Source organism: Bactrocera dorsalis, chromosome 3 (assembly GCF_023373825.1).
Source record: "Bactrocera dorsalis isolate Fly_Bdor chromosome 3, ASM2337382v1, whole genome shotgun sequence".
NCBI classification, from domain to species: Eukaryota; Metazoa; Arthropoda; class Insecta; order Diptera; family Tephritidae; genus Bactrocera; species Bactrocera dorsalis.
In genome coordinates, this window is record NC_064305.1 from 5,939,174 (window position 1) to 6,083,352 (window position 144,179).

A 144,179-nucleotide genomic window follows, 5' to 3' on the forward strand; every position below is an offset into this window, starting at 1 on the left:
GCTGTGGTGAGAGCAAATTGCGCGTTGTGGTTGCTGAATTTGGAACACGGAAACAATTTTTTAACAACTTAAAAAAAATATATTTTTCAATAAATGATATGATATTATCAGTTCCTTTATGCCCCTAATTCGCCTTCAATTGTGTTTGTTAAATGTCAAAAAAATGTGTCTCAGTAACTGCATCGAAATAATCCAGTAAAAATCTATCGATAAATGAAAGATCATAAGCAATTAAGTCAGTAAATAATATTTGATTAGCATTTGTGGCATTTATTGACATGGAAATTGGCATTACATTATGCTAAGTTGGTATGACTAAAGCTTGATTAAAGATGTGAACTTGAGTGGTTTGAAGCTTTGGCGCATTCGTCACACACAGCGAGCTAAAACAACAACAACAAAAATTTACAAAAATAAATAAAAGCTAGCAACAATAATTAGAAGTCAAAACAACATAGAAGCAAAAAACAACAAACAGCAACAACCACATTTAAGCAGCTGTGAAGTCAAAAAAAAAAAAAAAAATTTAAAGAAAAATTAAAAAAAAAAAATAAAAACTACCCAATGACACAAAAAGAACTTGAAGCAAGCAAATTCCGCAAAATCTCAGTAATCACTGGAAAGAACAACAACTTGACGATGTTGTGCTTTTGTTGTAAGCGCTGTTGATATTCTCCAGCGCTTCAGACGACTTGGTCAAGTGGTGTCTATGCGCCAAAGCCGCCTTGTACAATAGCGCTAAGACAAAGCGCGGCTTGTAACAGCAACTATGCATTGAAAACAACAATTGTTGAAACAAAAACAACAACAACAATGCAAATATCGACAAATGCTTAGCGAAGACAAAGGCATATTTTTGCAATTAAGTCTGCATTTGTTTGTTTGCTTTCGCGCTGCCAACTGCATTCAATGACAACAAAAACCAACAACAACAACAAGAACATATGGGCATAAAAAAATTTCAATTTCATTTGTCATTTCGTCACGTTCAGTTTTTTGTTGGCCATAAAACCCAACGAAACGACGAGCTTACGAGGCACTTTGATGGATCCGAGTTGCCGCTGGACGGACGGCGGACGACGGACGCTTGAATGGCGGCACAGCGTTGAGCTAAAGCTAAATACATATCGGTGGATGGTTAGCGGGTTGGTTAGATGGTACGGTGGTTGGTTGCATAGAAGCGCTCGCCTTTGCTAAACGCGACATGAGCTGTAAAGCAACAACAACCAATGCGCATACACACACCAAAAGTTAAAGTTTTGCAAACAGCGAGTCCTGGCTTCATAAGCGGCCAGTGGAGCCAAATTCGCGCTATATAGTTAAGGGCTGAGGAGTTACAAGCATCAGCGATAGGCAAGAAGGGCTTATAAAAAGCGTTTGTATATATAAATGTATACACATGTGTGCGTTTATGTAGACTTTTACATAGTAAAATATATATACATATCTGTATATGTAGTTTTAAAGTCTGCTTGTGCGCTTTCGAAAGCGCTTTTATTGGACTCGTCTCGTCACGCCTTAATGAAGTACCAAAAACTCAATTTATTTGCAATTAAATTGTTTGCGTATGTGTGTAGTTGCTGATTGTTGCTGCGTTGTATGATTTTGTGTTGGTTCTGATACCTTTCGATATTTCTTGGTCCATTTTATTGTTATTTTTTTGATTTTTTACAAATATAGTTATAAATTAGTTAAAATTGTAGTGATTTTGGTTAGCGCTAACCAATTAATGTCAAATTATACAATAACAATAGCTTCATCTTAGCCAAAATTAGTTCACGCGCTCAGAAGCCTCGTCGAACGGATCACTTTATTGAGTGACGCGTCCTACACAATTGATACCGTTTTAAGAAAACAAATTGTGAGGAGACAAAGACAATTCTTTCACTTGCTCAATCAGTGAGCTCCGATTAATCTGATGACAGTGCATGAAACGATTGTGGCCCAGCGCTGGAGAGTTTCTGACAATGTACTCCATCCAACAACCTTCCCACCAAACTTTGATCCATTCGTAAAGAAGCAAGAAAAACTATTCCTCTCTTTCAAACCCACAATTACCTCGCCCGTATATGGACAGAGAAAGCCACCAGTGAACGGTTCGGCGACTCCATGATCCAAAAGTTCCGGTATAAAGTCAAAGTGATTTTCGAGACTTCAGACATGTGTTCATTTAGAAACCCAAATCCTCTGAGTATGAAGATTTCCGAGTTTTCAGACATGTGTCCATTTAGAAACCCGGATCCTGTGAGTCTGAGGATTTCCGAATGTCCAGACATGTAGTCATTCAGAAATTCAGATTCTCTGAATACGATATTAATTCGCGGCAACACGCGTTCCGACGATATGTATGATCACTATATGTAAAAAGCCATTGAGTGCCGTGGTTAAAGTGATCCTTAGTACGTTATACATACTGATGAGCACCGCCCGTTGATCGTTGTTGAGTTTCCTTGAGGTGTGGTCTTTTCTAGACCCCTCAATCGTCCACCACACAAGCATTCTATAGAATTCATTATAATCAATCGTAGAATCAGAGAATCACTTTTAGTGAGAGACCCTACCTTTTGTCAATGGTTCCTCTGGCTCCCATGAAAGCTTCCTATTTAGGACCATTTTACCCTCCACCATACCAGTACTCCATAGAACATAATGAGCTTGACTATAGTGTTGTAGAATCAGAGGACAACTTTCAGTAAGGGATGGCGTATCGACGTTTCATGGTGACTTAAACACTGAAAGATCTGCGAAGAGGCTTTGTGGACTCCTTGTTAATATGTATTTACATAGACGGGGGACTTTCAGTAACTAAGCTCTCCAGATTTTCCGAAAAATGTTTTCCACTGCGCCCAATGGTCAATGACGAGTTCCTGTGCGACTGCGAGATCCTCCTGGTTTATAATAGAATCCAGGAGGTCTACTGATCTAATTGCCCTGAGCAAAGGGAAATTTTGCAAAGCTGAAGTAGAGACATCTCAGTAAGCTTACCTTCGACAAAGCAGAAGACTAATCTATTTGCCTTGAGCAAAGAGGCTAAAACATCTCGGTAATCTTACCCCTGCCGAACCAAAAGACTTAGCCGAAACTGACATTAACCGACTCAACAAATTTGACTCAAAGCGTTTTGTCGATCTGTAAGAAACTTATGATCTAATACATAGGAGCTTTTAGGTACCACAACGGAACGGCGTTCAAAGCTGTCCAAGTAATATACCTACCTCTTAGGATCGACTTCTAAACCTTACCTAACCTAACTTTCAAATGAGGCAAGCTCAATACAAAAGTAACACGATTGAAGCTTCTTCATGCTAAGTTTGAAAATCTGCTTAGCAGTGACAGACAGTTAGAGTTGAAGACCAACATTTATGTTGTTGCATGAGCTGAGAAAATTTGAAGTTTGCTTGATAGCGGCTCATGTACCGCTTCGTTGACCACAACCACCTATGGTATCCACAGGCGATGGTTGGTTAGTCGCAGCGGCAGCAGAGACAAGGTGGCGGCGCAGCGCTTTTGATCTTTTGCGCTCGAGCGCTACGAACAAAAGAAAAATAAGAAATCAACAAGCGATATTGTACAAAAAGAATACAATTTCAAAGTGGCTTGTTGGCAACGCGGCTATTTGGGTGTTAATTTTATTTCACTTCATTTCATTTGTAGCAACGCGCATTCGCAACTTGCCAGCGTCCACGCTGCCTGCGCCACAAATCTGCATTTCAACTTCAGCGCAAGTCTAGAGTTGCTAGTGGATGTTGTGTTGCTATTGTTGTTGTGTTGTGGCAGCGGCTATATGTCATTGTAACATAAAAGTTCACTTTTTAATTGCCCGCCTGACGCGTTCAAAAGACATTGGACTGGCATTTTTACGAGCGGCTTTGGTAAATGCGCGCGCTCAATGCCGCAACCGCCGCGCCAAGCCCCTGTGTCGCGCCCAATGCGCTTTCGTGTTCAAGTAAGCAGGCGCAGAAAAAAGAGGTGCAAGAAAGGGCGCGCGCGCTCACAGCCAAAGCTGGTCAGGGTCGCATGCGTTGTTGTTGTCATACTTTTAGCCTCTTGCAACTGACCCAGCTAAAGCGGCGCAACTCATTTCGCATTCGGTCAGTCAAATTCAATTCTATAAACCATTGCGTATGCAGATGCGCGCTTTACCGCGTGTAGCTTTCGTTTTTGAACTTTGCAATATTTGATTTTCACTTCGGTTTTTGTTTTCTGACATATTCACTCATTTTCTGTGCGTCTGCGGATTTTGCTGCCAAAAGCATAATTTGCCACAGTTGTAAAGCAAATGCGTCCAACAAAGCGCAACTCATTGACATTGATGACAGGCCAGCGCGCGCACACTCCAACTCACTTAGGTTCGAAAGTAACTTTTTCCCACACATACCGCTGCTGCGCGCTATCAGTATCGAAGGCGTTGTAAGCTGTGTGCGTCTGCGCAATGCCAGCGTCTCTTGGTGTCTATCAACTGATGTGTTTAACCTATACTATAGTCTGTGCTGTGGGTCAACTGCGGGTGCTGCGTTGTGGGGTGGTTCGAAAATGCTTTAAAGGCAACTAAACTGAGCGATTAAGACCACAGTATATCAGGCTTGCCACCTTTTTTTAACTTCTGCGTTTTTTTTTTTGTTTTTTTTTTCTTTTCGTAGGAGGAAACATCGAAAGCCGGAGTGCGGGACTTTAAACCTCTAAACCCAACCTACTTACAACTCAAGACTCTAACACGGAACCACCAGAAAAGGTATTACTTCATGGGAGTGACAAGACATTTTACGTCTCCTCTATAGCACAGGCGGACTGATGCCTATTCTGTTTTTCTCTGTGGATTGGGGATACTTGCGTCGCTTTTCATACCATAGCTCTTTTTTATCGGATCCGCTGGATTTACAACTTTATCGTACAAGCTTGTTATGCGGCTTAAAAGGTCGCGCATGGCTTGATTAATATGTCTCTGACCAGACATCAAGCTTCTTGATTTTTGTGCCCAGTTTACAAAAAATAGTAACAGTATCACTATTCTGCACTTACTCAGATCTTCCTTTGTTATCTTGGTCGGCATTTTCACAATTTTCGATCGGTCCAGCAGCGGTGGTCTCCTCATGTTTGCCTTTAGGAGGCGTCCTCCGAAAAGGATTCTCAGGTGTACACCAAACTATTTTCAGAGCCCATACCTCTGCCAGAAAATACTTTGGAACATCTGACAATGGGTGTGTTCAGTCCTTTGTTTTAAAACCTTAGTTGCTTTTTTTAATGGCTGGCAATGCCGTAACCAAAGGCAAAGCGAAGAAGGAGAAACGAAAAAAGGGGAAACAGCTGATCGAGCAAAACAGAACGGCAGATTAGAATTTAGTGCACGTTTTGATTCGCTGTTATATGGGGAAATATTTACCACGAAAGGGGCAAGTAAGTAAAAATAAAATTTTTATTACAAATCAGATTTTACTTATCTGTTTGCTAGGTTCAGCATCCCAATTGAATGATCCACCTCCCCGGTAAGTCGTTAAACAAATTCTAACACTTTCACTAATTATAATTAAGAGATTTCGCAAAATGTTTAGGGACTACAAAGAAACCCGCCAACTTCACTCAAACTCTCTTCTATATCATCTGGGTATCTATGTGGGTCTGTTGAGTGTTCTCAGGAACAGGAACAGGTAGGATATTCTTTGAATGGATGTTTTTGGTCTTTGGAATAATCCAGTAGTCCATAAAACTTCTGGGTGTCTCTATGGATCTGTGGAGGGTCCTCAGTGCTTGGTAGAATATTTTTTTAAGGAATGTTTTTAGTTTGGGAATAATCTAGTAACTCACAAAAAACTAAGACCAGTATGAATCAGGTATACTATATACACATTCCATAGTATCCTTAAAAGATCTAATGGATATTAAAGGGATCCGAAAGCCGACTAGAGGTCTTAATTTTAAATCGACGAAGTCTTTAAGGAAATCCAGTTTTTTTTAGCAAATCCAATCAATATTCGACGTCTTGAAAGCTACGAACTAAAGAACGAAAAGCATAATCAGTCACATGAGGGAAAGTGGGGATCAAAAGGTGTCTCCATTGAGGGCGAGAAAGCTGCAAAATAAGGAACGAATATCATTAACAGCCAGACGAAGTAGAGTCTGTATCAGAAGTGGTCTCTATTGATGTAAGGAACGCATTTTCCTTCAAAGTTTTTTCTAACGCAAAGGTTAAAATATCGAGAATGTATACGAGACTATAAGTCAAAGTTCAAGATGCCTAACTGCCATCTGTCAGCTAAGTTCTGGTTAACTTAACCAAGATAGGCGGCTGCTAACCAGACATTGAGAAAACGGCACATACGCTTTTATGTTTGAAAATATTTTCTAGAAATCTGTTAATTTTTGCAACGCGCTTTTAAGCCACCCCTTCTTTTGTAGTTTCGTTTTCCTTTCGAGCTCCTACGAATCGCTAAAACTGTCAGACTGCATGTCTCGCAAATAAACAAACGTCGCACTTCCCGCAAGTGCCCGCAACGCAAGCCAATATTTTCAAAGAACGCGTACATACATTTATCGATGGACGCAAAGCAGTAACAACAACCCCTTGGATATATACTACATATGTACCTGCACGTATTCCCTGCCAGCGTTAGCCGCGCAAGCACCAAACCTCGCCAGACGCACTGACGACTTGCTTGCCTTGCTTTTAACATCATAGCAGCCAGCGCGAGCTGACGACAAGGCCAATTTGTTTGCACCAATTTTGCCACAGCAAACACTACAGCAACAACAAACAGTAAGCAAGGGCCGACGAGGGCCTTAAAGACTCACCGTCCAGCTCGGCGGCTGGCCGTTGCGTTATAATTTATTTAATGACGCCTTTTTGTTGTGCCTGATCAGCGATCAGCTAGCGATCAACTGCAATCGGCGATCGCACAGTTCGCTCGTTCACCACCAAGCAGTGGCAGGCGACGGCAGCGGCGGCCGCATCGTTCAATGCTGATGATTTCTGCCACAGTTGTTGAGTAATTTTCGTTTTTATTTCGTTGTTTCCTTAAGTATTCCATCAGCGCGGTGAGATCGAATGCTGTCAGTGGGATGTTGATGCAAATTTATGATCTACATTTGCTGCCTTGCAATGCTGCGTTTGTGCGCTGTGGCCTGGTGTTGGCGGTGTCTTGGTGCCTTGCAATTGGAGGCTTCTGCGTCCTTACAGTTTGCGGCTGTCGGTGTGCTTTGTTTGATACTTTTTTCGTCTCATTTTGTACTTCTGATCTCCGTTCAATAGCAATAATCATAAAATGTTGTAAATGCATTTTTAAATAGTGCGATTAAAATAAAATATTGCTGCGTTTTTGACGTTTGGGCGAAAGGAGTTCGATTTTGTGTAGAAAAATTGCTTTCGAACTCTTTTGGCGAATATATCTTGGATGCGCGGCGAAGTGTGGCAGACAAATTTCGCTGGTGCTGGCTTTTTTAATGCAAGGGACTAAGGTTATTTTAAGCTTTGGCTCTCTTGTATTCAAAAGTTTTTAAGCATTGTCGTAAGTCGGTGAGATATAGGTTAGGTTAGATTAATCTGGTAGTCCAATAAGCCACGCATAGACCAGTTTTGGTCCTTTGCGATATCAGATTGAGTTCAGTTGCTAGATCCATGAGGATCTAGCTTGACACGCATTTTAACAGACTCTCCGGTCTATCCTCCAGTATATCTTACCGTGGGAACTTCCTCCTTACAGCGAAGTCTTGCCAATGCAGGACAATTAGCTCCTTACAACATCAAATCAACAAAGTCATTTCCTTCTTCCAACTGCTTTCGATGGATTCGTCTGTACTACGAGCCACTCCATCCATGGCACTAAATGGCCTTATGCTTATGTCCAGATATCTACAAGGATCTTGTGGGCGGGTAGAAGTCATTGAAGGAGAGCGGCAGTAAGTAAGCCGACCTTGCTGCCATTAATGTAGCGTTAGATTTACTACTCCGGAGCGCAGCATTCTTCAGGGGAGTGGCTATCCATTTTGATAGCAGGCCGGCGTTACTAGCTTTGATCTCTCTAACCGTGATTTCAGGGCTGGTTAACGAATGTCTAACCTCGTCATCAATGGCGGCGAGTCACTTTGTGATAAGACTAGTACAGGTAGCTGACCACAGCGGAGTCGCAAGCAACTGTAAAGCTGATGAGCAAGTAAGAAAGGGTACCTTAACTCCATTATCAGTAGAATGGGAACGGGTCGGTAATCCGCTCTACTACTGGATAGCTGGGTTTCGCGGGAACTTCACCAGCCCTGGGCTACAATCCCCTAATGAATTGTCGCAAGATCTTTTTGACCCAAGATCGATCGAAAGAGATAAAGTGACTGCTTTTTCCTCAGCAAGGCTAGGATCTTCGTAGTTGTAGAGACTCATGCTGTAAGTTGAGAATCTTATCTGACGTCAGCTGCAGTAGTTCTATGGAATAGGATGAGGTGGAAAAGGCTTAGCACTTCCTTCGTGATTGTAACGCTCTGTTTGAATTTGGTATCCCCGTAAAACTGGCACTGAACAATACCAAAGCATCCGTCAGGATCGCGAATGACCTCTCCGAGCTGTTCGATACCAAATGAGGTTTTACACAAGGCGGTTTCCCTATCGTGCGATTTCTTCAATCTACTACAAGAGTGTATAACTGCTGGCATAAGCCGATGACATCGATATAATTGGCCATAACAACCGGGCCGTTAGTTATGATTTTTCAGGTTGGACAAAAAAGCGAAGCAAATGGGTCTGGCAGTGAGCGAGAACAAGAGGAAATATCTCCTGTCTTCAAACAAACACCCGTCGCATCCGCGACTTAGCTCCCACGTCAGTCAGTTGACAGTCATAACTTCGAAGTTGTAGATAATTTCGTGTATCTTGGAGCCAGCATTAACATCAAAAACAAAATCAGTTTTGAAATCCAACGCAGAATAACTCTTGCCAAGATGTGCTATTTCGGACTGAGTAGGTAATTGAGAAGTAAAGTCCTCTCTCGACGAACAAACACCAAACTCTACAAGTCAGTAAACATTCCCGTCCTGCCAAATGGTGCAGAGGCATGGACGATGACAACAGCTGATGAGTCGACGTTACGAGCTTTCGAGAGAAAAGTTCTACGGAAGATTTATGGTCACTTACATATTGACAACGGTGAATACCACAGTTGAGGAAACGATGAGCTGTACTAGATACATAACGACATTGACATGGTTCAGTGAATTAAGAGATAGTGGCTACTCTGGCTAGGTCATGTCGTCCGAATGGACGAAATTACTCCAGCTCTGAGAGTGTTGGACACAGTACCTGCCGAGGGAAGCAGGGGAAGAGGAAGACCTGTAGTTGGTTGGAGAGACCAGGTGGAGAGGGACCTGGTATCTCAATTTGGCATCGAACTGCGAAAAAGAAGAACGACTGGCGCGCTTTAGTAAACTCGGCTGTAACCGCGAAAGCGGAGAAAGATAACTTTATGTTAAAGAACTCATACAAATGCTGATATCCCCAAAACTATTTGCCAGATCAACTTAAAATTTTCTAAGAATATGCTCAAATATATATGTATATACAAAAAACTGATTCATTCAAACTCACACGTGACTATAACCGCTTAAAACGACACATTTATGTTAATTGCTTTTGGAGTTTAGTCGCCCTGCCTTCCCTTCTGCTTTGCTCATATAGAGTTATTTAGGTTAATGGAACGTGGTAATAGTCCTCAAATCATAATGTTCAACAAGCTATCCTCTTGATTTGTTTACTCAGTTCATAAATGAGCAACATAAATGTTATGTGCATTAAGCATTTAATTGAGCTATTAAGTTTAGGGAAATCAGGAAATCAGCACAGTAATTTAGACCACAGCATAAATATAAGCAGCGGCAGTAAAGGCAGCTGCTTGCCAAAGCAAATATTTAGCTGCCATAAGCATGTATGTATGTTTGACACTAAAGAGACCAGATGCACACAATATATATATGTATATATAGAGAGAGAGAAAGAGAGAGGTATTCACACTGCCAATTTAAGGACACTGTGCAACACATCGCAATGTCACGGCAACAAACAATTAACACCAGAACCACAAAATGAGTAGCAAACAACGCTTGTAAAGCAAAGCATTCATGCCACAGCGCACACACATGCTGACAGGACATACTAACGGCATTTAAGATATTTTGGACCACCTACATGCCACCCCCACAGGCACTAATAGGCATAAATAGTTGGCCGAATTTACATCTCGTGACGACAAATGAGCGCAAACAAGCGCAGCTACAACAAAATGTAAAAACAACAACAAATTACAATAATAGTAGTAGAAATATGGGCCAAAGGACCCGAAAACTGCCAGTTGCCACAGCATGTGCGGCCATTGCAACGCAGCGGCATGCAACACAAGCGGCAGTTGAGTGAGCCGCTAGGACAGTTATGTTGTCGCCTGATTATGCCGCAACGAATCATACAGTTCCGCTATGTTTAGCTGGCATTTGTGCGAAAATTGAGTCAAGCCTTGCTGGTTGGTACGAAAAAAGTCGGTATAAATTGTTGTTGTTTTTGTTTTTTCGTACATTTTGATGTGTCTTCTGTTGTTGTTGCACGTCTAGTGACATCCCGGCGCGTCCTTGCCACCCAGTAGTACATTTATGGCCATTTGTTTGCAACTGTTGCAAGCAACCTGCTGTTCGAGCGCTGACTGTGCGTTCTTCCGTCACTTGGCTGCGCTGCTGGTGAATGCGCGTACGAATGTGTGCTTGTATGTATTCGTGTGTGTGTGGCAAATCGATGAAGACATCAAACTGCGCGTTGTGATCGATTGGCAACGCACTTTATGCCATTGCTTCACATTCTCGACGCGCATATGTTGTTGTTGTTATTTTTGTTGTCGTATCAACTGGCAATGATAGTGATATACACATACACATACACATGCAGCATCGCAGTGTCCTGCCGTGTTAGCGTTGCCAATTCGATTTCGTAGCGCTTCAGCTGGCAGCAGCGGCGCGCACCTGCGTTCGACGCGATCACCTTCGATCCGCAGCCGAATCGGAATCGCCAACCGTGTACCCCTCTCAACGGTGGCTACCAAATTTATCTGTTTGCTTGTGTGTATGTGTGTTTGTGTGATTGCTTGGCGAATTTAATTAAATCCGTTTTGCGTTGAGCACCGAAGTCTCGCTTGTTGTTGCTGTTGTTCTTGTGTTTATTTACCTTATAATTCGCTGGTGATCTGCCTGAAAGTTGTTTGTGTTGTGCGAAGTAGGTGGACGCGGTTTAGTGCTATTGGTTTTGCTTCGTTAGCTACAAAATTGAGAGGTTCGAGCAAAATTAGCAGAAGATTAGGTTATAATTATGCCGTAGAAATGCATTAGCTACTCTCATTAGCCGTTTGGTGTTAGGCGGTTTTGTGCGGAAATAGGTTATACGCCTCGTATTAAATAGCCACTTTCAGCTTAATGACACGACATTAACTTTCACCTGAAGAAAGGTTTCAGTTTGGGTTCGTGAGACACGCGGACACGCCGATTTATGTTCTGTTCTGAATTCAATTGTCAGCGTTTTCTCGACATGGATGCTATGGCTTTGTTGACAGTAGAGTATATCTAGGAAATAATGTTTTGTTTGTTTCTTTGACTTTGGAGATACTTATATTGTCAACTAAAAGCGTTCAATCGCCCCTATTTAAGTAGAGTATTGTAAGAAGTATTGTACCCTCGAGTTCTATGAAGAGTCTCAGAGTTATCCAGGCTAAAAAACTAAGCTGGGTGGAACACATTGTGAGCAGGGCTTCCAAATCCCTTCGAATCTGGAACTCCTGCAGAAGTGCCATTGCCTCAAAGTGGGGTTTACGACGCCACCTAATCTAATGACATATGGCAAGGTAGATGGCATTATCGATAAAGTACTGTATCAAACTCTTGAAACATGTACAAAGGCCCTGCTTGTTGGGGAGTACGGGCGCAATAAAAATTACGTCAATTAAGATACTGGATATTACTCTTCCGGCCAATACATATACAAGTGAAATATGAGCAAATGCTTACGACTAGCCGGCACATGATTTTAAGCCTTTGGAGTCAGACTCGGCGTCATCATTGATATTGAACTCAGGTTAAATAGACAATGCGTGAAAGGAAGTAATTCAAACACAGCTGCTATGTACTACTTCGGCTTGGAAGATGCTAGCTGAGTTTGGGTAGAAAGAGAGAGAGGGATATCAAGATCATAGGAGTATTCTTCCGTTCCTACACCGCAGTCCATTTTGGATTCCTCAGTATGGATTGATATAGTCTTCTCTTTCCCTACTTAAGCGCTTTTCCATACACGTTTAGGGGGTATTTTCATCTGGAAAACAATTTTGAAATTTAACCTTGGAAGGATATAGTCTGACCTATACCGCTAATCTGACCATTATTAAAATACCGCTAAATGTAGGTAGTAAAAAAGGGTGATCCATTTAGAGGTTTCTTACTTTTTTATTAAGAAAAAACACAGAAACTTCAAATTTAATGAGGAATTTTTATTATCACTTGAAAGACAATTTTTTGACATTTATTTTTTGAAGATTAATTTTTCAAATGTTGGTCTCGGCTACCTCTTAGATGGTGCATCCGTTGATTCCAATTCTCGATGACTCGTTCGAGTATTTCGACTGTTAACTAGCGTATGGTATGCATGACGTTTTGCTTCAAGGCCTGAATCGGAATTGTCCGCGTCGACTTTAGACTTTATATATGTATCTCAATAGAAAAAAGTCTAACGGCGTGATAAAACACGATCTTGGTGGCCAATCGACCTGCTCAAAACGTGAAATTATCTGTTAACCGAAGTGTTATCTCAAGAAATCCATTGATTGATGCGAATTTGTTGAAAGTGCCGCCCTCTCGTTGAAGCCAAATGTCACCGAGGTCACGAGCTTCAATTTCAGGCATCAAATAGTCTGTTATAATGACGAGACAACGGTCGTCATTGACGGTCTTTTCAAGTTGATCTTCGGCCTAAATGCGTAAATTTTTCATGTTTACATGCCCATTAAGCCAGAAACGGGCCTCACCGTTGAACAAAATTTGTCTCGAAAACGTCCGACTTTCTTTGAAGTTTTCAAGAGTACAAATAAGAAAATCGTCGGATGTTCTTAGAACTTTTTAAGTGCTCATAGAGCGAGGCGATGTCGCTTGGGCTGGTCAGACGGCTTCAGTTCTCGCACATGCTGTATTTTGTGCGCTCTCAATTTAAGATCTCGACGTAACATGCGCCAAGTCGTTTCATACGTCGGTCCGAGTTGCTGCGAACGGCACCGAATCGACGCTCCACGGTCTTCGTGTACACTCTCAGCTACGACAGTTATGTATATTTTCTTCAGTGCGTGCTGGACGTGGTCTATTCGGTCGAATATTATTCAATAATGAATGCTGGGTCTCAAGATGGGTGATGGTGTTGCGAATAGTACGCTCAGTATTTTCATAACGGTTTCCCGGATAAAGCATTAAAAGTACTTTAATTAACATTAATTGTAATTACGAAATGAATTAGCTGATAAATTTACTAGTTCAGCACATTTGGAACTTTTACATATTCCAAGTATTTACTTAGAGCAATAAATACATATTAACAGAGATCCTCAGCATAACTGGCTCTTCGAAGAAATTGCTAGAATAATATTGTTAAGCAATTTCTTGAAAGTAAACGTGTGAAATTGCCATTAACCCTTAACTCAATCACCAGCTATTTATACCGTTAAGCTGCTAATTTTCTACCCACACACATATATACATATATACATACAATCGTAATTGTGCAAAGGAATGAATATTTAGTAGAATTATGGAATTGAGCAATGCACTTACCGCTATATTTGTATGCATTTCTGTTCTTCGAAGAGCAAGAAGTCTGGTAATCAATCAAACTATGCAGAATTTTAAGCGAAAATTATTGGCAACAAACTCGAAAAATGTGCACAATAAGCAAATACACGGAATCGGTGGCAAACAGTAGCAGGAGATAAAAGAGATACAAGGGAGACAGGTATTTAAATGATTTTCATTGAAAATTTGCAAAACAAATCGGGGAAACAAATACTGAATAATGCAAATAATTGATGTGCTTGACTGTGTGGGTGCAATATATGCATATGAGTAGAGGTCTGTATATGTGTTTGAGTGCTTTCAACTGTGTATGAGTGTTTGAGTGTATTCGGGCAGTCAACAAGTGTCCCACACAGATCCATCATCAGGCAGATCGATCGCTCTCCATGGACCAGCGCACACACTCCCACAGCTAAACACTATCAGCGACAGCAACAACAACAACAAAGACAAGCACATAATAATGATGACAATGGTGGGCAGCAGTGGACATTTGTGGAGAGTGTTTGTTGCTGCTGTGACGATAGAGTTATAAGTGACAGCCAGAATGTGGCAATGCAATTGTTAGGCAAATTTTCACTCCTTCATGGTAAATTTGACGAGCGACAGCAGCTACCTTCGCGCTGAAAATTCCTTAAGGACACTGAATGATCTCGCTTTGTATGTATGTATGTATGCATGCCTGTTAGTGGGTACGTGCAACAATAAATGAAACAATAAAATGTGTGTTGGCTACCGGGAAGACGACACCCGCGCAACGGCACCCGCAGGGCTGAGCTACTGCTGCAGCGCGCCAGGATGTCTGTGCGGCTAAACGAGCTACCATTGTCTGTGCTCCTACACAAAGTGGTGTATGCTTGTCGGAATGTGCCACTGTATGTGTGCGACGTGTGTACAGCAGGATATTAGCTAGTCTTTTATTAACCATTCAGTAGTCGTAAAATCACAAAAAGAGACGACTTGTGCATATTTTACTGACACTTGACAAGGCAAGCGACTGTGTCAAGCGATCATAAATGCAACTTATGTGAATATGTAATATAAGTGGTTGTGTGACGGTATAAATCCTGCAGGGTAATGCAATATTATATTTTTAGATGATTTGTTATTTGGTACGAACTAGTTCCGTTGAGACTAGTTTCGGACCAGTTGGAAATGGTGTCGATATTTTTATTTTTGGGTGAGAGCTTGTGCAAAATTATATTTTTAGACAGATTTGCAGTTTGATACTAGCTAGTTCCATTGAGTCTAGTTTCGGACTAGTTCGAAATGATGTAATTTTTTTTATTTTTGTGCGATAATTTCAGTACACACTAAGGCAATATAAATATAAATCCTGCAGGGTAGCGAAAAATTTTAGTTTCAGATTTGTAGTTTGGTACCAACTAGTTCCGTTGAGTCTAGTTACGGACCTGTTGGAATTGATATCTTTATACATATGTGTGTGAAGTTCAGTAGTCACTTAGCCCTTAGACTATATTTTTCACACTCTTGCTTCAAAAGAAGTGCTTACAATCACAGAAATTCTAAAAATGCTAAAAAATCTGGTATGACGTCTGTTTAAACGCGAACTAGTCACTCAGTTTTTGAGATATTGATCTGAAATTGGAAATAATTTCGAGTAAGACATGGTCCACTTCGTCTAAAGCATCAGCCTTCTTAGCAGCAGTAGAGAAAAGCGATTTTCGCTGCCACTGTCTGTGCAACTCCAAGAAAAATCTATGGATTTTGTATCAGCAATGAACCGAGCCAAAGAATTAATAAGAACTCTGCACCAGATAAGAGAAACAGCGGATGGTTTTTTCAACGATATTTTCCAAACAGCATCACAAATGTCTAAAGATCTTTTTGACACAGATCTTGTATTACTGCAACATTGCGATGCAACGTATTTTAAAAATATTCACTACTTGCTTACAATTTTAGCAACTCTTTCAGTGACGATCGCTTCCGTTAAAAGAACTTTTTCAACCTTAACAAGTAAGGAAGGGCTAAGTTCGGGTGTAACCGAACATTTTATACTCTCGCATGATAATCGAGATTTCATTATCCGTCATTTACATATTTTTTTATTTTGCTGTAAAATTAATTAGAATTAAATTCTAAGAGATTTACCGATATTTTCGGTGAAAAATTAGGTTAGGTTAGGTAGGGCACTGAGTTCTTCGTGTTCGATATCAGGGACCTTGAAAAGTTATAGTCCGATCACGACAATTTTTCCACAAGGGATAACTCAGCTCAAATACCGTATCATCAGATACATTCAAAATAGCGTTGTATTGGAAGAAGGCGTGGTTGTGAACCGATTTCACCCATATTTCGTACATATCATCAGGGTGTTAAGAAAATATTATACACAGAATTTCATTGAAATCGTTTGAGTAGTTCCTGAGATATGGTTTTTGGTCCATAAGTGGGCGACGCCACGCCCATTTTCAATTTTCTGGGTGCAACTTCTTTTTGCCATTTCTTCCGTAAAATTTTGTGTTTCTAACGTTTTTCGGTTAACGTACTTTTAGTGATTTTGAAGTAAATGACTGTATAGAGTTTGGTTGACATAGCTATAGTAGTTCTATAATACTCTCTTTAGCAACTTTGTTGCTGTTATTGCAGTGCACTGGGATATTAAAATAGATCCAGATGAAGTAATTAATGATATGGCAAACAAGAAGAAAAGAAAAATATTACTTATTTAAGTTACAACTACCAAATAATTTAAGTAATATGTATATGAATTTATATTGTTTTTTTTAATAAACAGAAAATTTAAAGTTTATATATGTTTTTACTTCAGCCCCCCCCGAAATGAAAAGCTGGCTACGGGCCTGTGGACTACTATAACAAATAGTTGCCAAACAAACTGATCGATAAAATCAAAGCCTTGTATGGAAACATTCTTCTTTGAGAAGATATCCGCACGAAATTTGGTAAGGATTATTATACAAGTCCTGGATATAATCTCTGAATGTATGGTTCGAATCGGTCTACTATATCATATAGCGGCCATATAAACTGATCGTTAAAACTCAAATTCGTTTATGGAGATTTTTGAATTGTAAAGGGTATATAGCAAGGGTATGTTGAGATATCTGCGATCCAATCGAAGTTAAGTTTTTTTTGAACATCCACTATAACTCAGTTCTAAAAAATTTCCACCCTTCACAGAGGAACCTTGAAACTTCGAGCTAAAAGACTGGAGCAATAGATCATACCAAGACGGATACACTTAAAATACAAATGCAATAGCTAGACACATTCGATGTCAGAAGATAATTTTTAGACCTCATAACTCTTGGCGGTAATCTTGCTCACACAATCCTCTCTTATATACGATCCTCCTCATATCTTCTCATCCAGTTATGAAATTCATCTAATGATTTTCTGTTGAGTTGCGATAAAAGACCTTTTCTGTGCTCACACAATCCCTCTTTATTTATGATCCTCTTCCATATCCTCTCATTGAGGTATGATCTTTAACAATTTTCTCTGAAATTTTGAAAGTCACTTGTTGAAGTACTTTAACTCTTGCTTACATAGTTGAGAATCGTCAGTTTCCTAGCTCGAGCTAATTTCGTCGTTAGCCTTCAGGCAAATCAAAAGCTCCCCATTTCTCGAAATATACAGAAGTGTTTTCCTGTCAACTTTAGTATAAGCAGAAAGCCACAAGAATGCGTGTGCAAAAAGTATGATCCTTCCTAATCTATTCAATTTCCTACAGGGTTGTTACTAGCTCGAAACTTAGAAATCTGCTGACAGTTTTGAAAAGTCAAACTCACACCAAAGTGCGAAATATTGAAAACTGTGCAGTGAGCTGTGACTTCTAATGAAAACTGGCGACACACAAAAAAATCGTCACAGCTCCTTACACTTAAAATTCCTGTGAAAGTGTTAATGCCGCTCAATTTTATGGCCATGCGTAGAGTGCAACCAGCCAATAAAGAGTAGCCACTTGCCGACTAGCGTTCGCGTTTGATTTTTAGCAATAAAGTGAAATAAAGGCGATTTTTAATGTTCCTGAAACTATGTGGCATACACATTAATAGTTTCAAGTTCACAAATATGTGCTAAGCCGCTACTGACACCCGCCCGTTAGCTGTCAAGTTGACGCTGTCGTTTGGTGGCGTTGTTTGCTGTCAGCGCTTTATGACAGCTCTAAATCACTTTATGCTACTTTTTATGCTGACATATTAATATGAACACTGCTTTCAGTATGTTGCCAATATAAATGAGCTGAAATGCGATTGCTTTATGTAAAAGTTAGCACCTCATTTGAGTAAATGCTCATAAATACCGTCGGAACTAGTGGTTGATCGGTAAAAAAGTAAAGAATGCTTCCTCCAACATTTTGCTCTAAAATCCTCAAAACAATCGCGTGCTGCTGCTCATTCTGCGCTACCCACTCTCCATCCTCAGCGCTGCGCTGTTCCTCGCTGATCGACACCATGTGATCTTCGTTTTTATAACCTGCTTATGTTCTTTATTGAATATTTTATTTTATGCTCACTAAATTGGGGGCTTTGTGTAGCTTCTATTTAACTCAGCTTGCGTTTAGTGCTTCCTTCTCTTTGTTTGCTTTTTTGTAGAATTGTCATATTTTTGGTCGATCATTGCGTCGTCGATTAAGTGATCTTGTTTATCGACAAGTTTACTGCCGCTGCAATGATGACTGTAAATTTGAAAATCGGCGGGTGTTGACTTTTAAGTGCTGTCTTTACAGTTTTATGGTTCGAAATATTGTAGGAGGTTTCTCTGTAAGGATGTGTGAATTTATAGTAATTTTGTGTTCGAAATTTTTGAGCGAGTTTTGGGTGTTCAATTTGAGTATTTGAGTGTTGATGTGACAGATGTTCAATAAATAAAGAAATATACTTGCTTAAGGTTTTTCTAAATAATAATAAAGATCACTTTCCTTTATGTGTGTGATCATGTACATAACCTAAGAAAAAGCAAACGGATAATGGTAGTCCGCACTGAAATCTCGAAAGTATTGAACAGAAGTGAAAATACTATATATCAACTGTTATCGTCATCGTCAGATGATTTAGAGATTTTTGAAAAATCGTCTAGCTCCTTCAAGTATGCTTCTGATGGATTTTTGTAGAGCCCTGGGATGGTAGTTTGGGTATTATGACATTTATCAAAAATGGCCGTCGGGCTTATGTCGCAATCACTCCCGTCTCGTTAAAGTTCGCCTTGGTCTCGTTACTGAGACAACCTTGGGACCATTAAAAACGCCTACTTTTTCGGGAGACGGATAGCGGCGCTGAGTGAGGACGCTATTTGCATGAGTAAGAATCAAAAAAGCACGAAAAGTCCCAGCAGGCCTTCCTACGAGCAATAGTTTGGAAGAAGCCGGTGGAAACCTGCCGGTAAGCGAGGCGGATAGAGCCTTCACATGAGGCAGAATGGCCAGTGTTATCAAAGAAATCTCTACTAAATTCATGAAAGACTTTGTAGGGGCAGAAGCAAGTCAGCGATAGTTATGATGCTGAAGACAGATCGCCGTTGGGCGGTCAAAATCGTGGACTATACGGTGATAAGCCTGAGGTCGCACAAGGAAGAAGTCCCCTTGGTAAAAGACTGCGGGCAGGGGCTGGACAACCTTTAGCGAGCAGCAAGGAGGATGGCGCCGTCTACCGTGAAGAATGCAAGAGAGTGGCGGCGGCTATACTACAGGTGGTCAGAGGAAAACCTGGGGTACCACCAAAGAGTTAGAGTGCCGGATGGCACCATGAGCTTCACAAGCTCATCAGATATGTCAGATTGGAGGCTATGGATAAAGCAGTCCTTCTGCTTTCATCAGGACTGACTGAAGGATAATAAGGCTGGAGAGAACCGAGGAACTATATCGGCACGCGCTGATTCTGCTACATGTCCTCTCAGTGAAACCAAGGGAGCCATAAGTTCTATGGTCCTTAGGATTCTTCCAACGGATGCCAAACCTGTCGGTTCTCAGGCTTCAGATGCGTTGGATCCGACAGCTGGAGATGGCCAAGCAATCATGGAGTACGACTCGAGTCTTTCGAACATGCTTATTGCAAAGGTAGGTGGTGGTCAGGAACCGGAGTGCCCGCGAACGGCTCTGTACTCGAAACTTCAATAGATGATAAGCTGAAGTTTTTTTTATAGAACTTCAACGCTTTTTCTACATACTCTTTCAGAGACGCTAAATGATTGAAAAACTTTTATCAGAAACTGATTGGCCGAATACGGAGAGATGTCGGGAGGACGATCGCTTGGAGAGCGGTCTAAGGGCGCCATATGATACTAAAATATATATTTTAAGAATAAATGCCGTCTACTGCCTACAACTCAAGGTGCTGGATCACACAATAAATGACAGCGCGAGCGAAATGCCGAACAAATAGTACAACAAAGCGAACAAACGATTACTCATCGCGAACGCAGTGTTAAATGATCTGCCTTTTTGCAAAGGCAATAAGCACAACTAATTGCAACATATGCACACATACACACACACACATGTTAGTGGAAAGTAATAGGCACATACCAAACGTTATTAACTGACATAGAAGCGAACAACAAAACTAATCATTAAACATCTAATGCATCTAATGAAATTTTGTACACCTGGTGCCGCTGGACCACACAATTCTCCTGTACAAACAATACTTTTGCCACATTGTAAAACTACAAAATTTACAACAGCAACAACAACGAATTCAATAATACTATCAATTAACAAAAGCGCAAACGGCAAAAGGACATCAAAGTAATAATGTAAAAAAATTAAGCGTGAACTTTACGCATATTAAGAGGGGCACGCATTCGCAGTGGCAAACGAGCGCACAAACACAAGGCAATGCAGCTCTTATACATGTGTGAGTGTGTGTCTCTGTATGTTAACATTGTAATCTGCCTGATCTACGCACACATATACATATTTACAAACATATAAATATATGTAGACTGCTCTAAAGGACTTCAAGTGCTACGGAGTTGGTTTTACGCGCATCACTTCGCTCTACTGCCGACGGATTGACTCGGGCTGTGTGAGCATAGCTGTCAACTCGATAGTTTAGCGTTGGCAGCAATAATTTTTACTTAACTTTTTTATAAATATATTATATTAGACCCTGAACAGTGTATTAAGTATTAAGTAACGTATTAAGTTTGACGCTGAGTTGAGGGAGTTATAACCCTCAGTTTTTGAGATATCGTTCTGAAATTTCGTGGACGTTTTTTTTCTTTTCTAGTAGTTAGCCATGTGTCAAAATCATCAATATTGGATCACTATAGCATATAGCTGTCATACAAACTGAACAATCGGATTCAAGTGCTTATATGGAAAACTTTTTTATTTGACGAGATATCTTCACGAAATTTTACATAATTTTTTATCCAAGATACGGCCGCAATCTTGAAACAAATTGTTCAGATCGGACCACCATAACATACAGCTGTCATACAAACTGACTCATCAAAACCAAGCTCATGTATGGGAAACTTGTTTAACTGACGAGATATTATACTGAAATTCCGTACAGCTTATTATCGAAGACAAAGCTATGATTTGCTGAGAAATTGTTAAGATCGGTTCACTGTAGCATATGGCTGCCATACAAACTGGCCGATCAAAATCTAGTCTCTTTATGGGAAACTCTTTTATTTGACGAGATATCTTCATGAAATTTGGCAGGGATTAGTGACCAAAGCTAAGCTACAATCTTAGAAGAAATTGTTCAGATCGGTTCACTATAGCTTATAGTCGCCATACAAAATGAACGATCAAAATCAAGTTGTTGTAAGGAAAACTCTTACATTTCAAAAGATATCATTACGAAATTTGTCACAGATTATTAGTCAAAGCAACGCTACTAACTCAGAAGAAATGGTTTAGATCGGTTGACTATAGCATATAGCTGCCATACAAAATGAACGATCAAAATCAAGGTAAATATCATTTTTGCTATAAGAAATGTCTCTGTAAAGGTAATTTTGGCTTCTGTGCAGCCGAATTTAATGGTATTTATTTTTTTAAGCCAAACTAGAAATTTAAAATTACTTTCTTTTCCAAGCCAAAATAAAAATTTCAAATTATTTTTCCTTCCTCGAAATTTACACTCAAAATTTTCATTCAGTTTTCCCAACGAAATTTAGAAATTTCTCAGCCGCTGTTAATCAGCAGAAAATTCTCTGCTAATGAAGCATATGCGAGCACTGGCGTGCAAAATTGATGTAGTATGTGTGAAGTGCTCTACTTTAAAGTCCTCCAAGTTCGTGCCTGTGTCTGAGTGTGTGCATGTGCGCTGCTCAGTTCACTCAACTACTCATTCATATTCAAAATTCCAATTAATTTTTTGGCCACATTTAATGTGCTTATGACAGTTAGTACGATTAGTATGTCGAATGGTCGATGCGTTTGCCGCAGGATGTGGCATGTTGTTGCTGTTGGCCATTTTGTTGGACGCATCAACGCAGCGGGCAACCACAACTAAATATTTCGGTGACAGGATATGCATAAATGTATGCTCAACTGTTAATGTATGTGCTCTGCCCTTAATGTGTGTGTGTGTGCTTGTTATTATCATGTGTAATAGCTAGCACATATTTGCCTATGGCCTCCAGCGCGCATGTGCGCATGTACATTGTTGTTTATATATGTGCGAGCGTGCGTGTGAGTAGCTTAGTAATTATTAGTTCAATATGTCGCTTAAAGCGTTTACGCTCTTCTAACCGTAATTTGCTCAATGACACTTTTCAATTATCGTTCTCACTGAAGCATGCGATTTTCACACATAAATATACTCTCATATATATGTATATAAAATAGTTACCGTTACGCATATAAATACTTGTATATAATCTTATCGTAATGTGAATTATTCTATGTGATTCTACTTGTCTAGTTGACTCCAGCGGAAATGCAGCAATTTTGTGTTGAGATTAAGGCAATATGTTAAATTTGACCTGACATAACCCATATATTAGTTATCAACTATATATATGTGTATATGTATGTATATCGAAGAAATATCTTCATATCTTCATTTGGCCAACGATATTGAGTCATATTTTTTTCAAAATAATCTAGCCTACACACTGTGGTGGGTTTCTCGGTAGGATTTCCGGTAACGTAAAGAGCAACGATGAATCAAAAATACTATGAGAATGTTTGTGAGAGCTCGTTCTCTAAAAACAAGCTTTGATTTTGCAATATCGGAAAATGGAGCATTTTTAAGATAAGTCTCAATCAGTTGAAAATAGCGTCCTATTAAAAGTAAGATACTATTAGCATGCTCATCACATGTCCTATGAACCATTTGCCTTAAGCTGTTCTTGAAGTTATTGGTTAGCTTTTGTAGTCCTCGTAGGATCCCGACTGTCGGTGTTGGCTTTTTCCACTGTCACTTTTTCTATGTAACAATACTTGAACATATTGTTCACCTGTATTTGTCATTGATATTTGTGATTAAATACCCAGATAGATACCCAGAGCTTGATGAATTCATTTACTTCTTATGTTATGTGTTGCTATGAGTCGTGATTGTATTATTGTTTCGGTGATCGGATAAGACTGAATTCGGTATAATCTTTACCGTCGCTTTAGTTTGAAGTCTGTTCACTTCAATTCAATTGGCCTGCTCAAACAAAAATATTGTAAGTGTTCACCAGAGTCATTATGATGATATGATCCATTGGCAGCTTCCGGCTCCATGTCGCAGAACCTCAGAACTGGGCCCCGCTCTGCACCTCTCTATTCGATGGAAGCAACATGTGGGTTTGAATATAGTCAAAGCTATGAAAGCACTCAGTATGATGTGCAATCGACTTGCTGGGGCTGCAAGCCTAGGCTTATTAGATAGATGTACATCATGATCGTGAGACCGATTATTTCGTAAGACACGCTGGCGTTCTTCGAAAGAATCGCAAACTTCGGTACGTTTTCAACTATTGAAACTTCAACAACTTGTCTGCAATGTGAACGTGCCCGACGGCCGCACTGGAGGTCACGCAGGATCACTTCAATTAGTAATTAATCAATCAGCCATACACACATTGCTTTAAAACATAGTAAGAGGGTTTGACAGAGGGAAGGTAAATGAAGGCCCTAAACGATGAAATACCACTGGCTCTTCTCCTAAGGGACAGCATTACCAAAATGATAAAGTTAACAAGTCACCTTTGGAAGCAAGGCTGAACGGAAAGATTCCACGTTTGACCTACTGCTAAGGGGTAGTGCAATCAAGCTCGAAAATATCGCAGTGGTCGCAGGACCAAACTCTTCATATCTGTGGGAAGTATCCCCATACTCAACGTTAGCCAAGCGGCACTTGCGGTCTCTACTTATGGCTCTGATAATCCTACCAAGTAGTTACTAAGTGAACTTTATCTGAGTGCCAGGTCGGAAAGTAATAGTCGCGAATGAACTGGCTGATAAGCTTGTCCGCTTTGCAGCTCCCATTAGAATGGTATGACCGGAGCCCTGTATTACGGTAGATATTCTTATAATGAAGGAGCTGATACTCTAGGCTAGGAGAAGTGCTTGCAACAAGGTTACAAGGTTTAAAAAAGTAATAAACTTCTCGTGAAATAAATCCCGGCTACTGGGCGTTTCGTACGCTGGTTATTGTAAGTTCAAGAAATACTTATTTTGTATGGATGTAGCTTCTTATACAAACTGCTGGTTCTGCGACATGGACCACATCGTCTTTAACTCTCTGCCGTCAAGGGATAAGTTCCGAAGCCCGGGTTCAGTCCGTTTTCAGGACAATGGCCACTTTCGACGGGTTGTTATGCAAACCAACTTTACTGTATACTACATATATACTATGTATAGTAAATCGTTTAAGGTTTATTGAGTTTTTCGAAAGCAGGATTTTGAAATTAAAAATTGCTTTTTTCGAAAATAAAAGTACTAAGAAACTCATTATTTCGATTGAATAGATTCAAAGCACACTTAAGAGTAGATATATTATGTTGAAAATTCCGAAAAGCAAAATTAAAGGCTTCAGGGATCATATTTTTGACGACTTTTCGAACTACATAAGAACCGATCCATTTCATTGTGAGAAGTTGCTATGAGAAAAATCTGTATTTGTCTTGTATATACATAAATACATATATGTTTAGTTGTACTAATATAAATAAGTAAATATTATATTACAACGCCAGTTTAACGAGGGTTTCAAAACGGTGGTGGGCGCAATAACCAGTATATAACCGGTATAAATATGTATATGTTATACATTAAATAAATTAAAAGAATCCTCCATCAAAGATTGGAAAGCAAAAGCAAACAGCAGCACACGCGCTGGCCAACTGCTATAAACATATATATCTATGTATATGTAAGTATAATATATAAGTACATACAAACATATGTACATACATACGAGTATATCTTCATTGTTGTTTAAAGAGATAGCGGCACAGCTAGCCTTCACGCTTTAATTGACGGCAAACGACGTACGACGGTGACGACAAATGCCATGCCTTTGTACGAAAGTCAAATTGAAAGCCAAAACGCAAAACACACACACACACGCGCACACATATTTATAGCAAAACACGCATTGCCGGAAACAAAGCGAAATGCACAGGAGTAGCAGCAACGGGTCGGCCATTGCGAAAAAAAGTTCAATCCAACTAATATTGTTGTTGTTGTTAGTGGTGTTTGTGTTGTTTTTGCATTACCGACATTACTCACACGGCAAACGGCAGCTGCTTCGTTAGCGCTCGCATTGAAGTGATCGAATGAAGGACATTACAAGATTACACCCAAATCCGCCATAAAACAAACATATGTATTTGTTGTTGTTGTTGATAAATTGTCAACGCATAAAAATACCAACAAGCATGCACGCATTGCAACAAAGTAATGGAGATCGACCGTCGGTGGTGGAGGGTCGTGCGGGCAAAGTGGGACATCGGCTACAACAATAAACAATCGGCAACCAATCAACGCTGCCGAAAGCAAATAAACGCCAGTCGCTATAATTCGCATTGTGTACCCGCTTTATTCGCTAGTTTCTACTCCAGTTTATCGGTGGCTTGACTGCTTTTTGCCTTCTCAACTGCAGTTTAGATCATTGTGGAGCTAAGTAGGCGTGGCTCTTTAGCCATTGCACTCCATTAAATTAGCGCTGATTATCTACAAAAAAGCACTTCAGTAGACTGCGCAAGCACAACAACAATGTCATGCCAAACAGCTACTAATACAATGCTATGCTGTGAGTAAGTGAGTGGATCAAAAGCTTAAGTAAGCTCGCGCTCGCTCTCACTTAGCGTTTTATGCAGTGGGGTGCTGTGTGTCGGTTCGGGGTTCTCATTTCTTTATTGGAAAGTCGCACCAAAAACAGAAAATGAAAGTAATAAGAATATATCCTGGTCCGAAACATGACTTTATTATGGAGAAAGCTTCATTTTAAGAGCTGCTAGCAAGAGACCTCGTTTTTCTGTTTAAATAATTTGAGCTATTTGCCGACCCGTCTTCTCATGAGTACTCTGGCGCCTTATAAAATCGCATCAAAGAGAGAAATTAGCAGTAAACGAAAATGATTTGAATATATTCGGTTCGAAACTTAACTTTTTCGAAGAATAGTCAAGCTTCTTTAATCATTAAAAGCTGGGAGCAGGAGATCTCGTACTCACAGTTGAATGAATTGCGCTGACTCTCTATTTTCCGTCATTTCCGCGTTTGAGAACACTCTCTTCTCACACTTCAAAGCGGAGCTCATATTTTCCGAAGGTCCCCAACTATAGACGCGTTCTCGATATAAAAAAAAATTAATTTTCTTAGAAGGAACTAGCATTGTTCTCTAAATTTCGTGGTCGATGTCCTGTTGAACCTCGAAATAAAAATAACCCATTTTCATAGAAGGAACTAGTATTGGTCTCTATGGTTTCATGCTCGATCTTATGTTGAACATCGAAATAAAAAAAAATAATAATTAATTTGTGTGAGAGAAGCGAGACGCAGTGATAGAGAGTATGAGAGAGAGGGAGAGAGAGAGAAAGCCATTGACAGTTCGCTCAACAGAAACATAGGAGTAAGCATACATTATAGACTGGTTTTAAGGGCTCACAAATAGTTTCCTGAAAGTTTCAGGCTCTACCAGATGCTAATAGGTGTCTTGAGAAGACATATTTCCACAAAATTTTTCTAAATTTTTTTAAAGCAGGAATTTCTACACAAATATGATGTATAAAATAAAATCTCATACTAAATTTCTTGGTATCGCGTTCGTGTCATTCCTTTCTAGAATTCAGCCACAGGAATAATTGAACCATAATACTTGAAACAAATCAAAAAGTAAAAGTAAAATTTACTAAACTATTTTTTAATACAAAAAAAAAATCATACTGATCCCTGATATATATAATAATATGGTATGATATTTTATAGCCAACGTGCCGCCGCCACAGCACTGTGCCCCACAACAAAAGAGCGGCTGTGTAATGCGCTCTCCAACTAGCGCTCGCTTAACAACGACGCGCTCACTACCATTTGGCCGCGCCTCACTTTTGATCGTTGCCATTGCTAGCTGCTGTTGTTGCGCGCGCACAAACAGAATCACAAACACAAACGCACACAACAAATCACCACAAACGCCGTCAACGTCACTATGCTTTTGTTGCTAGTTTTCCTCTCATTAATACAGCGAACGCGACTTTGATATCAAACCGGTTAGTTACAGCTATCCGTTCGCTAACGCGTATGGTTAGTTTTGTTTAGAGCGCAACAACAAATATATTGACCCATTAACTATGGCCCGCCTCTTTTCGCACACACACATATACAAATGCCTGCTTTCATGTGCACGTTTGAGTAAACATTGTTGTTGTTGCTTATTCAAACGTGCGCGTCAAGCATTGCTTTAACACCACCACCAACATATACAACCACAACAAGCATAACAACAACAAGCGCACACTAATGCACCAATTGTGTTCAAACCAAAAGCGACGCCGCGATTCGCCAGCGCGGCATTCTGCTTATTGTTGTACACTAGCGCTTGTTTTTGTAGCTTTTTTTGTTTGTATGTTTTTCCTGCCTATTTGTTGTTGTTCGCTTAATTTTATTTCACATGTATTTGTATTGGAAATCGGCGCGCTTTGTTGTTGTCGCCAGCGTTTTGTTTTATTTTTTTTTGCTGCACCGCGCAAACCAGTTCCGGACGGTGGCTGTTGATCGCGCGCGCGTTTCAACTTTTGCGCGCGACGCGACTTCGTTAATTTATGCTCGCGCGCTCTTTTAGTTGTGTACCGATTGTCGCGCGGCCTGATCGCCCTGTTTGTGACGCGAGTTACTCCATCCAACCCAACGTAAACGGCATTTTTTTGGCGTATTTTCTTGTGCAACGGCAAACGAATTGGACCGCAAAGCGGGCGTTTAAGACCAGTTCGCCGTTTGTGTGGACTTCCGACGGATGTTGTGTATTTGTGTAAACGCGCGCGCCGCGCCAATAGTACGTGTTTTGTGCGCGACTACGTAGATTGTTATTGTATTACCTTAAAGGGCAGCTGACGCGCCTTTTGAACTGTTTGCGGCCCACTCCATTAACAAGCGTTTACTGGCGCGGTGAAACAACGTGAATTAGAGCGCCAAAATGTTTAGCAAAATAATTGATTTTTAACTGAATTTTCTGTGTGCTTGGAAGTAAATATTTGATTCAAAAATATCAACAAAGTGTGACTAGTAACAGTGATGATTAATTAGTTGGAATATTGAGAAATAAACCCAGTGCAATTTAGACCAAAAACCAAAGTGTTGATTTCATACGAAATATATTGTTTTTTTTATCGAAGTTTAAGCTATTACTTTTGTAGTCTATAGCTTTTCATATTCATACAAAACTTTATATATTATATCATAGTAAGTTCCTATAAGACCCTTAGTACTACATATTCCGACAAAAATGGATATGACCAGCGCAAATTCGTTGAATATGCGGCCCTTCTTCTCCGGATACCCATTTCAAGGTAAATAATTTCTTTATTTGTAATTTTTTTCTTAAAAATTCCAATTGCTTCATTGTGATACACTTTCTCTTAAAAAAAGTCCAGCCAAACTAAAGAATATTGGGTAGTCGAAAAAGTCTTTTCGTATGTCTAATCAAACTTCAACTTATTTTTTTCGTATTCATATAATGAACTTTAATGAATCGAATATGTACCATTTGGGTCGACCACTTTTTGCCAATTTTCCGCTAGAGATATTATCGCATCAGTATAAGACCTTTCTGGTTTCTCGGCGCAAAACTGCGACAAGTAATTTTCACAGGCTTCTCTTGAAGCCAACTTTACTCCATTAAAAGAGTTCTGTATTGACCGAAACAAATGAAGGCCCGATGGTGCAAGGTCAGTCATCAAACATGTGTGTGGTCTAGCGTTGTCCTGATGGAAGACGAAGCCCTTTCTGTTGATCAGTTCTGGCCGTTTTTTCGATTGCTTGTTTCAATCTCATCAGTTGTTGACAGAAAAAAGTAGAATCAATCCTTCGACCATGCTGGATCAGCTCTTTGTCGATGATTCTTTTCCAATCCCACCAAATACTCAGCATAACCTTTCGAGGCGTCAGTCCTGGCTTTGCGACCATTTGTTGAGCTTCACTATGCTTGGACCATAATCTTTTTCGCACATCACTGTCGTATTTGATCCACTTTTTGTCTCCTGTTATCGTTCGCTTTAGAAATAGTTCGATTTCATTTCGTTTCAGCAAAGAATCGCAACTGTTAATTCGGTCCATTAAATTTTGCATAGACAATTCATGTGGTACCCAAACATCGAGCTTCTTTTTGTAGCCAGCCTTTTTTAAATAATTCAAAACCGTTTGAAGATGAATGTTAGGTTCCTTAGCGATGTCATGGCTGTTGTTGCGACGGTCCTGGTCAATGTTTTCCATAATTTCATCGACTTTTTCAACGATAGGACAAACAGAGCGAGATGCATCTTTCACATCGAAATTTACATTCGAAAACGGAAGCGAGCGAACCATTGTTGTGCTACACGAACTGTTACAGCATCGTCTCCGTAAACTTCACAAATTCTTCCTTTTTTTATACTTTAAGTACTGAAGAATACGAGTACTTAAGAGATTTTGCATCAACTAACCTAAAAAACTCGATAAACTAACTAATACAACTTCTTCTCTAACTACAGGTCAGGGCCGTGTCAATCAGCTCGGCGGTGTCTTCATCAACGGTCGACCGCTACCGAATCACATACGTTTGAAAATTGTCGAAATGGCCGCTAACGGCATAAGACCTTGTGTGATCTCACGTCAGTTACGCGTCTCGCATGGTTGTGTATCGAAAATATTAAATCGTTACCAGGAAACCGGCTCAATACGACCGGGTGTGATAGGCGGTTCGAAACCGAAAGTTACATCGCCGGAAATCGAAGCGCGCATTGAGGAGTTGCGCAAGGCGAATCCGGGCATATTCAGTTGGGAGATACGCGAGAAGCTGATCAAGGTGAGTAAATGTTTAGAAGAACTTAGGAAAAGAAATAAATTTGAGTTGTTTCGGATATAGTATCTAATGTATTAATGTTTTGTAGTGGATTTCAAATGAATAAAATGTGAGCTTTGAGATTTAAAGGCTCGAAGTTTTATTATTATTCTACTCTAATATGTGATTATGTAAACTCTCTAGACTAGGTTAGGTTTGATGGCTGATCAAAGATCGCACATGGACTGCTACATGTAGTCCTTTGTGTTGCCATAGAAGGAAGAACTCCTGTTTTTGAACTATAAATTAGCAAAACGATTAGTAGCCAATACAAATTTGCACAGCCGTTTAATTTTCATACCCGGTAGCTCGGTGGCATGTCTGAAAATATGTTTAAGGATTGACCTCCCAAACGCGGGGCACTCAAGAACGAAGTGTTGAGCTGTTTCTACCTCATTTTCTTCCATATAGCTTCTGCAGATGGCGTCTGGTAGGATTTCCAGCCTTACTGCGTGGACGCCAATAGGGAAATGGACTGTTAAAAGTCCCACAACTACCACATAGTGACCTTCTAACTTTTCGTTAACATTTTTGTAGTACTATTCGTCCTTTGGTTCAAAAAATGGGACTCAGTTTCGACGGTCACCTATTCATTTGACGAAAATTTCTTCCCAGCGGAACAGGATATAGTCGCTGGAGGCCAGAGCTGGAGAATATGGTGGATGGGGAAAGAGTTCGAAGCACAATTCATGGATTTACAGCCAACGTTTTCACTGACATGTAATACGTTGCATTGTTTTGTGAAACGAGACTTTCTTTATCTTTAAAAGCGGTTGTTTTTCGACGATCTCGTCATTCAAATCGTCCAAGAAGCTTTGTCACTATTGATGGTCTTTCGTCTTTCAAGTTAGTCAATAAAAATTATTCCATGCGAATCTCTAAATACAGACGCCATAACCTTGTTAGTGGACTGCTGTGTGTTTCCACGCTTTGAAGCGGGTGCTTCGTGGGTAGTCCACTCGGAGATGACTGTCGATTGGACTTCGGGGTGAAATGATGGAGCCATGTTTCATCCACTGTCATATATCGACGCAAAATTTCGGACTTATTATCGTTGAACATCTCCAAATACTGCACCGAATTATCAACTTGTTGTTTTTGGTCAAAAGTGAGCTCGTGCGGCTTGCCAATCCTTGAGGTTTGATTTTCCTGGGGCACTGTCCGGAAACTCGTATCCAACCTAATTTTATGCTTCAACTGTTTTTTCCTTCAAAAAGCAATATTTTATCAAGACGAAATTCGTTCTGAACCATTTTTTTAACTAACAAAAGTTGCTTGACTTAAAAAGTTATAATTCGCTAACTAATGATCCGACAGCTGTCAACTTTTTCCAAGTGCCTTTGAAAGTGACGGCTACCTAAAGACCATATGCATAGAAAAATGGTAGATAATTAGATGATCGTAAATCTACATAGCCTTTTCGTTTCCTTATTGAAAGTGAGTCAAACAATTGTTCAAGAAAGCAGAAATTATTTCTAGATAAAACATCAGCATTCCTTGAACTTATGTCATCATTTAGAGAATGTTCTTAGGCATATTGTGCCCAGTGAATATTGTTTCTTTGGCTTGAATGAATGCTTTCTGTATTTAACAGAGAAGTCAGGAGTAGAAATAACTTTTAAACGAACTAAGAATCCTCAGACAACGGTTATGCAGTATTTAAGAACCTTAGTTAGGATCATGTCTGAACAACAGACGTAAAGCAGAAAGTCCTACATGTATTTATGAAGACGAACTACTGGACGACGTAAACCATAGCACTTTAAGTGCCGCCCATGGAAAGATGTACGAAAGACATTAGAAAATAAGTTTGGATTACTTAATACCGAAAATCTAGTTGAAACATTGATAACAACGGACGAAAACTGACAGAAAATTGTCTCGTAGGCGAAATATGTACTACGTACTAAAAAATGGTATATAGACTAAGGCATCCGATCTCGGACAATATGAGTTAATAGAAAGCGAGCCAAGTACTTTGATGTTGTCTACAAAGAGACAGGGAGAGTAGAAATTGGTCTGCAATAGGTGCATCTTAGAAATATTGTCCTGAAGTAAAGGGAAAGCGGTCTCTGGGCAAGAAAAAAATCCAAGATAGAAAAGGGGAGTATTTTAGTGGGTACACCACTCACATACGATTACGATCCTTATAGGGTGTGAAGACATTTGAAACCCTTCTTACGGTCTTAAAAAGCAAAAAGAAAGACATAAGAGTTTAGGATATTTATGAGGAATTTGACAAGGCTTCTTTGGAAAAACCTTCGAAATTGCAAGTGAAATTCACTATCTCATCAGATTTTAGTATCCGATAGTAGTTGTTAGAAACTATAATATATGAAAATAAATTTGGAGTTATATGTCAATGGCGAACTTTTTATTCACAGCCTCCCTTCCATTAGCTCTTATTTACCCAATGTAACTTGTAGTATCTTTCGTTCCCTTCTAACCTAACCTTAGTAAATAAAACTAGGTAAAATTAGTTGCGAAAAATAGTAGTAAGCGTGAAAATAACTTCTCACTGTTACCGTTATATTGAGAACAGACGATGAAACCTCTCAGCTCAACTGAGATGCTAATATTTTCTTGCAAAAATCAACTGAGTCTACACACAGTTGTCATTAGAGACCGCTATAAAACCGGAAGACAATAGACAACAAAGTAATTACATGATTTTCCAAAGTAATGATTAATACGCATTACCTCGCGTAGGTCGTAAAGAGTTCCCATGAAAGCAACGAAAGCGCAAAACTTTATTAGCGAAAAAGATCTGATATTTACACGAGCATTTATGCGCACAAGCACCTACAACAATAATGCGAAAAGGGCGCTTAAGCTTATTTAATATTTATTTTATGGATTTGCTTGCCACGCACTCCCACGACTGGCGGAAGGCGTTAAAAAACGAACGACACAAATTGAAATACTCCCGCGAAAGGGCGTTTGCCCCCAAGGCGGTCGCTGTGTGAGTTGTGTGCGCTGTGTTTTTGCGAATGTTGCGAAAAAGTAGACCGGAAGTGCTGGTCATAACATAACACACACACACACACACGTCTTTGTATGCATTTGCGCTTGCATGTGTCTATAAATATTGACGTATACTGTTTGCACCTTGCCAGCGCTGTTGCCGACTTTACGCTGCTCGGTGTCGTAGGACGCGTTTCGGTATATAATCGATTACCCAACGCTATCAATGACTGGAGGCGATATACATATATACACTGTATATTTAGATATGAAGGTATATATGTAACTCAAAAGAAGTCCAGCATTTGTGTGGTACGTGCGTTTCTCCTACCTTGCTCTCGTTCTCCGTTGGTGTCGTCTTATTGTCCATACAATTTTTCTGCTGCTTCTTCTTCGCCGCCGTCGCCTTTGCTCCTTTTTCTTTAATGCTCTTAACAGCGTTGTCGTACATTTTTGTCAATGAGTGCCATTTCGTTCCGTTTCACTCGTGTTTTTTGTGTGTTTTTGTTGCACGCACCGACGGCAAGGTGGCAAGGCATACTCGCCAATGCTCCGACGCATGTTGTTGTGTCACCCGACAACGTGCCAACAAACAAAGGCAGCGGGTGGCTTATGAAGTCTGGTAGGCGGTTATCTTCAAGGACATGCAGCAGCTACAAAACACCGGTGAAATTACCGCATGCCACGTGACTTTTTGGAATTTCGGAAGTCACTCGCTCGTTGCTTGCTCTGTCTCAAAGTTGTTACTTTATGCGGTTTCTAGCCACCGCTGATCTTTTGTCCGCCATTGTGTGACATTTAACTGCCGCCATTGTTCGTTTAGTGCAGCGTTTTGCATGTCCTTGCGCTTGTTTATTGCAGTCTCTCGTTGCCTACATGGTATTTATGGTATATATAACCCCACCACATGCAGTTACTTTGTGTTTGCTTTGCAAATTAACTGTTTGTCCTTCGTAGCTTCTGTTGGTCATGGCATTTGATTTAATGAAAGCAATTTTTACTTTTTCTAATACCGATTTTATTGCTTCCGGCACACCTGCGCAGTGCGCTTTAGGAAGTGCCCTTGCTAGTGGCGGTGTGCCAAAGGAATTTTTGCATCTGTCGGCACTTTCGCAAAGCAGGAGCTCTGATTGGCTCTAAAATTCCAAGACATTCCCAACTCAGTAAGACAAAATTGAGAATGTCCACAGACAAAATATTTACTAGCAATGCATATTAAATTGGAGGAGCATAGCGATAGCGATGATTCGAGACTGTAAGGATCCATGGGTTCCTAGATAGACGAAATTATCTACGACTTCGAAGTTATGGCTGTCAACGGTGACGTGGGTACCAAGTCGCAAATGCGACGATTGTTTGTTGGAAAACAGGAGATATTTCGTCTTTCCCTCGTTCACTACCAGACCAATTTGTATTACTTCCTTATCCAGTCTGGAGAACAGAACTCACGGCGCGAATGTTGAGGCTAATGATATCAATATCATCGGCGTACGCCACCTTACAGCCTTTTAGAAGACTGTACCTTCTCTACTTAGCTCTCCAGCTCATATTATTTGCTCCAGCAATGAATTGAAGAAGCAACACGATAGGGAGTTTTCTCGTATAAAACCTCGTTTGGTATCGAACGGCTCGGAGAGGTCCTTCCCGATCCTGACGAAGCTTTTGGTGTTGTTCAACGTCGGCTTACCTGAGTTCTCAGTAGAGTTGCTTGAGTTATGAAACGTTCTCGGCTATCTCACCGTATGAGACACTGGTTGCTGTATCGTTAGTCAGGCCGCAGAACTTATTGAAACTTGCTTCAAGCGCTGGCATCCTGAAGCCTGACTACTTCTCTTTCACTAAGTACGGAACGGCACTCAGTCTGCAATCGCTAAGGACAAAAATTGGTATAGAAACTGGTCTTTACGTGGAGTAGACGTAGAGTAACCGAATCTAACCTTTCCAATATCTCCTGCCTCGTGAGCTCTGAATATCGAAGAAGGTGAAACCACGAACTGTATGAGCTCTGGGTTTATAAGTGTTAGTTGAGCGCATAAAATTGCGATGAATGCGCTGATTAGGTCATATTATTCGCATATAGGATGTTGTTCCAACGAAAATCTGCTTCATTTCGAGATCCATGGGTGGACAACGGAAGCAAGGTGGCCCGCATATTCAATGAAAAGACCAAGTGCAAAGCGATCTATCTGCATTTGTGGTCTACAACTGATGTGACCTCGAAAAGCATAGCGGCAACTTACAAAGTTTTATGTTCTCGACCCAGACCGACATACTTTTATGTAGCTAAGAAAGAGGATCAAAAATATTCAAAATTATTTCTGGGATGTTCCAGTGTAGATTGGGGACCGCTATACCATTTAGCTGTTATACAAACTGAACGCTCGAAATCAAAATACACAACTTATTATACTCTTTCATTTTATGAGCAATGCACTTGTGAAGGGTATCATGCGGTGCAACTGAAGTTAACGTTCTTTCTATTTTATTTTTTTAATATACGGCAACCCTGCCAAGCTCATGCCTATGACATTGGCAACTTTTGCAACGAAGTTCTAAAATCTAATGGCGGTGCATGTAAACGCCATACATGTGTGTGTGTATCTATATTTCTATAAACAAACACCTTTGTGCGCCTGTGTGTGTGTGCTCAATGTCAAATCCTATAACTTCACATTCGCTCGTATTTCATTTCATCATTTTATTGCCATGTGTCTGCGCTGGCGCGGAGTCGTAGGGACTCGGCTTCACTTACAACCACAATTAGTTACACTTTATATGTGTCGATAACGTGGTGACGATGCCAATCCATCCAACCAAGCCAGCCGTCGATACGAAGGCAACCCTCCGCCGTTGCCTGCCCCCTGCATCCCTTAAAGCGCGCAAGCATTCGGGCAGCGATGCGTGCAACGGCAAGCGAAATCAACGCTGGTAGCCAAGCAGCCAACCGCTGGACAGGGCAAATGTGCAGCGATGTGCCAGGGATACATACTCATATATGTACATATATGTACATATATGTAAGTATATAGCTGAGCGCATTAGAACATTATATATTGATCGTGTGTGATCGTGCTGATACTTTGATCGCTGCCACAGATGTACATTGATTGCCATGCGTAGCTTATATGCCTATTGTGCCTACTATTGTTGTTATTGTTGCTGTTTTTGTTTCTTGTGTGTCAGTTGGGCGCGTAGTGGCGGCACAAAAGCGCCTCCAGGTGCGCTTCACGCTTAATTAGAATATGATGCCGCAATGGCAACACACATGGACACATACACACATATGTTGCTGATTGTTGTTGCTAACATTTATTGTTGTTGCTGCAATTTTTTCTTGCATTTATTGTGTTGGCACATGTTCCTTTTTATTATTTTCACTAACTTAAGGCACTTCGTATATTTATTTATTTACTCGCCAGTGTCTGTCTTCTGCAAGACTTTTGCTTTTGTTGTATTTGATTTTTTATTTGTTGGCGCATAAAGTGTTAAGGGTTCATGTTCGCTTGTGGCGGTCTCTTTTCAGTCTTCTTGTGATGTCATTGTGGTGTAAATGGTTAAACAAACTCACCTAAGCACCCATACTCATACAGTTTTAGTAATACTTTTTAATATAAACAGTTATTTTTGGATATCTGGCAGGACTATATACATATTTCTATAACCATTTTCTACCCAAAATTAGTCAATATAGCGCAGAGCTTCATTGGTTAAAAATACGACAAGATATCTCCGACTGTTTCATTATTTCTAAATTCAGAAAATTATAGCTTGAAGAGTCCTGACAAGGTTCTATCTTTCCGAAGGACAATACCCATGTCAAGAAGTTTAGTTTTCCTTTAAGCATAGACTATAGTTTTCGATAATTTCGACGTTAGTTTTCAGCGCTTCATAAACATTGCGACCGTTCCCTCTTTCTCAATCTCTCTCGCTCTCTGTCTTAAAAGCAATGCTCTTATAGGTCTAGAAAGACCAAACCTTTCGTTAACGGGCTTTTCGATAAATACACTTTGTATCACTCAAAGACAAGTTCGAAATCAAGTTCACATTTCTTACCTCGGAAGACAAGCTGTTAACTGTCAAAACCTTTCTGAAATCCAGTCTAAGTTATTGTAATATATTATCAGACTTTATAAAAGACCTCACTTAGTCGGTTAACAGAATTTATTTCGAAAAACAATGGAGCTTGGGTTCTTATAACCAAAAGTACAGTATCTCTATTGCATATATTTATAAAACCTCTTCTGCCGAGTACCCCTTGTGAAGTCCCACAGCTAAAGTGGTCATCAGTTTATCAGTGCTTCGATTATTGGCTGAAAGTATTATCAAATACTTTTTGAATTTTGAGTCTTCTTTCTGAAACTAATCGTGGCTGCGGCAGAATCAGAACTGAGCAGTTCATAGTAAGAATATACAGTGTCCTAGAAAATTATGGATATCCCACCACATTTGCCTTTATTCTTTGATTACTTATTCCAAAAGTGCAACAATCAAAAAATTGTATAAACTATTAGTGCTATGAGCTTGCTAGGAAGGGAAACTGTTTCCCAATTTCATCTGAGTGGAAGCGCGTAGGTTTTTTGATGTCTGCTTACGTTCTAGAGTTCGAACTTCGGACCTCCAGTGAACTCTCAGCTTAAGTGCGGTCAACAGTCAGAACTTGTGTTACAGCGCAATGCTTCTAGCTCAATGTGAACCGGAAGAGGTTCTCTAAACTACTGGCTCTTAGCAAAGACAATCTCTCTCCAGGTAGGTCTTGTATGTGTTCAACTGAATAATAGGTGTACAGACGATGCGGCAATATACTGATGTACGCTCTTTGCCAAAGCCATATGGAGGAAGGCTAGGTGAATGGTCTCTTGTCACTTCCTCTTCTATTGCCAGATTTTGCCAGATTGAGTTTGAAATATCTCTTGCAGACACACCTTTAGCGAACCTAGCGCTGGCTGGGGTTGTTTTTACGCACTTTGATAATTTTGTTGTAAAGCTTCATCGATCTATGAGGATTTGGTCATCCATTTTTATGACTTAATGGGAAACACATAGGACGAGTATTAACTATACAGGTGAGATCCATTGATTTTGGATCAATCCAACGAACTAACCTAACCAATTAGTATTATTATTAAGCAAATGATTAGGTTTGTTTACGCCTGTCATTGATCCGAGACGGATGTATGCGTCACCTTGTGTACCATCTTATTCCAATATTACTTTTTGGGAGACTCCATTTATTTTGACAACCAGTTGATCAATTCGGACGTTTCTTCTTAGATAGCAGGTACTTTAAGTCCGAACAGTCGTAGGGCTGGCTTGCTTTAACACATATCTAAATTTCGAGCTATACGGCAGGGAGTCCAAGGGCTCTGGGAAACATGACATAACATCATATGTTGTTGAAGCGACTTACAAAAAAAACCGGGCAACTGCCGGTGCTTTGAACAGAAAACGCGTCAAGTCTACCATACATAAATTAAATCAAGAAGTATATATAGAAATACAGAAAGCTTTAAAAAAGATCTTTAGTCTTATAAAAGCCTGTAAGTATCCAACTATACTATCGTAAAAATGGAATAAGAGCACATATCAATCAAAAAATCTGCATTGAACCAGCGCAGATATTGAGTCATTTGGAGGTGAGTTTTGCAAGGAGAAGCGCAAAAAGCAAACTTTTTTTTGCCAAAGCAGGAGTAGTAAAAATCAGCTACGTCTTACTGACCACCAATATGCGTCCGAACAAAAAAAAAAGGGCGAACTCCAACTCCAACAACGTGTGGCGATATCGTGATGGTCTACGCCCTCAACGCCTCCAAACCACAAAGAGGCTTACACAAGCTGACTAAGCTCGCAAGCAGCACAGCGACGGATCGCAGACGCTTACAAAACCACACACGGCAGCAACAATAAAGTAAAGAACATGTCAGCAACATATTAACTTGTAGTACTTAGCCGGAGGTGATTTACTAGGTACAAACATTACGAGAAAAAATATTTCGACGAGGCAGCCAAGCAGTCGGGATTGTTGCTTTTCCAAGCCACTAGCGGCTTAAAGACGAGTGCAGCGCTAAAGAGTTGCCGAGTACTTGCGGTGTCTTGTCTAGTTGAGTTGAGTTGAGCGCGCATTTACGACGAAATGACAGTATGAAGGATGAGTCCATTGTTTATGGTAGCTATAAAGCCGACCCGTTTATGCTCCACTTTCAAAGTGGATCATAAAATCACAAGTCGCGTCGTGTGGCCGGGCATTACGGCGTTGTTAGCATTTCGTGTTCTTTTGGACACTACAAATCACATAACTAACACATCAATTGATTGATCGCTGGCATTGAATGGATTGAATGGACAATGCATTTTATTGGGAAATTAAATGTGAAAACAAAAATAATTTTTATTTGATTTCTACACACGAAAACGATTCAAGATCGATCGAAAGCTACACAACTGGACCACACCTGTCTTAGGTGGGATTTTTATACATACATACATACATTCAAAGCAACACACACACAAGTCAACCAATCGATACACGAATCGAATCGAACCACACTCGCAACCGCCGTGCTACACGGTCAGCAGCTTCCCCTCGGAATTCTTGGAAAACTCGCGCTCACGCGGACAGCAACCAAGTGTCAGTCCAACTGTCAACTAATTAATTAAATTTCAATTGAATTCATTATTAGCTGCAGTCAAGCTCCGCGCCAACGACATGCTGTCCCAAAACCATCAAGCCATAGCAATACCTCCAACAGCAACAACGCCACAACCAACAACAACAATGTTAAGCAAACTGCAAGCAAGTAGCCCAACCGCGGCCGCTTGTCTCATACAAAACGACAATGTCGCTGTCGCCGTCGGCAAAGGCAAATGTTAGAAGTATGTATCATAAAACTACGAGTACAGCAACAACACGCGCACAAAAAAAGATTTGAAACAGGCTTGTCAGTGGCTACAAGATAAGCTGTCACACATTACACGAAAAAGTACACAACAACAACGCCAACAACAGTAAAGCGCTAACGCTTAGTAGAAACACTAAAAAATGCCAACAAAATGCGGCAGCAACTACTGTATTTGCCACCGTCGGCATAGAGAGCGACGGCCGAGGCGGCCAACAGCGATAAAACGTCCAAGTATTGGACAACTTCGCTTTAACGACATATCTTGCGGGCCTCAACCCGTTTGAAGGTACAGTGTTTCGGTTATTGGCTGGGAGTATTGATAAAATTGCGGGAATATGAGGACTTCTGAAACTTTTCGAGGTTGGAGTAAGATTGGAGTTGCACCCACCATTGGAGTTTGACACACCTCTCATGATGTCTGTATAGTGGAGACGCAAAATGTCTTGTCACTCCCATGAAGTAATACCTTATCTGGTGGTTCTGTGGGAAAGACTTAAGTTGGGATTAGGTTAGGTTTAGCAGATTAAAGTTCCGCCCTCCAGCTTTCGATGCTTCTCCCTACTACATATAAAAAAAAACAGCTCTCATATTCCAAGACGGGCGTATGAGTCACACTGGATACAATCTGATTTCAATAGTATTTTTGGGATTATTTCTTGAATAGCGGACGCTTCAAGACAGAAAAATTGTTGATCCGAAGGATTTGTGAAAGGTCTTTTGTAACAAAAAAATACTACGAGTTCTGGAAGGCTTTCCGTAGAGAATTTTTCGGCTTTTTTAAAACTATCGCAATTTCAGTAGAAGGAGAGCCTAGTAGTCTTAAGACGTCTCTGAAACTCCTAAGCACACATGAAAGATTTTTTGTAACAAGCAAATACTACGAGTTCTGAGAGGCTTCCCGCGGTGGATTTTTAGATTTAAGAAAGCCGCCTTTTGCAACTTCAGTAGAGTTGAAACTGGGTCGCTTATACAGCAGGAAAATATATGATTGCTTGAAATACGCCTCATGCTCTAATAGGGGATATTACTCATGATCCTCTCTATCAGTATTTTTGGGATATTCCACCTATTTTGACAAGCAAATGAAACGAATTAGGATTTCTTTGTATTTGCGGCCGCTTCAAGATCGAAAAATTGTAGGGCCTGCTAGTTTTGAGAATTCTCTGACATTCCGAGATTTTGTCATAATAAGGAAGTACTTAGAGTTTAAATAGGGAAGCTTTGCCGGATAGGAACTTCTGGTGTTCTAAGCTTTATCGTAACTTCAGTTGAACTGGATTAGCTCGTGATATGCCCCTCTAGCTCCAAAACGGCGGGTAGAGTCAACATGGATATGAACTTATGCCAGAAGAACGAAAAATTGTGCGACCTGCTAGTTCAAAGACAGTTCTGGAGTTTCAAAGGATTCATGAAAGGCTTTTTCGTAATAACAAAAAACGTTAAATTTAGGCAAGACATGTCGGGGATCCAAAAAGGCAGTATGGATAACCTTGGATGCGATTTTTTGCCAGAAGTACGATGGAAGAGCTAGTTCTAAGTCGTCTCTGAAATTTCAAAGGATCTATGAGTGACTTTTTTATAATAAAAAAGTACCTTGAGTTTTGGTAAGACTTGCTGGAGATTTGTTAGAAATTATTCTACTTCAGTATAACAAACTGCTAAAAAGTAAACTATTGAATCGCACTCTCACGCTGACAGCTGAGGTTTGCAAGATAGAAAAGGGCGTCATTTAAACTCCTTCGAGCTAAATTTGGGTCCGCTGTTGCTTCAACAGGTTACTCTTATGGAACTTAGACCTTAAAAATAAGGTCTGTAGAAGATCATAGGTGTCCCTATCCAGGATGTTCAGGTACTTCTTGAAATTGCTTACTAAGTAGCAGTCGTAAACGAGGACATTTTCCAGATTTTGGTCAGCTTTGGATTTAGCTTTTTAATACTTCTGTACTTAATATCTTCCAAAAATATCTCGACCGCTTTTTCAACAAAACTGAGACACTGTGCCACAGCATTAAGCTTAAGCAATGGCAAATCCCAACATATAAACGTGGGTATTTACACGCATAAATCCAAATAGGCGACTCGCGCTCGAGTGGAAACAAATAAATCCAAATCATATCAATTTAATAAGTGAAATTCAATAAAGCCAAAGAAAGGCGGCCCTACATACGCGCACTTCCAAGCAAGAAGAGAGACGGCAGTAAGAAAGCAAATAGGCAATAATATGCCTGACACTAGTCCAAATAGGTTGGCAACAGCAAACGGGCTTCGCGGACCCAACGGCAATAAGTGCTGCAGCATGGCGCGTTGCAGCCACGCTGGGCGCTCTATTGAGGTGCCAGTTGTGCCACCTAATAATGACGCACGGGACGCACGGAAAAAATTGCGTTTGGAATTAACAGGAATAAGTAACAAAAAAGCATTAATCACTGAAACGCTGTAGGCAAGCAAACATACTGACATTTATTTAGATATATGCCAGATGCAACAACGGCTGTTTATATGCGCGTATGATGGCAGCGCATGCGCACACGCCACTCACTTTAGATTAGAAATGATCAGCTGACGTGTGGGGAGACCGGCCGCTAAGCATCATCTCGCTGAGTTGCGGCGCAGGCGTTCGAGGCATCAATGTGGCGGTTAACACCAACTGATTGGCCTGCCTGTCCGACTGTCTACCGTTCTGTCGTTGTCTGTCCGGGCGTATTTACTTTTAGCGCTTTGCCCGCTTTATTCGGCGGAGACTCTTAATAAGAACTGACACATTCGGACAGTGTCTAGTAGATTTGTATTTATGTTTGTATGCCGTATTTTGTCGGCGGTGTTGTAGCGCGTCACATGTCATTACGACAGCGACGTACAAAATATGTGGTTAGAAATAAAGTTTATTTGACAAGCTCGAAATGAGTATTGAGTGCGATCTTCTAGGAAGGTTGGCTGATGTGTTGGGTTCGTCGAATAGCGGCTCAGCCTACTAGCAAGATCGAGAGCTCAACATTGGTATGTTAAGACGCATCTCAAGCAAGACCCAAAGTGGGCTGCAGACGTCGGTTGATGAAAGAATTCAGCAATGATTCATAAGATCTCAAACCAAAGTCGGGAGCTCGGTATTGATATGTCACAGCTCAAAGAAGACGGAAAGAGTGCTGCAGACATCAGTTGATGATAGAATTCGGTAATGATTTATGAGATCTCAAGCCAAAGTCGAGAACTCGATATTCGTATGTTAAGACGGATCTCAAGGAAGATGTAAGTTGGGCTGCAGACGTCAGTTGATGATAGAATTAGGATACGATTCATTAGATCTCAAGCCAAAGTCAAGAGCTCGGCATTGGTACATATGTTAAAACACATCTCAAGGAAGACGCAAAGTGGGCTTCTAATAAAAGCTGTGGCTGCCTTGGTATTGGCCGCCGGTTGAAGCTGTGACAACTAAAGAAGATGCTATGATGTTTGATACAACTTTTCTAGTTGAAAGTTGACTAAAGATTAGTCGTAACTTGTCGTACCCTGACCTCTTGAATAATATAAGACTGAAATTGACGAAAAACAAGGTGAACTACGATTGAAAGAGCGACCGTTTTACAAGTCCTAACCGGTATCTAACCGTTTATAATATACATAAATGACAGTAGTCCGTCTGTTAACAGCATTCAAGAAACCAAAGCCTGACGTAGCAAATAAAATGATTCCGGGGAAAGTCTTTTCGCATGGGCAACGTCAAAAGTCGGCAACTTGCTCCTCTACAGCATGCTTTCTGCATTCAAAAGACGAACCAGGGAAGAACTTGCTTCCACGTTTACCGAAAATCCATGACCTCGCTCCAAATCTCAAAGCAAAATAATAAATTATTTCAATATTAATTTATTCTTTCAACGATCACACGCAAATCAACCGCGTCACACCCACCTTCCCAGCCCACAACAAGCGCTGTTAACTTTTTCCCACTACATATGAAAGAAATAAGTAATAAAAGAGCTGGAAATCAGACAAAAATCCACCGCAGGTGAGCAGGCGGCAAACTGCATTGCGCAGAACCGCACAGTCTCGGCTGCAATTGCCGCGACTCGGATCTAAGTCCGCGCGTGAGTTGTGCGCACGCGCTAGCACCTGTGGCACGGCTGTTGCTGTCGCTGGTCGTTCGGTTTAAGCGTCAGCATTAAGCGCGTGTTTGACATGTCTTTGCGGTTGCGCAGTGCGCGCGGTCATGCGTTAAAACAACGGCAAGCGGACAACCACACATATCTGTGTGTGTGTGTGTGTGTGTGGAGTCAGAAGCCGCGTCCAAAACACCAGGCGATTACGCATTTCGATTTCGTTTTTGTAGAGATTACACGTTTTTGCCTTCCTTCTCGCCGTTTTTACTTTTCTCTTATTGTTAACTTGGCTTGGGCAGCGGCGCGCTGATGAATGTCTGTATGTAGCTGCGTGTGTACTTTTTAATTGGATTAATCCATCCATCAAAATTGTGTACATTTAAATGCGATTGCATTAGTGTCACACTTTTGCGCATTGAACGGAAAGGTGTTTGTATTTTGAGCTTTAAGAAATTCAGCTGTGGAATGAAGTGACGGGAAGTTCATAAAATTTGTTGTGCAAAATGGAGAAGAAATATGTAAAATAAGAAACTAATGTAGAATGCGGCATACCAACCTGTTTTCGCGCCACTAAAGCTGTATCTTAACCGTGGACTGGGCTCGCTTAAGCCCACTGAACCGCCGTTCTCGATGCCACCAAGCACCCTTCAAGCCCACTAGAGTGTATTGAGATGCCGGTGTGACTCCTAAACAGTCTCACCGCTTCCGACAACTGATTTCTTACCGAGTGTGGATTCCCTAACCCTCACCCCTGTCTCTTAACCGTGGATTGGGATCGCTTGAGCCGACTGAACCGCCGTCCTCGACGCCTTACAGCCCACTCGAGTGTGCTGAGATGCTGCTCACACTCCTATACAGTCTGACTGCCACTGCGCCGAGGAATAATTTTTGCTGCTATGCGGCAGTCCGACTTCAAATTTCTAGCTGCCGTCACCTGCTTTCTACCGGGGCTTTTAGTGTTGCCTGTGGTGTCCAACCGACATTTAAGACTCCTACTCCCGCCTACCTACATTTCACGCTGGCAGACTTCTGCGAACTGACTTACACTACCTAGTCGGCTGCCGCGCATTCAAAAGGGAACAGTTTTTCGCTGCTTGTCAGGTAGGTTCCAATCTACCTTCCAACCACATCGGTTTTAGGTTTTTGCTGTTATTATGTATGATATTGCGTTCTCACTCAGGGTCATGTTCCAATTCTCAGAAGGTAGTTGCTTTTAATAGTCCCAAGGTTGTTCCTGTTAAGAGGCCAATGCGAGGGTTGACGTACGAGCTTAAGGAGCAATGCGTTCAGAGCAGACAGTGAAAAGAGGGTTTGGTCTTAAACTGCCTGCATCATCAACTCAATAATGACGCGACGCAACGTACTTCGAGGCTTGTCAGGGTTTTAACGGCCTTCAGCCGTCAGCCATGTCGCAGGGTGTTGCTTCTACATACTCAGTTGACAATATATCTCTACCATCGGTCTAGCGTTCAAACAAATCCAAAAGCGTCACTTCTGAAATCATAATCCGAGTCGATATCCGAGGTTAGCTCAGGTCGAAGTATATATCAAAACAGTAGGAGAACAAACCAACAATTAACAATTATACATACACTGGTATATTGCTGAGTTTGGTATATATACTTGTATATATATACATATGTGCATTACCTGTGTAACAGATTAAATCAAAGAATCAAAAACTATCAACAAATTTACTAAAATCAGCAATTAACGGTTATGCTAACGGTTATAACGCTTTAAAAAGCAATTTACGCTGCTATGCAGCCTCACCTTTGTGACTAACGGTCAATATCAAGGATTGCAACGAATCTGGCGATTTCGCTGGCAATTGCTCAAAATTGCTACACCTACAGCTTCTCGATGTTTAACGAGGTTGCATTTAAGCAGTATTTCCACTTACGTCTTTTTTATTGTAAACTAGCAATTATTAGTAATTTCGGTAGTTTATGGAAATATTGGTTTTGGTCTTTGTTAACGGAAAACGAAGCTAAGAGCAGAAATCAATTCGTACTGCAATCAGTGGCGTTGATTCTTTGAATTTTCTGTTTTTTGTTCTAAAAATTTCTTTATAATTATTGTAAAATTTTTAATTAACCGGAAACGGATGACAAAATCAAAAAAATAATAAATAAAAGGTTCCGTTTTGTTTGGAGGGAAAATTCGTAATACATATATACATATTTTCTAACTCTTTACGTGACTTTTCTAATAAAAATATTCAGCAGACTTGATATGATATCTTATCTGTAATAAAATATAGTATACATATAATTATAATACTTAAACGATTAGAAGACGGGTAGACATTTAAAACTGCATAACTGTTTTGTTTTGTTTTTCCTTTTTTTTTTGGAAGCATCTCTTTTGACCACTGCTCCGCAGCTGAAACTTTCCAACTTTGTTTCTGTCAAGTTCGACGTTGACGTTTAAATTTACTTTAAGTTTGACAACAATTGCCGGAAGTTGGCAATACTGTCCAACTACATTTACTTGTGTAAACTACGAAATTCCCTTTGCTACGCTGTGTGTATTGCGAAAAGCAATAACAAAATGAATTTGCAAAGATTAAAGTGAAGGAATAAGAGAATTATAAGATTTTCAGGACTAAAGTGAAAAGAAAGAAAAAAATAAAGAGAAAGAACTATAACAAGAAATGAGTTAAAAGATTAGAAAAATTAAAATGGAAAAAGAAAATAACTAACAAACAGCTGATGCTAACTAAAGAAGACTTGTAGAAATTTAAATATCATAAATATTTTTATTTTATTTTAATAATAGTATATAAAAGAGCCTTGTATAAAAGATAATATTGTTAATTCTATGCCGCCCAGGAATCATACTTGGACTGTTATGTTCAGTCCTTTGTGAAGACAGACAAAAAGCAACTCCTGTAGTGGGCTAACATACAGTTACAAGAGGTCGGCAAACAAGCCTGAACCTATCACAGAACTGTCTAGCTGCTTTTTTTTTATATTTTCCCGACTTCACTTGGATCTGTAAGTACGTGAAGAAGATGTTGAGATGATTCTATCTCATATTCTTCCAAACAGCTGATGCAACTGACATGTGATAAAAGATCTAGAGAGTTTTTCGCTCTCAGCAAGGATTTTAACTATACACTCCACGATTGGAATTCATGCAATAAGTTCAATCTTACCTACAACCTTTGAAAGGTGGACTTTACTGAAAGCAAATAGCTTTCAGGACCTCTTCCTATTCATCTTCATCCGGCAGGTTCTTGCCACTGCACGTTTGCTGGTACTAACGCTTCCTGAGCTGGTTTGAGTCGCAACAGTCCATTAATAAACCACATTAAGCCAAAGGAGCTCCTACCCGTTCCTACGCCGCAGTTATTGAGACTGAAGTACCTGTCCTAGCAAGCTCATCAGCCTTACAGTTTTCTACATTATCGCTACAGACAGTCTCTCAAACCAGTCTAATCATAAAATATACTTCCAAAGTCAGAAAGATTGAAAGTGGAATTAATGGAAAGTTCACAATAGTAAACTCATACACCAACCAGCCCCGCAAGTATTGATTCATCCATAAAAAACCTCACCGCTCCTCTCCTCCAGCGACGATATATACATACACATTTATAGTTCATCAAATATTATTTTTAGCTCTTAATTAAAAACGAAAACTTGAATTATGTATGGGTTATATATGCTTTCAACTAGAATCCAACAAGTCTATTATTTATTATGAAATAAACAAAGCTAATCAAAGAAAAGAAGACAAAGAGCATTCCGATAGAAGCTTAAATAGGGCTTATGTAAAATGGTATTCATATTGATTTATTTGTGAGAAAAACAGGAGCTTACATAAATTTATACGAAGAGCAAAAAATACATGTTTATATATAATATGTAGGTTTATCCATATATTTGCTTAAATGTAAGTGACACATGAATTTAATTTACTTTGAAATTTCGGTGAGTTTTTTGGGTATATTTAGTATGCTTTGCTTGACTGTAGTGCAAAATTGCTCATTTTTTGGTTGAATTAAGCGACAATTTTTTAATTGAAAAAAAACTCATTAATAAAATAAAGCGCCATTGATAAACGTAACTTAACTTAACTTAACTTGACTTAACTTAACTTAACTTAACATAACTTGACTCAATTTAACTAAATTTAAATTAAAACTTAAACTTAAACTTAACTTGACTTAACTTAACTTAACTTAACTTGACTTAACTTAGCGTAACATAACTTAGCTGAACTTGACTTAACTTGACTTAACTTAACTTAACTTAACTTGACTTAACTTAACTAAACTTAACTTAACCTAACTTGACTTAACTTAACTAAACTTAACTTAACCTAACTTGACTTAACTTAACTTAACTTAACTTGACTTAACTTAACTTAACTTAACTTAACTTAACTTAACTTAACTTAACTTAACCTAACTTGACTTAACCTAACTTGACTTAACTTAACTTAACTTAACTTAACTTAACTTAACTTAACTTAACTTAACTTAACTTAACTTGACTTGACTCAATTTAACTTCAAGTTCAACTGAAACTTAAACTTGAACTTAAACTTAAAATTAAATTTAAATTAAAACTTAAATTTAAACTTAACTTAGACTTAAACTTGAACTCAACTGAGTTCATAGAAGAGAATTTTTATGAAATTATACGCTGAAAATTAATATTAATAGTCATTTCAACTGATGCATATACTCAATACAACTAATTACATACATATATCCCAGTTGTCTACAATTGTAAATACATATTTTCTATTGTTCATACAAACTCTAAGTCCCCGACTTTTTAATTAAAAAAATATTTTCAACATCTCTACTTTCAGGAGGGTTTCACCGATCCGCCATCCACATCGTCCATCAGTCGTCTATTGCGAGGTAATGATCGTACCAGTGAAGACGGACGCAAGGATTATAGTATACACGGCATTTTAGGTGGTAAGTGATATGTAGCAGAAAGGAATTTGTAGCTCAATAGAAAGCAAATTGAAATGCACAACGGCAAAGTGGGCAGAACAAATCAAAGATCATAAAATTTACAAAAAAAAAAACTAAAAACGGTAACCAAAAAACGAGAAAAGTTAGCGGTGCAAGCAAGCGCCGCTTAACCAACTATCGCTTGATCTCTCCATCAATGCCGCGCTGGTCCAATTAAGAGAAATTGACGTACAAATTTCACCACGGCTTTAATGTGACACATTAAGCGACAAATTAGTTGCTACTAAGTAGTCGGCCGACCTTTCGTCTGGCTTGCATGGTAGCCGCAAGTAACCAAGCATTTGTTAAAGTCATCGATTGGAAATGAAAGAGTTGCCGCCGCCGCCGCCAATAAGACCAACTAATGAACGGTTGACAGTTAGTCACCCCTGCCGTGCGGCAAGTCCACTAACGCGCTACTACTATGAAGTTAGTTAATGTGGCCCCAAGAAGCGACAGCAGCAAAACACTTGCCACACTCACTCGCATTTTTACAGACAGCATTTTCGTCTACTCATCGTGTCTGTGTTGACTGTGTTGACTGTGTTGAACGATCGGCTTTCGATTTTCTTCTATGTATATAATTGTACAGGTTGAAAAGATTACCGAAAATTACAGATCATTTATTTGATAATTTGAAAATCATCATCAAATCATTTGTTGGACTCAAATCAACCAACTGATTTTATTTGGCGGCATTTTCACTTTGATCCGACTTAGTAGGCAAGCGTACGAGCGAGCGAGCGAGAGACGAAGCAATCCAACTAACCAAGTATACCACGAATACATTCGTGCGTGTGTCGTTTGCCTTTCGTTCTAACGATCGTTTGATTGTTGCTCGCATTAGAGGGCGCAAGAGTTCACAACTCTTCATAATTGTCGATCAATGTTACTTACAAATACAAATAATGTACGAGTATTACAATAGATCGTCGCTGTGATAACGATCTTGATATTAAGCTTGTTGTACGACAGCGAGTAATAGCAATATGACGAAGATTACATCAAAGCAGGCCTAGGCCTGTTGAAAGTTGAAAATGTATAGTGGAGCAAAAGAACAAGAGGCAATGTGTTGACGATGACACCTGAAAATCAAAATCATTAAACGCGTTCGGCATCAAAAGATCGGCGATGTGTCGGCGTATTTTTTTTCGTTTTTAATTTTCATCTTCTTTTTGTTTATTTTGGGTAGGCTTGTGTTTTTTAATCACTGAAAGTAATAGCTAATAAGTAGAAATCTTCGCCAGACTAACAGGTTCTTGGGACAGAATAAGATTTTCTTATTTAAAGGGTGCCAAAAGATCGTTTTGGGTTAAGAAGTTGGAAGTGTTTAGAATTTATAATTAGAACTAGCATTATACGAAAGCTTTTTAAGACGATAAACAGTCGTCTCATTCGCGACTTGACTTGTAGATAATTCCGTCCTCCACTCCGTTGGAAAGACTTGGTGGAACAGGACTTGACGCGCTGTTGTTAACTCTGTATTGGTCTTGAAATACTATTCCTCGGCCTAAGTTTTGTAATAAGTCATATGATACTTGGTCCAAATCTGGAGTATAAAGCTCCCTTTTGATCGTTCCCAGCAGACATGGTATCACATATGTATGCCTCGCATTCATCTAAAGAGGCTACTACTTCAGTCAACTCGTCTGCTTTTTGTTACCGTAAATGGTATGAGAAAATCCAGTGACCGGGAACCCAAATTAAGGACATGTGGAGTTGACCTGCCAGTGAGCATAAGGCCTTTCTACAGTTTGGTAGCTTTCTGTATCCTTCCTTACTTACCTTCATCGTAATGCAATAGAGCACAACAGGTCCTCTCTATACCTAGTACTTCTGCTCGGAGATGCTGGCTGAGTTTGATAGTCGGATAAAGAGAGAAAGAGAGAGAGATAGAAGGATATTTCGAGATCAACCGAGAGTATATAATCGCCCCTACACCGCATTATATTTGGGACTCGTCGGTATAGATAGAGTCTCTATCATCCTCTCCTACTAAAACCTCTTCTCTATTCAGGTCTAGAGAGTATTCTCACCCAAAGTGGTCACTTTTATCTAACCTTGGGGGAATACTGTTTGATTTTATTAGGTTTAGTCGGTTCCGGATGACGATTTCGTATTCAAACCATCTAATTCCTGTGGTCTAAGAGCAAAACTTGTTGCTACTTTCCGAGTAAAGACGTCTGTAGACAAGAGTATATTGAGCGCATTAGTCGGACATGACTTGATAGAACCGATAATCCCTGTACAGAGTGCTCGCTGTAATAGTTTTTTAGTACGTGCAATGAGTTTACCAACGAAAATTTCGACTTCGTCAAAGTATTATCAACATATTCTTATTGGGCGACAGTATCGGGTCCATAGATCTATTTCGAAGTACTCTCCGTAAATTTCGTATTAAAGAAATGTTAGTACACTCATAATATACTATTTCCCACGACATTCGGGTCAAAGTAACCGTTTGGACCCGGAATTTTGACCGGTAAAAGACGGTCAACTCTACACTTTTCCTCGAAATTACTTCAGGAATGTTTTTTGCCGCTACAAAAACAACAGGATATGATTCCTAGGGTATCAGAATTGGGTATATTCGTTTTTAAGAATTTTTCGGGAGTCCGTTTTAGATTTTTATGAAGAGGGTGCTTCAATCAGTTTTTGGTTATAGCAAATAAAACTACACAAGATCTTTTGGCAGCAGCTAGGATCGAAACAGCTTGGTTAAATCATTTTTAATGCTTCCATAAAACTAAACCTACAAATTGAAACACCCTTTATTTGCATACTGACTGCCATATGCAGCCTACACGTTTCACAGATTCTCGTGAGTCGAGAAGCTACAAACTGTTCCTCGAAATGCTACACCGGCTAATCACTAAATATGCAAAGTCATGCGATAAATGTTCCAGTAAAGAGGAAATAAATATGTGTGAGGGAAAACCTAAAGCAATATCGAACATGCGAGCAAAGCAGATTGGACAAAAGTAGGAAGAGCTGTCTGAGTCCGACTTAGACGACGTTGGCTTGAGTAGAAAATTATGTTTGTAGTGAAAATGCGATCGTTTAAATAATTTGTTGAGAAATTATACAAATAAGCAATGGCAATAAAATTAATTATTTTAGTAGCTTCAACTTCATCTCTGCAACTGGACATTTCTTCAAATAAAAAAACGGAATGTGGTAGCCGTTATGTGTGAGTCATAAAAGTAAAGGTAATGCTATGGGATAAGATTTTCTTCAATTGAGTAGAATCGGCTTAACCTTTGATCTCTTACAAATGCACCAGAGCGGCAAGATATCAAAGATCAGGTGAGAATAGAGCCGCACTTACAACAAACACTTTGACAGCAACTGTTGCATTTTTTATTGTTTTTTGTTGAAAAAGTCAAACCTAATGAACCGCAACGCTTATAAACAAATAAACAAGTGAATATGCCCTGCTTTGCTGTTTTTTTTGCCAAAAGAGAGTGTCACGAATTGGCAAAAATATGCAACAAAGGCTGATGAACAACGCCGCAAGGCTTGAGCACAGAGCACACTGTTGTTGTACGCATAAACTGTTAGTTGTGCCGGCAAAATGCAGTTACATACAAACACGACGGCAGCGAAAGTTGACTTCAGGGTCGGCATTGGCTCTGCCTGCCTGTTTATTGTGACACAGCCGGACAGGATAATAGGCAGCGGCTTATTGATGTCCTGTGACAATGAGAGAGAAAATATCAATGAAGGCGCAGCGCAAATGAGCAAAAAAACATCGGACAATTGATCTGTTTATGACTTTGCATCAATGAGTTGCGTATAAACTGGCATTGTGTGGCGTATTTGTAAGCCTTGGCAGGACATTTGCGTAATTTTATTCATTGATTTTTATAAAAATAATAACAATAACAAGGTTCGACCTGACTGTCAAGTGCCTTGCTATAATGTTATGATCGATGCGTGATTAGTGTCTAAAAACTGTGGAGTTAATATTTTTGAGGCTTTTAAAATTTGTTCAACTCAGTGTGGTAATGAGCGCGGCGTCCTTTGAAGCGGTCATAGATCTGATTAGTTTCCGGAGGAGTGACATACATAAGAGGATCATATGGAAAATCTACTATAGATCAGATTTCTGCTATGCGTCAAATCTTGAAAAAGGCCCGCAAAAAGTGGGTCGACATACACCACCTTTGACAGCACGAAACCGCCTTTATATATATATACCGCTATATCTGAACTTGGTATTCACGTAAAGCAAATACGGCTGTGTACCTGTCAGCGGATGTTGAGCAACACCAAAAGTCCGTCAGGACCGGAGGGGACTTTTTCGAGCCGTTCGATACCAAAGAAAGAGAAAATAATATGAGCTGCGGAGCTAAATGGAGACGGTACAATCTTCTATAAGAGTGTTCAGCTGCTGGCATACGCCGTTGATATTATTGAATCAAGAGATTCGCTGGTCATATTGTCCGGATAGAAGAAAACACTCCAGCTTTGAGGGTTCTCAGAACCGGCCGGTGGAAGTCGAGGAAAAGGAAGATCTCCACTCCGTTGCAGAGATCAGGTGGAGAAGGAACTGGATACATCTATTGGTATCTAGGCCAGTAAAGAAGAAGAAGAAGTTTGAGTGTGTGTGCGATTCCGATAAATGGCCAGCTACTTGTGGAGGACCGGAAAGAGATCTTAAAAACTAAGTGAATAATTCGCATTAACACTGACAAACAGTTGGATTGCTAAATCGATATGTATATGTATATGTATATACGTACGAGATCTAGCAAAAGGCTAAAAGATAACCAAATTTTGGGGCCAGTATTCACCTACATGGGATTACCGTCCAGTGCTTATAAAACTCTGAGAAAAGTCACTAAGGCTTTGAGCAAAGAAGTATCAATAATTTTTGGTATATAGCCACGAGCTAGCTGGATGACGGCACAGAAGAGTAGTACAGCCATCTTTTGGAAGATCTCCATTAACTGTAGTTCAGACTACAAAAACGCTCTAGCATCTTTCAAGCGGAGGTGGCTGCCATCAAAGTAGCTCTAAAGTTAAGTCTTTTTCAGATACGTTTGACATTAGCAAAAGCATCAATCTTTTTCCACATTCGACTTGTATGGATGGCCGGTCACAGCGAAATCGACAGAAACTGCAACGCCGTTGTCTTTGCTAGAAAGAAAACCCTTACTATATTTCATCCGTTTGAAAGTGAGTTGGTTGTCCGATGTTCTCTGGTGCAGCGTTGGACCTATGGAGCTTGGCAGTTGCTGGTAAACAACTAAAACTTGTGCGACTGCGAGATACTTCTGGTTCAAAGTGAGACGCTACATGTTCTCCGTACTACTTCCACTTAGTAAAGCCAATCTCGCCGTTGTTTTGACTGGACACTGTCTAATACATACACAGGTTGTACAATTAAATATTTTATAGGACGCTTTTTGTCCGCCTTCTACCTGCTGGGCTGAGAATGAAATATCTCGGTAGACACTACTTTGGAATGTAGCTTGGTTTGAGTACCTTGACTGATTTCCACCCTTTGTATCTAATATATTACGGCTATACCAAGAGATGTGGGTTTAAATAAAGCTTCAGCTCAATTGAGAAAATTAGTTGGTAAATGTCTAGCTCACTAGAAAAAGCCAAAGAGTTATTAAATCTCACAGATAACTTCATATTTAATTAAATAACTTCTACGCCTGTACATCATCCACGTGAACGAATTATCATCCCTGCTAAATTTATATAAATTTATATAAAAATATTTAGTAATAGAAACTTCCCCCAATCAACAACCTCAATCCAAACGCCAGCCAAACACTAATAACACAATTAAAAGTTTAACAAAATTTTGCCACAAAAAAGAATAATACAATAATTCCGAACAGTTTCTTAATTTCTCAACTTTAAAAGCACTACCCCCACATTTAAATCCCCACCCCATTAAGTAAAGCTCTGCTACTTTTCAATTATTCCAACGCACCCGCGGCCAAAACTACTTACGAGTACACTTAACCACCCGCTTGGCGACCCCGAACCACTCTTGGCAACACGAAAATGGCGGCAAAATGTTTTTATTGTTTCATTATTTACGTTGCCAAAAAAGTTTGGCTTGTAACTTGCTCGATGGCGGCTGCTTTTTAATAGCCGAACCACATTCACATTGCCTTATCAACGAAACATGAAACCCACCAAATAACAACAACAAAGTGGGAAATAATTACAAAATGACATTGCGAACAATAATGCGAACGCAGCAAACAAGTGGTCGCCGCCACCGGCGAATTGACGACAATGGCAGTGGACAGCCCACCGCCGAAAGCCGACAGCCGCCAGCAAGCAGCAACTGGTAACCAGTGAGCGAGCAACAAGCAGCGGCAGGCAACGCTGTCAGCTTGCCAAACATGTTATGGAGGCTTTGGTGGCTTTGGTGTCGGTTGTTGGGCGTTGGGTGTGGGGGGCAAACGTCAGCATGCTGCTCGCTGTGTGTAACAGCGGGAAGCAGATGGCAGCTGGCAATGTGAAAAAGCATACAATGGACTCATGCGGGTTAAGTGAAGTGTAATAAGGTGGCCAGCATGAAAAAATCTAGGATGCAGATTTATGAGAATTTTTAAAAACTTGCGATTGCTGAGCTTTCATACTTCGTAAGCTTTTGAAGTAAGGTACCGTGATGTAAAGAATGTAAGAAGGAATTTTCTACTTATCGAGCAGAATCTGAAAAGCAATGCGATATAATAGTAAAAAGTTTGTTAAAAATATTTCACTAAGCTTTCATTTTCCAAAAGCTTTAAAATTATATTCAGGCATAAAATAAGTAGGTGTAGATTGTGACGAAGTATATTGATTGAGAAATGTTTAGAAATAATAAATGGATTATTAACGTGACGTTCATAAAAAAAAAAGAATATTTGTGATCTTTTGTTATTACTGTGCTTTCACTTTCTGTAAGGTTTGGAAATAATATTCCGAAATTTTGTTGAATATTTCTTTTTATTAATTAAAAAACAATATTAATATCTTAAAAAATTTAAAATATTAATTTTTGGATATATTTTATAAACTTTTTGGGAAAAAATTTGATAATTTTGGATTATTTGCTGAAAAAAATTTTGGAAAAAGTTTTAAAAAATGTTTTTTACGCAATTTTGAAATAAAACCTTTTTTGGAAAAAAATTTTGATTTTTTTTTTAATATACCGGCAAATAGGTTGAAAACTTTTTTTTCGCAACTTTGGAATAAAAATTTTCAAAAAAGTGATTTTTCGATATTTTTCAAAATTTTGAGAGCTTAATGTATTTTAGTTATAAAAAAATAATTTTAAAATACAATTTTTATTTTTGTTATTAAATAAAAAAAAATTTGGAAAAAATATTATATTTTGAAAAATTGAAAGAAATAAATTTTTGAAAAACAAAATATTTTAAAAGGCGTCACTGAATAATTTTTTTGAATTATCAGCTAAAATTTTTCTTAAGGCTGATTTAAAATATTAGAGAATATTTTTCGAAAATTTGCAGAAAAATTATAATAATAATTTATGGGACATTTTGAGAAAAATTTTTTCCGATTTTTTTTTAATATTTATTTTTTTAATAACTATAAAAAAATAATAATAACCTTTGTAAATACCGCAATACAAACAAAAAAAAAATAAATTTTGGTTATTTTTTCGCAAATTTTCTGAAAAATATTTTAAACATACCAATTGTCAGAATATTAAATTTTTTATCAAAACAAAAATTTAAATATTATAAAAAAATGTTATTTTTCAAAATTTAAAAAAGTTAAAATTTGCAAAGAAAAAAATGATTTTCATTTTTTTTATTAAAAAAAAATGTTATGTTTTTTTTTAAGTAATTCGATAAAAAATATTTCTTTTGGCAAATTTTAACTTTTTTTAATTTTTGGAAAATAATTTTTTTTTTTTGCAATATTTAAATTTTTGTTTTGATAAATAAGTTAATATTCTTTTATTTTTGTTTCAAATTATTAATAATATTAATATTAAATTTTTTTATTAATAAAAAAAATTTCTTCAATTTAATAAAACACATCATGTCATTTACATAGCTTATATGAAAATTTTTCCTCACCTACCGCCATCTGGTCACCTTATTTTCGAGGTGCCATACGGTTAGTGTTAATAATTTTTTGGACAACGCGGACAACAGACAAAATGCGTTCAAGATCAAAGTGCGCCGCCACATGATTTCAAAGTCCAAATCACAATCACAATCAAAATCAAAAAATCAAATGAAATTATATGAGAAATAAAATGAAATGGAAATGAAAAAATAATAAATATCAGAAAAGGAACGAAAAAAGAATATTTTAATGAAGTACAATGGTCAGGGAAAACTCAGCCAACGGCTGATGCTTTAAAACGCAACAACAATAGCAACAACACAGTGCAGCAGCACAGAGCGTCAGACGAGGAAGCAGGCTATAGGCAAGAGAATGTGGAGGAGGCGGTGGTCTTGGTGGTTGTATGAAACTATGTACATATGTATATGTTTATATGCATGTGTATATGTTCGTTTGCACATGTATGTGTTAGTGAGGCAGTCAAATGATAAAACAGCGAATGAGTTGAAACGTAATAAACGTTGATTATGATGCTGATGACGCTTATTATTCGCTTTGCCACCATAATAATGACACCAAAACTGCTGTGCGCTCACCAGCAACCAGCAACCTAATAACCAGCGCACAACTTACAACAGGCAGCAACAACAAGACCAACAACAACAAGTGCACAGCAATTACCACAAAGCACAGCGCACAATTCAAATATGAAGTGGCCGACGGAGACTGCGGCCAAATGGAATGACAGACTGACAGGCGCACTGCTGCTCCACTACAATAACAACAACATACTATATGTATGGAGGAGCGCAAGCATTGTTGCAAAATCACTAATATCGGCAGTGTCGGTGGCTATGATTAGGGTCATAATGTGCAATTTGATTTGGAAAAATGTTGCATTTAATGCCGCAGAGCAGACGTGCACACATAAAGTGTATATACATACATACATACCTTATACTCATAGTTGTGCGCTTATAAGAGACTTTTGGAAATAAAATATAATTTTTTGCCTTTAATAGTTTTTATTTTCATACCGTTGACTTTTTTGTTGTGTTTTTTGCCATCCTGTTTGTAGTCGCCCATGTGTTATTATGTTGAGAATATATTTTATGAACATTTGAAACACTATTACTTTTGCGATAATGCGCAAGCGCCACCATTTGTGGCAGTCTAATATCAAAAACACTATTGAATATTCATTAAATGCTATACAGATTGACACGTACGAGGGTTGCCTTCTATATTTCGAGATTGGCGAACCAAAAACAAATATTAATCAGCGAAAACCGCTTTATTGTATTTCGAAATATTCTCCATTAAGATCTATACACTCTCTTATGCCACTCTGACTGAGGTATCTTGCATTCTGAATGCATCAACTGTCTCTTCAGGTGTCGAAAAATGTTGATCCCTTAGTTTATCTTTTCCAGAATAAAAAGAGGTCAGTCTGTGTCAAGTCAGGACTTTACGCTCCTTGACTCATCAAATCGATGTTCGGAGCTCTCAAAAATTCAGTTGTTTCAGTCGTTGTGTGAGAGCTCGCATTGTCGTGGTGAAGAGTGATTCGCCTTCGGTGGTTGGTTTTTCTGATTTTTTGAAAAACAACTAAACAACTGGCAAATAAATATTTGTGTAACACTCAGAATTTACTGTGCTGCCTTGTTCCAGCGATATGGTTGCGACTTGTCATGTAGTTCCAAAAAACAGGCAATCATTTGCTTGGAAGTCTTCATGTTCATACGTTTGTTGGATTCGGGTCATTCTGAAACACCCATTCAGACGACTCCTAACCCGTCATTTTGTCATAGACGTTTTTCGAAGCACCGTTATCCTTAATCCCGTCCCCACTGCAGTCGCGTCTAAGGACTGGCACGGACCCGTTTTTATTCGGCCAAGGACTGTGAACTCGACACCATTCCTCGAAATCCATCGCCTCCGCCGTTTTTTTTGTTCTTTCGTCGAATAATTGCTATTAAACTTTCATCATTGTAGGGCAGCGTTTGCTCCACTGTCATCGATTAGGGAATCGGGTTCATCATCTGCTGGTGTTATGATTTCACTGCCATTCGGCAAGCTGGAGAAGTGTTCCATCCATAATTTCAGTATGCTCTGGGCATCAGTCAAGAGATCTCCTCTGAAGGTTCTACAAGAGTATGTCCGATCTTGAAAGTTTTTGTTAGTCGCCGCATCTTTTAGTAGACTTTTCAAGCGAAGTGAAAATCACTTAAAAATCACTTAATACTCGTATAGTCGAAAACTGCCAAATATTTATCATCTCTCTTTCAGAGATTACTAAAGACGTAGGATATAAGTTTTCAGTTGAAATTTTTGCTAGCACATCTTAATAGATCATAAATAAATCTTCTTGAAAAATTCAATTTTTTTTCTTTTTCATAATTTCACATCATTTCATTTCCTTCATTAGAGCTTGCCACGCCAAGCTGTCTGGCTGTCTGGCTGTCTGGCTAGCTAGCAGCGCTTTGTGGCTCTCTCACACGTGCAATACACACCACAAAGCCCAGCTTAAATGTGCCGTAAATACAAAAAAGCAAATTTAGAAAACTTAAAGAAATTAAAAACAACAAAAAAGTAAAACTCAAAAAACAGAAACAAAAAAGAAACGAATTACTTGACATCAACGCCACGCTCAATATGTAAGAACCAAAAGCCGAGAAATTGACTGACAGCTTAACATGCCTCAACATTTTTGGTTGCTGTTGTTGTTGTTACCCGTATTTCTTAATGCATTGTCAGTAGCCAGCAAGATCAATTACCTCTTTCAATTTCAATTTCAGTAGAGTTTGCAGGCAAACACACACGATTATGTGTGTATGTTTGTGTAGCTATATGTGCGTTTGTGTGTCTAACTATCAGTGTGTTCATATATATGTTTGTTGGCGTACACTTTTAATTTTCTAATAAAGCGCGTCAAACAAAAAAATAATCAAAGCAATGTGGGGGCAACTCCAATTGTCATCAATCAACGTAATCTCACCGTCAGCAGCACAGCCGCATACAGTCGCAGCCAGAAGTATGCATACGTCATACGTATGTCGGCTGTCGATTTGTGGTCAGGAATGCGTGTGTGTGTTTATGTGCTACACAAAAGGAGTGTAATTTAAACTGGTTCGCTTAAGATTCTTGTGGCTTGTTTTTGGTTTTTTGGCATTTTGGCATTTTTTATTATTTTTTTTTTTTTGTGTTGCTGTGATTTACTCAGAGCACTTCACCACACGTTTTCAGTTTTGAGTATAACATGGAATTTAATTATAATTTTTATTGGTATTTATGTGAGCAATCAAAATTTGGTTGTCAAATATAATTTTTGATGAATTTTAAGAGCGGGTAAATGTTGTTTATTGTTTGAGGAACTACATATATTGTGTGGGTAGTTGTTGTTTTGAGTGGGATGTTAAGTAATATATAGATGAAATATGCTTCGTTTATATAGATATCTTTATAATAAATACATTCTGGACACAATTTGTTACACTTTCACTCGTTTGAAAGCATCAGCACATTTTTATTAAAGGTTAAGGGAAAAGACCCTCACAAACTATTCAATCCTAACCTCACCTTACGTAATAAACACATATCTTGAAGGGTTGGATTCTTGAAATTGAAATAATTTCTTGATTGTTTCGTGCTGTCAACTAACCACAGACTTCTGAAAAAAATTTGAAAACCATTTCTCACACTTTTAGTCCCTCTTAAGGCTAAGCGATGAGGTATTCTTATGAAATACTAAAATATTTTTGTTTAATTTGAATAAATATGACAAATCACAGGCAATTAATTGAAAATAAATGAGTCCAAATAGGCAAGTGATGAATGAAGGTATATTAAGACGCTTATATAACCGAAAGTATGAGGTACGATTAGTGGCACGACGAAGTCTCGGGCGCATTAGTTGCAATTGTAATCATGGTTGTAATTGTAATAATGGTTGTAATTGTAGTTGTACTTCTGGCTGTACTTCTGGTTGTAATTATTGTTGTAATTAAAGTCCTAATTGTAATAGCATTATTGAAAACAATAACAGTATAGCCAATCAATGCCTAAAGTTATTTAAATACGCTAATGATCACCACTGCAATAGCTACCCACAAACACCAACCCCTGGCTTCCAACATTGTGAATGGCTTAAGCCTGCCGTCTTCCAGCATAACTCACTAAAATAACGCTTAAATAGTGAGGTTAAATAGTCATTTGATAAATCATGCATTTAAAATGGCATATCAAAACTTTTACTGCCCATTTTCAACACCTATCAAGCCGCCAGCTAACCAGCCAACCAAGCGACCGGTCAACCGTTGAACCAGCAGCACTTAACCAGCCAACGGTGGCCGAGGTAGCCCAATCGTATGGCGATTAATCTCAGCAAACGCTCAAACAATACGCAACAATAACTCTTAATTAAAAGAGCGACGTGTGAGTGTGGCTAACCAGCGCGGCCGACAGCTAATATCCCGTCAGAGCCGAGCTCCAAGCGCACAAATGAGCAATCCAACAAACGCGTTGAACCAAACAGCCAACTGATACAACATTTTAGGTAGCTAAACGGGTAGGTGAGTGTGTGTGTGTGTGCAGCGACATAATATACAGTAACAAAGCAGAAATTCAATTAGTTTTTTAAATGTTAGACAATATATTAATTTGTTATTACCGCAAACATTATTAATGTGCGGCGCGCTGGAATGATATCTACACTCATGAGTCGAGGCATTCCGCATCTGTTTTTGTGGCAGCTATTGTTATTGTTATGCACAAGTGTCTAGCTCAGCTGTGTGGTTGCGTAACACTGTTGGCTATCAACCGCAGGGTCATGCGGTTTAGATTGACTCCCCTAATGACGGTGGCAGTAGCAGATTACGCTGCCAATAATATGCGGCTACTGTGGAGAGTTGCACAGTGTCATATAGGGGGGTTCATGCCTGAAGTTTTTGGTCGAGCATATACATATGTATGTATACTAACGGCTATAAAAATCGGCGAACTTGCAGCTGATCGTCAGTGAGCCAGATTTCATTGACTTTGTTAGATCAAAAAGCCTTGAGAAACTCTTGTCCCACTCAAATCGGTATGAGACCGAGTAGGATTTCCATTGGCCTCTTGTGTTCCAGCACTGGACCAACTGCTATGCAGCTTAAATATCTTTTTGACCTAGAATAAAACGCAGGAAATCTGCTGAACCCCTTGTCATCTTGCCATAATCTGTCCAATAAGCATTCATGCAGTAAGGCTAAAAATCTTGTTGGACGTTAGTTACTTTGGTTTTATCGAGAAGGGTGAAGTGGTAACATCCAGGCTTTGCAAGACTTAGCCTAAAACTTCTTTCTTCGGTGAACCCAGAAAGTGAGTTCCCAAGCGCCACAACGGACCGGGGTTCTAAGTTTTCCCAGTGAAATCCCTTTGGGATTGCCCTCTTAACCTTCTTCTTCTACTTTCTAACCGAGTTAACAGCAGCGCGTCAGTCGTCTCTTCTTTTCGCTATTTGGCACCAATTCGAGATACCAAGTGCAGCCAGGTCCTTCTCCACTATCGATCTAATGGAATGGAGGTCTTCTTCTTCCTCTGCTTCCACCGGCGGGTACTGAATCGAAAACCTTCCAAGTTAGAGTGTTTTCGACCATACGTACGACGTGACCTAGCTAGCGCAGCCCGTGTCTCTTGATTCGCTGAACTATGTTTATGTCGTCATATATCTATACAGCTCAGCGTTCCATCGACTGCGGTACTCGCCGTTGCCAATGCACAGAGAATCATACATCTTCCGCAGAATCTTTCTCTCGAAAACTACTATGGTTTACTCATCAGATGATGTTATTATCCATGCCACCACACCATATAGCAGGACGAGAATGATGAGGGAATTCTAGAGTTTGGTCTTTGTTCGTCGAGAGAGAACGTTACTTTTCAATTGCCTACTCAGTCCAAAGTAGCATCTTTGGCAAGAGTAATCCTGCACAGGAGATATTTCGTCTTGCCCTCGTTGCCTCTTAATCTTACTAACCTAAAAAGTGATATTGGCTAAGGGTCTTTCGAATAAACATTGAAGATGTGGAATTGGAGACTTGTTGGTAACAGCAGTCACATGATCTGAGAGAGAATTTATTCTCGACAGGTTCGTTGACTACACAATAAAGAGATTCCGTGATTTAATTCGTCTACCTAGGAGTAACTATAATATTTTGTAGGGTTCTATAAGCCGTTCATGAGAAATCCAGGTTCTTAAGGAGAATTCCAAAGATCTAACGGTAAAATAGTGCCGGTAAGTGGCAGAATATTCTTGGTAGACTAGTACAACAACATCGGATATTCCTTTATTTGTTTTACCAATGTAATGCGAATAATTCCTGAGAGTTTCAGGCCCCTATGGCAAATATTAAGAGTTTCAAAAGTAAAATTAGAACAGAAAATGCCAAAAATAACTTAGAAGACTGTCAAAAGTATACCCGAGAGAGGCGGCAACAAAAATGAAATATGTAAAAAATTATCTCTCCAATTCGCTCCCTGAAATGATATTAGTAAAACACTGATAAAACTTATTTCTTTATGGCGATGTGGAACCCACTTTATGAAGCACCCTGTATATCCTCACGCATTTTGTAAGCAATGCCATTCAGCTCTTTTAATTTATAAGCTTTTTTATTTTATTCTCCAATATTTTTATTTCCTCTACACTTACGCCACACTGTGCTATCGCTTGCCATATGCGCGCGCTGTTGTTGTGTCCCCACGGCGGCTTCTTTTCACACTTCTGCGTGGCACCACACGTCGCCATGTGAGTTTTTGATAAATTGTTTTCCGAAATATCGGCCGTTTGGTGGATTTTTCATAACAAGTAAAAGAAAAAAAATAAAACAAAAGAAAAAAAATTAAAACAAAAACAAATTTGAAATTGTACAACAAAAATTTTAGCAAATTTTGTTCGAGCGTTTTGTAAGCTTATGACCCGTGGCGCGCCAAAGTTCATAGCGAGCCGGAAAATTACACTTTACACCGCACAAAGCGCACTTTATAACTGTCCAATTAACCGCAAATTTACGAAATCGCCGAAAAACCGTAAAATAGCTGAGAGTGAGAGCGCTAGCGAGAGAGTTGGCCGCCATACAAATACAACGCTGCGTAACTAAAACTCGCTTCGTTACCCCATGCGCACAAATTGGCTATTTTCGTAACTAACGGCTTGTATAATTGGCGCTTTTTCCGAAATAAAATGAAGGCAGTTGAAATCATCGGCTCAAGCCGAGCGTGTGAACTTTGATTTGCTACGAATTGATGTGCCAATTATCGCCTGTTTCGACGTTTAGTTAATTATTTCATTGTAAATAGCTAATTATCGCCTAAAATCGTTTAACCGGTTGTTGTTGTTGTAAATGGCAAAAGCTTTCTTAGAGTTTAGGTTTGGCTAATTGTGCTGGTCGAACGGAAATATCGTGTGGCGTTAACTGTTTTCGAAAATTTAGAATCATACATATATATCTGTGTTATGTAAGCCGGTGCTCTTAAGTGGCGGAAAATCATACTTCCTATGAGCTGTGGCTTAAACGCTCTCGGATGTGGCAATTACTTGTGGATGATTACTTAATTACTCTATTTACTTGTAGAGTAAAGCATTACACGTTTATTAAGTTCGCTGTGAAATGTGAACAAGTGTTTGCTTTGGCAGTTCTTAAATCAATGTGCCATTACTTTTTTATGAATTAGAACTTTCTTTCTAATTGCATTTTCGACTTCCGTCATTTTTATGGAATCATTAGGAGATAGAAGTAAATTTTGAAATCGTATTGAGTTTAAAGCTAGAAAATCATTTCAAAAATATTGTATAAATATACTGTTAGATTGTTCGGCAATATTTCTGGAGTTCAAAAATCTAAAGCTCACTAACTTGGTAGACCTTCTGCAATATTTTGAAGACCCATGAAGTTAGTTAAGTTGTGATTTCGGCACACTAGTTAAGTGGCTAGGCTCCAGCGATTCGAAATCTTATTTCCAATTGATAAAATGAACTCTTTAACGTCGCCAGAACTTTTCGGGTCCGTAATATTCACAGCTGCTTTTGGCAACTCGTGCTTTATGCCACTATGTCTGAATTCGGTATCCCCTCAAAACTAATACGGCTGTGTAATATGACGTTGAACAATATCAAAGGCTCCAACAGGATCGGGAAGGACCTTTCCGAGCCGTTCGATACCAAACGAGGTTTCCGGCAAGGCGACTGCCTGCGACTTCTTTAGTCCACCGATAACATTATTCACAGACGGTATCTCTATCTTTTCAAACATCATTCATTTACATGGTCTGTTGAGCAGACGTCGCTTAATTATACAGTCGAGCTGAAATACAGACCTCAATTAGAGATAGGACAACCACAACATTGAAGAAAAATGTCTTTTGATTTTACAACATCAACTTTAGCCAAACTCTGGCGGTCTTGACTCTGCCCATATACCTGCGAGGATGTTGTGGCTGGGTAGAAGACGTTGGAGGAGAGCAGCAGTGAGATTTTTTACTGCTCTGTTCAACTTTGAAGTGAAGATTGCTGGAGTTTTTTATAGAGGAGAGCAGCAGTGAGATTTTTTACTGTTGGCTTAAGGTTTGAAAGGAAGATTGGCGGTGGAATGTTGTCAGAAACTCTTCATTAACTCCAGTTTTAGACTTCCTAAATATTGCAGTATTCTCTTACTGTGAAGATATTTTCAAGCCGCGGTTATTGCTCCAGAATACAGCGTCCTTCAGAGAAGTTTTATCAATTATGTTAGCATAGCGGCGATAATAGCCTCGAGCTCTCTAACCAGGCTGTTAAAGGAATGCCTTACCTCGTTATTAATGGCAGGGAGTGATAAGACTAGTATGGTTGTTAAAACACAGCGGAATCGCAGACAACTGTAAAGCTGTTGAGCTGGCAAGAAAGGCTACCCTAGCTCTGCTATCAGTACAATGGGAACGGGTTGGTGGTTCTACTACTGAACAGTTTGCATACGCGAGAGCTTGGCCAACGCTGGGCTATCGGTTCACATGCAATACAATCGGTAGAGCGCTTTGTGCCCATCACAAATTTGTTGAGAACGCTAATGACACTTTCAACTACGTCTCCTGATTCTCCTGAAGGCAAGACTATTGAGATGTTTTAGGCTCAGTCTTGCAAAGCCTGAGCAATGAAGAAGAAAGTATATAGATGTTTCCACTTCACCCTTCTCCATACAACCATGGCACCCAAGATCAATCGTAAAAAATTCAGTGCACTCTTTGTCCTCAGTAAGGCTTGCCGCTAGCTAATTGTGGGAATTCTAACTTCCCTTAGTTCTATAGACGTCCATGCAGAGAGGTAGGGAATCTTACCGAACGCCAGCTGCTGAAGCCGCATAGAAGAAGACGAGGTGAAAATACTTCCTGCTTGATTTTCCCGCCTTTTAAAATCGAGTCTTAAACACTTGGGAGCTCTCACTTTCAGCGAAGGAAGAATAGAAAGTAAACGCCTGAGCTAAGTTTATTGATCACAAGACGCTTTGCTAGTTCTATTCAGAATGGAATGTGTATAATAGTCTCTGGACGGCTGTGGAACAGCCATCAAACCAAAGAGTACTTCGACTTACGGATGCGGAACTTCCATTTTTAAACAAGTCGCTTGTCTCACATTGATTTTCGCTGATCTTTCAGTTACGTCGAGAGGCTCTACTTGAAGTGGCTACCGTAACGATCAGCTGCTCCAGATTACAATTGACTCTCAAAAACAGGGGCGGATCCACGGGGGGATATTATCGGTTCTCGAAGATACTTTGGTTGGTTTCAGTCTGAAAGCATTGTGAGTTTCAAAGACAATCGTGCTGATTTATAATAATTCAGGTTCTTTTAAGCCCACTTCCTAGTAAATGACTGGATTCTAGTTTCCAAATCGATAAAAGCTCCTCGCAATCATAATTTGAAACTGATAAGGTAAAATTACCATTATATAAGGTTTGTTTGTCTATCCTTAGGAATTATTTCTTTAGAATCTTCTAGTGTATCTACAAATTATCTTTTCCAATTTAGGGGTTTTAAGATTTTGTGGTAGAAAATTTTACAACCCAAAAAATGTATTGCCATTTAAAAATAATATCATTACCACGCCCACCGTCACACAATAGACAAAGTGTCTAAATCCTGATAAATATTGCAGTAATTTGTAAAGCATCTGGCCAGACCCACAACACGGCATTCAGTTTGAAAGAGGTGTAGGCGCTTTAACCGCACAATCAAAAGACCAAAGCGATTTCGCCGCAGACAAGAAGTCAAAAATCACTTGAGCCAATTAATAATTACAAGGTAAAGCGAAAAAAACACGAAGTCGATTATAAAAACCCACAGTAGACCACAAAAAAGTAAACAAAAAATGGTTGGACAAGGGAAGACGCTATAGATATTTACACAACACGCAGCGGAGCAGACAGAATGGCAGCTATTGTTACATAAAAGTCGGACAACTTTCTTGCATTGTTTGGACGAAGATCAAACGCGGACAGACTATGCGCCGACAACGTTCCGAATGCCTAACTTTGGCTTCTATTTTGATTCCGATTCTTTTATTAACGCACTGCCTGTGTGCGAAACTCAAATGAGGCAAGAATGTTTTTGTTTATTATCCTTGAGGTGAGCAGCGCGCATGCAAACAGGTTCACTGCTTCACAGGCTCAAACATTCAGCAACAAACGACTTATACTGCATTGTCCTTAAAGGCTACGCTGCGCACAGGTGAGCGGCAATGCAAAAAAGGAAATTGCACAGTGTTCTCACTTCAAAGACCGGCTGACGCCCGTAACTCATTGCTTTGGGTTTTTGTTTTTGCGCACACACCGTCGCATTGCCTGTCTCTGGTAGAGCCACTGATCCTTTTGTCCGCTCATTAAGCGTGTGTAAATTATTTCACACCTCCTCCTAATGATTCACACAAATGCCCAATGTCGAGGCGATTCATTAATCTTCATACACGTACATATATACACGCTCTCATGTGCGCGCTCTTTTTCTCTCAGTCACACATACTTGGTCACTTCTGCTTGCTCATGCGCCGCCATCCTGTCACAAGACAAATGACCGCTCGCTGACCAACATGATTGCGCAAATTCGCTCACGTAGCGGCAGTGCCGTGACTCTCACACATCATATGCGCTCTCTCCGCAGGAATTGCACTTGCTTCGCACTCATACGCCGCCTGTGTGTGCGGTCCGATCTGGTCTTTGCTGCACAATTAGCCTTTTGTGCCTTCATCTCCGTTTGCCTTTATTTTCTGCCACCGTCACGACAGGCTCATATGTCATTTGTGGTGGTCGTGCTCATAAGCGGAGTTGTATACGCTCGCAGCCGAAGGCGCATCCCACAACGCCCAGGCCTCTTCACTCTGCACAAAAGTTGTATGGCAGACAAATCGCCTGCGTGTGTGTGTGCGTGAATTTGGAGCATTCAGCGGTTCAATGGTTGTGCCTCACACTGTTGGCTGCCGTTCGACACCGGCATTGACAGCAAATTCGTTCATGCCCGAAAAAAAGTGTCAACCAAACAAAAGCAAAGGCCGCACTTCAAACGCACCGCTCCGGAGCGGCATCTTTAATACGCGACGGGGTGTCCTGTGTGCGGTGGTTTTCATCTCTTGGCTCATATTTTTTCGAGGCAACGCCGCCAACTCACTGTGGCCGTTGATGAGTTACAAAATATTCTTTATTAATGTATTATCACACTTTAGTTTGTTTGTTGTTGTTGCAGTTTCGGTGTTAGTTCGGTTTGTTTAGTCCGTTGGGAAAAAATTAGTTTTGTGCCTAGAGTCGAGAGTCTAATTTTGTCTGTGTGTGTGTGTGTGGCGTTTGTAGGTGTCTCTGGGGCATTTTGTTGTGATCAAGTACCTCGCTGTGTTAAATAGGTTTTTGTTATTCAAATTTTTATTTTTTTTACGAAAGTCTTATGTAATTAAGTCAAATTGAGAGTAATTAATATGCGATGGAATTTAGTTGATGGGAAAATTGGTTGTCTTGGAGTTAGTTTTGTGGGCGAAACTTATTAATGCGGCACAGATTAAAATGTAAATATCAGTTTTATTAATTGAAGACCCTAAATAGGTTGGAGAGTACCTAAGTATATAAAAAATATATTCTACAGAAAATTATGAAGCTGAAAATTAAGAAAAAAAAATTATGAATCCTCCTTAATAGCGGCGAACGAAAACTGTCATGAACTCTCTGTATTTGTACTTCTAACAAATCCTCAGATGTCTCTCTCCCACAGGAAATCTCTGTAGAATTACGAAAAGATCCAAAATTTCACACAGATCCTGGCAGACTTTTCTTCAGCTTGTAAAAGTTACGGGTTCCTTATTTCAATATTTTGAGTTTTCTTTATGAAAAAATAAGGAGGTTGTATGAACATGAAAATTTCCTTATCATAAAGCCAAAGTGAACTGTCTCAGAACAGAAATGGAAAGTTTCTGTTCATTTTGGTTCTTCGATCCGATTGAAAAACCCTTCCAAAATGTTTACATGTATTAGCTAAGCAAATCTCCTGATAACAGAAATGTCGTTTCCAACAATTAAATTGTATCAACGAAGCGAGTTTTACTCAATACAAGATTTGCCTACATCTTCAGCTGTCTATAATAATCCTACTACGCCGTCCGATTTTCGATCTGTATCTCAAGTCAGACTGAAATCATGGATTAAATGCTTGGACTTTGGAGACTCTGCAAGTTTCTGACTCAAGTCGAACTGAATCCATGAGGATTGATAGCTCGGACTCATGGATTTTACAAAATTTTGTCTCAAGTCGAACTCCAATCACTATTTGAAAGGTCGTACTTAGGGACTCCCCAAGATCTTGTCAAGCTGGTATTATATATTGAAATCTCTGACCCAGGAATTCCCCAACAACTCCTCTTGTTTGAAGGCAAAAAAAGTCATGGAGATATCATCTCGCACTAAGAGATTTCATTAGTTTTTGTGTTAAGTCGAACTGAGATCATAGGTTGAAAGCTCGGACTAAGAGATTTCTCACAATTTTGTCCTGCCGGTATTATGGTTGGAAGTTTTAACTTAGGACTACTTTGAGCTTTTGTCTCAAATCAATAGATTGAAAACTCGGACTAAGAGACTCCTCAAGATTTTGTCTTGTCGCGATTATCTTTGGTAGCTCTGACTTAGGAACTCCCTAAGCTTTCATCTCAAGTCGATTCGAGGTCATGGAATCAAAGCTCGGACTTATTGATTCTGATTATTTTGCCTCGCGTCAGACTGGGATCATGTATTAAATGCTCAGATTTATGGATTCTACAAAATTTTTGTCTTTAGTTGAGCTGCGATCATTGTTAGCTCTGACTAAGAAAGCTCGGATTTAGGGATTTCACAAGGTTTTCAAACCAAGTTGAACTGAGATCAAGTATTGAAAGCTTAGACATAAGGATTTCACAAGTGTTTGCCACAAGTTGAACTCAAATCATGGATTGTTCGCTCTTCCTCAGAGATTCCACAAGATTTCGTCTGCCTGGTACTTTTGATTGAAAGTTTGAACTCAGAGATTTCCAAGCCTTTGTTTTAAATCGAATTCAGATCATAAATTGAAATCTTGGACTAGGAGGTTTTCCAAGATTTTGTTCGTCCAGGGTTCCGACTAAGGAACTCTCTAAGCTTTTGTTTATTTCGAATGAAGATCATAGATCGAAAGCTCGTTTTTCATGATTCTCAAAGCTATTATCTCACCTCGGACTGACAAAGTATTCAAATTTCGGACTTAGCAACTCTGCAATCCATTATTTCAAGTCGAATGAGCTGGTGTAGATGAAATTGTCGAATTTGAACACTAGCGATAAAAAAAGTCGATTTCGGCGATGAAGCAATAAAGTCTAACTTGGATCTAACAAACTGGTTCTAGGGTTAACAGCTGTCAGCTGAATGTCTAGTAATAATCTAAGTGAAGCATATCACAAGAAGCTTCATGGACAAAGCAAAAAAAGATCCATTGTCGGTCATTCTATTATGAAAGTCAGATGTATCGCCTGTGAAAACTATTTCGAATGAATCTCTGGTTCCTATTATACCGACTCCTTTCAAAACTTCAACCAGACCAATATAATTACAAAAGCATTACTATATTTTCGACGTCGAATACCATCCACCATTTAAACTTATGGTGTCTGGTCTCTCTATAACCAAATTTGTCAACCAAAAACTATTATTTTCAACGTCAGCAGTAAACATGCTAGAAGCGTGCGTACCGAGAAATGTCTTTTCATTTCTCCTTAAGGCATCCTTTCAAGGATAATCGTCATTAAATGGCGGAAGCGGTAGCATTTTGTATTTTAAGCCGCAAGTGCATAAATTCGGAAGCAACACACAATTTCCGGCATAATCAAAGAAATCGAGAACAATACATGACATCTCAAGTCAATAGGACTTTCGCAGACAATAAAGGGATTACGCAAGTGAAATCATTAATGAACGTGCAACACTAAGGGCCACACAGTGCATACGAGTAAAGACCTATGAGTAAAGACCTATGATTGTTCGTTTGTAACCAAACGAGAGTTACAACTAGACTCTAACAACTGCACGTCTGCCGTCGGTGTTTCAGTGTTTCATAAGTTCATAAATTTGCTTGTCTCCAAGCATTTAGTAGATTTGTGGTACCAAAGTATCAAAAATACGGCGATGCGACCATGTCAAATTGCACAAATGGCAAAACCACGAAAATACACGCTATTTAACGGCATTTACGTTGCACCATGACCACTTCTAATTCATACAATTGCTTTGCCGAACGCCGGCTGGCACTTTGGTGCCTGAAAAATGAGCTTGCGATCTCGTTGAATAATTTCCCAAACTGCCTATACCACCGGCGGCCTTTTCACTTTTATCTAATAGGGAAAACGCGAAGGAGTTGCACACACACACACAAACACTTAGATGAGCTGTCGTCTCGTGTGTATGCCTTTTTATGACACTATTTTGTAATGAGCTCTCTAAATAATTTGCCATGATCTTCGGCGCATAACCGACATTGACAACCACGCCCACAAATCTCTTGCCAACTCAAATAGAACACACTGCGGTGAGCAACGACTGCATTAGCTGTGGCTGTGGCGTGGCGGTGGTAAGAACCGACACATGGGAACACCCGCACGCTTCATGCGCGATTTGAGCGCGGCACTTTTGAGAGTCAACCAACCAGTTACTCGTCGGCTCGCCCGTTGCTGGTTGCTTGCTTGTTATGTGACATTGTCATGAAAGCAGACAAGTGAACGGACGACAACTATGAGATCGTGTTTGCCGAAAAAGAAAACCAACAACTAAATAGTGACTTACTAGTTTTATGTATAAATATGCATATGTATGGCACCTTGTTTATTTATGGACCCGATTCGTGTGTGATATTTGTGTTGTTGTTATGTGCCCGAACTGTAAGTGGATACTCAATTAAATTTGGCGTTTGGTTTAGTGCATATTTAACATTCATTTTTGCTTTTTTTTTTCTTCACGGTTTCGCTATTTTGCATTTGACATGTGACAGCTCTTTGACGTTTGTCGTTGTTATGTAATGAAATCCGTTGTAACAGCTGTCAACTACTGTGCGCAGATTGTCATTTTTATGCTATGCTGATTTGAAGTGTAATGAAACTGTCACAATGAATTCTTTTCACGAAAGTGTTAAGATGTGGACAGATAAATGCGAAGGTGTTTGACAGCGTGTGCACTGAGAAAAATATATAGCTGATTTGTGGAAGTGATCAATTTTACATGAGTAGGCTACAGGAATAGGCGAATGATATTGGCATTGTAGGCCTTAACAACCGACTTTTAGAGCACCCTTTTCCAGCCTAGAAAAAAAAGCGATGAAGTTGATCTTGTGATGGATGAGGACCGAAAAGTACTTGAAGACCACACACAAAGGGTCTTGGGAACTACGCCACTGTTGATACAATTTGAGATTCCAAATGTAGCTAGGTCCTTCTCTACCTGTTCTTTACAATGGAGTGCTTCCAATGGCAGGTACTGCGTCGAATACTTTTAGAGCTTCGGACGATATGACCTAGCCTGCGTAGACGTTGTCTCTTAATTCACTGAACTATGTCGCCAATCCTCATGCGTAAAGGACCATAGATCTTTCACAGAACCTTTCTCTCGAAAACTCGCAACTCATCAGAAGTTGTCATCGTCCATGCCTCTACATCATACAGCAGGACGGGAAAATTGATTGAGTATAAACATTACCCACAATTTAAGCCTGGAGATCCAGAGCAGAATAACTCCGGACTTTGGTATCCGTTTGCAACTCAGAAGCATATTCCTAGCTCGACGAAAACAAATTCGCTTTATTAGTCTCTGTCATTCCCATACTGTTATACGGCGCAGAAACATGGTCGATGGCGAACTGAGATGAGAAAGTACTTGGAGCACTCGAGAAAATTGTTCTCCACAAGTTTTTTTCAGCAGTCCGCGTTAGTGTTGAGAGTTATAAATTGTATGAGCTCTATGGCGAATGTATATATGTGCTCCAAGCTTTCGTCTCAAATCGAATGGAGATAATAGATTGAAAGCTCAGACTAAGAAATTCTCCAAGATTTTATCCTGACGGGATTATGGTTGAAAACACTGACTTAGAAAATCAAGCTCTATGGCGAATGTATATATTTTAGCGCATAAAAGTCCAAACCAAAGTGCTGGTTGGGGTCTGTCTCACGGATAGATGACGATGCTGGAGCAAAGCTATTTCGATTCGAGACTCATGGCTGACCAACAACCAGGACCAGTGGATAGGGAGTCGACTGCACTGGTAGCTGGCGGGATCTCGCAAAAGATAGACGGAGTTGGCGCAGCTTTGTGTTCTTGGCTCAGATCGGCACACAGCCACAACCCAGAATGGAAAGTTAAATCGAACTGCTGCTTCGGATAAAATTTTCTTTTCGTCATACGATATTATCCATGAAAATCATTTGTGTCTATGAGCACAGAGACCAAATTCTACTAGGAAGAACTCCACTCCATTGAAAAGACCAGGTGGAGAAGGACCTGACTATGCTTGGAATCTCGAATCGGCATCAACTACGGCCATAACAGCTTAAGCGGTATCTACGATAAAAAAGATAATACCTACGTTATTTAATAACTGGGCTCTAATTGCACAAATGTAGTTGGAACTCCGACTTCAATCAAAGTTGAGAGACTCCAAATACAATATGGATTTGAACTACCACCAAAAGCCGAAACCCTGATCTCTTGCAGCAGAGTATTGACCACTATGTACCTAAGATCGCAGTGCAATCCCCGTCTATTCTCGCGAACGGTTCTTCGTCTAACTCTAGCGAACGGCTCTTTCAAAGGCAGGCGGAGGGAAAGTTATAATACCGAATAATTCCCTGATTGTATGTGCACAGCGAGCATCGCAAATTTTTGCGCCAGTTTCAGCCAAGTTAGCTTTTCAAATGGCTGAACATGCAACATAATTAAGTTGTAGTGAAACTATTTAACCATTTCATGCAAGCTAAAGCCCTCAGAGTATTTAACACGGCATAATTTCGCACTTGGCTTATGGACACCAAACGAGTACTAACAAGCACCAATTTAAGCAGTTGAACCATATGCCGCGAAAGGCTGCAGAGGCTGAGGTTAAGCGTTAGACAATTGGCGGCTGCTGCAACTACGACGGCGACAGCGCAGGCGGCAAGTTCTTTTGACAGATTTGCGACGCTTTTTGACGTTTGAATTCAAATGCAATAGAGCATTAATGGTCTGCACACCCAGCCAAACTGTGGCCACCAGTGCAATGCGGCTCGTTGGGCAGGGAAGCTGACGAGCCGTAACGCTGAGAAAATCTGCTTATGTTTGGCGGTTGGCTTCGCGGTTGATTTTGTAAAGCATCTGCATATGTCTGTATGTATTTCCAAATGTCTCTTTATGCTTGTTAAGGCATGGCGGTCGTATTGAAATAGAGCTCCTCATTCAGAAACGCTTGAGGTATGCGGTGTTCTATAGAATATAATATGTCTTAATAGTCAAGAGTCATAATCGAGTTAATTTCTTTGCTTATTAGTTTATATTCTGTTTATTAGAGTATAGCTGTGTGTCTACTCCAACCGCATTGCTTTGTGCCCTTACCTGAATCGATACAGAATCTTTGGTGGCCACATTGCCTCGTGTAGATTGCTCGCCATAGAATTTAAGCAAGTGAAATGGTTTACATGTCTTTATTAGCTGCTTAAGTATGGAGCATACCGCTACTTGCATAATCAATGCCTGCTGCAAATGTGCCCGTTCTCGTTCTTGTGTGTGGAAATCTATTAATTTTTACGAGGCGTGAATAATTTCGGGTTACATTTCAATAATTTCGCTAGGGCGGGCTCCGCGATTGGATGCGGGAGCGTTGAATATGTTTATTTCCCAGGAAGAGATGATAAGGAAAATGCAACTCCAAATCCTGGATACATACTAACAAAAAAATGGTGGCACCTGACGCTGAATTTCAAGCTGAACTGGCGAACAGATTTTGGTTAGAGTTTTTGGTAGCTTCTTCGGAAGAAGATGGAAGGTCTTCAAATAGTTCGTCATATGAGCTAGGAACGAAACTTAATGCCTTTTCAGAGGCTGAAGAAGTAACCAATAAATAGGTTATCTAAAAGTACTCATAAGAGTCTTAATGGAAGTCTTCTTAGAAGAACTTGGTGAAGGAAACTGTTATGAGAATAGGAACAAACAAATATTTCCGATTGTAGTCGGAAACCTGCGCCCTCAAGCACTTTAGAAGGCACTGGAATCTAATAGCACATAAGAAATAATTATCAGTTAAAACTATGCTTACTTCAGGTCAGTTGTCGGAAGGTTTTTTCTTGTAGCAGGGGTCTGCGGTAGAAGTGTTGATTTCCGTGGAAATGTAGTCTACTTGGGACTGTGGTTTCTTAAAAATTTGGTTGAACAAGGTATGCGTTTATGCAGCTTAAAAATAATATATATAGACCCTTTTGTGTATAAAAAATATCCAAGATTAAATCCAGTTTAGAAAGGCTGAACCTATAAGGCATTACACCTATGTAGGCTACTGAGTTAGGATACTCAAATAGCAGCATTTAGCTTAAAATCTCCTTAACATTTCATTACAAACAAAATATTACAATGTAATCCTACTCTCCTTTCAGGCCGCGACTCAGACATCAGCGATACTGAATCGGAGCCTGGCATACCGTTGAAACGTAAACAGCGTCGTTCGCGCACCACCTTTACGGCCGAACAATTGGAGGCACTCGAACGCGCCTTCACACGCACACAGTATCCTGATGTATATACACGCGAAGAACTTGCACAGACCACGGGCCTCACCGAAGCGCGCATACAAGTATGGTTTAGTAATCGACGCGCGCGTCTACGCAAACATTCCGGCGGCTCTGGTACCGGGCTCTCACCCATGAATGGTGGCGGCAGTGGCGCTGGTGTGCCTGGTGGCGTCGGCGGCGGTGCGGCTGCCACAGCGCCACTCGGTTTTGGTCCCCTAGCCGCAGTTGGTTCCATGGCTGGCTACAGTCCCGCCGCTGCCAGCACAGCCAGCGCGGGCATGAATGAGAATCATGCGGCGCATGCAGCAGCGGCAGCGGCCGCAGCAGCTGCGCATCATCCACATCATCATACGCAGATGGGTGGCTATGATTTGGTGGCGCAGTCGGCGCAACATGGTTTCGCCAGCAGTTTTCAACATGGACACTTCGGCGGGCAGAATTACTATCATCAAGGTGGGTAAAAGATATTGAGGTGTAAAGTATTGAAAAAATTTTTGTAAAGTATTGAAATAATTTTCTTAATTGTCCCTTTCATTTACAGATTACTCCAAGCTCTCAATCGATGACTTCTCCAAACTGACGCTGGAGAATGCTTCGAAAATTTCACCATCACTCTCACATCTAACCGGCGAGAATTATTCGAAACTGGACTCCACCACGAATTGGTCACAAGCCGCTTACCATCTGAATCAATCGGCAGCAGCGGCCGCCAATTACAACGCTGCCGCCGCTCATCATGCGCATGCGGCTGCCGCTCAACACACGCTAAATGATTATGCGGCGGCTGGCGCTGCTGCAGCGGCGCACAACAATCAGCTGAATAGCGCGGCAGCAGTCGCCGCGGCGGCTTATAATCATCCGCTGCCCACGCAGACGCAGGCAAAGTATTGGTAGAACATTTGTGGCGGTGTGTAATTGTAGTGTAAGGTAGTAGTGTTTGAGTGATGAATTGGATGTTAACTGAAAATGTTTGAGTGTAAAGCTTGGTTCAATATTTTTCTGCAAAATACAGCGTTTCTCAACAGCTTTGATAATTTTTACGGTTCCCCTAGCATATTTTTCCTACTCATTTTATGACAATGGCAAAAATGTCGTTAAAACTTAGCAGTTGATATTACGTGCTTCAGGGTAAGATTTGATTAACAGATCGATTCTAAGAGGGATCTCACTTGAATGGCTTAGAACTTTGATCTGTTGTGGTATCGAAAACTTTTAAAAACTGGATCATAAGACCCCCCTTATAGGTCGACAAAGCGCTTGTAACCTATTACAAATTTGTTGAGATGGATAATATCAGTTTCGGCTATGTCTACTGGTTCGTCGAAGATAAGACTACCGAAATGTTGCGGCCTCAGTTTTGCAAAGGTTGGACAATAGAGGGAAAAGTGCCTGGATGTTTCGACCTCATTCTCTTTCTTATACCTTTGGTAACTAGCGTCAGACAACATGTTAAGCTTCTCCGCATGAATGCCTGGAGAGTGTCCAGTAAGACTTTCTACGATAGCGGCAAAATGAACCTTGCTCAGGGCAAGTTGTTCAGTAGATCTCTTACGTTCTAAGGGCTTTTAAGTTCAAACGATTTTTCCAGTTTCGAGTAGCTTTTTGTGTTTTCTTTTTAAAAGAGTGACTTTTCTTACAAAAAGGCTTTGACAGGGCACTAAAATTAATATATTTTATAGAATTGAAGCCTTTCGCTCTGCATATCGTCACCTAAAATGCAAAATAGCGTAACATCATTTTTCATAAGTTTACAGGCGAAGGAAAAACGATGTAATAGAAACCCCGAATTTTGAAACAAAATTTAAGTTTTGGTTATAAAGTGGTTATAAAATGGTTACATAGTGGTTATTTCCGATATAATATAATCCGCTCATATTGAAACTATACTCGTGTTTCGGGTATAAAATGGGTACATATTGGTTATAAAATGGTTACATATAACAGCGGGAGGTTAAAATTCTATGAGATATATGTAATAAATCGTAAGCACTAATAAATTCAATCTCGATTTATTAGTTTTGCATTTCAATTGATGATCTATAGCTTTATAATGCGCTATTCAAATATCATACTGACAACAAGGAAAATATATGAGATAACTTAACCTTTTTCCCTCATTTTGACAGCTTATTTATATCACCGACAGGTAATCTTAAGATTGAGGAGTGAAGGCAATAAACTTTTCAAAAACATTAAAATTAAAACTTTAACCAGTAAATTTAACCGGTAACTGGTAATTTAACCGGTAAAATAACCGTTTTGCCTCACTGCTTGGTGAATATGACTGAATTTAGTAACTTGAGACCGATAAGTTGGGTCATTTGAAGTCCGCTGGTGAATGAAACAATATGGAGACCTTTTTTGTGGATAAAAAAAATCTAAAAAATCCAGTTTAGCCTCTTTAAAATTGTTAAACCCTCCATTAAAAGCATTATGACTGCCTGCTAAAATAAAAGAAAACTCAAACTTCGATTCGCCATTTAACTCCAGACATTCGTCACAAAACATGCGCAGGGTTGATTTAAAAGTGCTGCCCGTTTGTTTGAGCATTTGGTTTATTCGGTAGTCGAAGAAGTTTTTCGTATTTCCAATCAAACTTCAAATAGGTCGTTCGTTTGGCTGGGGAGTAACACTTGGCAAATCGAAGACATTAACAACAACAAAATCTGCTATTCATCACTCAAAAAGCAAAAAAAAATAAGTAAAATGAAAAATTCTAAAAAAAAAAACAATGTACAGTATATAGTATAAGCAGTTTACAGCATATAGCATAAGTTTACAAACACCTCACTTGTAAACACACTATTATTGGCCACTGTGTTAATTAAAATGTTTGTTAAACTATCAATTCAACACTTTAATTTCATTTGTATTCATTACTTAAGCAAATTTGCATATAAGAAATAATTATGTAAGTGCATAACTAGGTAAAAAATTGCACAATATTATTGTCGGCTGCATATTTGTCCCATTAATTTATATATCAACTGTAATTAAAATTCAATTAACATTTTATTAGTTAAGTCAAGTGTAACTTATGGCCAAGGCCAAGCAGTTTGCAAATAAAGGTCGCAATAAAAGTGCTGCAGCCGAGGCGGTGAGGTCGCTAGGCTGATTGGAGGCCGTTTGTGCAACCCTGTGTTGCTCGAGCCAAGCGAGCCTGATGATTCGTATTACAAATGCAAGCACACATGCAAATATACATACATACACTGTAGCATAACAGTTAATTTGTAAGTAAATTTATTTGTAATTTATTGTTAAGCAACAACAAAAACATTAAATACATTTACATATATACACATGCACATGCATATATGCTACAACTACATACATTTAATGTAAGAAAGTTAATAAAGCAGTAAAGTGTTTTTGCAAATACTATAAAAAAATTGCATTTGGATCGCTGATTATGTAAGTAAGTATTTATTTATTGACGTAAATATATTTACATATATATATATATTTCTTTTTTTGTTATATATGTAGATGTGCATATAAATTTCATGTGCCATTTGCCATTTTGCTTTCATAAGCATCTCGATAATTCAAGGACGTGTAGGCACTTATAATTTTTATTAGCTAAAAACTTATGTGACCATGCACACACACGTGCATATTTATAGGCACACCTATACATATGCATGTGTACTTTGTGCTTTATATACCATTTTGTATGCATTTTTGCAATCATAAATTTTTTAGCACTGGAGTACCGGTTAATGCTTGGCATGCAAGTGGAAAAAGCGATAGTAAAATGGAATTTGAATAAAAAATTAAAAAAAAATTGTACGAAAACATTGGGCGCATAATATGGAAGATTAAATGAATTTTGGTAAGGAAAATATTTATTATAATCGATAAGTAGTAGTTACGCCATATACTTCTGGCTCCCAAGACAATTAGAACGCATTTATAACAGCTGATCAAATTTGAATCAGACTGACAAAAAACAGTTTTACGTTTTTTAATAGAAATAAGTAGATACGATACCTATCCAACGCTATTAGTCATTACTTTATGGTTAATATTAACCAATTATTGCTTTTGTGGTCTACTCTGTCAGCTAGTAATCCAGTGGTTTTTTTGCCTTGGCCAAACTTAATGCTATCACATCTCATTTTGGTTGCAAAATTTTTTTAAGAAATAGCATATATAAGCCATTGCATGAGCTCTCAGCATTGATAGGCATCTATTTATCACACTAAAAAACATGTTTACGAAAAATAAAAATATCAGACTATTACGAAAGATTTGAATTTTTAGCACAAACAACGGTGATTATTTTTCCCAAAAAATGGCAAATTTTCGCTTATACCGAGCGCGACAGAGCTCTCATCCGGACTATTTTCTTCCTTTTTTCTTCCTCATTAGAGATGTATTTTTAAAGTGGCGGATCTCAAACCAAGCGCACAACCCTGGTGAGGTAACCTGATACAATTTTTCGTCAAATTTGCCTACCTATGATATTTTCTTGTTTGGAGAACGTAAATATGAGCTTTTTATAAACGTTTTTCTTCCTCTTATAATGATGAAATTTTCATAATTTATATTTCTATCTTTCTTGTGTCAAGTTCAAGCTTTATTGTGACAGCAGCACTACTAAGCAAATGATTGCTTGTTTTTGGAACTACAGGACATGTCGCAACCATGCAGAATAGTATTATAAATTCAGAGTAGTGCACAACCATCTGTTTGGCAGTTGCCTTTCAAGGAAATCAAGATAACCAACCGCGTAAGACGCATCACTCTTCACCACGGTAATGCGAGCTATCGCACATTGACTGGAACAACTGCATTTTTGTGTACTCAAAACATCGGGTATATGAGTCATTCTCCGTATAATCCTGACTTGGCATCGTATGAGTTCTTTTTATTCCTGAACATAAAAGATTAACTAAAGGTCAACGTTTTTCGACACCTGAAGAGACGGTTGATGAGTTCAGGAAAACAATAAAGTGATTTTCGATTATTAATATTTGATTTTTTGTTCTCTAAGCCCGAAATCTAAAAGGCAACTTACACATTCTTAACCAACAATCTAAATGCTTGAGCGAACTGTTTTCTTATCAGTAGCAAATTCAGACTTGGAGTAGATTACCGAGGAAGAGCTGACATTAAAATAATTTTAAATTATTTTCGGCTTTTATTTTGGTTGCGATTAATATCCATGATCCGGCATTCTAAAAACTCATTCACCTATTTTATTTGACATATGTAAGTTTTACGACACCCCTTCCAGCAAGCCTATCTCTGAGCGACCAGTCTTTAGTAAAGACACACCGAAGTGGAAGAATGCTAATTGCTATGTTCTCTGTCTCGAGTTTCTGTCTGCTTAAGCAAAAAAGGCAGTGACATCCAAACTGTCAAGTACGTGCAGTAAAATTTTTGAAATCGCAATACATTTTTTTAAGCCTAAAAGTATGCAGCAAACTTCAATGAAGTGAGTGAAGAAGTCTAGTTGATGACTTTTTGTCTTCAGTTCTAGAATTGGAAGGAAATGGATTTGAGATCGCTTCGAAATGGTTGTAGGTTTGCTGTAAGAACTTTTTTATTACAGTTATACTAGAGTTGAGTCGTTGTTGCTGAAACATTTTCGTTATTTTTTATCTTATGGAAACTTGTAACCTCGCCGTAAGGGATATTATAATACTTCAGTTTAACTATGAGGAAATAATACGAGATTTAATAAGATTTTGATAAAATTAACGAATTATTACAATTTGGATTTCACAGAGTAAAAAATGTTTTGAAAGGGGTTGCCATATGTTTGTGATCCAATAGAATTGCTAATTTAAAATTACGAAATATTAACATATGGACTATGGGTGTCAAACTAAAGAGGTTTTGGAAAGCTTTTTAGCGAAACTATTTTTGGACAGAGTTGCCAGGTGTTTGCAAATTTTAAGTAAAAAAAAAAAGTTATACAAATTTTAACACTGAAGAGAATTCGTAAAGCTTATAAATGAGAAAATATTTGAGCAGAGTTGCCAGCTTTACAAAATTTGCGGCACACTTGAAAAAAATAACAATATGGGTATCAAAGTAAACAGATTTTTAATAGTTCTTTAACCGTGATATTTGTGAGCATAGTTGCCACTTATTTAAAATTAATTATTTATGAAATTTTATATTATGGGTATCAAATTAAAGGGATTTTAGAAAACTTTTTAGTAGAACTATTTTTGTACAGAGTTGCCAGCGGCTTGCAAATTTCAAGTAAAAAAAAATATAAAGTAGACCAAGTCCGTTTATAACAGATATAACAGTGAAGAGAATTCAAAATGCTTAGGGCAGGAACATTTTTTAGCAGAGTTGCCACTTGTCTGAAATCATAAACTATGAAATATTGTATTTTGGGTATCAAAATAAAGAGGTTTTAAAAAAGCTTTCTAACCGTACTATTTTTTGACAGAGTTGCCAGCTGTTTGCAAATTTTAAGTACAAAAAATATAAAACAGACGAATTAGCTATAACACTGAAGAGAATTCGTAACGCTTATAATTGGAAAAAATTTTGAGCAGAGTTGCCAGCTTTTCAAAAATTTTTGCTCACTCGAAAGAAATATAACAATATGTGTATCAAAGTAAAGCGGTTTTGGAAAGCTTTTTGATCCTGCTATTTGTGAGGAGAGTTGCCACTTATTTTAATAAAATTAAAAAAACAAAACAAAATTGTATGAAACTGTGAAAGACTTTACTACGCTTTCTGTCTCTTTTGCCGATATTTTGGTCAAGCGTTGCCACCTTATTTGACTACCACCTTTTTCAATACAATATTTCAGCCCATATCACAGGAGTTTGATTTTAATGCCAACATACTTTTCTAAAATAAAAATTTATACTCACCACACTTCACCAAATTTATGAAATAAAACAAGAATCATGTTTTTTTTTGTTTTTAGTGTAGGAGCAAACCATTTATATATAGTGGGTACTTTTATTTACTTATTTATACATACTTCTCTTTTAGTTTTTATTACATGATGATTTTATTAACATAATATTCATATATTTCGATATTCAGCTGTCAATTCAATGCTTAAAACAGTGATCGAACGATTTTAGTTGTCGATCAAAACTTTTAAGCTTTTCAGGAGAGAATTTCAATTCGTAAGCATACATATAAATGTGTGCAAACTTTATTTTATTTGGGTATATGTATATAGTATATATTTATATATATGTTTTTTTTTTATTATATAATATTTATATGTAAATACAAGCAAGTATTTCATATATATATTTTTTGTATATATATTGTCTTTTTTCGTCAAGAAAAGCACATCAATGATTTTTTTGTTTCATTTATAAGCATATATTGCGTAAATATTTTGTATGTATGTATACATAGAGGTATGTACATGTAACAAGTATTTTTTCACAAATTATTTTAATTTTTTTTTTTACTTTTTCTCTTCTTTAGTATTTGTATATTAATGGTTTCCTGTTTTTGTTGTAAATATAGTATTGACCACATCAGACTTACATATTACGACCATTATTGAATATTGAATTACATGCTACATATAGAGTTTTTTTGGTGTGTATGTATGTATATGTTGTGTGTGTGTTTTGAATTTGAATAAATACGTACACATATGCATATTTTTTATTGTCCTTCGTTTTTGTTTTCAATACTTAACAATTTTTAATTGAATTTTTTACATTTTACTTAATTTTTGTTTTAATATTTTTTTTGTTCAAACGTCTAGTAATCAAGTATATTTGTATAATATTTATATAGAACAACATTGAAATCGAACAGTTTTCTAATTTTCAATTTTATTTAAAGAATTCTTTTTTTTTTGTGATTTTATATACTTTTAATTTCTATGTAAATATGCCACATGAGATATTTCAACATTGCATGCAAATGCTTGAGAACATTTTTGTTTTAATTAATTTCAAAATTTTTTTATAATATTTCAATAATTTCTTTATATAATTTTTTTTTTTTAACTTTTAATAATTTTTTTAAATAATTTTAAATTTTTTTTTGAATTTTTTTTTTTAATTATTAATTTTTTAATTAATTTGTTTTTGTAAGGTTTTTTCATATTTGCAATATTTCTTAATTTTTTTTTAATTCACAAAGTTGTCTATAATTTGCACAAGTTCAGAAAATTTATTGTCGATTTTAACAGTAACCCTGCTTTATTATTTTTATTTGATTTATTTTTCAAATACATTTTTTAACAAAAAAAAACAATTTTTTTCTTCCTTGTGAACATATTTGTGCTCATAATTTTCTAGTTACAGATATGTATATATTTATACATATTTTTATTGTCTTCTTGTTGCTGTATGCTTTCTATACATACCTCAGCTATTATTGTCTTCTTCGCAGTATTGTCTTGATGTCTCAAATTCAATGTTATTCACTTAAAAGTGAAAAGGAAATATTTTTAAGATTTCTACGCATAAATACAATTTTTTTCGAAACTTTTGTAATTTCGACACTTTCCTGGCATAGTTTAGTACTATTTTTACTTAGAAAATCTTCCTGAAATTATTTTCTAAAAATTTTGTTTCGTAATATTTTTCAAAAGTTTTTTTTGGTTTTAAATAATTTTTTTCAAATTCTTTCGGTTTTCAATGGAGTTTTCCACTTTTCTTTTTAGTGCACTCCGCTTTAATTAGCACAATTGAATAGTTTTTTTCTTCTATCGTGTCAAATAATTATTTTTTTTCAAATTATTTTTAATGCAGAAGTATTTTAAAAATAATATTACAAAAAAAATAGAAAAATAACATTATTCTGAAATAAAAATTATTTAAGTCAACAACATATAAATTAAAAAATTAATTTTTCTAATTAATTTGTATTTAATTTTTTTAATTAATTTTTTAAATTAAATTTAATAAAGTAAATTTTTTTTTTAATTAAATTTAATCAAGTAATTTTTCTTGATTAATTTTTTAAATAACTTTTTTTCTTCCATTTTTTATTATTAATTTTCTCAAAGTAATTCTAATTAAATAAATTTTTTATAATTAAATTATTTAATTTTATTTTTATTAATTAAAAATATATTTTATTTAATCAAAATTTTCTAAATTTTATTTTTTATGCCGTGTTTAACAATTTTTTTTTTTTAAGAAAATTTTAAAATAATTTTATTAAATTAAATTTTTTATAAGATAAATTAAAATATTATAAGATAAATTTGATTAGTAAAAAAAGCTTCACAAAATATAATTTCAATTAATATTTATTATATAGCTGAAAAAAAGATATTTATTAAAAAAAATTTAATTTTATTTATCTTTACTTAAGTCTATAATAAAACACAGCATTTATTGTAAATTTGATATTTATTAAAAAATTAATTTTTAAAATTTAAATTTATCAGTTGAATATTTTTCGAGTATTTTTTGTTTTTGTTTTGTGTTTTATTTTTAATTAAATAAATTATTGTCACATACAAAGCATTAGCTCTAGCCTTTATATTCAAGCATGTCTTTTAATAAATATTAGTGGGTTCAATACATAAAGATCATAAGTGTATAGTATACATATATATTTTCATATAAATTTATAATGATAGATATTTTAATAAATTCATAAATGTTAGTTTTCGTAGTTTGAGTTATTAGAATTTTTCGGACATGCAATAAGTCAGTAAAGATAAGTTGAGCAGATATGGTATAGATATATTTTATATGTATGTATTTTGTCATAAATTTTGTTAATAATTTTTTTTTATTTTTAATATTTCAAAGGTAAAAAAAAAATAATTTATTATTGTTATTGAAAAAAATATACTTTTTACTAAAGTTTATTGGTCAATTTGAAAACAAAAATTTCGGAAAAATTTATTAGAAACATATTGGTTTTTGTATATTTAAAAATTAAATTACAATAATTTTTTTTAATTAAATTATAATTATTATTTTTTAATTAAATTATAATTAATAGTGATGTTTGGTGTACTAAAAGTTTTAATTATAGTTAAATTAAATATTTAATTTTTTTAATTAATTAAATTAATTTTGTTTTTAAAGTAAATTTACTTAAATTAAAAAATGTCATAATTTAAATATTATAATAATTTAGTTTTTTTTGATTTAATCATAATTAAGAAAAATTTAATTCTTGTTTTATTTAAATTTTCTTTAATTTTTTTAATTAATTTCCAAACAAAAAAAAATTAGTAACATATTGATTTTTAGATTATAAAATTTCATTATGACTAAAATAAATTATAATTTAAATTTTTTTCGTTAACTTAATTTAATTAAACTATACTTTTCTTTAGTTAAATTTAAATTCTATCTTTTAATTAAATTGCATTTAAAAAATTTTAAAAATTTGTTTTAAAAAATAATTAATTAAATTTAATTAACAGAAACAAAAAAAATATTTTATTATTTTTTATTAAAAAATTTTATTTTTTTTAATTAAGTTAAAAAAAAAATAAAATAAAAAATTTATATATAAATTTATTTCCTTAAAATAAAAAATACATATTAGTCCTTTCATTATTTGCGGATATGTTTCGTTATATTTTGAAATATAGCAGTATTTGAAATTAAAAAAAAAACTGGCTATATATATTTTTTTTTATTAATTGAAACTTTTTTTATATTATTTTATTTTTCAATATTTTTTAATTACATAAAGTAGATAAATGGTTTATAGACTGCCTTTTTTGATATGCCATGCTTTGTTTCGTTAAATCTTTCATTGATATATAATTCATAAAAAGCTTTCAATTTATATGGCAACGCTATAACAATGAGGTTGATTGAAATGCTGAAGGAAGTAAATTATTATAATTAATAAAAAATAATTAATTTCATAAATAAAAAAATAATAATTATTTATTTCTAAATTAAACTTAAAATATTAAATTAAATTATTTACTTGCAAAATTAAATAAAAAAAAGTATATACACATATATGTATATATTTTTAAAAATATTTTTTGGAAATTAAAAAAATATTTTTAAAAATATTTTCCCGCCCAAATTAAAAAAAATTGTCTCGTTATTACTGTTTTAAAAAAATTATATAATACATAAGGACTTCATTTTGTATTATTTGCCCTCTCTTATCCTTTGCTTTTCTCTTTTTACGCTTCGCCGTTGCATAGCGGCTCAGCAATTTCCATTTTGACCATATTTTGCCTGGGCCAAAATGCTGTTTTATCGCATGCGACAAAACAAACGAAACCGGCTGCGCGCTATAACCAAGCATATATTCCAGTTACTGCCATTCAAAACTGTACAGATAAGTAAAACATATGCTCTTTTTAGGCCAACTCTTAAAGGTGTCTATATTCCAAAACACCAACCACACTTTAAGCGTTATCAAAATGAAATACACTTCGCTTAGGGCGCAGAGAAAGAAGGCGCGCCTGAAAGTATACTTCATTTTGAGTTTTTCTCCATGTTACCGCTACGAACACGCGCGTGAAATAATATTGTATGAAAAGCATAAAAGAAATTTTATTTAATTATATCTTTGTTTTTGTTGCATTTCGCCGTCTACGCTTCATTCAACTACTTTGCCATAGCGTTGTTGTATAAGTTTGATAAATTTTTATTTTAAATTTATATTTTTTGAGATATTTTTTTTATTTATAGTACAAGCTGTTCGTGCGTTGCTGTCCGTATACATTTCAGTGTGTATGTGTGTGTGTTTGCCCGTTATATTCTCTGTTATTTATTGTCTTCTCACTTTAAAACTCCAAAAAACTCTCAATATTTTTTTTTTATAATTTTTTTTTGACTTCAAACATTTTTCAAATACACAATTATTGTCATTTCAACCTAACAACTACAATAAAATATGCAATTACGCATTCATATGTATATATAGTTCACTAGTTAGTTTAGCTGTATACATTTGTGTATCTTCTTTTTAATATAATTTTTTTTTTTTTAATATTTTTTTTTGTGATTTTCTGCTTCAAAACTGACTACGACATGCGCTAATATATAGTTTTCATTTTTTACACGCCTTCTTCAACATAATTATTGTCATATATATATATATATTCTTAAGTTTTTTTTTTTTGATTTTTTTCCGATATTTTTTTTTCATTCACATTCAGTTAGCGTCATTTTCCAAGGAGTTCGTAACGGGTCGACGAAAACTGCGACGGTGCAATGCTGTAATACGCGGCGGCGTGCCCCAGTGCCGTGACTTGCCGACAGCCGACGCGCCGGCTATAGAGCGCGCGCGCGCCCGATATGCGCTCTTTCCGTTGTTGGTGAAGCGACTTTTCGGACTGTGGTTTTTGTTGTTCGCGCTCGCGCTGTTGTAGTAGTAATTGTTGGCGGTGGAGGCGTATGCGATCGGCGGTCGATTGATCGTTGTCGGCAGCGCGTTCGTCAGCAGCATGCTGTTGGCGTCCGCGTCGGCATTGGCGGCGTTGTCATTGTTGTTGTTGTTAGTGGTGATGGTGTAGGCGTAGTATTTATTGTTTGGGCTGCGGCCGCGTATACCGGCAGCACCGCCCCAGTGCACCACTGGGCGGTAGGGTAGGAAACAGCGTTTACAAGCGGCCGCGATGGGTTGATGCAGTCGCTCGTGTGGGGGGTAGTACTCGACCTGTTGTACATTGGTTGGCGCGCATGAGCGTTGTGTTGCATTGGTGTTGAGAAGTAGAAAGCAAAATATGATTTAATTGTAGCTTAATGTTGTTGGTTTTTGGTATTAAACTAAGTTTTCATGTTTGAATGTCAATTACACACAGACGCCTAAATATATACAAGCGGACAGTGAAAGCGTTTTCAATTTACACACACAGCCACAATCTAGCTACACAACAGTTATATTTTATATACATACGAACAGAGCTATGAGTACACAGAGAGCTAGCTTAATTCTTACATATGAGTTCCAAAGCAATGTTACTGATTTTTGAAAAATAAAAGTTCTGAAATATGCCAATTTGAAATTCAAATTCGAATTCGAAACAAATTTCAAAATTAAAATTATTGAAATATGCCAAATAAAAAAATAATCAAAACCAAAGTTCTTAAATATCTTAAATTTTAAGAAAAAAACTGGATTTTGAAATTTTCAAAAATATCATAAATTTTAGAAAAAAATGCATAATTTTCATTTTAAATTATTTTTTTTAAATCTTATTTGAATTTGAAAAAAAAACACTTTGAAAAATTAAAAGTTTTGAAATATCTTAAATTTTCCAAATATTCGATCTTTAAATATCCAAAATTTTTAAGTATTATAGAAATTTTAAAATTATAATTTTTGAAAAATTCTAAATTTCGGAATAAAATTCAAAAATTAACTTTATCATAAATTTTTGAACAAGTTTTTGAAAAAGTTTCAAAATCTAATTTTTAAATATCTTAAAAATTAGGAAAAAAAATAGTTTCGAAAATTTAATTTTTTTTAATTTAAATTTCTAAATTAAATATTTTAATATTTTAAATTTAAAAAAAAAAAAAAAATTTCATATATGAAATCTTTAAATATCCAAAATTTTAAAAAAAAAGTTTAAAAATTAATAGTTTTAAAATATCCTAAAGTTTAAAAATTTAAATTTTTGAAATATCCTAAATTTATGAAAAAAATTTGAAAATTTTAATTTTCGAAATACTCTAAAGTTGTGAAAAAAATTAAAATTTAACTTCTCAAAATATCACAAATTTTTGAAAAGAGTTTCAAAATCAAAATTTTAAATATCTTAAGTCTTAGGAAAATTTTTATTTTAAAATTAATGAAAATATCCTAAAGTTTAGAAAAAAATTTTAATTGAAATTTCTAAAATAACTTTTTTTAATATCTTAAATAAAAAAAATCATAAATAAAATTTCTAAGTATCCTAAATTTTAGAAAAAAAATTAAAAGTTTTGAAATTATTTTAATTTATGGAAAAAAGTTTCAAAATTAAAATGTTTGAAATATTCTAAAGACTTAAAATTGAAATTTTTAAAATATCCTAATATTTGATAGTTCAATTTTGAAATATTTTTTTTTCAAAAATTCAAAAATTTACTTCTTAATATATTATAAATTCTTGAAAAAATTTTAGAAAAAGTTACAAGCCCCAAATTTTTAAATTACCATAAATTTTGAGAAAATAATAACTTTGAAATTTTCGAAAATATTCTAAATTTGAGAACAAAAATGTTTAATTGAAGTTTGAAAAAAAAAAAAAAAAATTTAATATTTTAAATAAAAAAAAAATCAGAAATAAATTATTTAGATACCCCAAATGTAAGAATAAATTTTCAAAATTAAAATTTTTGAAATATCTTAAATTTTTGAAAATAAATTTTCAAAATTAAAATTTTTGAAATATCAAAAAGTTCGAAAAGAAAATTTTTGAAATATCTTAAACTTTGGTTTAATTTGGAAATATTTAAAATTTTGTAAAAAAATTCAAAAATCTACTTTTCAAAATATCATACATTTTTAAGTTTCGGAATTAAAATTGTTAACTTATTCTACATAAATAAAAAATCAGATAAATATAAATTTGTTGAAACATGGTAAATTTGAAAAAAAAAATCAAAACTCAAATTTTTAAAAAGCAAGAGCAAGTTTTTTTTAAATCCCAAATTTTTGAAATCAATTTTTTAAATGTTTTTCTATATTTTAGTTTTTGAAAAAAGTTTAAAAATTAAATTGTAGATCCAAAACGTTTGAAAAAATTTCAGATTTAAAATTTTTGAAAAAAATGTCAAAATTAAATTAAAAAAAAATTAAATTAAATATTTTGATGTATTCAAAATTTAAAAATTAAAATTAAAATATCGAAAATCTTAGAAAATGTCTTAGAAATAAATTTTTGAATACCAGTAAAAATTGTAATTGCTGAAATACCCTAGTTTCACAATTTTTCGAAAGAAAGCACTTTTTTGAAGTGAGAGGAATTCTTGAATACAATATATACAATATATTTTGAATACAATTATTATTTTTGAAAACCATGTAATAGATATTGGAGGCCTAAGCATGGCCGGAATAATATTTATAGGATTGGGAAATAATTTCTTTCAGCTTAAAAGACAAGATCTGGCGAGGTATTCAGAGCTCACTCAAGCTGGTATTATAAAAATCAGTTGGAAGTAGAACGGAATAAAGATGATTGATGATTAGGCAAAATAATAATAAAATTCTGCATTGAGAATACTTCTTGACTATGACAGCTCTATATATTGAGTAGCGAATTGAGAACAACAGCCAGCCATGAACAAAGATCTATAAGTTCAACCTCAGGAGCTTGTTGAAATATGGTGTAAAACTTAGGACATATATGAGCTCTATGTTATGAGCTCATAAGAGTCATCTGTTCTAATGAATATTCATTTACAGCGTTTTCGCAAATCTTGATTCATATAAGCATCAAGAGGACATAAACTCTCATTCCTGCTCTATTGAAGTAATTACCAACTTTTAGTACTTTTATCTGCTCGCCACAGTTACAAAACCAAATATTTAATTATTACACAGTTAAGTTGCTATCTTAGTACACACACACATACATACAATATTTACATAAATTTACAAAAAGCCTTGCTAGTGTGTGTGTGTTTGAGCACGTTTTTAGACACACGACAAATATGCTGTGCGGTGGGTGAGTTGGTGATAATTTAAAAGGCTTTTAAATGCCCATGAGTGGGTGTGCATGTGTTGGTTGCATGGTGACTAACAGAAGTATTTACAAGTGGTTGTATAAGTAACCGTGTTTTTGTAGTAAACGTGTTGTATATGGGTTATGTGGGTTATGTAAAACTTAATCGTTAGGCTGTTGACTAACCAACCTGAAGTTGGGCGCTTAAAACCACAAAATTGCTATAATTCGAGCACTTTAATGTACTGAAAGCGAATAATGGTAAACCCTTAAGGGCTCTAGCGGCTACCAAAGAAATAATAAGAAAAAGCAATAACAATAAAGACAACAAAATATAGGCCTTAAACTAGCATTACTGCCAAGTGGTTGGTAAGAACTACAGGTCTACAGCGTTTGCTTGCTGATTTAGGTGCGTGTAGTGCCGCATTTAATTTTACTTATTACCGTTAGCTTTGTTTTGTTGTAGACAAATAAATATATACATATATGTGTATGTGTATATTTGGCATTTAAAAATTTTATTTACATAAACCTTGATAAAGCATTTTACCCAAATACCGATCCACATATTTACATGGGTTTACGCAAATAAATTCTCATAAAAATGTTGATATGCGCGAGTGTGCGAGCAGTTATGCACCTACTTATGTACGTTTATGTAATATACATATAAAGCTGGCTATGCTTATTCCTACGTAGGTCTACAAGGACAAGTATTTTAAAAACAGCTTTGCAATGATTTGCCACCCACATAAATTCTAAAAATAGACAACTACATGTGGCTATTGTGCGTAGGCTTTTAACCTACAAACACGCACATATAGTATATGTACATACATAAGAATGTTTATTGTATGTACATACACACTTTCATGCACACGAGTACTCGTGCGTATGCTTATGAATAAAAAAGCAATTTGAATTAGGCAGAAAATAAATCATTCTGCTGTATGTCACATCCTTTAAAAAGTCTTGAAATTTCGATAGTGAAAATTTTTCGGGATCCCGAAATTTTTTCGGGATTAACTACGATTATTAATGCTTTTTATAATTTAATGCGATTCAAATTTAAGGCAGTGTAACAAAAATCTGTATCAAATTTTTTTCGGGATTGTCATCAAATATTAATACTTATTAAAACTTTTTGTTTTCTATTTCGAACCTTTACTGATTGTTAGTTACTGATTTGTTAGTAAATTCGGCATTAACAATTTTTCAGCATCCCGAAATTTGTTCGTGACTGGCATCATTTATTTTTATATTTTATATTGTGTTCCACAAAAAGGAGTCCGTATATCAAGGCTTTAGCAATATTTGTGGTCTGACATTTGTAGTAGATTCTGAAGTAGTTCTTTAATAGTCTTCCAAAGACTTGTTTAAAGACAAGAAACTTATGAAGTAAAAACGTTATTAGAAAAAAAATTAAATTTCGAATTTAAAAACTTTTCGGGATCCCGAAATTTTTTCGGGATTAGCAACTGTTATTATTTCTTTTTAAAATGCAATGTGAACAAAAAGTAAGCCTGCGTAACAGAGAAAAGAGAATTCGACATAAAAATTTTTCGGGATCCCGCGATTTTTTCGGGATTGGTGCCAATACCTTTTAAATTTGAATGTAACAGAGGTACCTGTAAAAATGCTCTAGCTGTTAATTTTAATCTACAAATCTGCATATGTAGACTCCGAATTATGTACTAGTGTTGGTACTAGTCCTTTACTAATTTTTATTTAATTAAACTTGTTTATATTAAAAAAATATATACATTTAGTAAAGTAATTATTTAACACAAATGAAATGACTGTATCAAATTCAATTTAGCTTATTTTTTCTATGTTCAAGTACGGATCCCGAAAATATCGGGACTACCATTTATGTAACTAATTTTTTGTAAAGATGCTCGTAACATATTTCCGCCCAATTTAATTTTAAATTTGAAAATTTTTTATATCGGGATCCCGAAAATTTCGGAATTTTTTTATGTATGTAGTTTTATGCAGAAAAAAGCCCACAAGAGATTTTCGAACTTAAAGTAAGATGTTGTGTCTAGCATACTTTTAGGCGTCCAAATATAGGATAGGTACCAGCTTTACTTAAGCAAGCTCTGCAGATGTGACATTGATTGCTTTTCTTAACGTATCACAACTTTCTGAAATCGCCCTTAACTTTAACGCTTGAAAATAAAAGCATGGAAAAATCTGGCTTAAAATCAAATCTTAAAAAAAATTGACACACTTAAACCAACAAATTAAAGAAAGAGAAAGTATTTTAATTCCTAAAAAAAAATGTTGCCACCATACTGTGCTTGCTCTGAAACTCTCCCACCACTCACACATAATCTTAAAGGCTTCTGGCTACCAATATTGTATATTTCTTTATGCTTCGACATTTCCTATAATTCAATTTTCGTTTATGGCAAGCACGCCCTCTCTCTGCTGATTTGGTAAACAAGCTAAACCGCCGGAAAATTCTCTAAACCCCTTACAGGCAGGAAGTCATTATACATAATTGAGGCGAATCAGCCAAAAAGTATGCAATGCTTGAATGTGCTGTGAGCTACACGCCCCGCTGCGTGGGCGGACAGCGGTTGCCAATGCGACCAAGTCACTGCCTCCGAGCCAACGCGTGTAATTAACTGCAGCTGCAAAGCTTTCTACAAAGAAAGGCGACGAAGAATATCAGAAAATACCGTACGAAAGCAAAAGCATAAAAGTGAGTGTGAGTGAGTGGTGGAAATTGAGAGGCGATTTAAAAAATAAACTACAAATTGTAGAAAATAAAATGTTGTGTGCAAGCGAAACAAGAAAAAATCCAGAAAATAATGAAAAAGCGCCAGCATTGTTAAACTTGTAGAGCAAGAGCGAGTTAAAACGCTCAAAACTTTGCGCTAAAGTGACTTAGCTTGTTTGACAAATTGAAATTAAATTAAAAATGTACCAGAGAACAAGGTGTTGCGAGGAAATAAAATTAAAAAAGTAGTGACTGCATACTTAGTTGAGTTTATATGCGTTTAAGCGAGTGTGGGTGTATCACTGTGAGTGTGCTTGAAATTGTTTGCAGTTGTGTGGGGGGTAATGTAATTGGCAATTTAAGTTTTTGACAGCTGTGGGAGAGTTTTCTACAAAGGAAATGAGTGTGAAGAAGGCACATACATACATATATGTGTGAAAAGGAGGGGTGGAAAATAGAAGGTAGCTAGCGAGATTTAATATAAATATTTTACTAAAGAGTGTGAAACTATTTTAAATTTTTTTTTAAATATTTTTTTATTAGAAATTTTTAAAATTTGTTTTGAATATTTTTTATTATAATTTTAAAATTTTATTTTTAATTTTTTTAATATTCTTAAAAAAAATTTAGAGTTTTTTTTATTATTTTTAGAAAAAATCTCTTCTAGAATTTTTTATTATCTGTACCACTTTATCCTTCTGACTGTTTTATTTTTGCCTCCTGCTTTTCTCATATTTCTTAAACCTAATAAAAGCTCATTGGCACTCAGTCTTCTCTTTATCACAGCTGCCTTTTTATCCATTCACCATTATTATTTCGTTGCAATTTATCTGCATTACGATCCTTTAATACGACACTACAATCAATTTACGCTTCTCACTCGTCGCCCGCAGCTGAATCCTGTTCAATTTAATGCCATTTTATCACTAGCACACTATACTTTTACTATTTTCGACTGCCAATGCAACTCTTTCGCGCGCGAAATGATAAATGACTCTTTGACAGTTATTTCTTTAATGAGTTTGAACCAAAAAATTAATGCCATATTACTGTGAGATTTATTTCTTGGTCGACATGACAGTTTTTTGCTATAGTAAATGCAGGGAAACAGACAAAAGCAAGAGAGATATGCTAAAATTTTGTTAGCAACATGTTGGCGCAGCAGATTTGTTAGGTAACATTTTTGTTTTTTCTCAAAATGAAGGCAGGAAAACAGAAATAGCAAATAAAATAAACTAAAATTTCGTTAGCAACATGTTGCCGCAACAAATTTTTATTTTCTGCTACAGTAAAGGAGCGGAAACAAACGGCAGCACTAAAAGTATGGTAAAAATTTGTTAGCAACATGTTGCGACAACGAATTTGTTGCGCAACATTTTCATTTGTTCCCAAAGTAAACAGACAAAATCAGCAAAGATATGTTATAATTTCTTCAGCAACATATTGTGCGGTAGATTTGTTGCGAAACATATTTATTTTCAGCCAAAGTAAAACTAGAAAAACAGCCAAAACCAGCAAAAAAATGCTACAATTTCGTTAGCAACATGTTGCCGCAACAAATTTGTTTCGCAACATTTTTTATTTTCTGCCAAAATAAAGGCAGGAAAACAGACAAAAACTGCAAAGATATGCTAAAATTTCGTTGGCAACATGTTGCCGCAACAGCAAAAGCTCAAATATGTGTTGCAATGTGGATACGAATGCCTTTAAACATTCTTTCGCACATTTTACAAAGTTTATCTTCACTTTACAACCAACTACAAAGGACCAGCTCGAAGCAAGAAATAGTTTTCAAACATTTTTTACTAAATCAATGACATTTATTGCCACATACTTGACACGCAAGCGCATAAGGAGCATGCCGTTAAGACAACTACGGAGACAAAAGTGCAGAAATGTCGTACATTATTGGAAAGACATGCCAATCAAACCGTAGCAACTAGAAGACGTGCACAAACTAAGCTATGAGCACGAACATACACACATACATACTTGTAGACACATTATTTTTGAGGTTATGTTGCACTGAAATGCGCTACATACTACTACGTACTAAGAAGATTAAGAAGTAGAAGAAGAAGATGAAGTAGAAGAAGAAGTGTAAAAGTGACAGAGTGTACTAAATAGTATGTAAACAGCGCAAGCATTTACGAAAACTTAACTCAAACTTAAAATAAAATTTGAACAAAAAGGTTGCGAACACACAACAAATTTCATACCAAAAACCAAAGGAGAAAAATTTTCAAATTACGGGATGCTTCTAGAGACAGGACACAGGCGAACACAATGCGTTCATCGTTTCGGAGCAGTGCATCAGTGCAGCTACACGTTAACCGTTATATACGAGGACACAATTCAAAACGAATCACTTGCTATTACGAGTTACAATGAAATTTGTATATACATATATATGTATATATACATATATATAGATGTATGTGTGTAGTAGTGGGTACAGTAGGTATGCATGTAGGTTCATCAGCAATTAACACACAAATTCACCGCCATTTACTCATACAAATTGCCTGGCACGTCCAGAGCGACTAAAACGGCCGCCGCCACCGCCGCCGATGCTGCCGCCTAAGCTGCCGGAGATGCTGCGCAACGAACGATAGCTGGGTAGGAAGCCCGAGCGGTAGACGGCGCCAATGTGGCGCTTCTGTTGTGGCGGCCCATAAGGTGCGCCAATCGGCGGTGCGGCGGCCACATCCTGCGTGTCCTCTTGCGACAGCGCCTCCTCCTCTTCGCCGGGATCCAGGCCGCCTATGGGCAGCATAAAGTCAGAGTCGGCGCTTGGTGCAGCGTTTTCGATGCCAAAGAGTTCGGGATTCCTGGAGGTATCTTTAAATGTTGATGCACAGTGGTTATGGTACATAATATACAGTATATAGTACAGCTTATGTGTTTATTAGCTTATATATAAATAGTTGCGTATGCGTGTTATTTACTTTATATATGTTTACTTATATATTAATATATACTTAAATTTACTATATATAATGTATATACATACGCGCCGGCTTAGAGCGCAGCTTATTTACAGTCACACTTCGCTCCTCACGCGCTTACTTCCTCTCTATATATACAAAAATATACAAGTTATGACAGGTCGTCAGACGCACTCACCTAGAAAGCGTTTTTGTGCGCGTCCAAAGTCACCCCAGTCCAAATCGGCATAGCTGGGATACAACCAATAGTTGGGCATAAACTCAGCATAGTCCATGTCGCTACCGAAGAGACTGGCCGGCAAGTAGACCTCATCCTCATCACGCTTGTGTTGTATGCCATGCACGGGTGATGCCTTCAATGCGCCAATGTTACGTTTCTCAGCCGGTGCGAGCGTGGCCTGGCGTCCGTGCGAGTTGTAACGTGCCACAGCGGCCAAATTGCGTTTGCTACCGTCGCCTTTGGTGAGCAGTCCCAAGCGCGCCAATGTTGCCAGATTGCGTTTGCCATTTTGCGGCAACTGAAAGTCACGTGCCAATGTGCCGATGTTGCGTTTGCCGTAGGTGGCGAAACCGCCGCCGCGCGCCAATGCGCCCACATAACGCTTGTCTTCGTTTTGTGCCGTCGGTTCGGCGTCATCGGGATCGGGCAGCGAGGGCAGCTGTCCGTTCTTGGCGAGTGTTGCCAAACTGCGTTTGGGATGTAACATGCCCTGTGCGGCCAAAGCGGCCACGGAACGTTTGTCCTCGTCGATGTAGTCATAGTCCGGCACGGCAGCGTTGTAAAGCTGCTCATTCTCGTTCGGGGCGGCGGTGTCGGCGGCTAACTGACGTTCGCGTAGCAAGTTGCGCAATTGGCTGCGTAGCGCGGAGGCCTGTGGGTGAGAGAGAGGGGTGAAATAAAATAATATAATACTGTAGTTGCGGAAAGGCAAAATCTAATTTTATCTTGGGAACTATTGATGACCAATCGTAGTTTATGCAGTATTAAACATATATTAAAAAGAGCCGAAGGAAGTCAGAAAAAAGATTACTCAAGCAGTGCACAAGTAGATGAAGTTTGATGCTGTTTGGAGGTTAATCCGAAGGCTGGCGAAAGACGAAATATCTCCAAACAGCAAGCAAACAGTCTTCGAATTAGCGGCTTAGCTCACTTTTGGAAATCATGACTTCGAAGCAGTATATAATTTCGTCTATCTTGGAACCACCATTAACACCGGCAACAATGTCAGCCTCGAGTTCCAACGCAGAATAACTCTTGCCATCAGGTGCTACTTCGAACTGAGTAGGCAATTGAGAAGTAAAGCCCTCTCTCGGCGAACAAGGGCCAAACTCTCTAAGTTCCTCATCGTCCCCTTTTTGCTATATGGAATAGAGGCATGGACGATGACAAAAACTGATGAGTCGACCTTACAAGTTTTTGAGCGAAAGGAAGAGAAGAACCTGGCTACACTTGGAATCTCCAACTGCGGCAAAAAGCTAAGAAAAGGAACGACTGGCGCACTGTTCTAACCGCGGCTATAACCGCGTAAGTGGTGTATATTTTGTATCTGTCAGATCTGCTGAAACAGCCCCAGTTACCTTTCCGAGCTGTAACCTCAAACAATCCAGTATGAATCTAAACGTTATATATCTAATCGTGCTTAATTAAACTCACAGCTCACAGATTCGTATTAGAAGACGGTTTATAGCTCCCTTACTTAAGATTCAATTTGTCTTAGAACCAGTCGGTCGGTGTTGTCGATATTAAGTTTTTGTTAGATTTGATTAGAGGCAATACAGATATTCTTTAATGTGTACTAAGTGATGTCATATAAGAGAGAATATTCATGTAAAGCTTCTGGTTGGCTAAAAAACTGTATACGTAAATGTACATTGATCTATTTTGGTCCAACTGAGTCTCTCTTTTGAACTTTGGAGCTGAGTTGAGCTTACTTTTTACTAATATTGAGTAAATGGTGTATATTGACCTCTTTTGGTCCATGTGGATATCTTCTTTTTAACTGTGACCTTGAGGTGAGCCTCTTATTTATCTCTTATTGATTTAAAAATGGAGTTTGATTATTTTTTGGTTCCGATAGATCTTTGTTTGGTATATCTGGTTCTTATTTTTTGAACTCTAGCCTATTAGTAAGTAAAAAATGGGAATTGAACCGCTTTGGTTTTGATAGATCGCTTCTTGGTCCCTTTGGATCTATTTTTTGAACTATGATCTTTATGTTACTATCTCAACAAGGAAAAGCATTGAAAAATACAAGTATAATTATTTCAGATTCATTATGAAAACCTATTTTTCAGCTGCAAAAAGATCTATAAATATTCAGGCTTACAATGTGTAAATATATTTAAAAAAGAAAAACTTCGGCAACCATAAATCAATTTACAACTATATGCAAAGTCAAAAAGCAGAGTCAAATTTATAAAGATTCCCAAGTCCTTCTTCTTTCCTCTCATTGCCTTCTTTTGTAAAGATTGATTTATACTTTTCGCTCTATTTATAGCATCAAAGTCAACCTTTTGCCACTTCAGCTCTTCTCCCTGCTAAAAATGCGAATTTAATTTAATTTTATAATATCCTTCACACCTCTCCTTTATAATAACTTCCTAATCCTTTTTATGCTTCACACTTAAACACTGAGAAACGAGAAATGCAAAGGAAAATGGTGTAAAGAATCAGCTTCAATTTCGCAATCAAATACATGTGCTTGAGCCGCTTCCAAACGCTTCGCTCTTCTTCTACACTTTCACTACTTTCTATGAAGGCGGCAAAATTTCCTTTTACGATGATTTCTCAATAACAAAGTTAGGAAATATTGAAAAAAAAAGTAAATGAAATAAAAATGAAAAATAATAAAAGAAAAGTTTTGAGGCGAAGCAAAACGTTCACCGTTCACCTTTGTCCCTCATTATATAACAAACAGCTGTACAGAGGATATGCGTACTTACATGCAATTGATATACCGGATTTGGATACACAAGCTGATTTATTACCGAGTCCAGGTCGTAGGGCGGAGCGGCAGGACCGTCAGCATCAACGGACGCGGCCTGAACCAGGCGTGGTTGTTGGAGCTAGAAGAAGCATAAAAAGAGGAAAAATATTAAAGTAAAAGAAACAGGCCACTCGCATGAAAAAGTAAAGCTGAGACTGCATGAATGACTGAATGAATGTTTGAACGCAAAAAACATGAGAACAGTGTTTGAGTGGAGTGAAGTAAAGAAGGAGCGCGAAAGGAGGCAAGATGGCGCAGATAAAAACCCGTTGCTGTGATTTTGTGGAGTTAAAGGCATGGAGGTGGTAAAAAGCACGGTTGTTAGTAAAGAAATTGCTTAGCGCAACAACAATAGGTACGGCGCACAACAGTTGAAGGGTAAACAAGCTCCGGTTGCGTTAGTGAATTTGACGTGAACGCGCGAGCATGTTGGGGTTTGAAAGTTGAATTGAAAAGTGATGCACAAATCCGACAAACTAATTTTCTTTTCATTTTTCATTTCGCTTTTCACTTTCCGAGAATTTTTATTTATTTATTTTTTCTTATTTTATTTTTTATTATTTTATTTTTTATCTTTATGTTAAATCAAATCAGCGGCAGCGGTAATAAAGGCAATTTCGTTCGTGAAACGGCATTGATTGCTTGGGTTAAGGGCCACTATTGTGTTGAAGGGTTGGTGTTTCGTTTCGTTTGGCCCTCTAATTAGCGCTAAGGGTCAAGTGCTTTATTGGCGTGTAGAGATTTACAGATTTTTACAAATTTTTTTATTGGAAAATTTTTATTATTTATTTACTTGGATTTACTTTAGCGCTTCTAAGCTTAAATAACTTATATAGAGGTCGAATTCGAATTATGGCGAACTTAGAGTTATAGAAGCTTAAGTGAATATTAAAAAAAAATTAATTATTCTAATTAAATATAATTATCAAATAATTAATAATTAATTAATAAATTAAAAAAATAATAATTAAAAAGTTTTAATTAAATAAAATTATAAATTAAATAAATTATTTTAATTAATTAATTTTATTAATTACATTTTTAAGTCCCACAGATAGTTAAAAAAATTAGTAATTTAAAATAGCTTACTAAAAAAAAAATAATTAACTAAGAAAACTAATAAATTAACTTAATTAATTAATTTATTCATTTATTTATTTAAAGTTATTAATGTGCTAATTATTAATAAATTTAAACAAAAAATTACCACTAAACAAGTAACTAAAAAATTTAAATTAACTTAATTAATTAATGTTTTTATTTAAATTAATTAATATGCTAATTTATTAATGTGCTAATTAATTAAATAAATTTATTAATTTTAATTCTTATTTAGTTAATTATTTAGTTTTTTAGTAAATTATTTTAAATTACTAAATTTTTTATCTATTATCATATACAGTATAATTTTTTTTAATTTTTTTTTTTAATTTTACATACTCTTGAGTAATTAGATAATTTTACTCTAACGGCTTTTCACATTTTAAGTATCAAATTTCATTAAAATAAAACAAAATATATTTATAAAAAGGATATAAATTAAGTTAAATTAAATTAACTAAATTAATTGATCAAATGACATAAATAAATTATTCTTCCAATAAATTATTATTTTTATTGTATTTAATAGTTTTTTTTATTTCATAATCATTGTATGATTTATTATAATAAATTAAATTTTATAATTAATTAATTTTTAATAATTGTATTAGTATATATTTAGTTTAGAATTTTTAAATTTTTTATAATAATTGAACTATAAAAAAAGAACAAAAAATAATAATTAAAATTCTTAATTGAGAAAATTAATTAATTAAAATTAATTAAAATAATTTATTTATGTGATAATTGTTAAATACTATTCCAAAAAAAGAATAATTGAATAATATTAAAGTAAATGGTCAAATAGCACAAATAAATTATAATTATTAATTATTATTTTTTATTATATTTTCTAGTTTTTTCATTAACTCTGTTGATTAATTGTATAAATTATTTTCATAAATTTTATAAAATTTTAAATTGTTTCTCTTAATTAAACAATAAAAATTAAAAAAAATTAAAAAATTATATTTAGAATACTTAATTGATGAAATTAATTAATAAAATTAATTAAAATAATGTAATTTTGCGATATCTATTATCTAATTTATTATTTTTTATTATTTAATTAACCAAAAAAATTTTAAATTTTTTAATTATTAAAATTATTAAAATTAACCTTAATTTTAATTTTTAAATTTTTATTTTTTTTCCCCTAAATATTTAATTTCTGAAGCCAAAAACTTGTGCAAATGCATATTCTCACACATTTAGCAAAAATCAATTAAAAAGTGATATCACTGAAATTACATTAAATTCTAGAAAAATCACTCGCTTCTAGCACAAAATTGCCTGGCATCGTTTCTAAATTGAAACGGATTTTATCAAAGGCCGAAATAAACACTTTTTCAATGCGAATTCCATTGAAAATATGCATTGTAATTTTTGTAGCCCTCAAAACGAGCACAATCAGGCACGAACAAAAGTATTGCCACGCGCTAGACCGACAACAACAAAAACAAAAAGCGCACTCACGCGTATTTGTTTCCGCTAACATTCTGAGCAACAAAAGCGAGGAAAGTGTAGACAAATATATGAGAAATAAAAAAGTGTATATGCATACAAATATGCAGAAAAAACGTAAAAAAGAAAGGATGAACAAAAAAAAAAAATAAAAAAGTAAAAAATTTTTCGCATGAATTTAAATTTGGCATTGCTTTGTCCACAATTTCGCTTTATTTGCTCCGACATGCATTTGGCGGTTTACATCTGTAGCGATTTTATTAAAATTCATGCGCTTATATGGGCACATAATGTATGCGCCACACACAAGTATTAATGTGTATGTGTGCTTATGCAAATAAAAAAGTGAAAATGTGTGCGCCGCGCGAGTGCTTTCAGCAAATAAATGTTCATCATACGACATGGCTCACCTGCAGCCATTTACATGCGCCCACGCAGACGGCAGACAGCGCAACTTGTAAATCACAGCTACACGTGCGTAAACGCAAACACAAACATACACATGTATGTATATATAGAAATGCAAAAAAAAAAAACCAAAAACAATATAGAGATGCCAGCGGCACATGCGTTTCAGCTGCATGCTGTGGTGGCTTTACAGAATTCCAATAAAATTGCGTGTGAATTATGCGTTTATTTGCTTTATATGCCGGCGCATACGTGTGTGCCCCGCCCGCTTATGCATTTTCCACATACTCTTGAACCTCGTTAACTACACCGCCACCTCATTGCGCTTTTAATTTCATATATTACATTCATTTGGCACTTTCGGAGTGTTTTACTCGTGAATCATTAAAATTGCATGAATTACAAGTTTCTCACAAATTTCGCAAAACTTTTACTCATATTTGTCTGTTAATGGTATTTGCTGTTTTGCTGCTGTGAAACTATGAAATTTTATTGCAACACGTAATTTGAGCGCATTTGTGTGTAGTACATTATTCAGGTACTACAGTGCGTATGAGCGACATTATTAGTGTAGTTATTTAGTGAAGACGTGCTTCAAATTTTAAATATATTAATTATGCTCATGTGCTCATAATGTGTGCGTAACTGTGAGTTGAACTGTAAGGTTATGTTTTGTAACTTTAGTTGCAAGTACAGTTAACATTTTATAAAACTTTGAAGTTAAATGTGCAAACTGAGCGATAAAAATTAAGTTTTTGTATGGAAAACTTTTTTGTTTGACAATATATTTGAACGAAATATTGCAAGAGTTCTTCTCTAAGGTAATTATAAAATTTCCAAAGAAATCGTTGCGATCGGACTATTTTAGCATATACCTGTCATACAAAGAGTACGATCGGAATTAAGGGATTGTATGGGTAGGTTCTTCATTTGACAAGATTTCTTCACGAAATTTGGCACGAATTATTATACGAAGAAGCGATGTAATCTCCGAAAAAATTATTCAGATCAGACAACTATAGCGCATAGCTGCCATACAAACTGACCGTTCAAAATCAAGTCCTTATATTGAAAACTTTTTATTTGGCAAGATATCTTCGCGAAATTCGACACGAGTTATTGTCTGAAGCAATAATAAAATCCCTGAAAAAATTGTTGATATTGAACCACCATAGCTGCCATACAAACTGAACGATTGGAATCAAGTGCTTGTATAGAAAGCTTCTTCATTTGACGAGATATCTTCACGAAACTTCGCATGAATTCTTTTTCAAGACAACATTGTAATCTCCGAAGTAATAATTCAGATCGGACCACTATATGCTATAGCTGCCATACAAACTGACCAATCAAAATGAGGTCCTTGCATGAAAAATTTTATTATTTGGCATGATATCTTCACGAAATTTGGTGAGAATTATTGCCTAAGATAATATTAAAATCTCTGAAGAAATTGTTCAGATTGGCCAACTATAGCATATAGCTGTCATACAAACTGACAATTTAAAATCTTAGGAGTATCGCTGCAACGCAACCGAATTTAATGTTTTTTCTTGTAATCAAATTCAGTCGCCATAAATAACTGGCTGACAATACAAATGAATATTGTGATTGCCGCCTTCAACTATTGTATCAAAAATTTCTAAGCATTTAAGGCACTATTTATAAAAAATCAATGAAGCCAAAGCCATTAGGCGATTCCAATCGAAAGCTATTATGTTTTTACAGCCAACAATTAGCGCTGTAGGCATTGATGAAAATAAAAATTACACAATATTTGACTAAAATAGCTATGCTGAGTTTATGTGGATTTTTTACAAGCATACAAACATAAATATGTATATAAGTAAGCCATAATATCACGAAAACAGCAGGCGTATAATGCCACAATGCCTTTATTGTCACAGTAAATACATAGCAGTTGGCATATACTTAATTATAAACTCTGTGGCAATTTATAAAAAAGCAAAAAATACCAGAAAACAACAACAACTGACGAAGTGTGTAAGCAATAACGCACAAATGCCACACGAAACGAAACGAAGGCAAATGAAGCAGCGAAGTCTCTTAAGGCTCAACAACGGTGCTGTTGCTGGTCAAATGGTATTAAAGCTGATGTGCGTGCATTTGTATTTATTTTCCAATTAAATACAATTTGCATTGGTTTTGAGGTGGCACAGAGCAAATGTCGCGTATTGCAAGTTGCGTATACGCAGCGTACGAAGCCTTGTGGTAGGCTGAAAACAAGAGGCCGACTTCGAAGGCTGCCGATGGAAACTTATTTTCTTATTGACGCTAATTCAGCGTGCACATTTTTTATACAACTTATTGCGTTGTGCATGTATGTGTTAGTACGCAACACAAGCCTTTTCAGTTTAAGATAAAAATTTTAACGAATTATAGTGCCTTTACAACAGCAGTTGACAAAGAAATACTCAAAATCCATAAATTTTCAATTTTAGTATGATTTTCGGCGACGCTGTGTAAACTTTACTGGCTACTAGCGCATGAACTGCAACAAAATTTGTATTTATATCAAAATCTGTTTGCCACCGAAGCTTCACAATTCCCGTCGTGCACTAAGCCGCAATAATTTTTGTGATTGCCATCAGCGCCAGCGGCTGACTTGCCAGCACTCGCTTTATTGCACAAATATTTGCGCAATTTGTTGTGTTTATACACGCATCAAACTCCAGCTAATGGTCGCGTTGTTTTTGTTTTGCCATGCTTTTATTGGTATTTTTGTTGGTGTCTGCCTTTTAACCCGGCGAATTATGTCCGCAGGTCATGTTGACTTTTGCGCGCGCCCTTGGCAGTGCGGCGAACTGCAACCTTTGGCAGCCGACAGCGCCAAAATCAACTCGTTGCCATTAATAAACGTCCAGTTGTGGCGTTTGCTGTGATTGGATTTGGTGGCGGCTTTGAAGTGTGCGGTCGCAAAGTAAGTAGTGTGAAGATACTTGTATTTAAGTCTTGCTGTAATGTCATGCTTGATAAGCGTTGGGTTTAATATATACTTATATTGGAATATTAGTATATTGGAAAACTAATTTATAAGATTTAATAAAGTATAAAAAAAGGTATAAAAAGCATGTTATAGAAAAAAAATTGCGTTGCATATAAAATAAAATTTCATGTAGAACAATTTTCTAGTACATTTGAAACATGTAACTCGCTTTTAAAAGTGGCATTTTGAACTCTTTTTTCAAACATTCGAAATAAAATGCATTTGCAAGCCAGATATATAGTTGAGGTATTCCAGGAAAATGTACGCTGTAAAATTTTACTAGGGGCCTGCTCAGACGAAATTTTTATGCTATTAATATTTTGAGCTGCAAATGTTAAAAACCTAAATTTCGCCTTAAGGTATGCTAAAATGTTTGTTAACTATGTTAAATCGACTTTGCAAGAAAAATTGTTGTTGCATTGGTTTTCACCAGCTCCCTTTTGAGCTGAGCAAATACTAGAAAACAAAAATGCGCCTTAAGGTATGCTAAATTTTTTGTTAATTATGTTATATTGAGTTTGAAGGTGAAAATTGTTGCTGCCGTTGATTTTACCAGCTCCTTTTTGAGCTACAGATACTAGAAAACAAAAATGCGCCTTTAGGTATGTTAAAATTTTTATTAACTATGATATATCAGAATTTTTTCTTTGTTTTTTTTTTTTCAGAGGAAACAATAAATAATAAAATTTTTTCTGCTAAATTTTTTTTAACTTTTCCGTAGTTTTAGGTATTGCGACTTTATTCTAGAATTATGTAAATATTTTTGTTTTTTTTTGTTTTCAGATCGCTAGAAGCGTTTAAATCGTATGTATGTTCACGTGCCAATTATTTAAGACGCTCCACAGCATAGGCAGATAATATTTGAAATTTTTTAAATTTTTGAAAATATTGAAAATTTTTTTGAAGTTTTTCGAATTCTTGAAATTAAAATTTTTTTGAACACTTAGGTTTTTTTTTATTTTTGGTGTTTTGACATTTTTTTGAATTTTTGAAAATATTGAAAATTTTTGAAAATATTGAAAATCTTTTTAATATTTTTAAATTTTTTAAAATATTGAAATTATTTTTAAATTTTTAAAAATATTCACATTTTTTTGAAAATGTTTATCATTTTAATTTTTGGATTTTTTCCTATATTTTTTCAATATTAGTGCATAACTTACAAAACATTGATACTGAAAATGTGAATTGCCTTTTTCAACGACACTTCAAAAATACCAAAAACTTATGCCTTTAGACTAGAATAACACTCAAAGAGGAGCAGATACTGATAATTGAAAGAAGTATACACTTTAAACTATTTTACAAAAGCTTTGTGCATAAAACCTGTTGCCATAAGGATACCTAAAATATTTCCCTTCATGTCTGCCCGTTTTTTATTTAATGTGTGTTTAGGCTTCCTCTACAAACTCAAATGAAAATATTTTATATGACCCTTTGGCACTAAAGAAAAATCTTATAAGCCAACTTTGTTTGTTTAGAGCCGAATACAGGTTGCACCAAAAGTATTTGTACCCTTTAAATGGTTAATAAAATACAAAAGCTTAAAAAACGCTCAAAAGTATGCTAAGATTTTTTAAATTTATTTATATAGAGTTCAAAGCACGAACTTTACAACACGCCGTCTAAGCACACTTCAACCTTTAATCTCGCCGCTTTAAATCTTCCATGCGTTCAGTCAGTCATAATAATTTTTTCATAAAAATTTATGTATATGCTATTTGCACTAAATATCTTACCCCGCGGCATAATTCACATACAAATATGTGTGTCTGCATAGAAACTGTAGCATTTCTAAGAGTCATGTGCACGTATTTAGGTATTTATGCAGTGCCACATAAACTATGCGCAAACATTTTTCATATTTTTCGCACAAAAATGCCATAAAGTTCAACGAAATGTGCAGAAAAGCTATACAAATGTGTCATACACCACAGCGAGTTGAGATAATGCGCAGCAACAACAAAGCGAAACAAAAGATAAACGGAATGAGTAAAAATGTATGCGAAAACGAAGTATAAGAAGGCATAAGGCATGCCAGCGCACAACAACAGCAATGTAGTGGAGACCATGACTGCCAGTGGCAACAGCGTAAAAAATGTCACTCATACGCACCGACGCACCGCGTAAAAATGTGACTTTTAGCAAGAAAAACGCCGAGATTTCTTTATTTTTACGCTTATTTTTGCTTATTTCTGTTACTTTTTATGCTCTTTATGCTTTGCTGCAAATTTGTAAGTGCCTGTCAATTTATATGAGATTTAAGAGGTCATACAAATACGAGCGCTAAGACGTTGCGAAAGCAAAAGCTACAAACTTGGTATGTATTTGTGCATATATGTATGTGGAATGAAGTAAATGGCAGCGCAACAGCGTGCAGTGTACTGAGTAACGGGAGTTTTGGCTGAGCTGCTTAAACACATATAGTGCTTATGTGCCTTTATATACCATACAATAACAATTTGTCTGTGTATATGATAAGCCTGCTTGCTTTATATGCGTATTTACGTTATTGATAAGAGGCACTAGCAACAACGACAGCAGCAACAGCTTACTAGAAGTACGCTACATATAAATAAATGGAAGTGGTTTGCAATTTATATTATTATTTGCGTGTATGCGGTGGCCTATTGTCGTTAAATACCTATTCAACATGTGGGTACAAGCCGCCTAGCACCGCACACACTTCCCGGCACCTCCACATGACTTCATTTCGCTAGCAAAAGTGTTGGTGAAGTGTGTGCGCCTAACAACTTACCACTTGTACGAGCTCCATGCAGTCGTCACAAATTCTATATGTGCTTAGAGCATGAGTGTCAGCTGAAAGCAAGCTGCTAAACGACGCATGAAGCCCAACAAATGACGACCACAAGAGGAGCTTGTTATTGTTGTGACGCCTTCAACTCAACTACGGGAATACTACATCCGTTTGCTGCACAGCTTCTTTTGACACGACTGTGGTATGTGGCAGCCTTGCCTATCACAACACACACTTATAGCAACTGGCATACACATATACACCTGCAGGCATACATTCACAGCCGCTTATACATATTTCTCTGCTTATGTGAGCACTTGCTTCCTTTTGCGTCGAGTATTTGTATAGTGTTTGGCGTGTGTGTTGACGGTGTCTTCGCAAGGCATGGATAACACGTCGGCAATTTCATTTAGCTAGCAAATCCGTAAGCTGTTAGTTGTCGCTTGTAATGCTATCAGCTGTCGGCATATGCCGCAATAATACTAAAGCATTGAAATACGTGCGTACACATGTGTGTGTGTCTGTGCCAGAGCTGTACTGCTGTATTTCATTGCCATTTTATATGTACAAATGCGTATTTGCGTTCCTTCAAGCTGCTATTAGTCGCAACCACTACACTTGCAGTTGATTACAAATGTCAGCGTTAGCAATACACATATGTTGCATGCTTATGCCACAGTTGAAGATCTTAAATTCTAAGTTTACTTTCAATAATTGAATATTTAGTATATTGCATATAGAAAATAGTAGTTTCTTAAAACTAGCAATGTTGGTAAACTAATTTATATGATTAGATCAGAAAAAATCTTGAAAAAATGCTTAAAATGCAACGTCGGTATGAAAAATGGTATCTAATATCAAGTAAAATTTTCTGTAGAATAATTTCGTAGTACATTCAAAATGTGTAGCTTGCTGTTGAAAGTGGCATTTTGTAATATTTTTTGACGAACTCGAAATAAAATGACTTTCGGAACAAGCTGGATGATCAAAGTATTTTAGAGATATGTGCGCCGTAAAATTTCATTAGGGGTCTGCTCAGACGAAAACTTTATACAAACCACATTTCGAGCTACAGAGCCTAAAAAAAACAAAAATTGCGCCTGAAGGTATGCTATATTTTTTTCTAAATATCGTTTAATGACTTTGTAGGTTAAAATTGTTGCTGCATATGGTTTTATCAGCTACTTTAAAAGAATTTGTAGTAGTTAGTAGCATAAATATATAAAAATTATATAATAATATGCCACAAATACATATAAAGAAGCTAGAGAAAACTGCGATGGCGTATATTTGGTTGTTAACCTTTCTCAAAATTTTTAATTTATTCATACACTGCTGCATTTTATTGTTATTCATAAATTGTAATGTGCCTTACAAAATTTCACGCTTTTATCAACATTTTCGCCCAAATTCATTTATGCGCCGAAATTTTCGATTTTCGCTCAATGCAGCTAGTTGTTTTTGGTTGCTGCCTCTGTTTGCCAAATTGGTTAATAATGTAAGCTGCATAGTCAATATGGTAAGCCAATAATAGTTTTGCTATGCAGATTTCATAAATCAGTTACTAATTCGCTTATAAGCCAGCTAAATATGTTGTGTAATCAAATTAAGCGCCGAATCGTATGAAATTCTATGAAAGCCAATAGAAGGCATTTGATTTGTCATGTATTGTATACATATTTATGAGTATGAGTATGTAAAGATATCAAAATGTGCATGAATATAGCGTTTTCGAAAAACTGTAATCCCGAAATTTCGGGACTGTTATAACGGAATACCGATTTATTTTTAGTTTTTATTTATCAAGATATCCAGGAGTACAACATTTAAAAAAAAAAAAATCCCGAAATTTCGGGACTGCGATTTCGGGATCCCGATTTGTTTTTTTTTTATTACTGCAATTCGCAAGAATACTAAATTTAAGCGTAAAATTGTTATCTCGAAATTTGAGACAGTAATTTGGGGTCCCCATTTTTTTAATTTTTTTATTTTAGTTTTTATTTATGAAAATGTTTAGGAATACAGCGTTTTCGAAAAACTGTAAACCCGAAATTTCAGGACTGTGATATGCGGATATCGAATTTTCTTATAATTTTATTTATCACAATATGTGACCTGGTCTACGAAAAGGGAGCTAACGTGCGAAAATTTTTTTTTTTTTTTTTTTGAAAAAAAATGTTAAAAATAAACAACTCAACTCAACATCCGAATCAACTAAAAAGTGAAAAATTGATTTTTTGACACCTAAGCCCGCTTTCCGTAGACCAGGTCACATATGTAAGAATACAGCATTTAAACGTAAAATTGTTATCCCGAAATTTCGGGATTGTTATAACGGTACCCCGAATTATTTAGTATTTTTATTTCTATTAAAATTAATAATAGACTGATATGTCTGTATGTATGTAAAGTGTTCAAATGTAAAACTGTAATCCCGAAATTTCGGGATTGTAATATCGGGATCCCGAAATATTGTATATTTGTATTTCTATAGAAATTTATAACAGGCTGATGAATGTAAAAAATGTACATATGCATATATATTTCAATAATACATGTATTCATCACACCATTTAAACCACTGAAACCATTATTTTGATTAAACGCAATCGAAATGGAAATTTCAGCGCGAATGATTGATGATGGCGCCCATTTATCAACACATTATGGGTTAGGAGAGCAGCAGCACCAGGGAGTTATTGTACCACAATTTATGGTGGGCAAATGATATAACAGTAATTAATAATGTTCTACTTTAGCTCACGTTTGGGCGAGACCCGCAAATAAAAATGCTTTCGCATATGAAAATTGGTAACGGTTCTTTAAGAGAAATTTTTGCATTTATATTTTTGAATTAATTTGCATTTTTCCTCACCAATACCCACATCATCACTTTACGAGTAATTGTGGACAAATTGAAATCACTTCAACTATGTATATACATATGTATGTATATATGCTCTTCTAAAATATTTTCACGCTCTTTTTGCCATCGCATTCCGCATACGTGCTTTTGAAGCCATACATGCTTATATAACCGTATATGTATATGTGTGTGTATAGTTCATACAACAACAATAACGTCGTTGCTATCAAGCGTACGTGTCAATGCAATCTGTCCGCGCGATGATAAATTGTGGTTCGGCAGCTAAATGTTGCTGGCGCATTCAACCGTGATGTGACACACACATACAAACATTTTTGCATTTTTTTAGATTTTCGAATTCGTATTTGTAAATATGTATATAGAATTTGCAATACATATACACAAAGCAGAATGTTGGCAGAGAAAAAATCCAAAAATAATTTTTGCATAAAAGGGAGTTAACCCTTATATACCTATACTCTTCAAAATAGCATTTCAGTGAGCTTAGCTATCAACAAGCACAGTTTAACTTTAGTCACTTTCAACTCACCATTTTCCAGCTCAAATTGAACAGATTTTTCTTTAAAGCAGCAACTATTTAAGCCAAGGCAGCGCAGTCAAAAGCAAAATGCAGGTGTGACAGCTACTCCTAACGGAAGCTTTGACTTTCCTCAACTACTCTCGAATTATAGTATTTTAGCTAAAATACTACAAAAACGTAAAGCTTTCACTTGAGCTGACCTCTAATCGACTGATTTACTGTATCAGCCACCATAACTGCTGCGTATCACTTGCACTATCCAAATATATCAGCAGCTAATAGCATTACTTTTATTCTATTTGCCTGTACACAAACAGTTTTGATAGCCACACATACACACACACATAGATATTGCACGTTTCACCAGCTTTTTCTCAATAACTTTCCACTGAAATGACAGTTTTTGCATAGTTTCAGGGATTTGTGGCACTTTCAACAGCTAAACCGTTTCATTGGCAAGCGATATGGCACCATAAAGGACATGTGTGCAAATATGTAAATATGAAAATCACTGCATTTTATGCAAAATCATGAATAAAATGCGAATTGTGACAATGAATTTGCAATATCATGCAGACGAGGCGCGTGTGGCAAGAAAAGCGTGTGAAACAGCGCATGAACGCATGTGGAGCTTTTTGTGCGATTTTTTATTGAAAAAAAGTGAAAAAACAGGTATAGAAAAAAAAACAGGAACAAAAACAAAATTATAGACATACTCACATACACATATACATATATGCAATATAAATATAATTTGCATATAATATCATAAAAAAATAAGTAGAAGTTAGAAATACGAAAAGACTTTTTCGACTATTCAATATTTGCTCAAATTTTTTACAATAAAAATCAATAGAATAATAAAATGTGGCACGCATGCTTGAATTTGACATTAAACACTAATTTTCTTTTTTATATTCATATTTTTCTGATAAAGATAAATATTTTTTCCCACAAAAATAATTTTTCTAATTAATAAAATTGTTAAAAAAAATAAATATTTTTGATAATAAAAAATTTAATTTTTATTATTTGGAAAGTTTTTTATTAATATTTAATTCAAAAAATTAATAGTCAATAAATATTTTAAATAATAAAAACTTACAAAAATATTTTTTTTTTGCATACCAATAACTTTTTTGTATAAATAAATAAATTTCTGCTAACAAAAGAATATCTTCTATAATAAAAAAAAATGTTTGCTAATAAATAAATATTTTTTGATTATATAAACATTTTCTGTAAAAAAAGTTTATATGAAAAAAAATGTTTTAAATATTTTCTTTAAAAAAAAATTTAAGAAATATTTTAAGTGATAAAAACTTTAAAAAAAAATATTTTTTATGATATATTTTTTTTGAATTCTCAATTCAAGTGTTTGCATAGAAATGTTTTTTTTTTTAAATTTTCTACTAACAAAAGAGTATTGTCTATAAAAAAAATATTTTTTGCTAATAAAATTTTTTTTTTTTTAATTTTTGCTAATAAAATTTTTTTTTCATATAAATAAATATTTTCTGTATTAAAAAATATTTACAAAATATTTTCTATGATAAACAAATTTTTTATAAAATATTTTTTGGGATAAGATTTTTTTTAATAACCAACAATACATTTTTTCTGTACAATAAATTGATTTTTATTTTTTAACAAATTTTTTTATTAAATAAGTATTTTTCTGCTAATAAAAGAGTATTTTCTATAAAAATTTTTTTATAAATTTTTTATGAATACGTTTTTTTTAACATATTTTCTGTGATAAGGATTTTCTTTATTATCTATAAAGATTTTTTTTAATAAATAAATATTTTCTACAGAAACAATTTTTTTTAGAAAATATTTTCTATGATAAATTTTTTTGTATAAAATATTTTTTAAGCTAAGAATTTTTACAAATAATTTTTTTTTATTAAATAAGTATTTATCTGCTAATAAAAGAGTATTTTCTATAATAAAAAATATTTTCTTACTTTTAAATAAAGACGTTTTAAAAAAATAAATATGTTTTAAGAGAAAATTAGAAAAAACTATACAAAAAATTTTTCTTCATTAAAAAAGCATCATTTGCAAATAAATAATTATTTTCTAATAAAATATTTTTTTTTAATAAATAAATAATTTTCCTCCACAATTATATATTTTAGCTTAGCTAAACGCCAGCGTAAACTTCCGCTCGCTTTAAGCATGCATTGACGCCAGCATTTTTGCGCAATAACAACCCGTTATTCTACGTCACTCCACGCCTGCCGCACGCGCAATTAATTTTTCACACATTGCCATTAATTTGTAGCCTACACGCAGGCGCGCGCACGCACTCAGCAAAGTGTCAAGCGAACAAGTGTGTCAATAAAGCGTGCATACACCATGAAAGGCAACAACAACAGCTACGGAAACAAATGGCACAGTACAACTATATCTTTGTCGTGGCAGTGTGCCCTTGTCATTTATCTTTGCTGCACCGTTATCCTTTGCTATTTCAAATTAAACATGATTAAGCGCTTTTCTAGTGCCTCCGGTTTGTGTAGCCTACTTTTTTGCGCGCACCGCTTTGCATACAAAGCAACGATTTCAATGTAAAATGTCTTTGCGACCATTTTCAATTTCCCGCTATCTCTCCGTCGCTAACGTCGCACAGCAATTCATTTATTTCGCATTTACTGCGAGGGCACCAACACACACACACATACTATATACACATACAGTTGTAGGGCCGTGTTTGCGACTATCGTACAATTTGTGGCTTTTTCAACTTTCTGCGGCCTCTGCCGTTGGCCGCAATGCCCTCGCCACACAGCTGTCGAAAGTTGTGCCTTGTGCGCTGTGCGTTGTTGTTGTGGTTGCTTTGTTGGGTTTATCAAATTTCGAATGGTGCCAACTGTTGTTCGCAACCGCTCAGCGGTTTAAGCGATTTTACTACTTTTTTGTTGAATTTAATTATTGCAAGGGCTGTGCTGAGCTCTTTATTATTACAGAGAAAGGGAGGGAGAGAGAGAGAGTGTGTATGTATGTGTGTGTGTTCTTTCATTAAGTATTCATTAAGTGTGTATGAGCAGTCTTTCGATTCGCCGGCAAGTGCGTTTGGGTAAGTGTGTTATCAGTGCTCATCCTTTGAATATTTATATTTAATTTTCTTTCCAAATTGAGAAAAGGGTATCTTTATGCATGAGGTATTGTAGATGTGCGAAATATGAAAGCGGATTGGCAGGATGTCGGGTAATATTTATCAAATAAAAATCTTTTGATGAAATCAACCACCCAAATAAAATAAATAGGATTATTGTAGGGTACAATATAGTTTTGAGCTTTGGAGATTAGATTAGTTGGGCGCACTCATCCAGATACTTCAACTATTTAAGAAGAAATATGAAGAAAATATAAATATAAATAATAAAATTAAAAAAAAAATAAAAATGAAAATTAAATCAATAAAATAAAAAAAATTAAAATAAAAAATTTTTTATTCAATTATAAAATATTTTTTAAATGTTTTTATAATTTTTTCAATGATTTTTTTTATAATTTTTTTTTTTAATTTTTTTAAATAATTTTTTTAATCAAAAGCAAAAATACTTTTTTTGCCAAAATATCGTTAACGAGGCCAAAAGTATAAATTTTTATTAACTAGTAATTAGTGACGAAAAATTTCGGGATCCCGTTTTGTGATTTTATAAATCCCGAAAATGCATTAAGAACTTAAAAGTGTTTATATTAAAAAAAAAAATCGGATTTTTATTCACAAAAACTAGTGGACAATTAAGAAAGTTATATTTTGTTAAATTACCAGTAAATTGCCTCAACTGCGTCCGTGTATTTGTAATAGTACATATGTACATATATACATTTGTTCATATATATGTACATACGTAGGCGCATATTATGGTACATACTTCAACGAAAATTTGTACCAAGAAGAGAGTTGTTTTGCAAAAATTTCAGACATTGCATTAATGAGTTTTCATATGTTTGCATTTAAAAATACCGAAGACCCGAAACAGAATCCAAATCTTAACTGAAAATTAAAGTTTTGGTATAAATATAAAATCATGAAGTTTTTGGGGGAAAGGAAAAAAAATTATTAAAAATAAAAATTTTGCAAAAATTATTTGTCCCAAAATCTTTCGGGATCCCGACGCAATCATTTAAAAACCGTGAATTTCCGAAGCAGAATTCTGAATCTTAACCAAAAATAAAAATTTTGCATTAGTATAAGCTCCCGAAAATTTTCGGGATCCCGATATGATACTTTAAATTTACCAAAACCCCGAAACAGAACTAAAATATTATTAAGATATAAAAATTTGCATTAATATTTTCTACTGAAAATTTTCGGGATTCCGATTTAAAAATTCCGAAGTCCGGAGATTTCTAAATCTTAAATAAACATAAAAATTTTGCATAAGCATAATCCCGAAAATTTTCGGGATCCCCATATGATCGTTTAAAAATACCAAAATACCAGTTCGGGATCCTGATGTGATTATTTCAAAATCTCGAAAGAGAATTCAAAACTTGAATTTAAAACAAAAAAAGCTTATGATTAAGTCTCACAAAGAAAAACAAAAAAATGTTCCCTTAACTCTGTAAACACGCCTTCAACCTTAAACATATTTCATTATTAACAAGAGAAATATCATTGTACTTCAGCGGGAAAAAGGCTTAAAACAATAAATAAACATAATTTGCAGACATTAAATACAAGAATCACGCAATTACCACACTTTGCCGGCTTAAATGAAGTCACACACACACACACCCTTATACCTTAATCCCTCATTGACTTTCGACGCCCAATTGCATTCGCCGGCCATTAACAACGAATGCACTGGGCTTTTGAAAATTAAGTAGAGTAAGTGGATTGCTGCTCAAGTATGCGGAAAATTGACAAAAGTCGCTTGCATTGAAGCACCGAAGGCAGCTGTAATACACTCGTCAATGCGACGGACAAACCGCTGACCACACACATGCGTGCCTGGCAGCGCCGCCATACGTACACATGCCTAGGTGTCTCTGCCTGTCTACACACGCCTGCGCAGCTTTTGCATGTAATTTAATATGAAGCGCATTTAAATATTTATTAACTTCCGCTGCGTTCGTTGAAAGCCCAGCACAACTGAGCTACCACAACCATCAGCGGCGGATTTAATGAACGTAAATGAATGTTAAATTGCAGTGTCCATTAACGGTTGATTGGCGCAGTGGGCAGTGGACAGTATTAAATTGCCGCTTAATTGCTGTGAAAAGAGGAAAAAGGCGTGTGACTGCGATATGGCGAAGGGCTAACTTAGTTCGTGCATTCTTTTTTTGCAGCCAAACATACAAATATTTATATGAGAATATGTCCTTAATTATGTATATGTGAGTGTGGGTTCATGTTGGTATTTGTTTGGGTTGGCGCAAATATTGGCAAAAAATTGTTTTTATTTGTAAATCTGTTGAATGAATTATTATAAGTAATTGTTTACATGACAGAAATAGCAACACAATTTTTTGCAAATTAATTAAGTACGTAGGTACATTGAGCCTATAAGTAAGTAATATAGTCAAGAGCATAATTGCTAAAGGACATTTTTTCAGAGGCATGACATTTAATAAATAAATTAAAGTAATCTGCTTTCACAGATGTACTATTAATATGTTTTATTTATTCTGAAAAAAAATTGAAAAAATTATATGCGACAAATTTTCCTCAAAATTCAAAAAAAAAATAAAGTCAGAAAAATCATATGCGATGACACTGTTACCAGAATTAAAAAAAATACAAATCGCATGCGATAAAATTTTTATCATAGGCATTTCTTAAAACCTTAAACAATATTCCACATTAATAGTCACTACTAATTAAATAGGTCTGCTCGAAATAAAAAATAAGTAAAAAGAAATTAGTTTAAAAAAATTATTGCATAAAGAGGCACGAATTTCAGGTAACTTTAGCTGTGTTGTTAAAAAGCAATTAATACTTTTTCTATCCCCTCTGAAAATTTCAGCTAAATTGATTCCGTAGAACCTCAGAAGTTATGGAGAAAGAAAGTTTCGAGTTTAAAGTTTCAGTTTTGATCGAAGCAGGGTCAGTAAAAGACGTATACCTCCAAAAAAAATAGAATTTTGAAAAATCCTCTTATAGACATATTCATATATAAAAAACTTTGTATATAAAAATGTAATCGATTACAAAAATCCATTTTTGGTGAAAAATGTAATTGTTTATAAAAATTTATCGATTTTAATAAGGTGAAAAATAAAATCGATAAAAAAATAAAATCGAAAAAAATCAATTTCTCTTGAAAAATAAAATCGATTATAAAAACAAAATCGATTGTTAAAAAAAAAATCGAAAAAAATCAATTTCTCTTGAAAAATAAAATCGATAAAAAAATAAAATCGAAATTTTCATTTCTTGACTACCACTTAAATCTACTATATTCCCTTCTTATTCTCGCTTTGAGAAATGTTCTTCGAATGACTCAAGAAAAATTTAACAACTCACTTGAAAATAAATATTTTCAAAAAAACCACATAAAGTAAATCGTATGCATTCCAAAGCTTCAGTATTTCAGTAATCTATTACAAAGTATTTTGTCATTTGATGAAATGCATGAAGAAACTAAATTACCTTTTATTGAAATCGTAATTTTTAGCAAAGACAACCACCGCACATCTATCTCAATAACTCTAGAACCATAACGAACTAATAAAATACACCAATAAAAAATGCATTAAATATTGGAAAATGGAAAGTGACAAAAAGATATAAAAAAATTGGGTAGAAATGAAATTGCACTTTTTATATTGTCTGTATATAATTGGTTCTTGGACTTGCTTAAAGGTTTATACGAAACTCTTCTTATATTATCTGCATATAACTGGTTCTTGGACTTCCTTAAAGGTTTATACGAACTGCTTTTCCATTTCACAGAAATAATTTGAATAGTTTCAAGCTTTAGTTTAAATTTTCAGTAGAATTTTACTAACTACTTTTCAAGGAGTGCTTACTATAAAATTTTTGGCATATATTTTTAGATACTTGATACTTGACTTGAATTTTGACATTATTGCGACCTTTTTTTACTTAACCTGCAATTTATTGCTATCCCTTAATTATCAATAATTTCATAAGATTATATTATATGGAAATAATTTATATGCCTTGCTCGTAAACTATTTTTGGATGGCGTTACTTAGCGATGACATGCATCTTTAACTAAGGCAGCTTTCTTTGAATAATTTTAGAGTAAAATGGTAAAAAAAAAAATGGTAAAGCTATGCAGTGCATAAGTTTTTTTAGGCGTAAATGTTATGAAAACATAAATATCGTGGAATAAAAATGTGTCATAGGAAAATATGTATATTGCAAGAGCATAGTGTAGGCGCGCACCATTTTGAGCTAGCCAAGACATGTACCTTTAACCACATGATTTTTTATAACTACTTTTTCTTGTAGAATTTTTGATAAGAGTTGCGGAAAATGAAGTTTAGTGGTGAACAAAATACGGTTCCTTTGCACTGAAGGCGATTTTAAGTCGTAAATATTTTGAATAATATATATTTGTACATAGTTTTGAATTTTAATATATGGACTTTAATAACGCGGTCTATGAACGTGTCTTAGCAAATAAGTTCGCTAAAACCCACATTTCATAACTGCTCATAGTTAGACTACCAGAAATGTGCTGAAAAGAATACAATCGCTGATGAATAAATCATTAAAGCTTTGAATAGTCAATTATTGATTATTTTATTTCCACTTTAATGTGATTTTTTTTGGTCTTTTATATACAAGTATGTACATAAATCAGGGTATCACGGCAATAAAATAACCAAAATTCAAGAGAAGAGTATGCTTAGAGCGTCAATGAAATACCCAAAATTCCAAAATCATTTCCATTCAACCGCAAACGCAATGCTTTTCAAGCTTAAACCTGCGCAATCATTATATGAAATGGCACGGTCAATAGCTTTGACCATTTACACACTCATTACCATATGGTTTTTATGGCATTTCAATGAAGTGCACAGCAATAAATTTAATGCTCTGAAAGCTGACTTAAAGCCCAAATGCTTTTCAATTGAAAAATAGCAGTGAACTGAACTTTATCCGTGGCATTACTAAGTTAAAGGACATGCAATGCCTGCCAGCGCACAAACAATACACAGGAGCTGTATTTATATATGTCAACAGTTATGCTGATATGTATATAGACTTGCTGTTATCTCTATTTCTTTGTGAGTTGGTTTGATTTTTGGGCAAAACTGATTGATTGAGATGTGAAGGCAGGCGGCTGCTGTTGAAATTTGGGTCAAAAGTAGCAAAGACAAGCGCTTGTGGGCAACTTGAGCGAACAGCGACAAGCACTTAAGTATATGTGTGCGTGATTTTATGTGTTATATATATGTGCATGTGTATAAATTTGTTAAAGCGCCTGTGTGTATGCTTATGTGTGTGTTTATGAGCACTTGTCAAAGGAGCTCATGTATCTTATCAACAACTTTGGGGTCGGTATTTGCAAACGAAATCAATCAATATGTGGAAGTTCGGCAAAAATAAAGGCGCAAAAAGACGCACAGCACACATGCATATACATACACGAACAGAGAAAAAGCACAATACAGCGAAAGAGCAACAAAATCGAGCCGAAAGTGGGCAGAAAAGTGGCTGCAGGGCAAACAACACAAAAAAGTTGATAAAGTTGAAGACAACAGAAGTTTGTATGTACATATATATATGTATGTGAAAAGAAGACGTCAAAAAGTAAAGCTTGTGCTGCACAAATAACGCTCATAGTGAAAATAATGTGCGCCAAAAGCATAAAAAGCATTTAATTAAATTCAAATAGTTGATCGGCACTTGTTGATAGCAGACGCTAAGGACGTTTCTAAATCCAAAGAAATTTCATTTTAACATATATGTATACATATATATATATTATGTATATATAGAGGTATATAACAGTATATAAATTTATATTTAGAAGACCTTGGCCAACCCACAGCGAATCAATTGCCTGCTAATATAAACAAGGTGAAGCTAAGCAAGCATACAGATAAGCAAATGAGAGAGTGAGAGTGAGCGGCTGAGCACTTAAGTAGACAAAATAATGTGTGAGCGACCGTAAGCGACCGTGAGCGTGGCCAAAACTCAATTATTAAAGGAACATTGGAGCGGATGAAAAGGAGGAAGATGTTAGCGAAATAGCAGCCAAGCAACAGATGCGCTTATAATAACAAGTAGCTACAAAAACAACTGCAACCACAACAAAAATATTATTAACGCTCATAATAATAGCAAAAACCAACAGCAACAAGTACAACAATAGTGAAAGCGCTCATAATCCGCTTGATGACTTCACGGCTTATCAAAATTGTAGCGCACAGGCGAGCAAAAGTTGCGCATACCACACGGCATACCAAGCAACTGCAGCGCTCATAAGTGTATGGATTTAAATATTTGTGTTTCATGTGTGTATTTGTGAGTCTATGTGTTTGTTAAGCGCTGAAAATAATTTGTACACAGCAAACATATTTATATACATAGACGGGTAGCATGTATACATAAAGTACAAGTGTGTATATGAGCACATGAAAGTGGGCTGAACGTCAGCTTAGTTCGAAAAGTCGAAAAATATTTGAGCTTGAGGAAAACAAACGTCGTTGCTGAAATGCGCAAATATGTCTGTATCTAATTACCCAAACAGGTGTGCGAGCAATTTTTGTATATTTACGCATACATACAAATATGTACGTATAATTTATACACATCTCACACTGTAAAAAAAAAGAAAAAAAACAAAAAAATTAAGAAAAAATGTTAAAGTTGCCTAAACCGAAGTTAGAATACCCGTCACCGTTGCATTTCTAAAGCATAAAAGCGTACAAAAGGATTTTTTTCTTAATTTTAGTCGGTCGGTTTGTATGGCAGCTATATGCTATAGTGGTCCGATCTGAACAATTTCCTGGGAGATCATAGTGCTATACTAAGCAATACACCGTGCCAAATTTCACGACGATATCTTGAAAAATAAAAAAGTTTTCCATACAAAGGCTTGATTTTGATCGTTCAGTTTGTATGGCAGCTATATGCTATTATAGTTCGATTTCAAAAATTTGTTCGGATATTATATCGTTCGATTGGATAATTATCCCTGTCGAATTTCAGGAAGATATCTTGTACAATAAAAAAGTTTTCCATACCAGGACTTTTTTTCAACGTTCAGTTTATATGGCGGCTATATGATATAGTAGTCCGATCTGCACAATATCTTCGCAGGTTCTGCCGAGACTTTGTGGAATTATTCATGCTAAATTTTGAGAAGATATCTCTTCAAATAAAAAAGTTTTCTATACAAGAAATTGAATGGGATCATTCAGTTTATATGGCAGCTATATCCTATAGTGGTCTGATTTCGCCAATTTCGACAAATGAGCTGCTCTTCACAGGGAAAAGCAGAAATGCAAAATTTTCGCCGACTATATACACACTTTATAGGGTCTCCAATGTTTCCTTCTCTCTGTTACAAACCGCTTACCAAACTTATTATACCCCGAACAGCGTATAATAAAAAAAAATTTCAAAAAAATTTATGTTAATAAATTTTCCAAGTGAAAAATACTAGCACTCTGTGACAAATGCGTTGTTGTAATGTGTTTGGCACACATGCCAGTGCGCCAACCGGCGCGGCGTTAATATAAGAAAGTAGCACAATTTAATTTTAATAAGCACACGCGTCAAAATGGTAAACGCATACAAACAAACACACGCACATGCAAACATATTTCGAAAGCGCCTAAGAAATGCACGAAATTTAGCATTAAAAAGACTTCAAGTCAAAAATAAACAAGCCAACAAATTTGGCAGCACTTGCCATAGCAGTTGTGCGCTTAGCAGCTTGCTTGCTTGTTGTTGTTTTTATTGCTGTTTTTTATTTTTAATGTTTTATTTTTTTGTATTTTTTTTGCTGTTAATATTGCCGCTGCTGCTGTTGCTAACTTATTTTAAAAGTATGTCGCCGCAGACTGGGGTTGCATGCCACAAGCAAGTTGTAAGCTACAGTTATCTATGCGGTTGCGCTTGAATTTTGGTCTCATATTAGCAAGTACTTTGGGCAGAATTTATATTTCCAAGAAAAGGTTGCATAGAAGTATACTACATATAACTTAGAAGCACTATCAAGTTAAGAAAAGTTTCTTGAAACTTCAACTAGTTACGAACTAGTTACCACTTTCACATTTTTTCATAGATAAAACAGTTATAAGGTGTGTAAAATACTTTGTTCATTACTGGAATTTTTTTATATAATATTTACAGCTTTGAGGTAGTTAAAATATGGTCAAGTTAAGTCACGTTAAGTTACGTTACTTTAAGATATGTTATGTGGAGTTACGTTACTTAATAATACATTATATTGTATATTATATTATATATCTTTGAGGCTATTAAATTTTTTTCAGTTAAGCTACATAGAGTTAAGTTACGTTACGTTAAGTGTTAAGTTGAATTACGTTACAATAAGTTCTGTTAAGTTAAGTTATGTTACGTTAAGTTAAGTGACGTTAAGTTATATTATAAAAAGCTAAGTTTTCTTAAACAACTGCTCATCAAATAATAACTTCTGTACATATAGTACATGTATTTTCCTCATTACTGTTATTATTTCATAAAATGTTATATATCTTTGAGGTTTTTAAATTTTTTTAAAGTTAATTTAATTAAGTTACGTTACGTTACGTTACGTTAAGTTATGTTGTGAAAAATTTTCTAAGTTAAGTTTTCATAAACAAATTCCCAATAGATTATTTTATAAAATATTTATGTGTTTGTTAAGTTGCTTTAAGTTAAGTTACGTTACGCTAATTTTTATTAAGATAAGCTATGTTACCTTGAGTTATAAAAAGTGACATTAAGTTAAGTTGTTTTAAGTTAAGTTACGTCACGTTCAGTTGCGTTACGTTAAGTTGTATTAAGTTGCGTTGCGTTACGTTAAATTAAGTTAAGCTAAATTGAGTTAAAATAAGTTTTTTTTTTTAAAATCCGCACCATATAGCATTTGAATTTAAGATGCTTACAAATACATATGAATATATACAAACACAATTACGCTGTTACGCTGACATACTCATGCCCACACGACCAGATGTGATAAGCCTCCAACTAATTTTTGTTTCTTATTTTTTTCATAATAAGCTTTCATAATTGCACACACACTTACAAAAAACCTTACAGCTGGCTTCAAGACGCCCTTCAGGATGTAAACGGCGAACTGATAAACGTGCGCGCACAAAAAAAAGTACAATACAACAACACAACAAAAGCGTGAGTAAAGTGAAAAGAAGTAAAATTTGTGAGGAATTTTTCGTTGTGGAAAATTTGGTGCGCCACAAAGGCAGGCGCTTTGACGTCAACCGCGCTTCGATTCGGTGCGCGACGCTGCAGCTGTTCGCAAATTGCTTGCGCCTCAATGGTGCGTGAAAGCACAGCTACTTTAGCAAATTTTGTTTTTGTATTAGGTGGTATTGCAGTGAGCGCAGTTTGTTTAGCAATTAGTGGGCTTTAAGAGGAAATTTGGTAAAATAGACAACAATCTTTGAGGTTATGTAGTAAGTTTTGTTGGAGTTTGCTGAAAAATGATGCTTAAAGGTGAAATATAGAGGTCTCTGTAACTAGTTATTGCAATTGAAGTTGATTGAAAGAAAATGCTTAGCGATTGTAGATCTTGTACTTGTGAGAGAACGTGCAGTCAAATTATGGAACATCTCATAAAAAGCGCCCAAAGCCTCTCAAAGCCGGTATTGTGTGTCAAAATTGTTAAAAATACAAACACTGAAGTCTTGATCAGCAAGCGATTTAGCTGTAAACATGCAACTGCTGTGCTGTTTCATCAAAATATGGACTGTAGAAAACTCTCCCTCAGTTTTACAGCCATATAACTAAGAATATGTTCACATGCGGGCATATATTATGAATATTTACAACCTTAAACTTCATAAGAGCGCGCACTCAGTCGAGTTTACATTTAAATTCTGCGCCTCTACCGATCTATTTTTAGCCGCATTGCCACAGGCACTGGCATATGGCATACATTGGAATTCCATGGAAGTCAAAGCAAATCACTGGCCTGCCTGCCACAGCGCCAACAACTGTGCGCTTAATGAAAACTCAATGATGAATGTCAAACATTGCGCGCACACAGACAGACGTACACGCGAAAGGTTCATAAATACACTTGCAGTTATACATTTCTCCTCTTGACGCTGCCACACCACCGTCCATCATCGATATGACATTTCTAATTAGCGAGCACCATGGCATATGCGTGACCATAACGTACAGTTGCAATCTCTTCACGGCGCTGCCATAGCAAACGCAGCAGCGAAAAGTAATCAACAGCGCTGCTGCTGCTACTTGTTGGAGATGTGGCAACAAATAATGGAAAATATCAGCGAGATTTGAAGTCGCTTTTCGCGCTAACACGCCAAGCCAGTGTGGGTGTAACGCGCAAACTAAAATAGTTACAGCACAAGAGAGGTGAAAACACACACGCGCATACATATACTCGTATGTATAACTAAATGTTTGTTGGCTGCTTTGTTGCATTTGATTTTTAATTACGTTTCTATGTACAGCGCCGTGTTGCAGTCGGAAGTACGATTGATGCGCGCAAATGCATAAGCATGCATGAGAATGCCAAAGGAATGTGGGAAGGAGCAAATAATTTGCAATTGTATCGAAAGCAAATAACAATGCAGTCTGCCATGGGGATTTTTGCAATATTAAATGCCATTATTGATGTGGCTTTTGTCATTATTGTCAGTGCAAATGTGGCACTTGTTGTTGCAACTGCTATCAATAGGTTTGCTGACGCTCGAGCAGCTGCTGTGTAATGTGGTATTGTCAATGTGCTTGTAAAGCAAACCAAGGACACGACTGAAGATTTGCTGAGACAGAAATGCCGTTACTTTTATATACTATATATTTATATATTATATATGTATATATAAATATGTAGTTAGAGATATCTACATGAGTATAGCCATTTTTACAAAATTCCTTAGTACGAAATATCAATTTGTTTTGTTTGTGAATCTCAAAGTTAAATATTTGGCTTACAAATAGCTGGTTACTGGCCTTTCAATAGCAATAGTAGCCTTAAAAATAAAATTCATATTAAATCCCATATCAAATGTCTATTTATTAAGCACTGAACAGGGCATATTAAGTGTGTCTGGGAGTGTTTAATGCGCAAAAAGAAACGTCGGAGTCCTTATTAAGTATATATATATATGTATATGTATCTACAAGTATTATATGTATACAAAATTTAACTAATTTCCATGCCTAACCGAGTAGATTTTGCCGTATCCGTCTTTCAGACCCTTTCTTTATACCCGCGAATTGGTTTCTTACCTCTTGAGACATCGATCTGAAATTTTGCACACGCTCTTTCTTTTTCAAGAAGCAGCTTATTTGTTGGAATCACTGATATTGGACTACTTTAGGATATAGCTGCCATACAAAGCAAGCGATCAAATTGAGGTCCTTGTATGGAAAACTTCTTTATTTGACAAGATTTGTTCATAAAATTTGGCATGGATGATTTTTGAAGACAATTCTACAATCTCCGAAAATTATATTCTGATCCGATCATTATAACATATAGCTGTCATACAAACTGAGTGATCAAAATTAAGTCTTTGTATATAAAACTTGTTTATTTGACAAAATTTCTTGATGAAATTCGGCCCAGATACTTTTCTAAGGCAACTTTATAATCTCCGAAAATTATATTCTGATCCGATCACTATGGCATATAGCTGTCATACAAACTGAGTGATCAAAATTAAGTCCTTATATGGAAAACTTCTTTATTTGTAAGAGTTAGTGTACCTTTTCTTGTTTTATAGCATCACTTATAATAACTAAAAAATTATATTAACCAGAAAGTCAACAAAAAGAAATTTTAGAAAGCTCAAACACTCTTGTTCCCAATAAGCTGCCCACCAAGCCTAAAATAAAACTCTAAAATCATTAAAAAAATTCAACCGAAAATTTATAAATTTATGCTGCTATCAATTTCTAAGCTCCACTCAATACATATATCACATACTAGAGCATTTTTAATAGCCAATTGTACCCAGAAACACTCAACAAATGCAATTGCTTTAGCGGAAAATCGCATTTGCAACAATGAATAAGCAAAATTTGCGCACAAAGTGCATTTATCAAACTGTCTTGAGTTGTTGTTGTTGTTGCGCTTAAGTTGTTGTATGACTTCTTCAAAAACACCTACAAAACTTACAAATTATAAGTGTTTGTGTATGTATATATTTGCACATTTCAATGGCTTTACTAGCGTATAGGAAGCAAGCAAGCGCGCGGCGGAAGCGCTGCAGCAATAACAGTATTTTGCTTTTCATATCGAACTGAATGAAACGATTCATGCGAACACAGCGATGAGTAGACACAAATGTGAAAGCATAAATGCGGCGAATGCACTATAACGGTAAAATGCGAGTAGGCAAAATGCGCTTCTATATAGTAGTGAGTATATATTTATAGTCAAACGAAGTGCACTCGAGTCAATAGTCGGTGTGTATAGGCAAATATTTGCGTGGGTGCGTTGGATATGGATTTGAAAAGGTAGCAGCACTCAATATTTTCACAGGAATCGCAAGTACTTATACTTTATAAATGTATTTTTTAAATCGAAAAAATCTCAATGAAAGGATTCAATTGAACTTTAATTATTGCGTTTCAAGTGAAAAAGTTTCAAATTAAAAGTTTTTTGAGTTTACTTACATTGAAATATCCACCAGAAAACGTTCTCTGACATCATGAACCTTCTCAATGATAAACGTTTTCTGTATCCACTTTTACTGCGTAAGCTCTCACACTGTAAAAGAGTTCTAATTTTGTAATTTAACGTGATACGCCTTAAAGTATGCAAAGAAAAAGTATAAATTACTGCATACAGCAAAGTCAGCTGTTTCTGGCGAATTCATCTTCAGCTTTCCACGAAAATTAATTGAGAAAAGCATATTTCAGCAATGAAATATTTCATGCTTTGCCTTCAAGCAAAATTTAATTAAATATTAAGAACGCTGAATTTTAACAACAACTAAAGCAACAACGCTTTTCAATGTCTAGAATAATCAACATCTTTTTATATTTTTTATTTTTTAGTATTACATAAAACAAACTTCTACATTTCTTAGCTGCTGAATTTCTCAACTTCTGCAGCTTCCAGGTATTGCTGTCAGCGTATTATTTAGTAAAATACTAAAAAAAAACACTCACTTTTAGACATTGATCTGAAATTTTGCACAAGTGATTTTTTCAACAAGAAGCTGCTCATTTGACGGAATCAGCAATATCGGTTCACCATAACATGGAGCTGCCATGAAAAGTGAACACTTGAAATCAAGTCCTTGTATGGAAAACTTTTTTAATTGATGAGATATTTTCATGAAATTTGACATGGATAATTTTCTAAGACAAGGCAATCAATCGCCTGCGAAGAAAGTTTTCTGATCGGAGTATAGTTGCCATATAAATTGCTTTGTCAAAAACAAGATTTTTGTTTTATTAGATTTTTTTAACCTTTTTAAATAATTTTTATTTTGCTTTCATATATAATAATTAACATAATTTTTTAATAATTTAATTTTTATTTTATTTTGTTATATTTCTTAAATTTATATTTATTCTTTTATATTTCTCTTATTTTGTTTAAATTAATTTTTAGTTTATTTTATTTTTTAAAGTAAAAATTTTTTTAATTATTTTTTTTTTTAATTAATCTATACTTTATACAAATTAATTTTATTTCATTTGATTTATAGTATGATATTTCGTTTAATTTTATAATATTAAATTTAATATTTTTTATGTTACTTTTATTTTAGGTAATTTAATCTAGAATTATCTATTTTAATTTAATTTAATTTAATTTAATTATTGTAATTTAATTTTATTTTATTTTTTTTTTATTTTATTTTATTTTATTTTATTTTATTTTATTTTATTTTATTTTATTTTATTTTATTTTATTTTATTTCATTTTATTTTATTTTATTTTATTTTATTTTATTTTATTTTATTTTATTTTATTTTATTTTATTTTATTTTATTTTATTTTATTTTATTTTATTTTGTTTTATTTTATTTTATTTTTTTTTATTTTATTTTATTTTTTTTATTATGTGAGGCAGAGCTCAAGCTACTACAGGGGTCAGAGTACTACATGGCGGTTTTTAGAGATTTGCACGTGGCACCATTGCTGTGACGACAGTACTTATGAAGCGGAAAGCATTTTTCAACCCCTCACCCGCAAAAATAAAAAAATTGTTTACATAATTTTTGTTTTTAATTCTTTATTTTTTATAATATTTATTTTTAATTTTTATGATTTTTGATTTTTTATATTTTATTTTTCTTATTTTTTAAATTTATTATTAGAATTGAAATTCCTCAATCTACAATTTCACAAACACTCAACAAGTACAGCAAGTAATATCAGCAGAGTTGCATATATTTTATATGCTCTTCCACTTATCATTTCAACTGTTTCGCAGCTACTCGTATTTCGCTCTCTTTAGTCCAAAAAGTACTGAAAATTGTGAATTATTGCTGAAATAGTGTTGAAAATGTAGTGTTTTCTGCAAAATAGTGTAAAAGTGTGTGAAATTCATGAAAATTCTGTTAAATACGCCTTAAGCCTTATTATGGCTATATTAGTTCGTAATGGCTTAATGAGCTTAGTGGTTCCTCTGCCGGCACAATAAAGTTCGGTTTTACGCGGTATTTCGCTAAAATTTATTTGGATTAAATGAGTTACTGGGAAATGGTTAGCAGCTGGGCTTATAAGCCATGAAACAAGGTAAATCTGCTGAGAAAAAAGTTATGTTCGAGAAGGTAGTAATAACTCTTTGTGCCAGCAGCAGTTCTCAAGCTGTGACTCCGTTTTTTGGAATTTGTTTCGCACATATTATAAAAAAAATTATTTTAACAATTTCTCATTTAGCTCCTCATCTCAACTCAATTGAGTCAAGTTACTAAAACTGCTGCATTTTCAAGTCTCCCATAGACAAACGCTTAAATTAAGGAAATATTTGATATGAAAAGCGGAAGCTATCTATACATATATATGTGTGTATGTGTATGCGTGAATGATAAATATCCTTTCAACACCGCACACACACCAAATATTCGACTCTTGTGTGAAAATGTCCGAATATTGCTTCACCAGCTTTTTGTCTATGTGCGCTTGTGTAGTCAAAATGAAGCAGCCACACGCATATACGCACACAGTGGCACATATTTACATAGGTGTATTTGCATTGCTGCGTGACGCTAAAATTGATGGCTTAATTTATTTGCCGTGCCAGCAAAATGCGCTCGGATTTCCGGACATGGCAAAGCATTGCTGCAGCAATGAATGTGACACCACTAGTAGCAACAGCAAAGCCGCACACCAGCAACAACAACAATATCCGCTACACGTTTGCTTTTTCAGATTTTTCGTTGTATGCGTTATGTGTGCTTGGTGCGGCTAAAAGCTAGCAACGCTACACCAGACTTCCGCTTTGAGTTGTTTGTCAAGCAAAATGTATCCTTTTCGCACTTCATTCTAACAAAGCCATTTTGCTGTTGACTTTTGGGTGGAGCCTGTGCGAAATATTTCGAAGAATTTTGGAAGTTTAAGTTTTGGAATTTGGTAGAAAGTAAAAACCGAAACAACAACAATGCCCTTTATAAATGAAACAGTTTCATTGCAAGCACTTGATTTTGATCGGATTCGTTTGTATGGCAGCTATAAGCTATAGTGACTCGATCTATATGATTTCTTGGAAGGTTGTGCCGTTACCTTGGGTAATAATCTGTACAAAATTTCGTGTTGATATCTCGTCAAATGAAAAAATGTTCCATATAAGAAGTTGATTTTGATCTGTCAGTTTGCACGGCAGCTGTATGCTACAATGACTCGATTTAAAGAATTTCCGGAGAAATTACACCATTCACTGAGGAAATTATCTAGACCAAATTTCGTGACGATATCTCGTCAAAGGAAAAAGTTTTCCATACAAGCACTTTATTCCGATCGTTCAGTTTGTATGGCAGCTATATGTTAAAATAGTTCAAAATCGGCAATTCTAACAAATTTGGAGTTTCTTGGAAAGAAAAGCAGGTATGCAAACTTTCAGGTCGATATCTCAAAAAAAAAATTAAAATTCCTCATGCCTGAAATTATTCTCAGTGGTCACATTCGCTTCAGATTGCTCTTGCCCTGTATAACTAACACATATACATACATATATACTTTGATATCCTCGTTTCCACGTCATCAGCATCCATATCATGCTTGCTATCCGCTCGCAACACGTCAGTGTGTGGGATTTATACTAAAAGTCTCTTAAAGCTGCGCTTATGAGTGTGAATTGTAGGAAATAGTTTATAGCATGTCATTGTGTACTTATCCGTGTATGCATGTATGAATTTGCGCCCAAGTAGTTGCCTGCAAAACCAATTGTGTATGTGCATTGCCACTCTCTTCGAGTATCCTTTCATTTCATTTCACTTTTTATGTTTCACTGACTCTGCATTGATCGGTAATTCGCCTTCAGTCGCAACGAAATGAAATTGTGTGGGAAGTTGCAGGCGGTAGTGTAGTCTATATATAAATCTGTCTGTGTTTGTAGGTGTATTTATTCAAAGCGAACTAATATCATACCATTGATTTGCTGAATTTGTACAAATCTTTTATTTTGTATTTTTTGTGGAATTTTTAGAAATTTGAATAAATTGAAATGCAGTTTTGCGGAGAATTAAGTATTTTTTGTTAGTCCGGTTCAAATTTGATCAGGTGGCATGTGTTGAACAAAATTTGCGGATTTTGCTTAATTATTTTGATAATGCAGTATAAATAAGCTTACTAATTAAATGTTATGCTTTGAAGCTCTTTTACGAATAATTTTAGTTTTTGTGAAAGAAGAAGAAAAAAGGAAAAACAATTTTTTTGTCCAAAAATTAGTGAAAATTTTTCCTCCAAAATATCATTAAATTTATTCTTCAATGCTGTAAGAAAATTTTGGTTTTGTTTTGGTCACTAAAGAGAACTTTTGAAATTCCTTTGCATATATTTAGGCGTTATAACACTCTAAGTTGCAAATGCGGTTGAAATAATACACTAATAATAATACTTTTAAAATTAAGCTGATACTTGTAATACTCAGCAGCAAACGTTGGAGACTTTACAAAGTGTATATGCATACAATATAAAGTATCATCCATGAGCAGCTGAGTTTATTTAGCCACGTATACACCTTAATTTTTGAGATATCGATCTGAAATTTTGCAGACGTTCGTTTTCTTCTAAGAAGTTGCATATATGTCGTAATCGTTGATATCGGCCGACTATACCATATAGCTGTCATATAAACTGATTGATCAAACTAAAGTTCTTGTGTGAAAAACTTTTTCATTTGATAAGATATCTTCACGAAATTTGGCTTGAGTTAATGTCTAAAGCTTTGCTATAATATCTGAAAAAAATTTTGAGATCAGCCGACTATAGCGTGTAGCTGCCATATAATCTGACCGATCGGAAACAGGTGCTTGTATAGAAAACTTTTTTGTTTGACCAGATATCTTTGGTACAGATTATTAACCAAGATAGCGCTTTAAAATTCGAAGAAATTTTGCTGATCAAATGACTATAGCATATAGCTGCTATACAAACCGGCACATCAAAATCAAGTCAAAGTTCTTTTAACACATTTCTTTGCTTGTATGCTATAAGAAATGCAACTGGAAAATATTTATTTGTTATTATTTTAACCTCCATTTTCTTAAAATCTAAACCAGGCTTTAACTACTGCCAGCCATTTTAATCTACAGCAGCTTTCAGCCTCTTTATCACTCCCTCTATTGTTGAACCCCCAGCATTCATTGACTTGCCTTTAATTGCTATATATTTGTTTAACCCCTGACATTGACTTTTCTTTTCTTTTTTCTTTTTTTTTATTCCTCAAACATTTCGCGTCGATACTTGCTCTATAACACACTTTCCACTTCAACCTTTACTCTCAACACACAGCAGCTGCTTGAGTTTCAAAAGTTGCTCATACGCCGTGGGCGCTTGCAAGCAACCAGCTTATGCCTACACACAGCAGACACACATGTGTCACACACACACAGCTACACGGTATAAGCACAGCTAATTCCTCGCATTTTATTGAAAACTTTCGCTACTATCGCCGCTGTAAACAACATAACGCCGCACAGCACAACAACACAACACAACAGCGCATGGAACTTGTCTGAAATTTACTCTGTTTTAACACTTTGCGCCTGCAGCCGTGATTGGAAACTTTCTGAACTTTGTCTGTCGATGCTTTCAAGGCTTATTTGTTTTCGTTGCGTAAATTCTGAAATTTCCACTTTGTTAACGGTATTGTAATTAGGCTTTGCCGTGCTTGCTATTTAATTTTGCATTTTATTATAACAAATTATTGCTTTATTTTGTGGGGCGGCGCGTAAATAATTTGCCAAATTACAAATGCTCTGAATACCAAAAACTAATCGAGCAAATCATTTCATCAAGATTATTCATCATACATATACATATTATATATATAAATATATATGTATATAAATATATAAGCATATCTCTCATTTCGTTCACTTTTGTTAGCCGACTAACCACTTTTGCTTGAAATTGCCGCATTTCCAACGCTTTTAAAATCATTAAATTCATTATACTTATATTCACATGGCATTAATTAATCAATTTGGGGTTATATAATTGGAAAATCCGTTTTGTTTGACATTTGCTCTGCTTTTATATGCTTTGATAAGCCCTTGAGCTGCTTGTGGAAATTGCATTAATTTGCGTCTCAATGCATTTATCAAACAAATATCCGGAAATTTATTTCGTAAAACAAAGACGTTTGTTAGCAGCGGATTAAATTTTCGTTGAAGTGATTAAGCTTAAAATGCAATTACGTAATAGCGTGCACAAAAATAGAATGTTATGCTCACAATAAGTGAAATCATAGTAATAATAGTCATGCAGTAATTAAATTTGCTAAGCATTACAAATAATGACACATTTCAAATGAAATCAGCTGGGCATCGGAGCTGGTAAATAAGTAAAAGCGTTTATTTTGACTGCACAGAGGCTTTAGTATCCCTCACAGGTACATTTTTTAGGCAACATAGGGTATACAAAGATTTCGAACATGCTTTTGATCGATCAATATATATGGAAGCTACGGCAGTCATTCGTTCTCAACAAATTTCTTTGGAGATTGCGAATTTGCTTTAGCCAACCACCCGTGCCAAATTTCGTGGAGATATCTCGACAAATGAAAAAGCTTTCCATAAAAGCACTTGATTCCGATTTTTCAGTTTTTATGGTAGATATATGCTAAAGTGATCCAAAGACAACGGTATCGACAAGTAAGCAGCTTCTTAGTAAGGAAATAAAGTGTGCAAAATTTTAGGCCGATATCTGCCTGCCGAAAACTGTAGGTACATATCGCTCATTTGCTGCAAGACCGGCATAAGTCAAAAAAATCGATTCGCCAGAAAACGCGTTTAAAGTTTTCAACTTACTACAACCTTACACGGTGACTCCAACCTTACACCTCTTCTCAAGCGGAGCATATAAGAGGTATTCATATGAATTTTTCACTCAACATGAAGTATGATATAACGAACAATTCTGCAGCATTAACTCCAAAATCACGTTTTTTGAATTATGCCGGTCTTGCAGGAAATGAGCGATATATGCAGAGTGATGTATAGACAGTACCCTGTTCAGGGTATAATGAATGGTTGGAGTGATCTTGGATACAAAAATATGCTTGTACTGGAATTTGTATGAACTAAATGACAACATTTCAGTCTTTCAAACCTAAATTGTGGGCATAACAGAAGGTGGGCATCCAAGTGGACATCTGCTTTAACCATCCATAAACATTCTAGGATATAGCCAATACCAAGTCTCATTGCTCTAAGTTATACATACCAGCAATAACTAGATTTTTTGTAGTTAACTCGGTTAATATCATCTGAATACCTGATCATACAGGAATAGAAGGAAATGAAAAAACAGATGAGCTAGGCGACATAATTGGGCTGAGTACAACACAAGCAACTTAGGGTATAGCTAAGTGTCAGTTTAAGTGTAAGGTTAAGATTAAGCTTGAATTTAAGTTTCAGTTGTACACGAGCCATCAAGCACAATAATAGGTACTAAAAACAATACGCTTAAAGATATGCTACAAAAAGTTAATTTTTGACCCAAATATACAAACAAAGTATAAGAAATAAGTATATAGTAGTAATAAGGTGTATTTAAATTAGACTTTTAGTAACTATAGTGCCCTCAAATAATAGTCAAAAGTCAGCCAAACTTCTGGCAAAGTCTTTCCAAACAAAACGCAAAGTAACGTCAAGTAGCGCACTAATTAATATGCAAGATTAAAATAAACTAATGGCAAACAGAAATAACCAAACTGCAAAGGCATCAGTGAGAGCTGAGACAAATTTAATGCCACCACGCCTTGTGGTATGCTACATATTTACGCAAGCTCATTTAAGACTTGCTGTGCTGCGCTTAGAGTTGTACACCGTTAGCAACGGTAACGTTGAAGCGAATTCAAACTGGAAGTAAATATTATCAATAAAATTTGCAGGCGTAAACAAAGTAAACACAACTAAAAAGCAAACAATTCAATTAACACAACAAAAACGAAGTTAAGCGAGCCAAGCAACTGACAGCCGAACGGTGTTGCTCGGCAAAGCAATGAAAGCAAATTAAGCACACCGAACTGGCTGGCACATAAATTACAAAGCGGGATGGGGGCTTTAATGTGCGCTGAAAATTAATGCGTGTTTGTTGTTGTAGTTAAAATATAGCGGTGAATTTAATTTAGAGGTGGAATATGAATGAGAGAAACATAGAAAGGAAAAAATATAAAAAAACAAAAAAACTATTTTGAATTTTTGCAAATAAAATATAAAATTTTGAACTTTTGAGAACTCTTCAGGGTCAAGTCGCCAAACTACATTATACTCTAAAAGAGTTTGAATCACAATTTCGAAAATAAAACAAAATATTTTAAATATTTGTTAAAGAAAATATAAATTTTAAGACTCATCTAACTCAATAATAAAAGTCTCCAAAAAGTCTCCACTCAAAGAAATTTCAAATTCCAATTGCAGAAATAAACAAACGTATTTTAAATATTTAAAAAATATATGTATTAAATTTTTCAAAGTTTCCAAATTTAGCGTCTTCAAATAAATGTCTCCGCTCAAAAGAACTCAATCACAATTTAAAAAATAAGCAAACAACTTTTGAATATATAACAAATATTTATATATAAATTTCGAAATATTTTAGGGCTCATCCGCTTCCAAATTTAAGGTCTCCAAAAAAATGTCTACGCTTAAAGGAATTGAAGCACGATTTCAGAGATATATAAACACATTTTAGATACTTTTTCAATAAAATATAAATTTTGCCATACTTGAAGACTCATCTGCCTAAAAAATGAAAGTCTCCAAAAATGTCTCCATTCAAATGAATAACAATTTCAAAAATATTTTCAACATTACTTCTTAAACAAAATATCAATTTCGAAACTCATGAGAATTCAAGTGTCTCAAAAATTAAAGTCTCCAAACAAATGTCTCCGACTAAACACTTTCCTATTTATAATGTCTCACAATTCATGCTTCGCTGAACCTAATTTATTTGTCATAGCTAATTTTTTCTGATCATGATTTATGTTTAGTTTTTGTCAGCCAATTGCTGTCCCACACGCTACCTCCACCCACCCTCCTTTGTAGCTACACACCGATATCACTAGAAATTTTGTAAAATAAAATTCGAAAATAATAGCTTTGCCGTAGCAATTGTAAAATAAATTGCTTTTACGCTTTTGTTGTGTTATTGTTTTTGTTGTTGTTGCCATAAAGCGTTTTTTGTTGTAACTTAGGCGCATTGCTATTTTCTATTTGCTTGTTGCGCAGCTGACAGCAAATTTATTTGTTGCTGCGCGAAAATTTATTACCCCAATAGCGCATATGAAGCATAACGGTACAAATGAAAACAACAGCAATACTCGTAACAGTAATATTGCCTACCGAAAGGTAGCCATTGCTGAACTGAAGCGGTGTCCATACTAAAGCTCTTTTTTATTGTTGTTGTTGCCACTTAGTAGCGTTTTCCTGTTTGTAAAAAAATGCTTTGCAACAACAACAAAGTGCGGAAAACTTTGCCACTTAAATAACTTCTTTTTTTTGTTTTTTTTTTCGTTCTGAAGAAATGTGTTAGTTTTTTATTTTTTTCTTTTTTTCCTTTTCTGCTTTTCTTTTCGGACTTGTTACTTCCGCCTTCTCATTTTTTTGTGCTCGCGTCGCGCTTAATGTATTATTTTCCACAGTTTGCGCTTTATTAATTTTCCTCTGCTAAATTTTTCATGCTTTGTAAATGTTTTAAAGACCGCAGTCGTGCTTTACTCCATTATTGCAGTGCTTTTTTGTGTATGTGTTTGTGGCTGTACCGCTGTGTTTGTGTATGTGCAAAAGCATTTTTCAAATAGCGAATTCCTGGAACTTTTTATAAATGTTGCGAATTTTTTATGCGCCCACATTAAACATGCCTATCGCGTGCTCTTGTTTTCCTTCTGGATTATCAATCAAATTGCTGCAAAATTTTTATGTACACACACACTAGGGTGTGTAAAAAAATGATTAATTTTTTTCACTTGCGACGCTGACAGTTTCTAGTTTTCCTTATTATTATAAAAAAAAAAAAACAAATCATATCTCAATATCAAGATTAGTACTCTTTGTAGAGCAATAAATAATAATATTCTATACAATTTTTTGAGAACTCATCAGAGTCAAGAATAAAAGTCTCCAAACTAATTTCAAAAAGAAACAAAAATATTTTAAATGTTTTTTAATTAAAATATACATTTTAAGATATTTAAAGACCCATCTAACTCAAGAATAAAAGTCTCCAAAAAATGTCTCCAATTAAAAAATATTTTAACACAATTTCAGAAATAAATTAACACATTTTAGGTGTCTTTTAATTAAAATTAAAATTTGGAGACATTTACGCATTTGCCTAAAAAATTAAAGTCTCCAAACAATTGCCTCCGCTCAAAGAAACTGAACATGATTTGAAAAATAAACAAACAAATTTGAAGTATTTAAAAAATATATATTTATAAATTTTAAATATTTTAGGGCTCATCCGCCTCCAAATTCAGGGTTTCCAAACAAATGCCTCCAGTCAAAGTAATTGAAGCACAATTTTATAAATAAATAAACACATTTTAAATGACTTTTCAATAAAATATAAATTTCAATACATTGGAAAACTCATCTAACTCAAGAATAAAAGTCTCCAAAAAATGTCTCCGCTCAAAGAAACTGAACATGATGTGAAAATCATCATTTCTTTAGCCGGAGGAACTTCTTAATTCAATTTTGTTTCAAAAACAGGGCGATGCAATGTCTACAAAATAACTTTTCAGTAAGTAAAAACAAACATTAATCGATTTTTTACCATCCTAACCAACACATATGTATACCTGCATACATATTGCACATTGATGTATAGCAACAACTCGCTTGCAAATAAAAATTGCTGAAATGTATTTCTGTCTCTCTTGACATTTATTGTGCTGTTGTAAATACGCGACTATAAAAGACAACACCCACGCAACTGCAGCCGCTGTTTTTGTGAGTGTGTGTGTGTGCGTATTTTTCACACATCATTTATCAGCGATTTAAATGAACTGAGATTATAATGTGATTAAGTTTTTAAAGCATTTCAGAGAAAACATTTTATTTTGCATTTAAAATGTTGTATTCATTTATTTATTTGTTTATTTATTTATTTAAACGTTTCGTATGGAAAATATTATTAAGCATGCAAAATATGCGAAAACTTTTGTGTGAAATTTGTTTTTGTGCCATTGATACTGTTTACTAGTGAAAAAAACTCACATTATTCAGATTTTTTCAATTGAAGTGTATTTTACGCACAATAAATTTTGAAAACTGAGGTAAAAGAGATTATCACAAAATTCTTTCAGCAATTTTTTGCTATTTTCGCAAGTGGTTCAGTTGTTTGTTATTCTTGAATTCAATTTTCAGTAATTCGATTAAATAATATTTGTAGTAAAAAGTGTGCGAAATTCATGAATTAATATTCGATGGTTTAGATAGTTAAAGATATCTCCCTCAGAAGATTTTTAAAAATTCAAGCTACAAATCTAAAATTCTCTTTAGCCTTTTAGTTGTTTATAGTAATTATAAAGAAATTATCAACTGAGTTGACTTAGCCATATCTATCTATTTGTCCATCCATTAGTCTGTATTTAAGCGAACTGGTTCTTTGGTTTCAGAAATATCGTTGTGCAATTACACATGCCCCTTTCTCCCCAAATATCTAATCATTTGATGATTCGATGGTTAATTGTCGGATATTGACGGTTGCTCCCAAACAAAGTGAACGTTAAAATTCAAGTTCTTGTGAGGAAAACCGTTTATATCCAAAGTTAATTATAGCTACTGATAAAAACTGGATTTTTCTGTGACTCTATAAGTCTTTAAAGATATTTTTTATGTCACTGGGTATTTAAATTTAATATTTCATATTTTGAGTGAGTTATTAAGCATCTTTAGGTTCGTGTTATAGATCAATAATACTACAAGATTCTACTCTCTCCTTTTCTTTCGCAGAAACAACAAAAAAAAATTTTCTCAACGCCGTCATATTGAGAGAACTAAAAGTGAGCTATACTTTTCGAAATTAATAAAATGACGAGCTATAGCTATACTATATACAAATAATTTATAAATTTAGAGCAGCGCAATATACATTTTTTTCATTTTCTTATAACGGGTGATTTTTTTGAGGTTAGGATTTTCATGCATTAGTATTTGACAGATCACGTGGGATTTCAGACATGGTGTCAAAGAGAAAGATGCTCAGTATGCTTTGACATTTCATCATGAATAGACTTACTAACGAGCAACGCTTGCAAATCATTGAATTTTATTACCAAAATCAGTGTTCGGTTCGAAATGTGTTTTATCGACAAATTTTGTTCAGCGATGAGGCTTATTTCTGGTTGAATGGCTACGTAAATAAGCAAAATTGCCGCATTTGGGGTGAAGAGCAACCAGAAGCCGTTCAAGAACTGCCCATGCATCCCGAAAAATGCACTGTTTGGTGTGGTTTGTACGCTGGTGGAATCATTGGACCGTATTTTTTCAAAGATGCTGTTGGACGCAACGTTACGGTGAATGGCGATCGCTATCGTTCAATGCTAACAAACTTTTTGTTGCCAAAAATGGAAGAACTGAACTTGGTTGACATGTGGTTTCAACAAGATGGCGCTACATGCCACACAGCTCGCGATTCTATGGCCATTTTGAGGGAAAACTTCGGACAACAATTCATCTCAAGAAATGGACCCGTAAGTTGGCCACCAAGATCATGCGATTTAACGCCTTTAGACTATTTTTTGTGGGGCTACGTCAAGTCTAAAGTCTACAGAAATAAGCCAGCAACTATTCCAGCTTTGGAAGACAACATTTCCGAAGAAATTCGGGCTATTCCGGCCGAAATGCTCGAAAAAGTTGCCCAAAATTGGACTTTCCGAATGGACCACCTAAGACGCAGCCGCGGTCAACATTTAAATGAAATTATCTTCAAAAAGTAAATGTCATGAACCAATCTAACGTTTCAAATAAAGAACCGATGAGATTTTGCAAATTTTATGCGTTTTTTTTTAAAAAAAAGTTATCAAGCTCTTAAAAAATCACCCTTTATGATTTCTTCTTGTGTCTTACTATTTATTATACTTATTGTGGCCTAAATTCTTATCATATCAATCCTAATTTCATATAAATTAGAATTTTATGCAAATTAATATTTTTTTTAACTTGGTTGAGAAGTGCCTAAACACATGTGCTTTTGCTTCATTGAAAAAATTCATCCAAATTCTTAAGCGCCTAAAATTATGCAAACCGCCAATGGAATTAAAGTATAGAGCGATGAAAAACAATTAAAATATTACAAAGTTATAAATCTCCGAATTTTTTTAAACAAGAATATTACATATGCTTAAACAACTACAATTGACTTTAGTTCCATGCCTAGTTAGGTAAAACCTCTCACACTGGTTCATATTTTTGTCGTCTAAGCGAAACTGAATGCCTGCCATACATATTAAGCCCATGTAATCCAAGCAGTTGAAGTTACTTTTTATCACAACTTTAATACACACACTACATTTTTTCGAAATTTCTGTTAAGCCGTACTTAAAAAACATATAAGGGCGCGGTTCTGCGCACTATAAGCTGAAACCACATATCCCCACAACTATTCGACCAATTTCAATTAGATTTGGTATTTCAGATTACTTTGACATTGCCATGTTGTAGTGCGAATATGAACGAAATCGGACAGCAACAAAAAACAACCATGAGTTGATGGTATGGTGACTGCAATGGACGCCCAAAAAGATTGTTTCCGCCAAACACATCAAAAAACGAAAAAAAAATATTTTGGAGGACCATAAAGTGAAATTGGTGGAGATAGCAGAGACTCTGAAATAACAACTGAACCTATAATATTCAGGTTATTCAGATATATTTGAGTATTAGAATGATTTGTGCTAGGAGAGTGCCGCGCAAGCTCACTTTTGATCAAAAACAACGACGAGTTGTTGATTCAGAGCAGTGTTTGGAGATATTTAAGCATAATAAATCCGAGTTTTGCGTCGATATATGACAACGGATGAAATACGGTTCGATAATTTCACTCCGAAATCCTACTGACAGTCATACGAGTGAACTGCATATGAAGTACCCGCTCCAAAGCGTAGAAAAATGCAACATTCGCTTGGCAAGGTGCCTTATTTTGGGATGCGCAGGGAATAATTATTTTTTGATTAATTTAATAAAAAAAAGAAGCATCAATAGCGACTATTACGTAGCATTATTGGACCATTTGAAGGGCGAAATCGCCGCTAAACGGCCGTATTCAAAGAAAACGAAAGTGCTGATTCACCAAGCCAGTATACATTGTATAAAAGCCATTGAAAATAATGAGAAAAATCCGAAATGCTTCCGCATCCATCATATTCTCTAGAACTGACCCACAGCGACGATTTCCTGTCCTCAGATCTCAAAAGAATGCTCGCTAGGAAGAACATTTCGTCGTATGGAAAATGGATCGAAGTGATTGAAGCAAAAGACAAATCGTGCGACAAAATTGGTAGCAAAAAGTTGGAGGGTCACTATTAGCGGTGTTTCACTCTTGAAGGGAAATAAACACATCGAATATTGCAAACAAAATTGTTTTACTATGGTAGGTTGGTGATTTTGCAACTGATTGTTACAGCAAATTCCTCTTACAAAAATATATTAAAATTATTTCTCAAAATTATGTTCCTTCTTGTGGCAAAAATTTTGAAAAGCATTAAATTTTTTTATTATTTTAACTAATTTTTAATATTCGAGATTAAGCATAAATTTTGCTTTACTAAAAGAATTTTTAATTATTATTTTATTAAATTTATTATTATAAAAAAAATATATTTGATTTAAATAAATTTCTATTAATCAATTTAATTTTTTTTATTATTTGATTTAATTTTTATTTCAGTTTACATATCTTACTTTTTTATTATTTTCATATAAATTGAATTCCTTATTATTCTTAAAAAAAATACAAAATAAATTCAAAAATGCAGTTTAGTAAAATTATGCCGAAAATGTAAAAAAAAAACTTTTTAATTTTTCAAAAAGAAAATAGCACTTTTAATTAGATCAGCTATTGGTGAGCTTACAGGAAAAAATAAATTTAAAAAAAAATTAAAAATTAAATTTTTTTTTTTAATTTAAAAAACATTCAAAAAAGAATTAAAAAAAAATCCAAAAAAAATTTCAAAAATAAATTTCCAAAAAATCTCATAAAAAAATATCAAAAAAATCAGCAAAAACCCTATCCGACAATCAATCACTTTAGACAAACTCTATAATTTCAAAGCAAAATAGTCACTAAAACGCCGAAAGTCTGCAACGCATAAAGTTTAATCGTTTCATTACACTAATCCTTTTACCAAACTAGCTAACTGTTAAGCACGAAAATAATCCGCTTAAGTTGAAAACAATCCAAGCAGAGCGCGCTGCTGTCTAT

At 35.8% G+C, this 144,179-nt stretch overlaps 2 protein-coding genes across 6 annotated transcripts in view; one reads left to right on the forward strand and one right to left on the reverse strand.

Annotated features, from left to right (window-relative positions):
- The first annotated feature begins 5,312 nt into the window (after positions 1-5,312).
- Positions 5,313-79,939, forward strand: LOC105228479 (protein gooseberry-neuro). 2 transcript variants are annotated; one of them, XM_049453609.1, is made up of 6 exons: positions 5,313-5,394; positions 5,450-5,483; positions 29,959-30,272; positions 49,090-49,201; positions 76,449-77,036; positions 77,125-79,939. In XM_049453609.1, exons 2-6 carry the CDS (start codon positions 5,468-5,470, stop codon positions 77,475-77,477), a joined length of 1,383 nt encoding a protein of 460 aa, XP_049309566.1. In that variant the 5' UTR covers positions 5,313-5,394; positions 5,450-5,467; the 3' UTR covers positions 77,478-79,939. The 2 variants fall into 2 exon arrangements, with proteins under 2 accessions (XP_049309566.1, XP_049309565.1); XM_049453608.1 differs by lacking the exons at positions 5,313-5,394; positions 5,450-5,483 and adding an exon at positions 28,068-28,779.
- Positions 79,940-88,619: 8,680 nt separating this feature from the next.
- LOC105228419 (neuropeptide-like 1) overlaps positions 88,620-144,179 on the reverse strand; it is a 56,686-nt gene continuing 1,126 nt past the window's right edge. Inside the window, exons 2-5 of one of the 4 annotated variants that reach the window (XM_011208243.3) lie at positions 100,762-100,884; positions 97,997-98,690; positions 97,389-97,711; positions 88,620-89,144 (exon numbers count right to left, since the gene is read on the reverse strand). In XM_011208243.3, the coding sequence (XP_011206545.2) occupies positions 88,641-89,144; positions 97,389-97,711; positions 97,997-98,690; positions 100,762-100,884 (1,644 nt within the window). In that variant the 3' untranslated portion in view covers positions 88,620-88,640. Of the gene's footprint in view, positions 89,145-97,372; positions 97,712-97,996; positions 98,691-100,761; positions 100,885-144,179 lie in introns of all 4 variants that reach the window. The other 3 variants (XM_011208244.4, XM_029551188.2, XM_029551189.2) reach the window with 3 other exon arrangements.

What these genes read in the sequence shown, in the direction of transcription:
- LOC105228479 (XM_049453608.1), top strand. Translation starts at nt 28,716, where the DNA reads ATGGATATGACCAGCGCAAATTCGTTGAATATGCGGCCCTTCTTCTCC. An exon ending in CTCCGGATACCCATTTCAAG is followed by an intron (nt 28,780 to 29,958) that starts GTAAATAATTTC and finishes CTCTAACTACAG; the next exon opens with GTCAGGGCCGTGTCAATCAG. An exon ending in TACGCGAGAAGCTGATCAAG is followed by an intron (nt 30,273 to 49,089) that starts GTGAGTAAATGT and finishes CTCTACTTTCAG; the next exon opens with GAGGGTTTCACCGATCCGCC.